Genomic DNA, 144,179 nt, shown 5'->3' with positions numbered 1-144,179 from the left:
GGTGTTAGTGGACCCTCTGGTGCTGGGAGAGGACGTGGCCGTTCTGCCACAGCCACACGTCCTAGTGTACCAACTACCTCAGGTCCCAGTAGCCGCCAGAATTTACAGCCATATTTGGTGGGGCCCAATGCCTTTCTAAGGATGGTAAAGCCTGAGCAGGTACAGGCATTAGTCAATTGGGTGGCCGACAGTGCATCCAGCATGTTCACATTATCTCCCACCCAGTCTTCTGCAGAAAGCGCACAGATGGCGCATGAAAACCAAGCCCATCAGTCTGTAACATCACCCCCATGCATATCAGGGAAACTGTCTGAGCCTCAAGTTATGCAGAAGTCTCTTATGCTGTTTGAAGACTCTGCTGGCAGGGTTTCCCAAGGGCATCCACCTAGCCCTTCCCCAGCGGTGGAAGACATAGAATGTACTAACGCACAACCACTTATGTTTCCTGATGATGAGGACATGGGAATACCACCTCAGCACGTCTCCGATGATGACGAAACACAGGTGCCAACTGCTGCGTCTTTCTGCAGTGTGCAGACTGAACAGGAGGTCAGGGATCAAGACTGGGTGGAAGACGATTCAGGGGACGATGAGGTCCTAGACCCCACATGGAATGAAGGTTGTGCCACTGACTTTCACAGTTCGGAGGAAGAGGCAGTGGTGAGACCGAGCCAACAGCGTAGCAAAAGACAAAGAGGGAGCAGTGGGCAAAAGCAGAACACCCGCCGCCAAAAGACTACGCCTGCTACTGACTGCCGCCATCTGGGACCGAGCACCCCAAAGGCAGCTTCAAGGAGTTCCCTGGCATGGCACTTCTTCAAACAATGTGCTGACGACAAGACCCGAGTGGTTTGCACGCTGTGTCATCAGAGCCTGAAGCGAGGCATTAACGTTCTGAACCTTAGCACAACCTGCATGACCAGGCACCTGCATGCAAAGCATGAACTGCAGTGGAGTAAACACCTTAAAAACAAGGAAGTCACTCAGGCTCTCCCTGCTACCTCTTCTGCTGCTGCCGCCTCGGCCTCTTCTGCTGCTGCCGCCGCCTCGGCCTCTTCCTCCGCCTCTGGAGGAACGTTGGCACCTGCCGCCCAGCAAACATGGGATGTACCACCAACACCACCACCTGCGTCACCAAGCATCTCAACCATGTCACACGGCAGCGTTCAGCTCTCCATCTCACAAACATTTGAGAGAAAGCGTAAATTCCCACCTAGCCACCCTCGATTTCTGGCCCTGAATGCCAGCATTTCTAAACTACTGGCCTATGAAATGCTGTCATTTAGGCTGGTGGACACAGACAGCTTCAAACAGCTCATGTCGCTTGCTGTCCCACAGTATGTTGTTCCCAGCCGGCACTACTTCTCCAAGAGAGCCGTGCCTTCCCTGCACAACCAAGTATCCGATAAAATCAAGTGTGCACTGCGCAACGCCATCTGTGGCAAGGTCCACCTAACCACAGATACGTGGACCAGTAAGCACGGCCAGGGACGCTATATCTCCCTAACTGCACACTGGGTAAATGTAGTGGCGGCTGGGCCCCAGGCGGAGAGCTGTTTGGCGCACGTCCTTCCGCTGCCAAGGATCGCAGGGCAACATTCTTTGCCTCCTGTCTCCTCCTCCTCAGCTTCCTCCTCCTCTTCTTCCACCTGCTCATCCAGTCAGCCACACACCTTCACCACCAACTTCAGCACAGCCCGGGGTAAACGTCAGCAGGCCATTCTGAAACTCATATGTTTGGGGGACAGGCCCCACACTGCACAGGAGTTGTGGCGGGGTATAGAACAACAGACCGACGAGTGGTTGCTGCCGGTGAGCCTCAAGCCCGGCCTGGTGGTGTGCGATAATGGGCGAAATCTCGTTGCAGCTCTGGGACTAGCCGATTTGACGCACATCCCTTGCCTGGCGCATGTGCTGAATTTGGTGGTGCAGAAGTTCATTCGCAACTACCCCGACATGTCAGAGCTGCTGCATAAAGTGTGGGCCGTCTGTTCGAGCTTCTGGCGTTCACATCCTGCCGCTGTTTGCCTGTCTGCGCTACAGCGTAACTTCGGCCTTCCCGCTCACCGCCTCATATGCGACGTGCCCACCAGGTGGAACTCCACCTTGCACATGCTGGACAGACTGTGCGAGCAGCAGCAGGCCATAGTGGAGTTTCAGCTGCAGCACGCACGGGTCAGTCGCACTGCGGAACAGCACCACTTCACCACCAATGACTGGGCCTCCATGCGAGACCTGTGTGCCCTGTTGCGCTGTTTCGAGTACTCCACCAACATGGCCAGTGGCGATGACGCCATTATCAGCGTTACAATACCACTTCTATGTCTCCTTGAGAAAACACTTAGGGCGATGATGGAAGAGGAAGAAGAGGGGTCATTTTTAGCACTTTTAGGCCAGTCTCTTCGAAGTGACTCAGAGGGAGATTTTTTGCAACAGCAGAGGCCAGGTACAAATGTGGCCAGACAGGGCCCACTACTGGAGGATGAGGATGAAGCATGTTCACAGCGGGGTGGCACCCAACGCAGCTCGGGCCCATCACTGGTGCGTGGCTGGGGGGAAACGCAGGACGATGACGATACGCCTCCCACAGAGGACAGCTTGTCCTTACCTCTGGGCAGCCTGGCACACATGAGCGACTACATGCTGCAGTGCCTGCGCAACGACAGCAGAGTTGCCCACATTTTAACGTGTGCGGAGTATTGGGTTGTCACCCTGCTGGATCCACGGTACAAAGACAATGTGCCCACCTTACTTCCTGCACTGGAGCGTGATAGGAAGATGCACGAGTACAAGCGCACGTTGGTAGACGCGCTACTGAGAGCATTCCCAAATGTCACAGGGGAACAAGTGGAAGCCCAAGGCGAAGGCAGAGGAGGAGCAAGAGGTCGCCAACGCAGCTGTGTCACGGCCAAAATATCTGACAGTGGCCTGTTCCAGTGGTGGGTGACATGAAGCCTGATTCTCTGCTATGACATGAAGACTGATTCTCTGCTGACATGAAGCCTGAATCTCTGTTATGGGACCTCTCTAGTCTGTCTGGGTGCCGGGGCCTAAATATGTGACAGTGGCCTGTTCCAGTGGTGGGTGACGTGAAGCCTGATTCTCTGCTATGACATGAAGACTGATTCTCTGCTGACATGAAGCCTGAATCTCTGTTATGGGACCTCTCTCCTCTGTCTGGGTGCCGGGGCCTAAATATGTGACAGTGGCCTGTTCCAGTGGTGGGTGACGTGAAGCCTGATTCTCTGCTATGACATGAAGACTGATTCTCTGCTGACATGAAGCCTGAATCTCTGTTATGGGACCTCTCTCCTCTGCCTGGGTGCCTGGGCCTAAATATCTGACAATGGACTGTTCCAGTGGTGGGTGACGTGAAGCCTGATTCTCTGCTATGACATGAAGACTGATTCTCTGCTGACATGAAGCCTGAATCTCTGTTATGGGACCTCTCTCCTCTGTCTGGGTGCCGGGGCCTAAAAATATCTGACAGTGGCCTGTTCCAGTGGTGGGTGACATGAAGCCTGATTCTCTGCTATGACATGAAGACTGATTCTCTGCTGACATGAAGCCTGAATCTCTGTTATGGGACCTCTCTCCTCTGTCTGGGTGCCGGGGCCTAAAAATATCTGACAGTGGCCTGTTCCAGTGGTGGGTGACATGAAGCCTGATTCTCTGCTATGACATGAAGACTGATTCTCTGCTATGACATGAAGCCTGAATCTCTGTTATGGGACCTCTCTCCTCTGTCTGGGTGCCGGGGCCTAAATATGTGACAGTGGCCTGTTCCAGTGGTGGGTGACGTGAAGCCTGATTCTCTGCTATGACATGAAGACTGATTCTCTGCTGACATGAAGCCAGATTCTCTGCTATGGGACCTCTCTCCAATTGATATTGGTTAATTTTTATTTATTTTATTTTAATTTTAATTCATTTCCCTATCCACAGGGGATTTAACTACATTTTGCTGCCTTTTGCAGCCCTCTAGCCCTTTCCTGGGCTGTTTTACAGCCTTTTTAGTGCCGAAAAGTTCGGGTCCCCATTGACTTCAATGGGGTTCGGGACGAAGTTCGGGTCGGGTTTGGATCCCGAACCCGAACATTTCCGGGAAGTTCAGCCGAACTTCTCGCTCAACTCTATTCTTCACCAAACTGTTGTTGGATTGTTGGAAGAAGTTGCTGTTGGAGGGTGTTTTGGTACCATTCTTTATTCATGGCTGTGTTTTTGGGCAAAATTGTGAGTGAGCCCACTCCCTTGGATGAGAAGCAACCCCACACATGAATGGTCTCAGGATGCTTTACTGTTGGCATGACACAGGACTGATGGTAGCACTCACCTTTTCTTCTCCGGACAAGCCTTTTTCCAGATGTCCCAAACAATCGGAAAGAGGCTACATCGGAGAATATGACTTTGCCCCAGTCCTCAGCAGTCCATTCACCATACTTTCTGCAGAAGATCAATCTGTCCCTGATGTTTTTTTTGGAGAGAAGTGGCTTCTTTGCTGCCCTTCTTGACACCAGGCCATCTTCCAAAAGTCTTCGCCTCACTGTGCGTGCAGATGCGCTCACACCTGCCTGCTGCCATTCCTGAGCAAGCTCTGCACTGGTGGCACTCCGATCCCGCAGCTGAATCCTCTTTAGGAGACGATCCTGGCGCTTGCTGGACTTTCTTGGACGCCCTGAAGCCTTCTTAACAAGAATTGAACCTCTTTCCTTGAAGTTCTTTATGATCCTATAAATTGTTGATTGAGGTGCAATCTTAGTAGCCACAATATCCTTGCCTGTGAAGCCATTTTTATGCAACGCAATGATGGCTGCACGCGTTTCTTTGCAGGTCACCATGGTTAACAATGGAAGAACAATGATTTCAAGCATCACCCTCCTTTTAACATGTCAAGTCTGCCATTTTAACCCAATCAGCCTGACATAATGATCTCCAGCCTTGTGCTCGTCAACATTCTCACCTGAGTTAACAAGACGATTACTGAAATGATCTCAGCAGGTCCTTTAATGACAGCAATGAAATGCAGTGGAAAGTTTTTTTTAGGATTAAGTTAATTTTCATGGCAAAGAAAGACTATGCAATTCATCTGATCACTCTTCATAACATTCTGGAGTATATGCAAATTGCTATTATAAAAACTTAAGCAGCAACTTTTCCAATTTCCAATATTTATGTAATTCTCAAAACTTTTGGCCACGACTGTATATATAACACTGGGGTCTAGAATACTATACCGAGCCAACAAACGAACCAAACCAATTACCTCAAAAAGATAAGAAAACGCACATATAAAATATATGTAATTTATTGAGACATAATCAAATGACAAAATTAGAATAACATAAGGCACAAGGGTAGAGGAGGGTGGGGGGCCCCGGTCTCTGCCGCGGCCAGTGTTGGCTGTGGCAATGCCAAACCAGATGAGTCCAGCCGAGCATTGCAGGCTTGGAATAGAAGGAGCGGAGAGCCAGCGCCAGGAAGCAGGTAAGTAATCTTCCCTTTTACAGATCCAGTAAAGTGGAGGAGTTTGCCAAACCCCCTCATTCTTGTACAACCCCTTTAAGATCTACAATTATAACAGCTGTAACTACACTTTTGAATATACTGATATTTTCTTTTAATTCCTGCTTCAATATACATGCAATATTTTTATAACAAAGCAGAGTCTTCTCGCTATAAATGATAGCAAGAAAAAAAATGGAAATTCATGGCATATTTTACAGGAAGGAGCCTACAAACGAACCAAACCAATTACCCCAAAAAGATGAGAAAACGCACATATAAAATATATGTAATTTATTGAGACATAATCAAATGACAAAATTAGAATAACATAAGGCACAAGGGTAGAGGAGGGTGGGGGGCCCCCATGTGACAGGGTCAAAAACAACCTCCCTCACAAAAACCCAACTGACAGGGAGAGAAGGGTCACAGCCCTGGGTGTAAAACCGCATAGATATGGGGGAACTGTAGGTTCACCCAAAGTAACATATAATGGTAAGTGTGCTGCATGCATATACAAGGTAAATATGGTCACACATAGCCGACTTGCCCACCCTGGATAACTTGGATGGCCGCATAAAGATGCAGGTAGCCAAGTGCTTACATAAGTAAGGCAGGGGAAGAGTGCCAAGTGCAAGCAGTGACCTTAAAGTAACAAACTAACCAAAGCATGACAACAAATCAAGATTTACAGGAGGCACCATCATCTGCCAGCAAGACACCTCTACATCTGTGCCGCCTATCACAACATTTTCTTCAAAAACATCTGTGCCCAAATGTTGATATTTTTGTCAAGCTGGTCAAACATGATTTTGAACAGCTGGCGGGCTATTATGGCCATAAGAATTTGACTTATGACCAACATCGGGCTATTAACCCTTTAAGGACTTAGGGCGTACCGGTACATCCTAACTTTAAATCGAGATTGCGGAGCTGCGGGGGTTAATCCGAACAGGATGCCGGCTGAAACCATTCAGCCGGCATCCTGTCACAACGCCAGGGGGGTCATGTGACCCACCCCCCCCCGTATCTGCGATCGCCGCAATCCGCAGGTCACTTCAGACCTGCGCTTTCTGCAGTTTCTGAATCCCCGCGGTCCCTGACCGCGGGGATCAGAAACTTTAGTGTGCCTAAAATATCGATTTTGCACCCCTGCATGATTTTTTGCCGGCGGCTGGTGCAGGTGGGGGAGGGGGGGGGTTCTGGGCGGTGTGGCAGGCGGGATCGCGATCCCCCGCCCGCCTCCTCTTGAAAATTCGTTGATGGCCAGTGGGTATACCAGGTTGTCAGCACATTGCTGACACCCTGGTATAAACGGCTGACATCTGTGCAGATGTCAGCCGTTTAACCCTTTCCATACCGCGGTCTGTACGGACCGCTGTATTGAAAAAGTTAACAGTAAGAGGGAGCTCCCTCCCTCTCCCATCGGGGGGCTGCTGTGCCTTTGCAGCCCCCCAATGGAGAGGGAGACAGCCCCCTCCTTACCCTTCCCCGTCTGCGCAGTTGTGGCCACAACTGAGCAGACGGGGAAGGTTCCCATGACAACAGGACGCCTTCTCAGGCATCCTGCTGTCCATGGTGCTGAACAGATCTGTGCTAAAGGCATAGATCTGTTCCGACAAAGTGTAAGAAAAATACAGTACAATACACTATATACTGTACTGTATTATGCAGACATCAGACCCACTGGATCTTCAAGAACCAAGTGGGTCTGGGTCAAAGAAAAAGTAAAAAAAAGTAAAAATCTAAATACACATTTATCACTGATTAAAAATGAAAAAAATAAAATTCCCTACACATGTTTGGTATCGCCGCGTCCGTAACGACCTGATCTATAAAACGGTCATGTTACTTTCCCCGCATGGTGAACGCCATAAAAATAAAAAAATAAAAACTATGAGGAATTTGAAATTTTGCCCTCCTTACTTCCCAAAAAAGGTAATAAATGTGATCAAAAAAGTCGCATGTACGCCAAAATAGTACCAATCAAACCGTCATCTCATCCCGCAAAAATCATACCCTACCCAGATAATCGCCCAAAAACTGAAGAAACTATGGCTCTTAGACTATGGAAACACTAAAACATGATTTTTTTTTGTTTCAAAAATGAAATCATTGTGTAAAACTTAAATAAATTTAAAAAAGTATACATATTAGGTATCGCCGCGTCCATATCGATCGGCTCTATAAAAATATCACATGACCTAACCCCTCAGGTGACCACCGTGAAAAAATAAAAACAATTTATTTGTAATCTTGCGTCACAAAAAGTGTAATAGCAAGCGATCAAAAAGTCATAGCAAGCGATCAAAATAGTGCCAATCAAACCGTCATCTCATCCCGCAAAAAATTAGAGCCTACTTAAGATAATTGCCCGAAAACTGAAAAAACTATGGCTCTTAGACTATGGAGACACTGAAAGATTTTTTTTGTTTTAAAAATGAAATCATAGTGTAAAACTTACATAAATAAAAAAAATTGTATACATATTAGGTATCGCCGCGTCCGTGACAACCTGCTCTATAAAATTACCACATGATCTAACCTGTAAGATGAATGTTGTAAATAAAAAAAGTGCCAAAAAAGCTATTTCTTGTTACCTTGTCGCACAAAAAGTGTAATATAGAGCAACCAAAAATCATATGTACCCTAAACTAGTACCAACAATACTGCCACCCTATCCCGTAGTTTCTAAAATGGGGTCACTTTTTTGGAGTTTCTACTCTAGGGGTGCATCAGGGGGGCGTCAAAAAAACAGTCCAGCAAAATCTGCCTTCCAAAAACCGTATGGCATTCCTTTCCTTCTGCGCCCTGCCGTGTGCCCGTACAGCGGTTTACAACCACATATGGGGTGTTTCTGTAAACTACAGAATCAGGGCCATAATTATTGAGTTTTGTTTGGCTGTTAACCCTTGCTTTGTAACTGGAAAAAAAATATTAAAATGGAAAATCTGCCAAAAAAGTGAAATTTTGAAATTGTATCTCTATTTTCCATTAAATCTTGTGCAACACCTAAAGGGTTAACAAAGTTTGTAAAATCAGTTTTGAATACCTTGAGGGGTGTAGTTTCTTAGATGGGGTCACTTTTATGGAGTTTCTACTCTAGGGGTGCATCAGGGGGGGCTTCAAATGGGACATGGTGTAAATAAACCAGTCCAGCAAAATCTGGCTTCCAAAAACCATACGGCGCACCTTTCCCTCTACGCCCCGCTGTGTGGCCGTACAGTAGTTTACGGCCACATATGGGGTGTTTCTGTAAACGGCAGAGTCAGGGCAATAAAGATACAGTCTTGTTTGGCTGTTAACCCTTGCTTTGTTAGTGAAAAAATGGGTTAAAATGGAAAATTAGGCAAAAAAATGAAATTCTTAAATTTCATCCCCATTTGCCAATAACTTGTGCAACACCTAAAGGGTTAACGAAGTTTGTAAAATCAGTTTTGAATACCTTGAGGGGTGTAGTTTATAGAATGGGGTCATTTTTTGGCGGTTTCTATTATGTAAGCCTCGCAAAGTGACTTCAGACCTGTAGTGGTCCCTAAAAATTGGGTTTTTGTAAATTTCTGAAAAATTTTAAGATTTGCTTCTAAACTTCTAAGCCTTGTAACATCCCCAAAAAATAAAATATCATTCCCAAAATAATTCATGAAGTAGACATATGGGGAATGTAAAGTCATCACAATTTTTGGGGGTATTACTATGCATTACAGAAGTAGAGAAACTGAAACTTTGAAATTTGCTAATTTTTCTTCAAATTTTTTGGTAAATTAGGTATTTTTTTATGCAAAAAAAATTAATTTGTTTGACTTCATTTTACCAGTGTCATGAAGTACAATATGTGACAAAAAAACTATCTCAGAACGGCCTGGATAAGTCAAAGTGTTTTAAAGTTATCAGCACTTAAAGTGACACTGGTCAGATTTGCAAAAAACGGCCAAGTCCTTAAGGTGAAATAGGGCTGAGTCCTTAACCACCTCAGCTCCCCTAGCTTTAAACACCCTTAATGACCAGGCCACTTTTTACACTTCTGACCTACACTACTTTCACCGTTTATTGCTCGGTCATGCAACTTACCACCCAAATGAATTTTACCTCCTTTTCTTCTCACTAATAGAGCTTTCATTTGGTGGTATTTCATTGCTGCTGACATTTTAACTTTTTTTGTTATTAATCGAAATTTAACAAAATTTTTGCAAAAAAATTACATTTTTCACTTTCAGTTGTAAAATTTTTCAAAAAAAACGACATCCATATATTAATTTTTCTCTAAATTTATTGTTCTACATGTCTTTGATAAAAAAAAATGTTTGGGTAAAAAGAAAATGGTTTGGGTAAAAGTTATAGCGTTTACAAACTAAGGTACAAAAATGTGAATTTCCGCTTTTTGAAGCAGCTCTGACTTTCTGAGCACCTACATAGTAACATAGTACATAAGGCCGAAAAAAGACATTTGTCCATCCAGTTCGGCCTGTTATCCTGCAAGTTGATCCAGAGGAAGGCAAAAAAAAAACTGTGAGGTAGAAGCCAATTTTCCTCACTTTAGGGGAATAAAAAATTCCTTCCCGACTCCAATCAGGCAATCAGAATAACTCCCTGGATCAACGACCCCTCTCTAGTAGCTATAGCCTGTAATATTATTACGCTCCAGAAATACATCCAGGCCCCTCTTGAATTCCTTTATTGTACTCACCATCACCACCTCCTCAGGCAGAGAGTTCCATAGTCTCACTGCTCTTACCGTAAAGAGTCCTCTTCTATGTTTGTGTACAAACCTTCTTTCCTCCAAACGCAGAGGATGTCCCCTCGTCACAGTCCTGGGGATAAATAGATGATGGGAGTGATCTCTGTACTGACCCCTGATATATTTATACATAGTAATTAGATCTCCCCTCAGTCGTCTTTTTTCTAACGTGAATAACCCTAATTTTGATAACCTGTCATGTTTCCTGAGGTTCTACAAAGCCCAGACAGTAGAAAAACCACACAAATGACCCCATTTCGGAAAGTAGACACCCTAAGGTATTCGCTGATGGGCATAGTGAGTTCATAGAACTTTTTATTTTTTGTCACAAGTTAGCGGAAAATGATGATTTTTTTCTTTTTTTTTTCTTACAAAGTCTCATATTCCACTAACTTGTGACAAAAAATAAAAACTTCCATGAACTCACTATGCCCATCAGCGAATACCTTGGGGTGTCTTCTTTCCAAAATGGGGTCACTTGTGGGGTAGTTATACTGCCCTGGTAATTTAGGGGCCCTAATGTGTGGTAAGGAGTTTGAAATCAAAATGTGTAAAAAATGACCTGTGAAATCCGAAAGGTGCTCTTTGGAATGTGGGCCCCTTTGCCCACCTAGGCTGCAAAAAAGTGTCACACATCTGGTATCGCCGTACTCAGGAGAAGTTGGGCAATGTGTTTTGGGGTGTCATTTTACATATACCCATGCCGGGTGAGATAAATAACTCGGCAAAAGACAACTTTTCCCATTTTTTTATACAAAGTTGGCATTTGACCAAGATATTTATCTCACCCAGCATGGGTATATGTAAAATGACACCCCAAAACACATTGCCCAACTTCTCCTGAGTATGGCGATACCAGATGTGTGACACTTTTTTGCAGCCTAGATGCGCAAAGGGGCCCAAATTCCTTTTAGGAGGGCATTTTTAGACATTTGGATCCCAGACTTCTTCTCACGCTTTAGGGCCCCTAAAATGCCAGGGCAGTATAAATACCCCACATGTGACCCCATTTTGGAAAGAAGACACCCCAAAGTATTCAATGAGGGGCATGGCGAGTTCATAGAAATTTTTTTTTTTGCCACAAGTTAGCGCAAATTGATTTTTTTTTTGTTTTTTCTCACAAAGTCTCCCTTTCCGCTAACTTGGGACAAAAATTTCAATCTTTCATGGACTCAATATGCCCCTCAGCGAATACCTTGGGGTGTCTTCTTTCCAAAATGGGGTCATTTGTGGGGTGTTTGTACTGCCCTGGCATTTGAGGGTCTCCGCAATCATTACATGTATGGCCAGCATTAGGAGTTTCTCCTTATATTGAGCATACGGGTAATAAGATATTTTCTTTTTCCGTTCAGCCTCTCGGCTGAAAGAAAAAATGAACGGCACAGATTTCTTCATTCGCATCGATCAATGTGGATGAAAAAATCTCTGCCAAAAAAAAAGAGGGGAAAGGCGTCTGCCAGGACATAGGAGCTCCGCCCAACATCCATACCCACTTAGCTCGTATGCCCTGGCAAACCAGATTTCTCCATTCACATCAATCGATGTGGATGAATAAATCATTGCCGGAATTTTTTTATTTTTATTTTTATATACAAAGTGTTTGCCAAGGTATATGAACACCGCCACCTCCTCAGCTCATATGCCTCGGCAAACGTATCTTTTACTGCAGAGGAGAAATCTCGTCTTGCAGCGCCGCATACACCGACTTGTGTGTAATCTGACAGCAGCGCAATGCTTCTGTCCGAATGCACATCAGTGCTGCAGCTGGTCGATCGGTTGGTCCACCTGGAAGGTAAAAAAAAAAAAAAAAAAAAAAAAAAATAAACCAGGCCAGGCAACACAATAAATTTATAAACTTTATAATAACATTTCAACGGAACATATTAACTTTATTTAACTTTTTGAACAGAACGTTAACTTTTTTGCTTACCGGTGTTTTTTTTTTTTTTTTTTACCTTTTATAGCACAAACCTCTCCTTCCCCATAGGACAGTGGTCGGCAAGCCGCGGCTCGCGAGCCACATGCGGCTCTTTTGATCCTTCACTGCGGCTCTTTGGTTCGGGCTGGCGGGTGGGCGGCCGCGCAGCCATATCGCGCCGCTCAAGCTGCTTGTAAATTGTCCGTCATGCGCCTGCTGCCCCGTCTGTCTGCTCCTTCCACTTTATGAATGAAGCAGGCAGGCGGGGCAGGAGGCGCATGACGGAGGGAGAGATGTCACGCTGCGCACAGCAGCAGAAGGGCGGGCAGCGCGGCTCTAGTTCGGCTGCCCACTGTGAGGAGGGGTGGAGTGGTGAAGAGGCCGCCGCTCAGGAGGAACGAAATGTACTGCAGCATAAAGGTAGGAGCTTCCCCCGGTGTGTGCACTGCACCGGCCCCGCCGCAAGTGTCCCTCCTGCCCCCTTCCTTCCCCCACTAATAAATTACTTACTGGAAGGCACTTATGGGGGATATCTGTGGATGGCTCACTTATGGGGGATATCTGTGGAGGGCACTTATGGGGGATATCTGTGGAGGGCACTTATGGGGGATATCTGTGGAGGGCACTTATGGGGGATATCTGTGCAGGGCACTTATGGGGGATATCTGTGGAGGGCACTTATGGGGGATATCTGTGGAGGGCACTTATGGGGGATATCTGTGCAGGGCACTTATGGGGGATATCTGTGGAGGGCACTTATGGGGGATATCTGTGGATGACATATATATAGCATCTTATGCTATATATGTGTCATCCACAGATATCCCCCATAAGTGCGTCATCCACAGATATCCCCCATAAGTGCGTCATCCACAGATATCCCCCATAAGTGCGTCATCCACAGATATCCCCCATAAGTGCGTCATCCACAGATATCCCCCATAAGTGCGTCATCCACATTACATCCACATCTGCAGACAAGTTTAAGAAAAGTAAAAAATGATAAAGATAAAATGAAATAATAATCAAGATCCAAATAAAAGAAAGTACATATAAAAGTATTCAAAAACACACTCTGGGCTCATTCCCACGAATGTAAGGGCGCCGTGCCTGTGCTGCGGACCGCAAAAAAGTAGTGCATGCGCCTGGATCCTGGACCCATTGAAGTGAATGGGTCCTTGATGCGGGCTGCACACGGCCGTGTGCAGCACGCATCATGGACCCATTCACTTCAGCATGCGCTCCTTTTTTGTGGGCACACGGTCGTGTGCATGAGCCTAATAGTCCTCACTGGTACTGTTGATGCAATATTTTAGGTTTTAAAAATGTGGCTCTCGAAAGAAATTCCAATCGTGGTTTTGGCGATATTTGGCTCAGTTGACAAAAAAGGTTGCCCACCACTGCCATAGGACAATGTGCAAAGCGCAAATCGCCCAGAGATGTGGCGAAGTACATTATGCACTTTGTCCCAGGTGAAAGGAGAGGTTTGCAGCAGCTGTGAGTGAAAGGGCCCTAATAGCCCTGTGTGCCTGTCCTGTGAGATGCAATCCCTATGCTAAGTGTACCTGTGTGTGGTACTTCCGGAAACACTCCCCTAAGCGTAGGGCAGGGTGGTCAGGGCAGTCAGGACAGAAATAGCGGGTGTCACGCCTTATTCCACTTCTGCTACAGACACAACATCATTTTCGGGGTGACGGTTGGGTTGAGGTACCAGCAACGACATTGGGGAAATGTCGCTCGTGTAGACTGCTCACTACACTGGTGGTTGGGGCCACGGAACCTCCTGGATACAGGAGGTTCTCGATGATCTCTTCCTGAAATTTGAGGAAGGATCCTGTTCTCCCAGCCTTACTGTAGAGAACAAAACTATTGTACATCGCCAATTGAATCAAATATACAGACACCTTCTTATGCCAGCGTCCACCCCTCCGATGAGCGCATTATAGTCGTGGACTGAGAGGGGCTTTTCAATGACACTGGTTGCCCGTTCAATTTGTATTGTCGTGTCTGCGTGAATGGAGGAGAGCCTGTAAACGCCACGCTTGTCTCTCCATTTCACCGCGAGCAGTTCTTCGTTACACAAGGCAGCCCCCTCCCCCCTTGCAAGACGGGTGGTAACGAGCCGTTGGGGGAAGCCCCGGCGACTAGGTCGCACGGTGCCACAGCAGCCAATCTGTTCTAGGAACAAATGCCTGAAGAGGGGCACACTTGTGTAAAAATTGTCCACATAAAGATGGTACCCCTTGCCAAATAAGGGTGACACCAAGTCCCAGACTGTCTTCCCACTGCTCCCCAGGTAGTCAGGGCAACCGACCGGATCCAGGGTCTGACCGGCTCATAGATCCGAAATTTGTGGGTATAGCCTGTGGCCCTTTCACAGAGCTTATACAATTTGACCCCATACCGGGCGCGCTTGCTTGGGATGTATTGTTTGAAGCCAAGGCACCCGGTAAAATGTATAAGGGACTCGTCTACGCAGATGTTTTGCTCAGGGGTATACAAATCTGCAAATTTGGTATTGAAGTGGTCTATGAGGTGCCGAATTTTGTGGAGCCGGTCAAAAGCTGGGTGGCCTCTGGGACGGGAGGTGGTGTTGTCGCTAAAGTGCAGGAAACGCAGTATGGCCCCAAATCGTGCCCTGGACATAGCAGCAGAGAACATGGGCATGTGATGAATTGGGTTCGTGGACCAATATGACCGCAATTCATGCTTTTTGGTTAGACCCATGTTGAGGAGAAGGCCCAGAAATTTTTTTAATTCGGAAACTTGGACTGGTTTCCACCGGAAAGGCTGGGCATAATAGCTTCCCGGGTTGGCGGTTATAAATTATGTGGCATACCTATTTGTTTCTGCCACGACTAAGTCCAAGAGCTCCGCAGTCAAGAACAGCTCAAAAAATCCCAGTGCCGATCCGATCTGAGCCGTCTCAACCCGAACTCCAGACTGGGCGGTGAAAGGGGGAACTACAGGTGCGGCTGAAGTTGGGGACAGCCAATCGGGGTTTGCCAGTACCTCAGGGGCTCTACGGGCCTGTCTGTGCGGTGGCTGCGACGGGGTAACTATTGCACGTGCCACCGTACCAGCTTCAACTGCCCTTCTGGTGCTCGCCACGTCACCATGTTGTACGGCAGTGCTGGTACTAGGTCCAGGGAGGGCTGCGCTGCTGGTGTATGCCTCACCACGTAATCCGACAGCGCCAGCCCCACTCTGCTGCCCTTGAAGCGGATCCTGCGCAACCTGTGGTCTAGCAACAAGGGGCCGGGTACGCCTGGTGCTATCAGGGACCTCAACCTCCTCGTCCGAACTTTGGGTCAGAGAGCCACTGCTTTCTACAGGTTCATATTCTGACCCGCTAGATTCGTCAGATGAGGGTTCCCATTCCTCATCCGACTGGGTCAGAATCCTGTAGGCCTCTTCAGAAGAATACCCCCTGTTTGACATTTGGACTACTAAATTTAGGGGTATTCCCTGAGACTACCCAAGAAAAAAAGCAAGCCTGTCTTACAAATGGGAGGCTAGCGAAGTACCGGAGGCCACTGCGATTTATAAAAAATTTCAAAAATGATTTTTTTTTATCGCCGCAGCGCTTGTAAAGTGATTGTGCAGTGATCAAAATTTTTTTTTTGTCACTGCGGTGGGGCGGGCGTGGGTGAACGCACGTGTGGGCGACCGATCAGGCCTTATCGGGCAAACACTGCGTTTTGGGTGGAGGGCGAACTAAGGTGACACTAATACTATTACAGATCTGACTGTGATCAGTTTTGATCACTTACAGATACTATAAAAGTACAAATGGTGATTAGCGATACGCTAATCAGCGAATCAGTGACTGCGGTGCGGTGGGCTGGGTGCTAAACGATCGCTAACTACCTAACCAAGGGGCCTAAACTATCCTAAACCTAACAGTCAATACTAGTAAAAAAAAAGTGACAGTTTACACTGATCACTTTTTTCCCTTTCACTAGTGATTGACAGGGGCGATCAAGGGGTTAATTGGGGTGATGGGGGGTGATCTGGGGCTAAGTGTGGTGTTGGTGGCTACTCACTGTGATGTGTGCTCCTCTGCTGGGACCAACCGACCAAAAGGACCAGCAGAGGAGCCATTTAACACCTTATATTTATAAATATAAGGTGTTAGATGGCTTGTGATTCGATTTTTTTAAAAATCAGCCTGCCAGCGACGATCATTGGCTGGCAGGCTGGTGACTAAATACTCCTCTAACTTTTGCCGGCCTGCGATGCGCATGCGCGGGTCAGCTTTGGGCGAAATCTCGCGTCTCGCGAGATGACGCGTATATGCGTGACTCTGCCTGCAGCTGCCGCCTCCGGAACGCGATCCTGCTTTAGGCGGTCCGGAGGCGTGATTTGAAGGATATTGTGATCAAACCTGCGGATAAAGGGGAAAATGTTGTGATCTGGCCTGCACAGATGTATGAAAAAGAAGCATTTAGACAGCTGGGAGATAAGGACTGCTATAGACGTCTAGATAGCAATCCCACCACCAGGTTTAAGGCTGAATTAGATCATATTCTAGACTCCGGGGTAGAAAATAACATTCCGCCAGCTCGACTTAAGGAGGGCCTGGTGGTGGATCATCCAGTGACTCCCAACCTGTTTTTGCTGCCCAAAATCCACAAACAATTACAAACCCCCCGGGCGCCCTATTGTGTCCGGGGTGGGAAGTCTTTGTGAACGTGTCAGCAGATTTGTGGATTTTTATCTGAGGGGATGCGTGGAGACCCTGCCGTCTTATGTCAGGGACACCTCTGATGTATTGAACAAACTCAATGGGGTGTCGCTGGAGGGGAACATGTGGCTGGTCACATGTGATGTAGAGACCCTGTACACGTCGATATGCCACGACCACGGGATCAGGGCCTGCCAATACTTCATGCGTATGGTAAATTTAGATCTGGACATTATTGTGTTTGTGATTGAGCTTCTGGACTTCATCTTGAAACACAATTATTTTACATTCAAAAACCGCCTCTTCCTACAGCTCCGGGGAACAGCGGTGAGGGCGACTTGTGCGTCCTCTTACGCTAACCTGTTCCTCGGACTGTGGGAAAGAGAGATTGTCCAGAATCTCCCGGAATATGGCTCTGTGGTCTCGTGGTCGCGGTATATCGACGATGTCCCTGACCGCACTATAGCCAGGATAGGATGGAATTCCTGGACATACTTATCAGTAGGGAGAGGGACGGCCGGGTCTCCACGGATATCTACTGATAGCCCACCTCCACCAACACTTTGCTACATGCCAAATCTGCACACTATCCACAGTTAGGGCCATTCCGGTGGGGCAATTTTTGCGTCTTCGACGTGTCTGCTCCAGTGACAAGAAATTTGAGATGCAGTCTGGAGAATTGTCTAGGAGGTTTCTCAATAGGGCCTATAACCAGGTTGATATTAAGAGGGGCTACACACGGGACAAGTCTGCAAATAGGGACTCTCTCCTGACCAGCAACAGACCATAGATTGACAATGCCAGTTGTAGATTTATTACCCCTTTTAACATGCAGTGGCGAAAAATACGTGAAATACTCACTAGACACTGGCCTATACTGCTCTCATATAATGACCTACGGGCGACACTTCGAGAATATCCCCAGGTGACATGGTGACGCTCAAAAAATCTTGGTGACTTGCTCACCAGTAGTCATTATGTATCCCCTTCGCCATCGTACATCTTTGGAAGTAAGGGGCCAAAATGGGGCTCCTACCCGTCCAACAACTGTCAGGCATGTAGATACATGCTTCGGTCCTCCACATTTAGGGACTCTGAGGGCAGACGCGAGTATCAAATCGTGCAACATATCACATGCAGGACTGCATGTGTGATATATTTGATCACTTGCCCTTGCAAGCTCCTGGATGTTGGGATGACCACCAGGGAGCTGCGTGTTGGGGTATTCGAACATGCAAGCAAAATCCGCCAGGCAGCCACTACTGCACAGGACGAGCTGACCCAGTTTCAACCTATAACCCTCCATTTTAGGGACCATCACAGGGGGACCCTCGTGGGTTACAATGCATGGGTATTGATGGGGTCTCTCTGGGCTGCCGTGGAGGGGATATCAAGAAGCGCCTCCTGCAACTGGAGACTAAATGGATTGTTCTGCTTAAGAGTAAGATCCCTAATGGTCTCAATGAGACTGTTAGCTTCAAGTCTTTTCTATAAATCGTGCTTTTTACCTTATTATGTGTTCGTTGTTTTTAGCTTGTATTCTGTAAATCTTGATTTGTTGTCATGCTTTGGTTAGTTTGTTACTTTAAGGTCACTGCTTGCACTTAGCACTCTTGCCCTGCCTTACTTATGTCACTTGGCTACCTGCATCTTTATGCGGCCATCCCAGTTATCCAGGGTGGGCAAGTCGGCTATGTGTGACCATATTTACCTTGTATATGCATGCAGCACACTTACCATTATATGTTACTTTGGGTGAACCTACAGTTCCCCCATATCTATGCGGTTTTACACCCAGGGCTGTGACCCTTCTCTCCCTGTCAGTTGGGTTTTTGTGAGGGAGGTTGTTTTTGACCCTGTCACATGGGGCCCCCCACCCTCCTCTACCCTTGTGCCTTATGTTATTCTAATTTTGTCATTTGATTATGTCTCAATAAATTACATATATTTTATATGTGCGTTTTCTCATCTTTTTGGGGTAATTGGTTTGGTTCGTTTGTTGGCTCCTTCCTGTAAAATATGCCATGAATTTCCATATTTTTTCTTGCTATCATTTATAGAAGACTCTGCTTTGTTATAAAAATATTGCATATATATTGAAGCAGGAATTAAAAGAAAATATCAGTATATTCAGAAGTGTAGTTACAGCTGTTATAATTGTAGATCTTAAAGGGGTTGTACAAGAATGAGGGGGTTTGCCAATCTCCCCCACTTTACTGGATCTGTAAAGGGAAGATTACTTACCTGCTTCCTGGCGCTGGCTCTCCGCTCCTTCTCTACCAAGCCTGCAATGCTCGGCTGGGCTCATCTGGTTTGACATTGCCACAGCCGACACTGGCCGCGGCAGAGACCGGATCCCCTTGTGTCATGTGACTATTTGCCATGACGTAAGGGAAACCGGTAACCGGGATCGTCCATGAATTATATAATGGACATATTGGAATATATTGGAAATATTGCAGAGGATAGGTCATCAGTTAACAAAATGTCAGAAAACCCTTTTAACTCCTCCAGTCTTGGGTTTACTATCTGGGTTATGAAGTTGTGAACATTCCCAGACCCTTTGGACTCATTTGCAGCAAATGGTAAGGGACATCTGAGGAATAATCATACCCTTAATCCCACAACTTAATTGTTTGAGGGAAGTGGAGAGGACTCGGTGGAGAAGTGTTTGCCTGTTGTGTTCCACTCGATCAGTCTGGTCACCACATTTTGCCTTTTTTATGATTTTCGTTGCAGCCTGTGACGCCTTCCAGCATGATGTCATAGAACATCTGAAACATGTATTGCTGATTGAACATTTGGAGATGGAGAGACCTAGGAAATGGAGGAGTTTTATCAGTGACGTGCCTAGGGTGTTTGGCAATCGGGGCGGGTCTTTTCTCTGCCCCCCCTTACCCCCTAATACTTTGAAATAATTGTACCCCCTCACAGTAGTTATGCCCTTTGTGCCTCCTTCACAGTAATAATCCTCATTGTGCCCCCTTCATAGTAGTAATCCCCACTGTGCCCCCTTCATAGTAATAATGCCCACTGTGCCCCCTTCATAGTAATAATGCCCACTGTGCCCCCTTCATAGTAATAATGCCCACTGTGCCCCCTTCATAGTAATAATGCCCACTGTGCCCCCTTCACAGTAATAATGCCCACTGTGCCCCCTTCACAGTAATAATGCCCTTTGACTCTGTGCCCCTTCACATTAGTAATGCCCTCTGCGCCCCCTCTATAGTAATAAAATCCTCTGCCCCTCCTTCCTTAGTAATGCCCTCTGTGCCCCCCTCCATAGTAGTAATACCCTCTGTGCCCCCCTCATAGTAGTAATGCCCTCTGTGTCCCCTTCCATAGTAGTAATGCCCTCTGTGCCCCCTTCCATAGTAGTAATGCCCTCTGTAATAAATAAAAAAAATCACAGTAACTACTCACCTTGTCCTGTTCCTTAAGCTCACATACCTTCCTTCCCTTCAGGCACAGATCGCTCTGCAGCACAGTGCGGGCGGAGATTATGCAGATTTCCGGGCTGCAGGCCCCACCCACACAGGCCGGCAGCGTGATCTGTGTCTGCAGGCTGAATGGTGGAGCGGGGAGAAGTCTTCCTGCTTCACCATTCTGTGCGCCGCCGGCCTGAGGGAGGGGAGGAGCGCGGGGAGCTGAGCAGTGAGTGACAGGACCCAGCTCCCTCCGCTCCAGCACTGAGCGCTTCTGTCTGTATTGATGGAAGCGCTCATTGCTTCCGGCACCCCCAGAGAGTCGGCACCCGGGGCGGACCCCCCTCCCCTTAGTACACCACTGAGTTTTATTGTTAATGAGGCTCTGTCAGCATGATCAACCGTATTAAACCAAGCAGAGTGGACGGCTTTTTGACAGAACAACAAACGTAGTCTTCGGTTCTTGCAATCAGTCAGCTGTAAATAGGTGCAGACATTCTTCTGCTCAGTATGAAGAGAAGAAAGAAACAAAAATGGTGTCAGGACTCGTTAAACTGTGGATTGTTTCAAAGAAGGCAAAGGGTGGCTCTGGCTTCTCCACTTGAGATAAATATCTGTGCTCATCAAAAATAGTCCACTGCCCCTTCACCTCTCCCCTTTTTCAGGAAAATGTACCTTATGCAACTCCTGGTGCTCAGAAGCAGTGTGTGCCCGGTTTGGGCAGTCATGTGGGTCCCAAGCAGCAGATGGGAAAGATGACTCAGCGGCAGGACTTGCAGTGGTAGAGCAGATCACACAGCAGCAGGTAGTGGATGTTTTCTGCTGACACAGCTACAATGGCGCCACCAAGGCTCCTACACCTGACCGCCCTCCGAACAGTGCAGCAACCGCGGCTTCATTCAGCTCCCAGGTAAAACAGCTAGTATCCACACAGAAGAGCGGTGCAGATTGCAGAGAGAAGCGAAGAGGCCGCGTTCCCAGAGTGGAGGAAAGATGCCATCTCCTCTATAGTCCCCAATCCACCAGCTAAGTCCTTCCACTCATTCAGCTGGTACCAGAGGAAAGGGTTAGCTGAATTAGGAGAACACTGGACCTATAGGCATCTCAGCGCTGTACCCGGCTCCTGGGTCCAGAAAGTAATTTAGACTGAGGTTTTGGGTGGGCGGTAGGCCGTACATCGGCAGATGGTTAATACAACCCAGGTTAAATATGAAGTTTTCTGGCATGCGAAAGAGTCCTGAAATAGAGCTCTGGCCAATGGATGACGAAGGAATGACTTGTACAGGCAGGAGATCTCCTCTAACGTCTGGCAGTTAGCTGTGGGCCTTGTGGTTGGAATAACCAGTAAAGGTGCAATGGTGCCTCCGTTCCTAAAAAGAAAGACAGAGTTCAGTGGATGGGGTAATGTAAGAGGAAGCACCCGTACCATGTCAGTCACCAGTGAGAATGTGGGTGGCTGTAGTGGAGGTAGCAGCAGCACTGTCAGCACCAGCCGTCCGGCCTGTAGTAACAGGTCACAGCTCTCCCTCACCTCTGGTAGGTGGCCGCATGTTACAGTATAGAAAAAGGATGACTGTGGATGGGACTGCTTACTCATCATCTCAGTCACAGCAGGACGATGCTTGTCCATCATGTTCCATACTGTACGGCTGCTGCCGCTACTACTACCCCTACACAGCTGCGCATCTCCAGTCTTGTCCGTCAGGTTCCATACTGTGCTGCTGCCACTTCTACTCCCCCACATGTCCTCCCTTGTCCATCATGTTCCAAACTGTTGCTGCTTCCACTCTACACAACCAGACATCTATTGCCTTGTCCAGTAAAGAGATATCAGTCGGACTTGGTTCCTCAGTAGGCCTCCATTAGGGCTTCAGAGTGGCTGCTCAGGCTGCTGCGTCAGCAAAGGCATTACCCCCTGCCTCGGGAGTTTGTACCTTGATGATCTCTACCCCAATGGACTCTACAGTTTTAATGGGTTTATCTGCTGATTCCACAAAGTCTCTGCTCTTCCAGATAGGACCATAGTCTTCTGCCACCCCAAAGACCTACCTGCAGTGTGTGTATGTATTAGCTGTGAGAACTTGAGCCATTGTACATGTTGCAGTGAATGCCTGTAGCTATGCTTTCTATGCTAAGCAGGAGGGTAGGGTAGTGACTGCCTACCCAGTCCATGGTGTGTGACAGTTTGTCTGGCAAGCTCCCCTTTTCAGGGGTGAAAGGTAGGGGGAATAGTCAGGCTTTTAAGCACAGGGAGGACTCAGGAGGCAGAAGTGCATTTTAACCCCTTAGGGACACAGCCTTATTTCACCTTAAGGACCAGAACATTTTTTGCAAATCTGACCAGTGTCACTTTAAGTGCTGATAACTTTAAAACGCTTTGACTTATCCAGGCCATTCTGAGATTGTTTTTTCGTCACATATTGTACTTCATGAAACTGGTAAAATGAAGTAAGAAAAAAATAAAATTTCTAAAAATAAAATTTACAAACAAAAATTCAATTTCTCTACTTCTATAATACATAATAATACCTCCAAAAATTGTTATTATTTTACATTCCCCATATGTCTAATTCATGTTTGGATCATTTTGGGAATGATATTTTATTTTTTGGGGATGTTACAAGGCTTAGAAGTTTAGAAGCAAATCTTGAAATTTTTCAGAAATTTTCCAAAACCCACTTTATAGGGACCAGTTCAGGTCTGAAGTCGGTTTGTGAGGCTTACATAATAGAAACCACCCAAAAATGACCCCATTCTAGAAACTACACTCCTCAAGGTATTCAAAACTGATTTTACAAACGTCGTTAACCCTTTAGGTGTTCCACAAGAGTTAATGGCAAATGGTGATAAAATTTCTGAATTTAGATTTTTGGGCAAATATTCCATTTTAATCCATTTTTTTCCAGTAACAAAGCAAGGGTTAACAGCCAAACAAAATGCTATATTTATTGCCCGGATTCTCTAGTTTACAGAAACACCCCATATGTGGCCGTAAACTACTTTATGGGCACACAGTAGGGTGTAGAGGGAAAGGTGCGCCGTATGGTTTTTGGAAGCCAGATTTTGCTGGACTTGTTTATTTACACCATGTCCCATTTGAAGCCCCCCTGATGCACCCCTAGAGTAGAAACTCCATAAAAGTGACCCCATCTAAGAAACTGCACCCCTCAAGGTATTCAAAACTGATTTTACAAACTTTGTTAACCCTTTAGGTGTTCCACAAGATTTAATGAAAAATAGAGATACAATTTCAAAATTTCACTTTTTTGTCAGATTTTCCATTTTAATAATTTTTTTTCCAGTTACAAAGCAAGGGTTAACAGCCAAACCAAACTCAATATTTATGGCTCTGATTTTGTAGTTTACAGAAACACCCCATATGTGGTCGTAAACTGCTGTACGAGCACATGGCAGGGCGCAGAAGGAAAGGAATGCCATACGGTTTTGGAAGGCAGATTTTGCTGGACCGGTTTTTTGACACCATGTCCTATTTGAAGCCCCCTGATGCAAAAATTTTTTACCCCATTTTAGAAACTACGGGATAGGGTGGCAGTATTGTTGGTACTAGTTTAGGGTACATATGATTTTTGGTTGCTCTATATTACACTTTTTGTGATGCAAGGTAACAAGAAATAGCTGTTTTGGCACCGTTTTTATTTTTTGTTATTTTTAACATTCATCTGACAGGTTGGATCATGTGGTATTTTTATAGAGCAGGTTGTCACGGACGCGGCGATACCTAATATGTATACATTTTTTGTATTTATGTAAGTTTTACACAATGATTTCATTTTTGAAACAAAAAAAAATCATGTTTCAGTGTCTCCATATTCTGAGAGCCATAGTTTTTTCAGTTTTTGGGCGATTATCTTAGGTAGGGTCTCATTTTTTGCGAGATGAGGTGACTGTTTGATTGGTACTATTTTGGCGTACATACGACTTTTTTGATCACTTTTATTACCTTTTTTGGGAAGTAAGGTGGGCAAAATTTCAATTTCATCATAGTTTTTTATTTTTATGGCGTTCACCGTTCGGGTAAAGTAACATGACCGTTTTATAGATCAGGTCGTTACGGATGCGGTGATATCAAACTTATAGGGAATTTTATTTTTTTCATTTTTAATCAGTGATAAATGTGTAATTAGATTTTTACTTTTTTTTTTTTTACCCAGACCCACTTGGTTCTTGAAGATCCAGTGGGTCAGATGTCTGTATAATACAGTACAGTATATAGTGTATTGTACTGTATTTTACTTACACTTTGTCTGAACAGATCTATGCCTTTAGCACAGATCTGTTCAGCACCATGGACAGCAGGATGCCTGAGAAGGCGTCCTGTTGCCATGGGAAACTTCCCCGTCTGCCACAACTGAGCAGACGGGGAAGGAGGGGGGCTCCCTCCCTCTGTGAGACCATCCTGTCTGGGGGCTGCAAAGGCACAGCAGCCCCCCGATGGGAGAGGGAGGGAACTCCCGTACTGGCAACCTCTTCCATACAGCGGTCCGTACAGACCGCGGTATAGAAAGGGTTAAACGGCTGACATCGCATCACAGATGTCAGCCGTTTATACCAGGGTGTCAGCAATGTGCTGACACTCTGGTATACCCACTGGACGCCAATGATTATTCAAGAGGAGGCGGGCGATCACGATCCCGCCTGCCGCACCGCCTGCAACCCCCCCCCCGCATAAAATCATTCAGGGGTGCAGGGGGGAGATAAATATATATTTTCGGAATACTAAAGTTTCTGATCCTCGTGGATCAGAAACTGCAGAAAGCTTAGCAAACCACAGGTCTGAATTGACCTGTGGTTTGCTGCGATCGCCGACATGGGGGGGGGGGGGGTCACGGGAGCCCCCGTGCATTTAGCCTAGGTGCCTGCAAAATGATGTGCCCTGAGGTCGGCTGCTCCAGCAATTAGTGACCGGTCTCCTCCAGGGGCAGGAAGGAAAAACCTCTGGCCACGTCAACCACTGGAGAAGAAGAAGAAGTCGGTGGCACTTGGTGAAGTAAGGTGTGGGGGTTCTGTACATCAAAGATCATCTTGTTCCCCCCCTAAGGTCATGGACCATGCTACACTGCTGCGGTTCCCCTGGGGTCAGAGAATAGTGGGGGGCTCCACGGTGACCTGCACCCCCTCATTACTCTGATTTCCCTGCACCGTGTCCCCTGTTACTGGTTCGGTGCTGGTGGCTCCTGGTTTACCTGTTACTGGTGCTGTCTGGTTTGGGCTTTATTGGCGATGGGGCGACCGACAGATGGACAACATCAGCCTTAGGCCCCTTGGTTCGGGCAAATTATGGCTAATGAGCCCTCGTCAGCAATAACCGGCCATTGTAAATGTGCCCTCGACTACCGGATAACGGAGCACAACGCGCGGATTGTTTCTCATGACGCCGCAATCCTTCTTAGCGGCAGCAGATCCTGCTGTACAAAGAGCAAGAAATGGTTCTGTATGGAGACGAAGAGCAACATCACCGATCCCTGCTGCCCGTACTGTGGAGGAGATCGCTGCATGTAAAGGGGTCTCCTCCACTGACCAGCAGGCGGTTTCTGTCCGGCCGCCTCTCGGCATGTTTCCCGTGCTGCGGCCGCATCTCCCGCCCGTCCCCCCCGTTATAATGAATGGGGCCGGGCCAGACTTCCGGAAGCAGACGTGTGCGAGCGTTAGTCCGGATCCGGCAGGATGTTCCCCCGCCAGAAACGGGCAAACCTAACACTAGGGTGAAAGAAGGGACCGGCGGGTGAGGACTATACCAATGAGGGGACGGGGGGGACTGTACCATGTGATCAGCTCCTCCTGTATCACACAACAGAGGATTAGATACACAGCTCAGCAGGGAGTATCACACAGGATAGGATTAGATACACAGCTCAGCAGACAGTATCACACAGGATAGGATTAGATACACAGCTCAGCAGACAGTATCACGCAGGATAGGATTAGATACACAGCTCAGCAGACAGTATCACACAGGATAGGATTAGATACACAGCTCAGCAGACAGTATCACACAGGATAGGATTAGATACACAGCTCAGCAGACAGTATCACGCAGGATAGGATTAGATACACAGCTCAGCAGACAGTATCACACAGGACAGGATTAGATACACAGCTCAGCAGACAGTATCACACAGGATAGGATTAGATACACAGCTCAGCAGACAGTATCACGCAGGATAGGATTAGATACACAGCTCAGCAGACAGTATCACACAGGATAAGATTAGATACACAGCTCAGCAGACAGTATCACACAGGAGAGGCTTAGATACACAGCTCAGCAGACAGTATCACACAGGATAGGATTAGATACACAGCTCAGCAGACAGTATCACACAGGATAGGATTAGATACACAGCTCAGCAGACAGTATCACACAGGACAGGATTAGATACACAGCTCAGCAGGCAGAATCACACAGGATAGGATTAGATACACAGCTCAGCAGACAGTATCACACAGGACAGGATTAGATACACAGCTCAGCAGACAGTATCACACAGTATAGGATTAGATACACAGCTCAGCAGACAGTATCACACAGGATAGGATTAGATACACAGCTCAGCAGACAGTATCACACAGGATGGGATTAGATACACAGCTCAGCAGACAGTATCACACAAGATAGGATTAGATACACAGCTCAGCAGGCAGTATCACACAGGATAGGATTAGATACACAGCTCAGCAGACAGTATCACACAGGATGGGATTAGATACACAGCTCAGCAGACAGTATCACACAAGATAGGATAAGATACACAGCTCAGCAGGCAGTATCACACAGGATAGGATTAGATACACAGCTCAACAGACAGTATCACACAGGATGGATTAGATACACAGCTCAGCAGACAGTATCACACAGGATAGGATTAGATACACAGCTCAGCAGACAGTATCACACAGGATAGGATTAGATACACAGCCCAGCAGACAGTATCACATGGGATAGGATTAGATACACAGCTCAGCAGACAGTATCACACAGGACAGGATTAGATACACAGCTCAGCAGGCAGTATCACACAGGATAGGATTAGATACACAGCTCAGCAGGCAGTATCACACAGGAGAGGATTAGATACACAGCTCAGCAGACAGTATCACACAGGATAGGATTAGATACACAGCTCAGCAGACAGTTTCACACAGGATAGGATTAGATACACAGCTCAGCAGGGAGTATCACATAGGATTAGATACACAGCTCAGCAGGCAGTATCACACAGGATAGGATTAGATACACAGCTCAGCAGACAGTATCACACAGGATAGGATTAGATACACAGCTCTGCAGACAGTATCACACAGGATAGGATTAGATACACAGCTCAGCAGGGAGTATCACACAGGATAGGATTAGATACACAGCTCAGCAGACAGTATCACACAGGAGAGGATTAGATACACAGCTCAGCAGACAGTATCACACAGGATAGGATTAGATACACAGCTCAGCAGACAGTATCACACAGGAGATGATTAGATACACAGCTCAGCAGACAGTATCACACAGGATAGGATTAGATACACAGCTCAGCAGACAGTATCACACAGGATAGGATTAGATACACAGCTTAGCAGACAGTATTACACAGGATAGGATTAGATACACCGCTCAGCAGGCAGTATCACACAGGAGAGGATTAGATACACAGCTCAGCAGACAGTATCACACAGGATAGGATTAGATACACAGCTCAGCAGACAGTATCACACAGGATAGGATTAGATACACAGCTTAGCAGACAGTATTACACAGAATAGGATTAGATACACAGCTCAGCAGACAGTATCACACAGGATAGGATTAGATACATAGCTCAGCAGACAGTATCACACAGGATAGGATTAGATACACAGCTCAGCAGACAGTATCACACATGATAGGATTAGATACACAACTCAGCAGACAGTATCACACGGGATAGGATTAGATACACAGCTCAGCAGACAGTATCACACAGGATAGGATTAGATACACAGCTCAGCAGACAGTATCACACAGGATAGGATTAGATACACAGCTCAGCAGACAGTATCACACGGGATAGGATTAGATACACCGCTCAGCAGACAGTATCACACAGGATAGGATTAGATACACAGCTCAGCAGACAGTATCACACGGGATAGGATTAGATACACCGCTCAGCAGACAGTATCACACAGGATAGGATTAGATACACAGCACAGCAGGCTGTATCACACAGGATAGGATTAGATACACAGGTCAGCAGACAGTATCACACAGGATAGGATTAGATACACAGCTCAGCAGGCAGTATCACACAGGATAGGATTAGATACACAGCTCAGCAGGGAGTATCACATAGGATTAGATACACAGCTCAGCAGGCGGTATCACACAGGATAGGATTAGATACACAGCTCAGCAGGGAGTATCACACAGGATAGGATTAGATACACAGCTCAGCAGACAGTATCACACAGGAGAGGATTAGATACACAGCTCAGCAGACAGTATCACACAGGATAGGATTAGATACACAGCTCAGCAGACAGTATCACACAGGAGAGGCTTAGATACACAGCTCAGCAGACAGTATCACACAGGATAGGATTAGATACACAGCTCAGCAGACAGTATCACAGGATAGGATTAGATACACAGCTCAGCAGACAGTATCACACAGGACAGGATTAGATACACAGCTCAGCAGACAGTATCACACAGGATAGGATTAGATACACAGCTCAGCAGACAGTATCACACAGGATAGGATTAGATACACAGCTCAGCAGACAGTATCACACAGGAGAGGATTAGATACACAGCTCAGCAGACAGTATCACACAGGATGGGATTAGATACACAGCTCAGCAGACAGTATCACACAGGAGAGGATTAGATACACAGCTCAGCAGACAGTATCACAGGATAGGATTAGATACACAGCTCAGCAGACAGTATCACACAGGATGGGATTAGATACACAGCTCAGCAGACAGTATCACACAGGATAGGATTAGATACACAGCTCAGCAGGGAGTATCACACAGGATAGGATTAGATACACAGCTCAGCAGGCAGTATCACACAGGATAGGATTAGATACACAGCTCAGCAGGCAGTATCACACAGGATAGGATTAGATACACAGCTCAGCAGACAGTATCACACAGGACAGGATTAGATACACAGCTCAGCAGACAGTATCACACAGGATAGGATTAGATACACAGCTCAGCAGACAGTATCACACAGGATAGGATTAGATACACAGCTCAGCAGACAGTATCACACAGGATAGGATTAGATACACAGCTCAGCAGACAGTATCACACAGGATAGGATTAGATACACGGCTCAGCAGACAGTATCACACAGGATAGGAATAGATACACAGCTCAGCAGACAGTATCACACAGGAGAGGCTTAGATACACAGCTCAGCAGACAGTATCACACAGGATAGGATTAGATACACAGCTCAGCAGACAGTATCACAGGATAGGATTAGATACACAGCTCAGCAGACAGTATCACACAGGACAGGATTAGATACACAGCTCAGCAGACAGTATCACACAGGATAGGATTAGATACACAGCTCAGCAGACAGTATCACACAGGAGAGGCTTAGATACACAGCTCAGCAGACAGTATCACACAGGATAGGATTAGATACACAGCTCAGCAGACAGTATCACAGGATAGGATTAGATACACAGCTCAGCAGACAGTATCACACAGGACAGGATTAGATACACAGCTCAGCAGACAGTATCACACAGGATAGGATTAGATACACCGCTCAGCAGACAGTATCACACAGGAGAGGATTAGATACACAGCTCAGCAGACAGTATCACACAGGATGGGATTAGATACAAAGCTCAGCAGACAGTATCACACAGGAGAGGATTAGATACACAGCTCAGCAGACAGTATCACAGGATAGGATTAGATACACAGCTCAGCAGACAGTATCACACAGGATGGGATTAGATACACAGCTCAGCAGACAGTATCACACAGGATAGGATTAGATACACAGCTCAGCAGACAGTATCACACAGGATAGGATTAGATACACAGCTCAGCAGTCAGTATCACACGGGATAGGATTAGATAGACTGCTCAGCAGACAGTATCACACAGAATAGGATTAGATACACAGCTCAGCAGACAGTATCACGCAGGATAGGATTAGATACACAGCTCAGCCATGTCTGGGTGTACTAACATGGCCGCCGGAGGTGTAGGGGGCGGGGCTAGTGCTGACTGACCAGTGTGCCGGGCGGGGCCAGCCCTGTGACGTCACACCGCAAAGCATGCTGGGAGAGGAAAACTCCAGGAACCTGAGGGAAAGAGGAAGTTCTGCTGGAAACGTCCTGTAAAGAGGCTCTGATGTCCGGACAGCGGGAGGGAGAGCCCCGGCATGAGGAGGAGCAGGTACCGGGGAGCCGGGGGCCGCAGTCAGTAGTGCAGTGTGTGATGTCTGTTACAGCTGGTGCTTCAGTAGTGCAGTGTGTGATGTCTGTAACAGCTGATGCTTCAGTAGTGCAGTGTGTGATGTCTGTCGCAGCTGGTGCTTCAGTAGTGCAGTGTGGGATGTCTGTCACAGCTGATGCTTCAGTAGTGCAGTGTATGATGTCTGTCACAGCTGGTGCTTTAGTAGTGCAGTGTATGATGTCTGTCACAGCTGGTGCTTCAGTAGTGCAGTGTATGATGTCTGTGGCAGTTGATGCTTCAGTAGTGCAGTGTGTGATGTTTGTCACAGTTGACGCTTCAGTAGTGCAGTGTGTGATGTCTGTCACAGCTGATGCTTCAGTAGTGCAGTGTATGATGTCTGTCACAGCTGGTGCTTCAGTAGTGCAGTGTGTGATGTCTGTCACAGCTGATGCTTCAGTAGTGCAGTGTGTGATGTCTGTCACAGCTGGTGCTTCAGTAGTGCAGTGTGTGATGTCTGTGGCAGTAGATGCTTCAGTAGTGCAGTGTATGATGTCTGTCACAGCTGGTGCTTCAGTAGTGCAGTGTATGATGTCTGTCACAGCTGGTGCTTCAGTAGTGCAGTGTGTGATGTCTGTCACAGCTGGTGCTTCAGTAGTGCAGTGTGTGATGTCTGTCACAGCTGGTGCTTCAGTAGTGCAGTGTGTGATGTCTTTTTTCTTAAAACAATGTTTTTATGGAGTTTCCAGTATATGTTGCTTGTTTTCCATGTGCCACATAACTAGATTGCAGTGAGATGGAGTCGGTCGGATACAATCATATAGCGCATAGAAAGAAAAAATTAAATACATAAAATAAATAAATAAATAAAACCTGATGAAGACGCTTCGGGCGGGGAGTGAGGATGGAGGAGGGAGAATAGGGGACAGCGTCCTCCACAGATCCCCCATAACAGCGTCCTCCACAGATCCCCCATAACAGCGTCCTCCACAGATCCCCCATAACAGCGTCCTCCACAGATCCCCCATAACTATGTCATACCCAGCCGCCTCAGCGGCTCATATAAGAAAATCCAAGCAAATAGACCTCTAGCACAATTCCCTTAAAATATCGTTATTGCAATTTTTAGGTCCCTAATCGCAGAAAATTCCCATATCGTGCAGCCCTAGCCTACAGCAACATTACAGGAGCTGCAGGAATATCTGGCCAGTCCTGGCTGTGTGGTCCATGTGACAACAATCTCCGTATTCTCCATATGTCTGGGTTATGGGGTAGAGGGCAAGACGAAAGCCTTTTCTTACCAAGAGAAACATCCAAGCCAGGCTACATTCTGCAGAAACACATCTGAAGTCTCCCAAAAGCAAGTGGGGAAAGGTGTTATGGTCTGAGGAAACCAAGGTGGAACTTTTTGGCCATAATTCCAAAAGATATGTTTGGTGCAAAAACAACACTGCCCATCCCCAGAAGAACCCCATCCCCACAGTGAAGCATGGTGGTGGCAGCATCATGCCAAGGGGCTGTTCTTCTTCAGCTGGAACTGGGGCCTTAGTTAAGCTAGAGGGAATTATGACCAGTTCCAAATACCGGTCAATATTGGCACAAAACCTTCAGGCTTCTGCTAGAAAGCTGAACATGAAGAGGAACGTCATCTTTCAGCATGACAACGACCCAAAGCATACATCCAAATCAACAAAGGAATGGCTTCACCAGAAGAAGATGAAAGTTTTGGAATGGCCCAGCCAGAGCCCAGACCTGAATCTGATTGACAATCTGTGGGGTGATCTGAAGAGGGCCGTGCCCAGGAGATGCCCTCGCAATCTGACAGATTTGGAGGGTTTTTGCAAAGAAGAGTCAAAATGTGCCGTGCTGATAGACTTCTACCCAAAAAGACTGAGTGCTGGAATAAAATCAGAAGGTGCTTCAACAAAGTATTAGTTTAACCTGTTAAGGACACAGGGCGTACAGGTACGTCCTGTGTAGTTCCGATCACCGCCGGGCGGCGATCAAAACAAAATCAATGAAATCAATCAGCAGGCACCCTGGGTCAATGCCAAGGGAGGTCCTGTGACCCCTCCGTATCGGTGATCGCTGCAAACCGCAGGTCAATTCAGACCTGCGGTTTGCAGCGCTTTCAGAAGTTTTTTGATCCCCCAGAAACTTCAAAATACCTTTATTTTAATGTGCGGTTAGTGCGGGCGGTGCTGGGGAGGGGGAGGGCAGGGGCGCGATCATCTGCCCGCCCCCTCTCTCAGGATCGCGGAGCGGTTTTAGCAGAGTGTCAGCACATTTCTGACACTCTGCTTGAAACGGCTGACATCATCACACAGATGTCAGCTGTTTAACCCCTTCCATGTTGCGGTCTGTAGCGACCGCTGTATGGAAGAGGTTAACAGGGAGGGAGCTCCCTCTCCCATCGGGGACTGCTGTGCCTTTTCAGCCCCTGATGGGAGACGGAGGGGGCCCCCCTCCCTCCCCATCACCCGCTTCTACGTTGTGGCAGCGAGTGATGGTTACCATGGCAACAGGACGCCTTCACAGGCTTCCTGCTGTCCATTGTGCTGATTAGACTTCTGCTAAAGTAAAAATACAGTACAATACACTATATAGTGTACTGTATTATACAGTCATCAGACCCACTGGATCTTCAAGAACCAAGTGGGTCTGGGTCAAAAAAAATAAAAGAAAAAATTTTAAAAAATGTTAATATAAAAAACATTTATCACTGATTTAAAAATGAAAAAAATTAAATTCCCTACACATGTATGATATCACCGCGTCCGTAACGACCTGATCTATAAAACGGTCATGTTACTTTCCCTGCACGGTGAACACCATAAAAAATAAAAACTATGATGAAATTGAAATTTTGTCCACCCTACTTCCCAAATAATGTATGTACACCAAAATAATACCAATCAAACCTTCACCTGATCCCACAAAAAATGAGCCCCTACATGAGACTATGGCCCATAAAATAAAAAAACTATGGCTCTCAGACTAAAACATGATTTTTTTTTTTGTTTCAAAAATGCTTTTTTATGTTAAACGTAAAAAAAAAAAAAAAAGTAGACATATTAGGTATCGCCGCGTCCGTAAGAACCTGCTCTATAAAAGTACCACATGACCTAAACCCTGAGGTGAACACCTTAAAAAAAAAAAAAAAAAAAATGTCAAAAAAGCCATTTTTTGTCACCTCACATCACAAAAAGTGTAAAAAAAAAAATATAAAAACTATGCTAAAAAACCATTTGTTTTGTCACCTCACATCACAAAAAAGTGATCAAAAAGGCGTATGCCTCCTACAGCGGTGCCAATCTAACCGTCATCTCATCCCGCAAAATTGATACTCAACCTGAGACAATCGCCTAAAAACTGAAAAAACTAAGGCTCTCAAACTATGGAGACACTAAAATATTTTAATTCTTTTTCAAAAATGATATTATTGTGTAAAACCTAAATAAATCAAAAAAAAAGGTATACATATTAGGTATCTCCGCGTCCGTAAGAACCTGCTCTATAAAAATAGCACATGATATAACCTGTCAGATGAACGTTGTAAATAATAAAAACTGTGCCAAAACAGATTTTTTTGGGCAAATTTTCCATTTTAATCCTTTTTTCCCCGTAACAAAGCAAGGGTTAACAGCCAAAAAATGCAATATTTATTGCCCTGATTCTGTAGTTTACAGAAATGCCCGTAAACTGCTGTACGGGCACACGGCAGGGCGCAGAAGGAAAGGCAGTTTTTGCTGGACTGTTTTTTTGATACCATGTACCATTTAAAGCCCAAAAAATGTCCCATTAGAAACTCCAAAAAATGACCCCATTTAAGAAACTACACCCCTCAAGGTATTTAAAACTGATTTTACAAGCTTTGTTAACCCTTTAAGTGTTCCACAAGAGTTAATGGCAAATGGAGATGAAATTTCAGAAATTCTATTTTTTGTTACTTTGTCTCACAAAAAGTGTAATATAGAGCAACTAAAAATCATATGTACCCGTCACTTTTTTGAAGTTTCTACTCTAGGGGTGCATCAGGGGGGCTTCAAATGGTGCATGGTATCAAAAAACCAGTCCAGCAAAATCTGCCTTCCAAAAACCATATGGCATTCCTTTTCTTCTGCGCCCTGCCGTGTGCCCGTACAGCTTTTTACGACCACATATGGGGCATTTCTGTAAACTACAAAATCAGGGCAATAAATATTAAGTTTTTGGTTTGGCTGTTAACCCTTGCTTTGTTACTGGAAAAAATGGATTCAAATGGAAAATTTGCCAAAAAAAATCAAAATTCTGAAATTTTATCTCCATTTGCCATTAACTGTTGTGGAACACCTAAAGGGTTAACATCGTTTGTAAAATCCGTTTTAAATACCTTGAGGGGTGCATTTTTGGGTGGTTTCTAAAAACTTCCATGAACTCGCCATGCCCATCAGCGAATACCTTGGGGTCTCTTCTTTCCAAAATGGGGTCACTTGTGGGGTAGTTATACTGCCCTGGCATTTTAGGGGCCTAAATGTGTGGTAAGTAGTTTGAAATCAAAATGTGTAAAAAATGACCAGTGAAATCCTAAAGGTGCTCTTTGGAATGTGGGCCCCTTTGCCCACCTAGGCTGCAAAAAAGTGCCACACATGTGGTATCGCCGTACTCAGGAGAAGTTGGGGAATGTGTTTTGGGGTGTCATTTTACATATACCCATGCTGGGTGAGATAAATATCTTGGTCAAATGCCAACTTTGTATAAAAAAATGGGAAAAGTTGTCTTTTGCCAAGATATTTCTCTCACCCAGCATGGGTATATGTAAAATGACACCCCAAAACACATTCCCCAACTTCTCCTGAGTACGGAACTCAGGAACTCGCCATGCCCCTCACACATGTGGTATCGCCGTATTCAGGAGAAGTTAGGCAATGTGTTTTGGGGTGTCATTTTACATATACCCATGCTGGGTGAGAGAAGTATCTCGGCAAAAGACAACTTTTCCAATTTTTTTATACAAAGTTGGCATTTGATCAAGATATTTATCTCACCCAGCATGGGTATATGTAAAATGACACCCCAAAACACATTGCCCAACTTCTCCTGAGTACGGCGATACCAGATGTGTGACACTTTTTTGCAGCCTAGATGCGCAAAGGGGCCCACATTCCTTTTATGAGGGCATTTTTAGACATTTGGATCCCAGACTTCTTCTCACGCTTTAGGGCCCCTAGAATGCCAGGGCAGTATAACTACCCCACATGTGACCCCATTTTGGAAAGAAGACACCCCAAGGTATTCAATGAGGGGCATGGCGAGTTCATAGAATTTTTTATTTTTTTGGAACAAGTTAGCGGAAATTGATTTTATTTATTTTTTTCTCACAAAGTCTCCCTTTCCGCTAACTTGGGACAAAAATTTCAATCTTTCATGGACTCAATATGCCCCTCACGGAATACCTGGGGGTGTCTTCTTTCCGAAATGGGGTCACATGTGGGGTATTTATACTGCCCTGGCATTCTAGGGGCCCTAAAGCGTGAGAAGAAGTCTGGAATATAAATGTCTAAAATTTTTTACACATTTGGATTCCGTGAGGGGTAGGGTGAGTTCATGTGAGATTTAATTTTTTGACACAAGTTAGTGGAATATGAGACTTTGTAAGAAAAAAAATATAATTTCCGCTAACTTGGGCCAAAAAAATGTCTGAATGGAGCCTTACAGGGGGGTGATCAATGACAGGGGGGGTGATCAGTGACAGGGGGGGTGATCAATGACAGGGGGGGGGGGGGATCAATGACAGGGGGGTGATCAGTGACAGGGGGGGTGATCAGTGACAGGGGGGGTGATCAGTGACAGGGGGGGTGATCAATGACAGGGGGGTGATCAGGGAGTCTATATGGGGTGATCACCCCCCTGTCATTGATCACCCCCCCCTGTAAGGCTCCATTCAGATGTCCGTATGTGTTTTGCGGATCCGATCCATGTATTCGTGGATCCGTAAAAAACATACGGACATCTGAATGCAGCCTTACAGGGGGGTGATCAGTGACAGGGGGGGTGATCAGTGACAGGGGGGGTGATCAGTGACAGGGGGGGTGATCAATGACAGGGGGGTGATCAGGGAGTCTATATGGGGTGATCACCCCCCTGTCATTGATCACCCCCCCCTGTAAGGCTCCATTCAGATGTCCGTATGTGTTTTGCGGATCCGATCCATGTATCAGTGGATCCGTAAAAAACATACGGACATCTGAATGCAGCCTTACAGGGGGGTGATCAATGACAGGGGGGTGATCAGGGAGTCTATATGGGGTGATCAATGACAGGGGGGTGATCAATGACAGGGGGGTGATCAGGGAGTCTATATGGGGTGATCACCACAGTCATTGATCACCCCCCTATAAGGCTCCATTCAGATGTCCGTATGTGTTTTGCGGATCCGATCCATCTATCCGTGGATCCGTAAAAATCATACGGACATCTGAATGCAGCCTGACAGGGGGGGGGTGATCAATGACAGGGGGGTGATCAGGGAGTCTATATGGGGTGATCACCCCCCCCCCCGGAAGGCTCCAGGGAGACGCCTGTATGTGTTTTGCGGATCCGATCCATCTATCAGTGGATCCGTAAAAATCATGCGGACATCTGAATGGAGTTTTACAGGGGGGTGATCAGGGAGTCTATATGGGGTGATCACCACAGTCATTGATCACCCCCCTGTAAGGCTCCATTCAGACGTCCGGATGCGTTTTGCGGATCCGATCCATCTATCAGTGGATCAGTAAAAATCATGCGGACGTCTGAATGCAGCCTTACAGGGGGATGATCAATGACAGGGGGGTGATCAGGGAGTCTATATAGGGTGATCAAGGGTGAATAAGGGGTTAATAAGTGACAGGGGGGGGTGTAGTGTAGTGGTGCTTGGTGCTACATATTACTGAGCTGCCTGTGTCCTCTGGTGGTCGATCCAAACAAAGGGGACCACCAGAGGACCAGGTAGCAGGTATATTAGACGCTGTTATCAAAACAGCGTCTAATATACCTGTTAGGGGTTAAAAAAAACACATCTCCAGCCTGCCAGCGAACGATCGCCGCTGGCAGGCTGGAGATCCACTCGCTTACCTTCCGATCCTGTGTGCGCGCGTTCACAGGAAATCTCGCGAGATGACGCATATATGCTTGACTGTGCGCAGGGCTGCCGCCTCCGGAACGCGATCCTGCGTTAGGCGGTTAAAAAGTGGGTTTTTGAAAATTTCTGAAAAATTTCAAGATTTGCTTCTAAACTTCTAAGCCTTGTAACGTCCCCAAAAAATAAAATGTCATTCCCCAAATGATCCAAACATGAAGTGGACATATGGGGAATGTAAAGTAATAACTATGTTTGTAGGTATTACTATGTATTATAGAAGTAGAGAAATTGAAACTTGGAAATTTGCTAATTTTGGGTAAATTTGGTATTTTTTTTATAAATAAAAAATAATTTTTTTTTACTCCATGAAGTACAATATGTGATGGAAAAATCTGTCTCCGAACGGCCGGGATAAGTCAAAGCGTTTTGAAGTTATTCACACATTTGCAAAAAATGGTCTGGTCCTTAGGGTGAAAATGAGCCCGGTCCCTAAGGGGTTAAGGGTGTGCACACTTATGCAACCCTATTATTTTAGTTTTATATTTTTTCTTCCCTCCACCTAAAAGATTTCAGTTTGGTTTTTCAATTGAGTTGTACAGTTTATAGGTCACATTAAAGGGATTCTGTCACCAGGTTTCACCCCTGTCAGCTAAACATATGCTGATGTTCAGGGCGTCTTCACGATTCCTAATGTCGGCTTATAAATGTCATCTGTGGACTTAGGTTAGTAAAAGCTGTTTTTTAGCTAAATGTCAGTCAAACAAATAAGGTGCCCAAGGGGATGTTAATGGATACAAGGTGCCGGCCGCACCCACCGCCGTTCGTGCCCAGCGCCGCCTTTCCGGACTTCTGCGCCGCCTCCTAATCCTCTGTGGCCTCTCACACCCCCCCCTCCCCCCTCCTTCTGCGCCGCCTCATCTCGCGCATACAAGGGTTGAGCGAAGTGCCAGCGCATGCGCACTTCGCTGTAAGAAGCCAAATGGAGAAGTCTGCACGGGCGCATCAGGCAGAGCCCTGTGCGCAAGCGCGAGATCTTACAGCAGAAGGAGGGGGAGGGAGGGAGAGCGAGAGGCGGCACAGAGGATTAGGAGGCGGCGCAGAAGTCCGGAAAGGCGGCGCTGGGCACGAACAGCGGTGGGTGCGGCGGGCATCTTGCACCCATTAACATCCCCTTGGGCACCTTATTTGTTTGACTGACATTTAGCTAAAAAACAGCTTTTACTAACCTAAGTCCACAGATGACATTTATAAGCCGACATTAGGAATCGTGAAGACGCCCTGAACATCAGCATATGTTTAGCTGACAGGGGTCAAACCTGGTGACAGAATCCCTTTAAAGGTGGAAAAAGATCTGAAATTATTTATCTTTGTCTTATTTTTTTACATCACAGAAACCTGACATTTTAATAGGGGTGTGTAGACTTTATATATCCACTGTATATACAGAACCTACATACAGACTGTATATATAAAGTATATACAGAACCTACATAAAGACTGTATATATAAAGTATATACAGAACCTACATACAGACTGTATATATAAAGTATATACAGAACCTACATACAGACTGTGTATATAAAGTATATACAGAACCTACATACAGACTGTGTATATAAAGTATATACAGAACCTACATACAGACTGTGTATATAAAGTATATACAGAACCTACATACAGACTGTATATATAAAGTATATACAGAACCTACATACAGACTGTGTATATAAAGTATATACAGAACCTACATACAGACTGTATATATAAAGTATATACAGAACCTACATACAGACTGTGTATATAAAGTATATACAGAACCTACATACAGACTGTGTATATAAAGTATATACAGAACCTACATACAGACTGTATATATAAAGTATATACAGAACCTACATACAGACTGTGTATATAAAGTATATACAGAACCTACATACAGACTGTGTATATAAAGTATATACAGAACCTACATACAGACTGTGTATATAAAGTATATACAGAACCTACATACAGACTGTATATATAAAGTATATACAGAACCTACATACAGACTGTATATATAAAGTATATACAGAACCTACATACAGACTGTATATATAAAGTATATACAGAACCTACATACAGACTGTGTATATAAAGTATATACAGAACCTACATAAAGACTGTATATATAAAGTATATACAGAACCTACATACAGACTGTATATATAAAGTATATACAGAACCTACATACAGACTGTGTATATAAAGTATATACAGAACCTACATACAGACTGTATATATAAAGTATATACAGAACCTACATACAGACTGTATATATAAAGTATATACAGAACCTACATAAAGACTGTGTATATAAAGTATATACAGAACCTACATACAGACTGTATATATAAAGTATATACAGAACCTACATACAGACTGTGTATATAAAGTATATACAGAACCTACATAAAGACTGTATATATAAAGTATATACAGAACCTACATACAGACTGTGTATATAAAGTATATACAGAACCTACATACAGACTGTATATATAAAGTATATACAGAACCTACATAAAGACTGTATATATAAAGTATATACAGAACCTACATACAGACTGTATATATAAAGTATATACAGAACCTACATAAAGACTGTATATATAAAGTATATACAGAACCTACATACAGACTGTATATATAAAGTATATACAGAACCTACATACAGACTGTATATATAAAGTATATACAGAACCTACATACAGACTGTATATATAAAGTATATACAGAACCTACATACAGACTGTATATATAAAGTATATACAGAACCTACATACAGACTGTATATATAAAGTATATACAGAACCTACATACAGACTGTATATATACACTGGGGTGATTTTGATTCCCAGGAACACTACTGAGTGATTGGTTCATTGAAATGGGGTGGTTTTTTGTAGGTTATCTTGCAAACGAGCCGTTAATGAAACATTAAGGACTATTAATTTAGAAAAGTTCACTGAGAACCTGGACCTGTGCGATAGGATTACTAGACACAGCCATCACTCCGTCTATGAAAGGAGCTGGGATTCCAAATTGTGATAGCACTTGGGACATGAATATCCAATCTACCCTGTCAAATGCCTTTTCGGCATCTATACTTAACAAGGCTAAAGGCTTTGAAGAACTTTTTGCATGTTGTATGAGTTGTATCAGTCTTGCAATGTTGTTCTTTCCTTCCCTTCCAGGAACAAAGCCTACTTGCTCTGGTGATATGAGGTCAGGCAAAAACACTCCATCTGTTGGCCAACATTTTGGCATATAGTTTAATATCATTATTGAGGACTGCGATCGGTCGGTAACTGGAACATAAAGAATGGTCTTTGTGTGGTTTTGGAATGATAGATATTTGAGCTGAAAGCATGGCACCAGAGAAGGCTTTACTCTGTTGCGCTGCATTGCAAACTGCCAGTAAACGGGGCAAGAGTATGTTTTTAAAAGAGTTGTAGTAATATATAGGTAGGCCATCCGGCCAGGGCTTTAGTTTTATGGAGATTCTTTTAGGGCTGATTGTAGTTCTATAAGGGAGAAGGGACGTTCTAATTTTTGGGCCTGTTCTAGTTTGGGAGGGGGGGGGGAGATTCAACGTGCTGAGCCAATTTTTGACTTGCTGGGCTTTATTCTCTTTTGTATAAGGGACATTAATATAGCTTACTGTAGTATTCGCAAAACGGTTTCGCCATTAGGCTACATTCACACTAGCGACATGGACCTCCGGCAGGCTGTTCCGTCGGGTGAACAGCCTGTCGGATCCGTCCTGCCGCTAGTGACCGTGTGCCTCCGGACTGCCGCTCCGTCCCCATTGACTATAATAGGGGCGGAGTTCCGGCAGCGCACAGCGAGAGGCTGCCGGAATAAAACTACGATATTTCCGACATTTATTCCGGCAGCCTCTCGCCGTGGGCTGCCGTGCCTCGCTGGAACTCCGCCCCCGCTTCCATTATAGTCAATGGGAACGGAGCGGCCGTCCGGGGGCACACGTTCACTAGCGGCAGGACGGATCCAACAGGTTGTTCACCCATCGGAACAGCCTGCCGGAGGTCCGTGGCGCCAGTGTGAAAGTAGCCTAAGATCCGTTTTACGATATTCTTGCATGAGGGAGATAAAGGAGGCTACTCTCCTTTTCTTTATTTTGGACCGTAGTATCTTTGTTGCTTTATTGCCATGGCCATAAAATTGATATTGAGTAGATAAAAGTAGCTTAGCAGTGCAAGTATTTAATACTTTTTTTAACTCTGATCTCAGGGTGTCCAGGCGCGTCAATACCTCTTTCGCTAGGGATCTTTTTGTGTAATAGTTCTAAGGCTGAAATCTGAGATGAGAGATCCTGTACTCTTGCCGGCCTTTGTTTTTTGACCAAGGCAATAAAATGACCTCTCACGACAGATTTATGAGTCTGAGATGTCAGGAGATTCATTCAGACGGAAGTATTCCTCCAAGTGACCAGTTAGTTTGGCGGTATGGGAACCACCTAGCAAGGTTTCATTCAGTCGCCATCGTAACTCTGAGACATGCATTCCTGGTATTACAATGTTAAAAAAAAAAATGGGAGCGTGGTCAGATAGGAGTATGCTTCCAATTTGCGAAGAAATACAATGTTGAAGGGAGTGTGCTGGAAGAAAAATGTAATCCTCCCTTTGTATGAGTGGTGAGCAGCTGAAAAATATGTATTGTCTTTATCGTTTGGATGCATTGTGCGCCACACGTCCACTAGACCCTGGGAGGAAAGAGCATTTTTGATCTTGTGCAGGGATGACAAAGACATGGCTGAAGATCCGGTCAAACAATCTAGACCTGGGACCATAGCCACAATAAGGTCTCCACCTAACATAATTAACCCTTTGGCGAAATCGCCAAATTTAGCAATAGCTTGGCAAAGCCAGGGAGCTTGTGCAGCATTAGGTGCATAGATCTTCGCAAACATCTGAGGCCCTACAGTACCCTTGATATCGATATACCTGCCTTCCCCGTCAACCATAGTCGGATGATGGACAAAGGGAGTCTTTTTATGAAACTCTATGCTGACCCCTTTTGATGCAGTGTGCGGGGAGGGGGCTATGAAACCACTGACTGTATAGTTGATGGGACAATTTTGAGATATGGTTGACGCGGAAGTGGGACTCCTGTATCAGGGCCACGTCTACTTTCTTTTTGTGTAGGAAGTGGCATACCTGGCTTCGTTTTGATGGGGCATTAAGTCCTCTGACATTGAGCGTACATACCTGCAGACTAGCCATAGATGAGAGCATACAAGCACCATACCATATTGTCAGACCTGTACCGTCTCATGGGGTGTGGGGGGGAAAAGGCTGGGGTAGAGGGAAAACTTAGTACAACAAAGCAAAGCATTGCAGTAAAGAAAGAAGTCAGCGTAAGCCATCAGCAACATATGAACTCGTGAACCTGAGGTCCATACACTGCGGCCTAGTGTCCTTGGCGGGCAGTATGTAGAGAGCAGTTAAGATACTCCTTGTGAAGTTGTAGGTGTAGTGCGGCCGACTGTGGCACTCTCCCAAGCTAGGAAAAACCGCTCCCCATTGAATGAGAACTTGCATGCAACATAAAGTAGTGAGAAAGAAGGCGTTCCCGACATATAGAATGATAAAACATGTTAGAGAGGGTAAGGGCTGAGATGGAGGTTGAAAGAAAGAGTAGAGAGAAGCTTATAGAAGAAGCCCATGTGAGGATCGTATCGTATAGCCTGAGCTAGGAGAAAACTATAGTTAGTCAATATTTCTGGTTTCAATCCTTGGAGTCTGAAGTCCAGAGGTCTTCTTTTGTCTCTGCGGCTTGACTGGAACGGCTTGCCAAGGGTCTGTCGCAGGTAGAGGAGGCAATGAGACAACGTTTTTTGCCGGGCACCAATCTGGAATGTTGAAGTTAGGAATGTCCAGGGCTTCCTAAGCTCTCCCTAGATCGGCGTGCGCGCGGATGACAAATTTGCGGTTAGGAGTATTGATCAGAAGAGCAAAGGGATGCAGCCACCTGTAAGACACTTGGCGTTTTTGGAGGACCTCCAATAGGGGTTTTACCATACGCCTTTTGTTGAGGGTCATCTCTGGGAGAGGTCTTGGAATACAGTTATTGTTGACCCATCAATTTCCAATGCCCTATTGGATCGGGCCGCTGCCATTATTTTCTCCTTGGTCAAAAAGTTTGTTAGGCGACATATCACGTATCATGACATATCACGTCTGTGGGAGGCTCTTGAGGCTTTGGCGCCGGACGGAAGGCGCTGTGGATTCTGTTCATGCTGAATTCGTCTAATGTTTCAGAGGGGACCAGGCGTTCAAAAAGCTGCGTAATTGTGGTGCGCAGCGTGTCCGGGCCTATGGTTTCAGGGACCCCTTTGAGTCTTATATTGTTGCGTCTCCCCCTATTGTCCTGATCTTCGATTAGGGAGTATAAATAGTTTATATGAGCCTGTGCGTTGTCCAGATTATGTGACCGAATTCGGTTGTTGCCCTCTGAGCATCTTCCAGTGCGTCGACCCGGGTACCTAGGTGTCGCATATCCTGCTTTATTTCCTGCAGGTCTTGCCGGATAGGTTCTAGGGCCGCGGTAAGTAGACCCTTCATGAATTCTCTGGAGACCGGTAAGTCTTCTGCAGCCGATGCGTCATCTCGTTCGCTGTCTCTTTCAGCTTCTCCTCCCGCCATGAGGGCCGTGCTTCTCGCCGACGCCATCTTGGTGTCACCTCTGGATTCTGCTCTCTTGATGAATCTGCCCATGTCGCTTTGGCTAGCAGACATTTTCAGTCTGCCAGGGGTGTCTTTGCTTCTTTCTCTAGTGATTTTGCCCATAGCTGCTGTAATAAATGCTGTAATTTGCCTGCTTTACATGGGCCTGCAGCGGAGCTCACGGATCGGCGTGCATTCAGCTCGGCCGCTAGACTCCGCCCCCCTGCAGGGTGTTATGTCGGAGGCAGCTGATGCTTCAGTAGTGCAGTGTATTATGTCTGAGGCAGCTGATGCTTCAGTAGTGCAGTGTGTTATGTCTGAGGCAGCTGATGCTTCAGTAGTGCAGTGTGTTATGTCTGAGGAGCTGATGCTTCAGTAGTGCAGTGTATTTTGTCTGTCACCTGATGCTTCAGTAGTGCAGTTTATTTTGTCTGTCACCTGATGCTTCAGTAGTGCAGTGTATTATGTCTGTCAGCTGGTGCTTCAGTAGTACAGTGTATTATGTCTGAGGCAGCTGATGCTTCAGTAGTGCAGTGTATGATGTCTGTCACAGCTGATGCTTCAGTAGTGCAGTGTATTCTGTCTGAGGCAGCTGATGCTTCAGTAGTGCAGTGTATTCTGTCTGAGGAGCTGATGCTTCAGTAGTGCAGTCTGTTATGTCTGAGGCAGCTGATGCTTCAGTAGTGCAGTGTATTATGTCTGTCACAGCTGGTGCTTCAGTAGTGCAGTGTATGATGTCTGTCACAGCTGGTGCTTCAGTAGTGCAGTGTGTGATGTCTGTCACAGCTGATGCTTCAGTAGTGCAGTGTGTTATGTCTGAGGAGCTGATGCTTCAGTAGTGCAGTGTATTTTGTCTGTCACCTGATGCTTCAGTAGTGCAGTTTATTTTGTCTGTCACCTGATGCTTCAGTAGTACAGTGTATTATGTCTGAGGCAGCTGATGCTTCAGTAGTGCAGTGTATTCTGTCTGAGGCAGCTGATGCTTCAGTAGTGCAGTGTATTCTGTCTGAGGCAGCTGATGCTTCAGTAGTGCAGTGTATTCTGTCTGAGGAGCTGATGCTTCAGTAGTGCAGTCTGTTATGTCTGAGGCAGCTGATGCTTCAGTAGTGCAGTGTATTATGTCTGTCACAGCTGGTGCTTCAGTAGTGCAGTGTATGATGTCTGTCACAGCTGGTGCTTCAGTAGTGCAGTGTGTGATGTCTGTCACAGCTGATGCTTCAGTAGTGCAGTGTGTTATGTCTGAGGAGCTGATGCTTCAGTAGTGCAGTGTATTTTGTCTGTCACCTGATGCTTCAGTAGTGCAGTTTATTTTGTCTGTCACCTGATGCTTCAGTAGTACAGTGTATTATGTCTGAGGCAGCTGATGCTTCAGTAGTGCAGTGTATTCTGTCTGAGGCAGCTGATGCTTCAGTAGTGCAGTGTATTCTGTCTGAGGCAGCTGATGCTTCAGTAGTGCAGTGTATTCTGTCTGAGGAGCTGATGCTTCAGTAGTGCAGTCTGTTATGTCTGAGGCAGCTGATGCTTCAGTAGTGCAGTGTATTATGTCTGAGGCAGCTGATGCTTCAGTAGTGCAGTGTATTCTGTCTGAGGCAGCTGATGCTTCAGTAGTGCAGTGTATTCTGTCTGAGGCAGCTGATGCTTCAGTAGTGCAGTGTATTCTGTCTGAGGCAGCTGATGCTTCAGTAGTGCAGTGTATTCTGTCTGAGGCAGCTGATGCTTCAGTAGTGCAGTGTATTCTGTCTGAGGCAGCTGATGCTTCAGTAGTGCAGTGTATTCTGTCTGAGGAGCTGATGCTTCAGTAGTGCAGTCTGTTATGTCTGAGGCAGCTGATGCTTCAGTAGTGCAGTGTATTATGTCTGAGGCACTACTTCAGTAGTTCCGTGCCAAAGGAATCTTCTTGCCCCCCTGCCAGGATACATCCATCACTCTGATATCATCGTGACAAAACCTCATAAAACGTGCATCTTCCCAGTCGGTGTGGCTCCGGCATCGCAGGAGGTCTCACACCTTTAGCCTGGGCAGCGAGCTTCAGAAGAAAAGGACAGATCCTTATCACACAGCTGGTTGGTACAGGAAGGAAGATTACCTGAAAGTCACCTCCAATCCATAGACTTCATATTTTTCCATATTTTCCTAATATTTCATGGGTTAGGGAAATATGAAAGGAACCATCTCTTCAGAGATTGTTTCAGTTCTTCTAACCCACCTTCCTGGAAATCCGCAAACAAATCAGAGATTCCCTCTCTCAGGCCCCCTGTATTATCTTCCAGTCACGTTTGGTATCAGATGATGCGTAAAATGGTACTGATAACAAATATGGACTCTATTTCTTACTTTGACCTACGGGTACGGAGAAACTGGCAAAGCCGAGATTCTGCCCGATTTTCTCCCTCTCAGGGCAAGAACTGCCCCTCTTCCAATTACACAGGGCTGGGCTTGTACGTGTCACAGCCACTCCCCGCTACAGAGTGGGAAAAACACAGCGACCCACTCAGTTCTTGGTCCTTCATCTGACATCGAATAACATCACGAGCGCCCGCTGGACACGGGCACCCCGCCATCTTGGATTATTCCTTACAAAGACTTTATCTATTACTGGACTCTACCACGGTGATTCTGAACTTACAGACATTCTATTCCCTTCCACCTCTTACCTATTTCTATCCAACCGATCTGCTCCACTGGCAGGTAGATTTATCTGTCAGGTTTAATGTATATATTCTTTGTGTATAGTTTTTAGAATTAGAATAAAACTAACGATTTAATGGTTCCACTAAGAACTCTGTCCTCAGAAGAGACATACTACCGCATTGTCTTATTTTTATAAATTTACTAGCTAGGTTGCAAATAACTGTTTCGTCCCTTTAGGATTAGCTAGCCGGGGTCTCTTCGCCTCAATTCAATATGAAGAGTGGTGGCAGCAAATTTATTTGATTTCCAGCACGAAATCTATAATTTTATTTTACCGATTGTGCATACAATCGCGATTGTATCATGTATGGGCACACCAACCAATCTTAACCGTCTACTGTTCTCACAGTGGATTCGCCTCCAGAAATCTCCAGTGGACGAGACCTGTATGGCAACTGTGGCATAGTACGACGGGATTGGCGGGTGGTTGTCACAGTAGTGCAGTGTATCCTGTAGGGTTGTTGCGGGTATCGAAATTTCGATACCCAATTGATACTTTTGTCCCGGTATCGATAAGATACCGGGATTTCCATTTTTTCGATACTGGGTTGCGCTGCTGCTGTCAGCGCGCTCATGTTCCCTCAGCAGCACGAAGCTGTCCTCCCTCCCCCCTGTGCTGCCACCAATGAGAATAGAGGGGCGGAGGAGGGGCGGGCGCACTGTGCCACCAATGATACACAACTTTTCCTACACAGAGCGGCGCCCAGCGATGTCCCAGCACTCACTATTAGTCCTGGGCGCCGCTCCGTTCGCCCGCTGTGCCCCATCACTGTATCCTCTCCTGCTCCACATGCTGATTACTATCGGAACGATGGGGAGGAGACATCAGCTTCACTCGTGGGCGTTCCTTCTCCCTGCGCTGCGATTGGACAGCGCTACAGCCAGGGAGAAGGAACGCCCACTAGTGAAGCTGATGTCTCCTCCCCATCGCTCCGATAGTAATCAGCATGTGGAGCAGGAGAGGAGACAGTAATGGGGCACTGCGGGTGAACGGAGCGGCGCCCAGGACTAATGGTGAGTGCTGGGACATCGCTGGGCGCCGCTCTGTGTAGCCTAATACTGAAAGTCTGGACCCACGCCTTTAACACATAATACAGGAGGCGGGTGCCGGCAGCAGAATCGTATTGCCGGCACCCTGCCCCTGACAGGGAGATGCGATCAGCGGCAGTTAACCCCTCAGGTGCGGCACCTGAGGGGTTAACTGCCACTGATCTGCCAGTACCCACCTCCTGTATTAAGGGGTAATTATCATTGGTGGTGCAGTGTGACCCCCCCTCAACCCCCCATCCCATTAAAATCATTGGTGGCACAGTGCGCCGGCCTCTCTCAACCCCCCAGTATTAAAATCATTGGTGGCAGTGGCCACAGGTTACTCTCCCCTCCCCCTCATTGGTGGTGCAGTGGCAGCTTCTGATCGGAGCCCCAGCTGTGTAATGCTGGGGATCCGATTGGTCACCATGGCAGCCAGGACGCTACTGAAGCCCTGGCTGCCATGGTAACATCCCTGATGCTGTGTGCACAGAGCAGCAGGGACAGTGTGAAGTCCTATTCACCCTGATAGAGCTGTCACAGGGTGAATAGGACAAGGGATGAAAGATCCTAGGTTCTGGCCCCTAAGGGGGGGAAATGGTTATTAAATAAAAAGTGTAAAAAAAAAAAAAAAGGGAAAAAAACCCCCCACCAAAATATGAAGTATGAATCACCCCCGTTTCCCAATTTCACATATAAAATGTATAAATAATAAACATATTACATATCGCCACGTCAGAAAAGTCCAAACTATTAAAATCTAAAAAAAATCTATGCGGTGAACGCCGGAACAGAAAAAAATTAATAAAAACTGCGCGATTCGCCATTTTTAAAAATGCGGAATGCACGTGGCTTTTTTGGTTTATTTTTTCCGCGTGGTATCGAATGGCATCGAGTATCGCAATTATTTTTCATGGTATCGAAACCGAATCAAAAAATTGGTATCGCAACAACTCTAGTATTCTGTCAGTCACAGGCCGCACTGACATCCTGCGCATGCGCTGCTCTCCTGACGTCGGGGACACTGAAGTCTCTGCCGGAGAGGGACCTAGGAGGCGTCCACCAGTGTCTCCAGCAGTGGTCGTCATCTCCCATAGACGTCCATGTTATGAGGATGTATCCCAGCAGTGATACCAGTATAAGTGTCACATGACCACTGTGGCCATGATGGTTTACATTACTGGTATCACAATTGCAGCCAGTGATTGAATGTAAGAGTCGTGTGAGGGTACACCATACTTTATACTGCTGTCACCTCAAACGTGGAGGAACTGCCCTGACGAGATCTTCCAGTCATCAGTCCAGACAATAGAGAGAAGACCTCATCTCCTCTGATTTCTCCCAAATGTCCCTCATAATCTCCGGTCATTATAAGCATTTCTATGGGATTTCATGCGGATTCTACATTGACTCCTCTTCTTCCATTCAGGTTCCTGTGATATAGGATTGTCCGATGACATCATCAGTACCAGATAATGGATGGAGACGGGGACAAGATGGCGGAGAGGATATTAGATCTTACCCTAGAGATACTCTTCCTGCTTACTGGAGAGGTGAGAGGTTCTGATGATGTCACATTACACCATTATCTATGGTAATTACAGGGGATGTGACTGGAGAGGTGAGAGGTTCTGATGATGTCACATTACATCATTATCTATGGTAATTACAGGTGGACATGGCTGTAGAAGTGATGGACTCTGGCATGTACATGGTGACATTTATTATTATGTCTTCCATGAACAGGATTACTCCACGGTGAAGAAGACGTCTAGTAATCTGATACATGAGAAGAACAATGAGAAGATCCTAGAAGTCGTCCACAAGATGATGGAGCTGCTGACTGGAGAGGTGACACCGCCGGGAATGCTGGGACATTATACAGTCACAGCACTGGAGGGGTCTGGGTGATGACGGTGTCATTGTGTTGTCAGGTTCCTATAAGGTGTCAGGATGTCGCTGTCTATTTCTCCATGGAGGAGTGGGAGTATTTAGAAGGACACAAGGGTCTGTACAAGGAGGTCAAGATGGAGGAGGACCAGCCCCTCACATCTCCAGGTAACGGACAGGACTAAATACAAATGTCCTGGAATTCTCTGTCTGTAAAGTCTGAGTCCAGTCTCTGTGTCTCCTGCAGAGAGATCCAGTCAGAGGACAACACCAGAGAGATGTCCGCGTCCTCTCCTTCCACAGGACGGTCAGGTAATGGAGATGTCCCCTCCTCTGTAGGAGGACGCCTTGTTTTATTTAGTACTATTCTAGGTTTATACTGGTTTATGAAAAGGTGAATGTGATAGCCACTGTATGTTGTCATTCCTGTATGTACGATGTTATTGCATATGTGTATACCACTTTAAAGAACCAAGCGTATATATGTTTTGGGTAATATGGTTTAGGTGGGCTGTAACGTTCCTATGCTGGCTGCATGAAAACCGCCAGCATTCATGCAATTGTATGTTGTTATGTGAGGGCACCCAGATAGCTAATGTTATTGTATTTGTGTATTCTGAGCGGCATTCACCTAATGATATGCCCTCAGACTTGAGCTATCTGGGAATATGTTAAATGTCTGTGTTTGTTGGGAGGGTGTGACATTGTGTGTTTGGGTGGTGATTTCTGTCCGGTTGTTCCCACATGTGTATTGGTGATTTCCCTTTGTCCTGAGAGATAATTGGATTACTCCTCGGGTGTTTCCAGGGCAGAGAGGAGGAAACCATGATGCATTGTGGGGATGTGTTGTGTCGGTGTATCCTGAGTTGCTGCCCTCAATAAAGTGTTCCTGTTTTATACCTTCATGAAGTCTTGGCTCCTATTTGGGGGATGGAATAACTACACTCTTGGGGATTGCTATATCATAATACTCCCCTGAGTATAAGCTCTTGTAAGAGCTTGCTCCTGTTTCCTGTCTACCAGCGGAGACCTTGTGGATCGTGCTACCCCTCCGCTACAATTGGTGGCAAGCAACGGGATTTCAACTACCCAGCAAAGCAACTTTCGGCAGAATTCTAGCGAATAGAAGAAAGGAAGCAGCAATTCGTGAGTTTACTCATTCGGTTGAAAACTGAACCCAGGAACACGTGGAAACTCACAAACGGGCGGTGAATGGGCACGAATTATGCACTTTTGAAACGAAGTACTTTGAAAGAGTTATTGGAGGCAAGGGGAACAGTAGCCAGCAACAAGATAAAGGTTATATTAATCGCAGAGCTAATGGAAGGAGACAGAGCCGCGGCTGCTGCAGCACTTCCAAGGGAGGAGGAGCCAACAGAATTTGAGAAGGAATACAGGAGCAGGATGGCTCTACTTCCACCAGCACTATATGACCAGGTGGCTGACCGAGTTTTTGGAGATGTGCAGGAATACATCATGCTTCGGAGGTCGCAGATGAACCAGCAGACTGGAGAAAGAGCCACGACGCCTGTTAACATCCTGCCAGGGAAAGCTAAAATTCCCTACCAAGCTTTAAAGAGCTATTCGGAAGCGGAGGGTGAGGTAGATGACTACCTGCAGGATTTTGAAAGGTTATGCCAGTTGCACAATATCAGTGCAGAGGATCGGGTACCCCTACTGGCAGGGAGACTATCTGGTCGCGCCGCAGAGGCATATCGTGCCGTACCTGACGAGGACAGTACAAACTATGCCAAGGTAAAACAGGCCATTTTAGCTAGGTATGCGATTACCTCCGAGGCCTACCGACTAAAGTTCAGAGACATTAAAAAGCTCGCCAGAGACACTCACAATGAATGGGCACACCGCCTACAACGAGCGGCAAAGGGGTGGTTGGAGGCCACCCAAGTTAACACCCTGGAAGACCTGTTCCAACTCATGGTAATGGAGCAGTTCTTTGACGGGATACCCACGCACCTGCAGAATTGGGTGCGGGATCGGAAGCCACACACCCTACAAGACGCAGCCAAGCTAGCAGATGAGTTCCAGGATACCAGGAGGGAACAGCACACTCAATCGAAACCAACCTATTGATCTACCACACCAGTACCAACCGTAAACACAGCCGTTCCAGCACGCCCGGGGGTAAGCAATAACACCTACACCCCCAGGTATCAAGCTCGCCCCCCGATACGATGCCATACCTGTAACCAACAGGGACATATGCAGCGGGACTGTCCCCGCAACCGACCACGGCCCAGCTGGAACCCCCCGGTACCCAACAACCGGGCAGCGGTTCATTGTGCCCAAGCGGAACCCTACAGAGTACCCGAGGTCCTAGCTTCCACCGAGGAACCCCTGGGCACACTACATGAGGTGAACCCTATCCAAGCCGCCTCTGACAACCGCCAAGGGCACCGACAAGAGGTACAGATGGAGGGGAGAAAGATACAGGGGTTACGAGACTCTGGGGCTACTATAACGCTGGTCCGCAACCACCTAGTACCCAAAGGCAACCTCACGGGGTAGTGTGTAGCAGTGCGTGTAGCAGGGGGAGCGATCTACAAGATCCCCACGGCCAAAGTCCACCTGAATTGGGGGGCGCGGAATGGGAATGTGGAGGTGGGCCTGATGCAGGACTTACCCGCAGACGTTATTTTGGGCAACGACCTGGGGGAGCTGACTTCAGCTTTTGTTCCCCAGTCCATCAGCCATGAAGCTTATCCGGTTGTGACCCGGCAACAGGCTCGCACCACATCACCACCTAACCACTCTGAGTACTCCTCCGGACATCCCCAAGCCGATCCGTTAGGATCAGACTGTGTATGCCGGCTTGGTTCTGGGGGAGCATTGTGGCAAACCCAGCCACTGTATATTGTCATTCCTGTATGTACGATGTTATTGCATATGTGTATACCACTTTAAAGAACCAAGCGTATATATGTTTTGGGTAATATGGTTCAGGTGGGCTGTAACGTTCCTATGCTGGCTGCATGCAATTGTATGTTATGTGAGGGCACCCAGATAGCTAATTTTATTGTATTTGTGTATTCTGAGCGGCATTCACCTAATGATATGCCCTCAGCAGGGCTGGGACAAGGCCATTTGGTGCCCAGGGCGAAGATGGCAAACTGCGCCCCCCCCCCCCCCCCCCCCGTTTTTAAGAAAGAATCAATGTTGTTTCAAAACAAGAATATACTTAAAGCAATAGAACAAAGGACTGTGGGACTTTGAAAGTCACAGACACTATAAAGTTCCCCCCCATCATCATGTGCCAGTATAAAGTCCCCCCCATCATCATGTGCCAGTATAAAGTCCCCCCCATCATCATGTGCCAGTTTTGTAATAAGCCCCCCCAATGTGCCAGTAACACTATTGTAAAAAAAAAACACTTATACTTACCTAAGTGTCAGCGATGCGATGCAGCCTCTTCCTGTGTCCCACGCTGTAATGTAAGGCTCAGGCGGCACGATGACGTCATTGCGCCGGCCTCTGATAGGCTGCCGGCCTAGTGCCTGCAGCCAGGGGCGTACATAAAAATCACTGGGCCCCATAGCAGGAATCTAAATTGGGCCCCCATTCCCCTTTTATAGCCCCTCCCTTTGTTCCATGAACTATTCTTGCTGCTGCGTTTTATAATTTATGCCATCAGGGCCGGAATGGGATTACAAAACAGCCCTGGCACACAAAAGAGGTATAATAGATGCAGATGTATATTATATACAGCAGTGTACAGTTATGTGAGGTACGCGGTATAATAGATGCAGTGTGTACAGGTATATAGTATATTCCCTAGTGTTCTGATATGTGAGGTACAGGGTATAATAGATGCAGTGTGTACAGGTATATAGTATATACAGCAGTGTACTGATATGTGAGGTACGGGGTATAATATATGCAGTGTATACAGTATATACAGTAGTGTAATATGTGAGGTACGAGGTATAATAGATGCAGTGTGTACAGGTATATAGTAAATACAGCAGTGTATTGACACCTCGTACCTCACATATCAGTACACTGCTGTATATACTATATATCTGTACACACTGCATCTATTATACCTCGTACCTCACATATATAGTATATACAGAAGTGTACTGATATCTGTACACACAGCATCTATTATACCTCATACCTCACATATCAGTGCACTGCGGTATATACTATATATCTGTACATATTGCATGTATAATACTGTGTAATATATGCAGTGTGTGTGCATGTATGTGTGTGTATGTATGTATATATATATATATATATATATATATATATATACACAGAGCAGTGTATTGATGTGACACATAGAAGGTATAATACTGTAGATGCAGTGTTTATAGAAATATGTGGTCAGTTATGCATTATAGTCACTGTGAGGTACATGAGGTAGTGGTAACTGTCTGAAGTAGTATACATGAGTGAGCAATGAGTAAAAACAGGGCATGGAGGGGGGGGGGGGGGGTAAATGATGAAAAGTGGAGGACCTCCTCTTACCTCTCCATTCCAGTCTGTATGGATCAATACAGAGCTGCTTGTGAACTTTTAATACTTGCTGTTAGGGGTTGAAGGACCTGTGATGATGTCATCACAGGTCCTGGCAGATGTACCTTTGAAACCTAGGAACTACACCATTTTTGGTGCAGTTCCTTTGCTAGATTCTGCAGGACCTGTGATGTTGAAGATGATGTCATCACAGGTCCTGGCAGATGCACTGTTCTAACCTGGGAACTACACTTTACACTGTGCAGTTCCCTTACAGGACCTGTGATGACATCATCAAAGGTCCTTTAGCTTTAGAAAGGTAAACAGGAGTAATTAGGGGGCGGGGCCTCTCCTCCACTTCGGTGCCTGCCTGCAGCCTATCAGAGGAAAGGGAAGGGACACGCCTCTCCCTCCCCTGCACCTCCGCTGGCACAGACAGTTTACAATGGAGATGAGCGCAATGGAAGCGCTCATCTCCCTGTGCCCGGCGGCGGCTGCTCACTTGGGGGGGGGGGGGGGGGTCATTTTAGTTGGGGGGGCACATGGGGGGGCACAGCATGATGTAGGGGGGGCCGTGGCCCCCTCTGGCCCCCCCCCTGGCGACGCCACTGCTGCTGGCACTTCACCTGCGCCCCCCTCCTGTCCGCAAATGGTAGCGCCCAGGGCACCCGCTCCTTCGGCCCCTGCCTTGTACCGGCCCTGGCCCTCAGACTTGAGCTATCTGGGAATATGTTAAATGTCTGTGTTTGTTGGGAGGGTGTGACATTGTGTGTTTGGGTGGTGATTTCTGTCCGGTTGTTCCCACATGTGTATTGGTGATTTCCCTTTGTCCTGAGAGATAATTGGATTACTCCTCGGGTGTCTCCAGGGCAGAGAGGAGGAAACCATGATGCATTGTGGGGATGTGTTGTGTCGGTGTATCCTGAGTTACACCAGAGAAAGAAATACCATAAATCAGCCGCACCTGCAAAAATAAAGCATAATTTTATTCAAACAGACAATTGACAAGTTAAAAACATGAATAGACAAGGCAAACCCCCCACATGGGAGAAGAGTTAAAGTGCCACAGTGCATAAATAACCATGTCAAATGACAATAAAGTGTCAGCAAATCCTAGGAAATATACTTATCATGAAGTAGTGGCACATGGTAGTACAGTAGTAGCACATGGAATAGCAAAAAAAAACATCAGTGAGGGGAGCCAAGCAATCCTAACGCGTATCGCCAGTACAAATACTGGCTTCCTCAGAGATCCATGTTGATGCAAGTAACTGTTAAAACCTTTTATAGTTCACATAGTTAAAACATAATTGTATAAACCTGTGGTGAAAGTTAATCGAGTAGCGATCATCTACAGAGGGGGAAAGGAGAGGCGGTGGCAAGGCATGTGGGTTACCTGGGTCCTCCCCGGTGCATGGTCACGCGCAGCTCAGAATGCCGGAACAAGTCGGCGTGTTGAAAAATTCACTGCGCATGCGCAAGATGGCGACCGAACCGGAAATCGACGCCGTGATGCGTTCTAAAGACCGGAAACGCAGCCTGGCATCAACGTCACAGCCGGCCACCCATCCGCGTCATAACAGCCAAAAGGATCGCAAATGAACAGGGGGCGCAAACAAGCGCAATGGGATGTGTGCGACGGTTTGTCACTCATCAGTATGTACCTTTATAAAGTCGGACCAATGAAATATTCAGAAAATAAATAAAGTATGTATCCTGAGTTGCTGCATATCTGTCCTGTGTCGCAGTCTTCCTTCTGGTCCACTAGGGGCGTGTCCACCAGATGGGGAGCTGCATAAATACGGGCGGGTAGCCCTCAATAAAGTGTTCCTGTTTTATACCTTCATGAAGTCTTGGCTCCTATTTGGGGGATGGAATAACTACACTCTTGGGGATTGCTATATCCTAATACTCCCCTGAGTATAAGCTCTTGTAAGAGCTTGCTTCTGTTTCCTGTCTACCAGCGGAGACCTTGTGGATCGTGCTTCCCCTCCGCTACAGACGTCTCTACTGTTCAAGCAAATGATAGAGGTGCAGGAAGTGCTAAATCTGACTCACAGGATAGTGGAATAAGAAGTACAGAGATAAGAAGGCATACTCATCTATGGGTAGAATCTGATCTAATTTATTTATAGGAATAATATAGATGGTGCTAATTAAGAGATGAATAAAATCAATAGTCCAAAGTGTAATTCAATAAAATATTCCTTGGAATGAAAATATAAATATATATATAATAGCCACTTATGGTAAAAAATAGTAATAAATGGATAAATGGAGTCAATAAATGGAGTTCCACCGTATTATTGGGATTTGTGGTGATGATCACAGATCTTGTATTATATCAGGAACGATCTTGCTTGATCTGAGGCTACAGTATTAATCATTGGAGGCCACAGGGTCGTCCCCCCATCATTGGTGGCAGTGGGCAGTTCCGATCGGAGTCCCAGCAGTGTAATGCTGGGGCTCCGATCGGTTACCATGGTAGCCAGGACGCTACTGAAGTCCTGGCTGCTATGGTATGTTAGTGAGCAGCATTATACTCGCGTGCGCCGTGGCCGCCGGTCGCTCCTTCTTCTCATAGGTCTGTGCGGCGCATTCTATAAGCATTAGCAATGCGCCGCACAGACAGAAAAAGGAGCGCCCGGCGGCCACGACGCACGTGAGTATAATGCTGCTCACTAACATACCATGGCAGCCAGGGCTTCAGTAGCATCCTGGCTACCATGGTAACCGATCGGAGCCCCAGCATTACACTGCTGGGACTCCGATCGGAACTGCCCACTGCCACCAATGATGGGGGGACGACCCTGTGGCCTCCAATGATTAATACTGGGGAGGGAGGGAGGAGGGGGGCACTGCCACCAATGCAGGGACTTGAGAACATTCCCGGCACCCGACCTCTGAGAGGACGCTGTGATCACCTGAGGGGTTAATTGTGCGGATCACAGCGTCCTCTCAGAGGTCGGGTGCAGGGAATGCGAGTCACAGAATTCCTTCCCTCCCCCACGCCGGCCGAACTGCTAAGAGTGCCCTCGCAAGCGGCCAGCAGGTATCGGAGACATTTGGACGAGTACAAGTACTCTGCAAATGTCCCGTATCGGTTCATGCTGGGGCGGGCGGCCGCAGATTTAGAATAATAAGTAATACATGGGTGATCACAATCCTCTACTTACTGATAAAGGGAGAGTCTCCCGAAACGCGTCTAAGCAAAAGCCTATAGAGGATTGTCTACCACTAACTACGGTGCACCATCTCAACTACACCTAAGGATCGCTCCGAGAAATATTGCGAGGACCGCGATCACATGACCTCCCGTGTCACACTACAGACGCGCGAACCGCGCCCTGGAACGAGGAACGCTGAAGCCCTCATTACCAGATCGCGTTGGACTTCGCGATTTTTTTCCAGGAACAGCTGATCGACATTGGAGGACTCGTCCTAGCAGCACCGGTTGGTGGGTAAGTGATCTCTGAAGCCGGAGACAGAGCGGAACGATCGGAACTGCAAACTGCCACCAATGATGGGGGGGACGACCCTGTGGCCTCCAATGATTAATCCTGGGGAAGGAGGGGGGGCCCACTGCCACCAATGATGGGGGGGGAGACCCTGTGGCCACTGCCACCAATGATTAATACTGGGGGGGGCACTGCCACCAATGATGGGGACCCTGTGGCCACTGCCACCAATGATTAATACTAGGGGGTGGGGGGGGGAGTTACCAGAGGGGGCTGATAAGAGGGAGAGGCACATGAGGGGCTGATCAGAGGCTGGGGGCTGTTTTTTGGACTTTTGGTTGGTCAGTGGTCACAAAATAAATGTGTTATTTATTTAATTTTTATAATTGGTATCGGTGAGTACTTAAATAAGAGTATCGGTACTCGGTCTAAAAAAATATTGTATCGGGACATCTCTACTATAAACCACTCGTTCTGGTACAGAATTAACCCTGTAATCTTTTTGTTACTAGAAGTCAATTGACTAGTTACAGATACCGGAAATGGTGAAAAATGACATACAGTATAACGGCTCCTTGTGGCTGCCCCAGTGCCCCATACAGTGTACGTCTCCTTGTGGCTGCCCACATACAGTATAACGTCTCCTTGTGGCTGCCCCCATACAGTATAACGGCTCCTTGTGGCTGCCCCCATACAGTATAACGTCTCCTTGTGGCTTCCCCATACAGTATAACGTCTCCTTGTGGCTGCCCCCATACAGTATAACGTCTCCTTGTGGCTGCCCCCATACAGTATAACGGCTCCTTGTGGCTGCCCCCATACAGTATAACGTCTCCTTGTGGCTGCCCCCATACAGTATAACGGCTCCTTGTGGCTGCCCCCATACAGTATAACGGCTCCTTGTGGCTGCCCCCATACAGTATAACGTCTCCTTGTGGCTGCCCCAGTGCCCCATACAGTGTACGTCTCCTTGTGGCTGCCCACATACAGTATAACGTCTCCTTGTGGCTGCCCCCATACAGTATAACGGCTCCTTGTGGCTGCCCCCATACAGTATAACGTCTCCTTGTGGCTGCCCCCATACAGTATAATGTCTCCTTGTGGCTGCCCCATACAGTATAACGTCTCCTTGTGGCTGCCCCCATACAGTATAACGTCTCCTTGTGGCTGCCCCATACAGTATACCGTCTCCTTGTGGCTGTCCCCATACAGTGTAACGTCTCCTTGTGGCTGCCCCCATACAGTATAACGTCTCCTTGTGGCTGCCCCATACAGTATAACATCTCCTTGTGGCTGCTTCCATACAGTATAACGTCTCCTTGTGGCTGCCCCCATACAGTATAACATCTCCTTGTGGCTGCCCCCATACAGTATAACGGCTCCTTGTGGCTGCCCCCATACAGTATAACGGCTCCTTGTGGCTGCCCCCATACAGTATAACGGCTCCTTGTGGCTGCCCCAGTGCCCCATACAGTGTACGTCTCCTTGTGGCTGCCCACATACAGTATAACGTCTCCTTGTGGCTGCCCCCATACAGTATAACGGCTCCTTGTGGCTGCCCCCATACAGTATAACGTCTCCTTGTGGCTGCCCCCATACAGTATAACGTCTCCTTGTGGCTGCCCCCATACAGTATAACGTCTCCTTGTGGCTGCCCCATACAGTATAACATCTCCTTGTGGCTGCCCCCATACAGTATAACGGCTCCTTGTGGCTGCCCCCATACAGTATAACGGCTCCTTGTGGCTGCCCCCATACAGTATAACGTCTCCTTGTGGCTGCCGCATACAGTATAACATCTCCTTGTGGCTGCCCCCATACAGTATAACGGCTCCTTGTGGCTGCCCCCATACAGTATAACGTCTCCTTGTGGCTGCCCCATACAGTATAACGTCTCCTTGTGGCTGCCCCCATACAGTATAACGGCTCCTTGTGGCTGCCCCCATACAGTATAACGGCTCCTTGTGGCTGCCCCATTGCCCCATACAGTGTACGTCTCCTTGTGGCTGCCCACATACAGTATAACGTCTCCTTGTGGCTGCCCCCATACAGTATAACGGCTCCTTGTGGCTGCCCCCATACAGTATAACGGCTCCTTGTGGCTGCCCCCATACAGTATAACGGCTCCTTGTGGCTGCCCCAGTGCCCCATACAGTGTACGTCTCCTTGTGGCTGCCCACATACAGTATAACGTCTACTTGTGGCTGCCCCCATACAGTATAAAGGCTCCTTGTGGCTGCCCCCATACAGTATAACGTCTCCTTGTGGCTGCCCCCATACAGTATAACGTCTCCTTGTGGCTGCCCCCATACAGTATAAAGGCTCCTTGTGGCTGCCCCCATACAGTATAACGTCTCCTTGTGGCTGCCCCCATACAGTATAACGTCTCCTTGTGGCTGCCCCCATACAGTATAACGTCTCCTTGTGGCTGCCCCATACAGTATAACATCTCCTTGTGGCTGCCCCCATACAGTATAACGGCTCCTTGTGGCTGCCCCCATACAGTATAACGTCTCCTTGTGGCTGCCCCATACAGTATAACATCTCCTTGTGGCTGCCCCCATACAGTATAACGGCTCTTTGTGGCTGCCCCCATACAGTATAACGGCTCCTTGTGGCTGCCCCCATACAGTATAACGGCTCCTTGTGGCTGCCCCATACAGTATAACATCTCCTTGTGGCTGCCCCCATACAGTATAACGGCTCCTTGTGGCTGCCCCCATACAGTATAACGGCTCCTTGTGGCTGCCCCCATACAGTATAACGTCTCCTTGTGGCTGCCCCAGTGCCCCATACAGTGTACGTCTCCTTGTGGCTGCCCACATACAGTATAACGTCTCCTTGTGGCTGCCCCCATACAGTATAACGGCTCCTTGTGGCTGCCCCCATACAGTATAACGTCTCCTTGTGGCTGCCCCCATACAGTATAATGTCTCCTTGTGGCTGCCCCATACAGTATAACGTCTCCTTGTGGCTGCCCCCATACAGTATAACGTCTCCTTGTGGCTGCCCCATACAGTATACCGTCTCCTTGTGGCTGTCCCCATACAGTGTAACGTCTCCTTGTGGCTGCCCCCATACAGTATAACGTCTCCTTGTGGCTGCCCCATACAGTATAACATCTCCTTGTGGCTGCTTCCATACAGTATAACGTCTCCTTGTGGCTGCCCCCATACAGTATAACATCTCCTTGTGGCTGCCCCCATACAGTATAACGGCTCCTTGTGGCTGCCCCCATACAGTATAACGGCTCCTTGTGGCTGCCCCCATACAGTATAACGGCTCCTTGTGGCTGCCCCAGTGCCCCATACAGTGTACGTCTCCTTGTGGCTGCCCACATACAGTATAACGTCTCCTTGTGGCTGCCCCCATACAGTATAACGGCTCCTTGTGGCTGCCCCCATACAGTATAACGTCTCCTTGTGGCTGCCCCCATACAGTATAACGTCTCCTTGTGGCTGCCCCCATACAGTATAACGTCTCCTTGTGGCTGCCCCATACAGTATAACATCTCCTTGTGGCTGCCCCCATACAGTATAACGGCTCCTTGTGGCTGCCCCCATACAGTATAACGTCTCCTTGTGGCTGCCGCATACAGTATAACATCTCCTTGTGGCTGCCCCCATACAGTATAACGGCTCCTTGTGGCTGCCCCCATACAGTATAACGTCTCCTTGTGGCTGCCCCATACAGTATAACGTCTCCTTGTGGCTGCCCCCATACAGTATAACGGCTCCTTGTGGCTGCCCCCATACAGTATAACGGCTCCTTGTGGCTGCCCCATTGCCCCATACAGTGTACGTCTCCTTGTGGCTGCCCACATACAGTATAACGTCTCCTTGTGGCTGCCCCCATACAGTATAACGGCTCCTTGTGGCTGCCCCCATACAGTATAACGGCTCCTTGTGGCTGCCCCCATACAGTATAACGGCTCCTTGTGGCTGCCCCAGTGCCCCATACAGTGTACGTCTTCTTGTGGCTGCCCACATACAGTATAACGTCTCCTTGTGGCTGCCCCCATACAGTATAAAGGCTCCTTGTGGCTGCCCCCATACAGTATAACGTCTCCTTGTGGCTGCCCCCATACAGTATAACGTCTCCTTGTGGCTGCCCCCATACAGTATAAAGGCTCCTTGTGGCTGCCCCCATACAGTATAACGTCTCCTTGTGGCTGCCCCCATACAGTATAACGTCTCCTTGTGGCTGCCCCCATACAGTATAACGTCTCCTTGTGGCTGCCCCATACAGTATAACATCTCCTTGTGGCTGCCCCCATACAGTATAACGGCTCCTTGTGGCTGCCCCCATACAGTATAACGTCTCCTTGTGGCTGCCCCATACAGTATAACATCTCCTTGTGGCTGCCCCCATACAGTATAACGGCTCCTTGTGGCTGCCCCCATACAGTATAACGGCTCCTTGTGGCTGCCCCCATACAGTATAACGGCTCCTTGTGGCTGCCCCATACAGTATAACATCTCCTTGTGGCTGCCCCCATACAGTATAACGGCTCCTTGTGGCTGCCCCCATACAGTATAACGGCTCCTTGTGGCTGCCCCCATACAGTATAACGGCTCCTTGTGGCTGCCCCAGTGCCCCATACAGTGTACGTCTCCTTGTGGCTGCCCACATACAGTATAACGTCTCCTTGTGGCTGCCCCATACAGTATAAAGGCTCCTTGTGGCTGCCCCCATACAGTATAACGGCTCCTTGTGGCTGCCCCCATACAGTATAACGGCTCCTTGTGGCTGCCCCCATACAGTATAACGTCTCCTTGTGGCTGCCCCCATACAGTATAACGTCTCCTTGTGGCTGCCCCCATACAGTATAACGTCTCCTTGTGGCTGCCCCCATACAGTATAACGTCTCCTTGTGGCTGCCCCATACAGTATAACATCTCCTTGTGGCTGCCCCCATACAGTATAACGGCTCCTTGTGGCTGCCCCCATACAGTATAACGGCTCCTTGTGGCTGCCCCCATACAGTATAACGTCTCCTTGTGGCTGCCCCATACAGTATAACATCTCCTTGTGGCTGCCCCCATACAGTATAACGGCTCCTTGTGGCTGCCCCCATACAGTATAACGGCTCCTTGTGGCTGCCCCCATACAGTATAACGTCTCCTTGTGGCTGCCGCATACAGTATAACATCTCCTTGTGGCTGCCCCCATACAGTATAACGGCTCCTTGTGGCTGCCCCCATACAGTATAACGTCTCCTTGTGGCTGCCCCATACAGTATAACGTCTCCTTGTGGCTGCCCCCATACAGTATAACGGCTCCTTGTGGCTGCCCCCATACAGTATAACGGCTCCTTGTGGCTGCCCCATTGCCCCATACAGTGTACGTCTCCTTGTGGCTGCCCACATACAGTATAACGTCTCCTTGTGGCTGCCCCCATACAGTATAACGTCTCCTTGTGGCTGCCCCCATACAGTATAACGTCTCCTTGTGGCTGCCCCCATACAGTATAACGTCTCCTTGTGGCTGCCCCATACAGTATAACATCTCCTTGTGGCTGCCCCCATACAGTATAGCGGCTCCTTGTGGCTGCCCCCATACAGTATAACGGCTCCTTGTGGCTGCACCCATACAGTATAACGGCTCCTTGTGGCTGCCCCCATACAGTATAACGTCTCCTTGTGGCTGCCCCATACAGTATAACGTCTCCTTGTGGCTGCCCCCATACAGTATAACGGCTCCTTGTGGCTGCCCCCATACAGTATAACGGCTCCTTGTGGCTGCCCCCATACAGTATAACGGCTCCTTGTGGCTGCCCCATACAGTATAACATCTCCTTGTTGCTGCCCCCATACAGTATAACGGCTCCTTGTGGCTGCCCCCATACAGTATAACGGCTCCTTGTGGCTGCCCCCATACAGTATAACGGCTCCTTGTGGCTGCCCCAGTGCCCCATACAGTGTACGTCTCCTTGTGGCTGCCCATATACAGTATAACGTCTCCTTGTGGCTGCCCCCATACAGTATAACGGCTCCTTGTGGCTGCCCCCATACAGTATAACGTCTCCTTGTGGCTGCCCCCCATACAGTATAACGTCTCCTTGTGGCTGCCCCCATACAGTATAACGTCTCCTTGTGGCTGCCCCATACAGTATAACATCTCCTTGTGGCTGCCCCCATACAGTATAACGGCTCCTTGTGGCTGCCCCCATACAGTATAACGGCTCCTTGTGGCTGCCCCCATACAGTATAACGTCTCCTTGTGGCTGCCCCATACAGTATAACATCTCCTTGTGGCTGCCCCCATACAGTATAACGGCTCCTTGTGGCTGCCCCCATACAGTATAACGGCTCCTTGTGGCTGCCCCCATACAGTATAACGTCTCCTTGTGGCTGCCCCATACAGTATAACGTCTCCTTGTGGCTGCCCCCATACAGTATAACGGCTCCTTGTGGCTGCCCCCATACAGTATAACGGCTCCTTGTGGCTGCCCCCATACAGTATAACGGCTCCTTGTGGCTGCCCCAGTGCCCCATACAGTGTACGTCTCCTTGTGGCTGCCCACATACAGTATAACGTCTCCTTGTGGCTGCCCCCATACAGTATAAAGGCTCCTTGTGGCTGCCCCCATACAGTATAACGGCTCCTTGTGGCTGCCCCAGTGCCCCATACAGTGTACGTCTCCTTGTGGCTGCCCACATACAGTATAACGTCTCCTTGTGGCTGCCCCCATACAGTATAAAGGCTCCTTGTGGCTGCCCCCATACAGTATAACGTCTCCTTGTGGCTGCCCCCATACAGTATAACGTCTCCTTGTGGCTGCCCCCATACAGTATAAAGGCTCCTTGTGGCTGCCCCCATACAGTATAACGTCTCCTTGTGGCTGCCCCCATACAGTATAACGTCTCCTTGTGGCTGCCCCCATACAGTATAACGTCTCCTTGTGGCTGCCCCATACAGTATAACATCTCCTTGTGGCTGCCCCCATACAGTATAACGGCTCCTTGTGGCTGCCCCCATACAGTATAACGTCTCCTTGTGGCTGCCCCATACAGTATAACATCTCCTTGTGGCTGCCCCCATACAGTATAACGGCTCCTTGTGGCTGCCCCCATACAGTATAACGGCTCCTTGTGGCTGCCCCCATACAGTATAACGTCTCCTTGTGGCTGCCCCATACAGTATAACATCTCCTTGTGGCTGCCCCCATACAGTATAACGGCTCCTTGTGGCTGCCCCCATACAGTATAACGGCTCCTTGTGGCTGCCCCCATACAGTATAACGGCTCCTTGTGGCTGCCCCAGTGCCCCATACAGTGTACGTCTCCTTGTGGCTGCCCACATACAGTATAACGTCTCCTTGTGGCTGCCCCCATACAGTATAAAGGCTCCTTGTGGCTGCCCCCATACAGTATAACGGCTCCTTGTGGCTGCCCCAGTGCCCCATACAGTGTACGTCTCCTTGTGGCTGCCCACATACAGTATAACGTCTCCTTGTGGCTGCCCCCATACAGTATAAAGGCTCCTTGTGGCTGCCCCCATACAGTATAACGTCTCCTTGTGGCTGCCCCCATACAGTATAACGTCTCCTTGTGGCTGCCCCCATACAGTATAACGTCTCCTTGTGGCTGCCCCATACAGTATAACATCTCCTTGTGGCTGCCCCCATACAGTATAACGGCTCCTTGTGGCTGCCCCCATACAGTATAACGGCTCCTTGTGGCTGCCCCCATACAGTATAACGTCTCCTTGTGGCTGCCCCATACAGTATAACGTCTCCTTGTGGCTGCCCCCATACAGTATAACGGCTCCTTGTGGCTGCCCCCATACAGTATAACGGCTCCTTGTGGCTGCCCCCATACAGTATAACGTCTCCTTGTGGCTGCCCCATACAGTATAACATCTCCTTGTGGCTGCCCCCATACAGTATAACGGCTCCTTGTGGCTGCCCCCATACAGTATAACGGCTCCTTGTGGCTGCCCCCATACAGTATAACGGCTCCTTGTGGCTGCCCCCATACAGTATAACGTCTCCTTGTGGCTGCCCCCATACAGTATAACGGCTCCTTGTGCTGCCCCCATACAGTATAACGGCTCCTTGTGGCTGCCCCCATACAGTATAACGTCTCCTTGTGGCCCCAAGTGTTTTTTTCTTCTAAATGGACATTTATCGCGATATATATCGTTATCACGATAAATTTCTTAATATCGTTATCGTGGGAATATTTTTGATATCGTCCAACCCTAGCACTATCTATATTATTCCTATAAATCAATTAGATCAGATTCTACCCATATATGAGTGTGCCTGCTTATCTCTTTACTTCTTATACTGGTTTATACTGGTGTAATGAGCTGGAGATGGCGGGATTACAGCCGACCACAGACGCTCCATGTTCTCTGCTTCTTCCTACAAGTCTCTGGCTATGGAGACCACTGGTGGGAATAAGGAGCCGATTATGTCCCCGAGAGGAACAAGTCCGGACGCGTCTGGTAGAAGCCGATCTCCTTTACGGAAACCACCTGCAGCATGTCCGGCCGTGCTGAGGATGCATGTGTACAAGGTTATTGGCTGTGAGCCGCCATCTAATATCTAGGTCCAGCCTCTGGGAGACCTGCAGCCATTTGGCTCAGACGACGACTGTTGTCGGGTCATATGTGGTTGTCATGATAATTAAAGGGGTTATTACATAACAAGTATCACAGTGCAATGAATGGGGCATTTCTGATGAAGTTTTATTACAATGTACATGCAGTAATAATATTGGTTGCATTTTTATGTACAGTACATTTTCCTTCTGGTAGCGCCCCCTGCTGTTTCTTCTGTGACTAGGTTTCTGGTCCACCTTCTCCTGCATTCAGGGATGGACACATGCTCAGTATCTTCCCTGCTCCCTCCTCCTGTCAGTGCCGGTGCAGTCATCTCGCGGAGAAGCAGTGCAGACTCCTTTCATTCATCCCTACTTGTATATTCATGGAGGTATATAGCTGTATATCTACATGGGGGGAGGGGAGAGGGGATTAGGAAGAGCTTGCTGCAGCGCACTCCTGGGAGATGCAGGTGCTTGATGGTCACATGGGATGAGCTGCTGCCCACCCACAGAGAATGAAGAGACCAGAGCTGCAGAGGAGGGAGTAAAGAAGCTAAAAAGGATGAATATTATACTGGAGAGCAGCAGTTTTTGCATTTCTGTACTTGAAGTGTTGTATGCACTACTCCAGATAACTTTTTCCAGGACGTTCTCCATGACAGCACCATATGTAGGTTGTCCTTCTGGTCTTCTGTAGGGACTAGAACACAGAGAAGTCAATAGGCCGCTCCAGCCTCCAGGGTTCTTCCTGTCTCTACAGAGGACAGGTGCAGAGAGGATTCCTAGTGGAATTTTCCTGTTCTTGTAGGATCTTTTCTCTAGGGTTGTATGGGGGTTTCTTCCCTCTACTTCCATGGTAGTGGTCCCCTAGTCCATCCCAGACCCTTTCTAGACCTTCTCAAATCAGCTGTATGGGATGGTCATGTCCTGCTGAAGGGACCCTTCCCATCAGGTTTGATGTCGGGGATGTTGCTTCCCTATTTGAGCTCTGGCTTTGTCATCAGAAGATCCTGGCAGGCAGTGTGGAGCATCTGAAGGCTTGAGTCCCCAGGTTCAGGACTCGCATCCGTCCAAGATTCTCTCCTGGAGGATCGAGTACCTGGAGTAAAAGGGGAGGAACTTTATGACAGTGTGAGTGGTAAGAGCCCATCTGTATATACACTCATTGACCAAAAATCCTGCACCAAGAAGATGATGTTGGGATGAAACTTTCCCAGTGTGACTGTAATGATGATAAATATAAGGGGTCCCAATATTACAGAAATGGAGACATTTATTGGTGAAAATTGTCCAATTCCAAGGAGGTTTTAGGACCCTGTTGGGCTGCCTCTATCCTGGATACAAGATGAGATGCAGCCTTTAGCCTTGACACAAGATAAGATACGGCCTCTAGCCTTGACACAAGATGAGATACGGCCTCTAGCCTTGACACAAGATGAGATACGGCCTCTAGCCTTGACACAAGGTGAGATACAGCCTCTAGCCTTGACACAAGATGAGATACGGCCTCTAGCCTTGACACAAGATGAGATACGGCCTCTAGCCTTGACACAAGATGAGATACGGCCTCTAGCCTTGACACAAGATGAGATAAGGCCTCCAGCCTTGACACAAGATGAGATACGGCCTCCAGCCTTGACACAAGATGAGATACGGCCTCTAGCCTTGACACAAGATGAGATACGGCCTCCAGCCTTGACACAAGATGAGATACGGCCTCCAGCCTTGACACAAGATGAGATACGGCCTCTAGCCTTGACACAAGATGAGATACGGCCTCTAGCCTTGACACAAGATGAGATACGGCCTCTAGCCTTGACACAAGATGAGATACGGCCTCTAGCCTTGACACAAGATGAGATACGGCCTCTTGCCTTGACACAAGATGAGATACGGCCTCTAGCCTGGATACATCATGGTTGAGCAAGGAGACATACATGTTCAGCATAGTAACCTAAGGTACATTTGCCAACAGATGTTACAGATTCACCTGTAGATCCCTTACACTCATAGGTTGCTGAAGCTCTTATTTCAGCTGTTCCCATAAATGCTTTATAGGCAATAAAATAGGAAGACACTGTAATGGCACCCCGGGCATAAAAGGGGGTAAAAGCCATTTAAGAGATATTCCCTTTCCAGATGCAAAGGCAGCTACTAAAGACACCAATCTCCCGAACTGGAAACCATGTGAATGCTGCATACAGCCGAATAGGAAAAACCATATGAAAGGTTTACATTCCTAGCAGTCGGAATGGAACAGCATACAATAAATCCCCCCAAGAACGAGACCAAGCTCTGTGTTGAGGGTAAATCTGAATCTCTCTTTACTGAGGACTACCCGCCCGTATTTATGCAGGTCCCCATCTGGTGGACACTCCCCTAGAGGGACCAGATGGAGGACTGTGACACAGGACAGATAAGCAGCAATTCACGATACACAGACACAACACATCCCTACAATGCATCCTGGTTTCCTCCTCTCTGCCCTGGAGACAACCGAGGAGTAATTCAATTATCTCTCAGGACAAAGGGGCATCGCCATTGTACACGTGGGGACAACAGGACAGAAATCAATATTCAAATATACAATGTCACAACCATTACAGTAAACACAGACATTTAACATATCCCCAGATAGCTCAGGTCTGAGTGCATTTTATTAGGTGAATGGCACTCAGACTACACGAATACAGTAGAATCGCCATGGAGCCAAATTCTTTCACATAGTCTTTCATTATCCGAATGGGCTCCATGGCATAGCTATCTGGGGTATCACTGTTCAAATAGGGCAAGTACCAAATGACCCGGCTTTTATGTCTTTGCAGGGGAAAATCAAGCGTTTCAACATGGGGCCATAGTCTAAACGGAGCAGGCAGGACACAAGACTTCTCCAGTGCAATGTAGCGAGATTGGTCTTGTCACAGACACATTCCTGGGGAAGTCTCGCTGTGCGCAGGAAAGCATTATCCAGCTGAAAAGTGCTATGAGAAGAATACATGTGGCGGCAGGATGTCCTGCACATATCGCTGAGCTGTTAGTGCCCCTCGTACCACTACTAGGGGCCACCTGTGTCTAGGTTATGGGAGTTGCTTATTCTTGTCGGTAGATCACACGATCCTCTCTACTGGCAGTCTGTCTGGGCTGTCCGGAGCTTGTTAACTCTACCTGCACTAACATAACCAGTGCGCCCAACATTTCCTAAAAGCTAAGTCAGAACAGCCTAGATCAGTGGTGACGAACCAATGGCGCGGGTGCCAGAGGCAGCAATCAGAGCCCTCTCTGTGTGCACCCTCTGCCCAATGACTTTTCAAAAACCTTCCTCAGAGAAAGAGATTTTCTCTTGATGGCAGAATCCACTCAAATTCTCTAAAGTACCTATAAATTGTGGATTTTGGAGAATTGTTGGATCGTGAACATCAAGAAATCAGATTTCTCTCCAGACACCAGGAAGATTTTATGACCAACACTCATTTCTGCCAATTCTCAAACTTGAGATGATACAGGGAAAAATATCAGTCTTCTGGAGAAAGAGCCACTGCTTATTAAGGGAAGCTATGAACATCTTGGGGTTAATGACCTTCTGCATCTCCACAGTTCTTTTGGAGTCATTTTCATGTCTGTTCTCTCCAGAAATTGGTTCTTACTGCCTAAACCAAACAATTCATCTTCCCAGAGTGAGAAGACAGGCTTTACTTTCGTGGACTTTCCCAGAAAACCTGTAATGAGGGATTCTTTGGAATGTAAGTCCCTATGGATACCAGCAAAACGGGATGAGGTGCTCAGGAATAGAATATGGGCCTAGCATGCTCATTTCCTCCTTTTCCTTTTATTCCGGCCGTCCTGAACAATATATGGTTAAAAGCAACCAGTGTCATTCAAAATACTTAATTATGTCCAAAGCACAGCTGGTTACCAATCCTGAAGTATTTATTTCTGGAAGACCCAGAACCTCTGTATCTAAGATTAAATATTTTTCTTCTCCAGGGCCCTCTTCTGTATCGAAAGGTCCAGATGCAGAAATCCTGAAAGCTTGAATCCTGAGAGGGAAATCCTGAAAATTCCTTACAGTAGTGTCCCAAGGAAGTTATCTCACCAGGTTACAGGGAGGTTTGAAAGAGATTTTGCTCCTGGTACGAATCTGAATATTCGGTCATTTTTTAGGCTACTTTTACATTAGCGGCAGGCTGTTTTGGCGGGTGAACAGCCTGTCGGATAGTCAGGATTTTGATTAGTTTCCAGGCCTTATTCCCTCATCCCTTTGCCTCCTATGCTCGGTGTGGTGTGTCCCCCTCCCCCCTTCCCCATACACACCGAAGTGTGACAGGATATGATAATGGAATTAGACCCAGGAGCCTAAAGGTACAGATCTCGGCCCTGGGTTGTTTTCTGTACCTTTCCCTTGCAGACTATAGATGGATCAAAATGTTCATTAAGGCTACATCCTGGATCAGACTGGCCCTCAAACAATCCATTCAACTTTGGGACCTAACTTCAGTGGTTGAGTTTGAGTTTGAGATTCTTGTCCCTTAAAACTGTTTTCCCAGATGCCATTACCTTGGCCCGTAGGGTCAGGAAAGTACAGCCCTTTTGCATCGGTGAGTCTTACCTCAAAAATTTCAATAGGATAATCCTAAAAGTGTATCCGACCTTTCTCCCTAAAATTGCCTCAGCTTTTCACCTTAACCAAGAGATGGTTTTTCCATCTTTTTAATGCATCCCCTCACAATGGTGATTCCACATCTTAGATGTCAAAAGTTTAATAGGAAATATTTAGATGCCTTGAGAGTAGGGAAGGAACAATGAGAAGAAGGTCTCAAAGACCATCTTGGCGAGGTGGCTGAAGACTTCAATCCAATAATTCTGTAATACGCAAAGAGTTTCTGGTCCAGATGGAATTAAAGCCAATCACATCAGGGCCTTTTTAGTTCCATGGGCAGAGAGAGCAGAGGCATCTACTGATCAGATCTGCAGAGCAGCGCCTCGGGAAGCGTTATTACAGACTGGACATCTAATACAATCAGGAGTTAGCCCTTGAGAGATTTGACCCAGACTCTCTTCTCCCCCAACCACATGCTTATCTGGTATCGCTCCATGTGGTGTCATTGGTAATGAGTAAATACATATTTAGTTGCATCCATCCTGGTGTAGTATTTCAGAAAACACTGGAGGGAGATGGTGAGAGGAGCCTTGTAACCTCTCTGTGTTCCTGTCCCTGCAGAAGACTAGAAGGGCAATCTCCATGTGGTGCTGTCATGTCGGACTCCAGAGAATCCAGTCGCTGGTAGAATTCCTACTTCTTAATTTGTGGGATAATCCTTTTACAGAGGTTATCCAGCCTAATTATTTAACAGACCCCTTCAGAGTGGCTGGATTCATACTTACCTGATGCCTGCTGGTGGGTTCCAGCTCCATCGATACATATGCACCTCTGCAGATCCCGGGTCTCTGAGAATCCACATCCAGTTGACAGGGCAGGGGAGTACCTGCCACCCATGCAGTACGTCACTCAGTCATGTGCCACATTGGTCACAGGTCACCGCTGCTGCCAGTCCTTGGCTGCAGCAGTTGCTCCCAACCCCCCAACTATCTCCACACACCGCCCCCCTGTCAACAGTGTGTTGATTTCCACAGACACAGCACCTGCAGAGTCGACAGTAAATCAATGAAGCCAGAACACAGAGGCAGGGACCAAGTATGAACTCCACCGGGGGTCCGCCTCTCTGAAGGGGTCTATTACACAAGTTTAAAGTTGGATAACTCTTTTAATGATCTTTTGTAGGCATCTAAAACATTCCACTCAACTTGTCCAACTGTCCTGTAATTCACAATATTTGTTTCACACATTTTGAATCAGGATGAAGATCTGAACAATATTAATGCTACAGAGACAGATGTGAGGGGCGATGAGGAATACAAGGAGGAGATTCCTACAGAGACAGATGTGAGGGGGGATGAGGAATACAAGGAGGAGATTCCTACAGAGACAGATGTGAGGGGCGATGAGGAATACAAGGAGGAGATTCCCGCAGAGACAGATGTGAGGGGCGATGAGGAATACAAGGAGGAGATTCCTACAGAGACAGATGTGAGGGGCGATGAGGAATACAAGGAGGAGATTCCTACAGAGACAGATGTGAGGGGCGATGAGGAATACAAGGAGGAGATTCCTACAGAGACAGATGTGAGGGGCGATGAGGAATACAAGAAGGAGATCCCTACAGAGACAGATGTGAGGGGCGATGAGGAATACAAGGAGGAGATCCCTACAGAGACAGATGTGAGGAGCGATGAGGAATACAAGGAGGAGATCCCTACAGATAAGAGTCCAGGTGAGTAGTGACCACTAAATGAAGCAAAGACGAGTCTGTAACTATAATGACCCTGAATTGGACTTCGCCTATAGCAGGTGCCTTCCCCAGGTCCTAACAGTGTCCCCCAGTACTCAGATACCCCCAGGACTTGCAGTAGGACCAATCTGTGTAATACAAAGCACATATCACAGCACTAGCAGGTAAGAGGAGATAGGAACTCATCAGTAGATGACTGGACCAGGATGGGGATGGTAATCAGACAATGGAACAGACGGATGATGGAGGTTTTATGGTGCACAGATTATTGAATAGACAATATGTGGCACTGACTGGATCTTTCCCTAAAACTTTCCCTAGATCTGTCCTTACATGCTGACCCTAATACCAGACATCACTGACCCTCACTGTCCCTTAAGACATTCCTATGAAAAATCCTAGTCTCTAAGGGTCCATTCACACGTCCGTATGAATGTATCTGCACCCGTTCCGCAATTCTGCGGAACGGGTGCAGACCCATTAATTCTTTATGTGGACGGAATGAATGCCGAGCGCACACTCCGCATTTCCGTAGCGGGGCTCCGAACTTCCAGTCCGCAGCTGCGGACAAGAAAAGGACATGTTTTATGGGAGTGCGGGCCGGGTGTATTGCGGATGTGTGAATTGCTCTTAAAACAGACAACATGAGGACACTAAGACCCAATCCAAACTGAGCAGAGCTGAACTAGAATCAAGGCAGGACAGACTGAAACATGGAACATCCCCTCCCCCCAACCACACACGACTACAAGAATCAGAGGTAAAGACTGGACGAACCATAAGAACAAAACTACACTGATGAAGTAAACTGGGAGAGATCCTAGAAAATAAAAGGATTACTGGATTGAAAAGCACAGAGTTTACACTATAACCAGCAGCCCCCTGCAGAAACTAGGAATATTTACAACGAGGCTAACCAGTCAGGAGCTCCTCTCCAAACAAGGTGAGCTACAGAAGAGAGGTCGGCTGAGCAAGAGATCAGCTACTGTATAATACATAGAAACTGCCCCAAACATACTAGTAGACAGGAGAAGATGAAACCATAGGAGTGTTCCCGCTGATCCTAGCCCATTACACTAAGGTGGTAACGATTCCCTCAGGTCTGCGCTGTGACTCTCCAGGACGTGCTCAGTAATATCATGGTGACAGGTCTCTTCCATGAATCTCCTGGACGTGTCCTGGTGTCCCTCTGGGCAGAATTTCACAGGCCCCATGTCACATACACTCTGGACTGCACTGGATTCTGGTGTCCAAATTCTGAATGTGCAAGGTGTCAACACGTGTCGTCCATACAGACCCCGGGTACCTTCTGGTTTCAAAATTGGGAGGATTGGGCTGCCATACCTCTAATAGGGGGTAGGTTTCCTGGCCCTCCTGACACCTCTGTTGCATACAATGACATTGTTATAATGCTAGAGTCAGTTATTAAATTTTTCAGTTGGCTTGCTTCTTCTTTCCTAAGGTTATTTCTGCCTTCAACAACTGGTGTATAGTCCGTACAGGTTCTCACTTGAGTTGATCAAAGTAGATTAAACTTGATGAACCTGTGTCGCCTCTTAAGGCAATGTAACTATGAGTTTCTCACCGGTACCTTTTGCCATGGTTGATTTCTGAGATATAACCCAAACTGGTCCCACATCACAGCATCAGTATTGGTTATGGACTTGGCCCCCTTCTTATTCCTTCTGCTGTAACATTGCCATCAATTGTTGTATGCTGTTTATGGACTGGGGCAGCGTCTCCTTCTCCTCCTGACGCCGGGCAAAGAATCTTTTTCGCAGTATTCTGTTTGATCATGGATGCCCAACTTGCGGCCCTCCAACTGTTGCAAAACTACAACTTCCAGCATGCCTGGACAGCCTACAGCTATTAGGGCATGCTGAAAATTGTAGCCTTGCAACAGCTGGAAGGCCGCAGATTGAGCATCCCCGAGTTAGATGATTGATCTCCAGGATGTGAGAAACCTGTGCATATGATTGCCTGACTCTTGCCTGTTGTAACAGCTCTGTTCTTCTTGTCCGAACTTTCTATGTACTTAAGGCCATTCTGTTTTTAGGTGTTGGATCACATGACACAATTAGACAGCACCCTCTAGCCTCTCTCATCAGTTATGAATTTTGATAGCTGCCTTCAATAATTAAAAAAAGTAATTTTAAAACTTTTTGTTTTTAGTAGATGACTGTACTGGGCGCTTGGAGAAACATCTCATATCTACATATTATAATGCAGTTGATCCAGGTGTCATATCAGATACATATGAAGAGCGTGCCATTATCCCAGATGTACCCTCAGACCTTCACAGCAAAAATCTATCATCTCATCCTTTAATACAGGTCCGATCTTTTAATTTATCACATACTCTTACTCCGAATGAAACTCACAGAAGAGGTTCTGGAACCCAAAGAGCTCAGAGAAAGCCGTATTCATGCTCAGAATGTGGCAAATGTTTTACTTGGAAATCAGGCCTTCTTCAACATCAAAGACATCACACAGGGAAGAAGCTGTATTCATGTTCAGACTGTGGGAAATGTTTTACTAACAAATCACATCTGGAAAACCATCAGAGAATTCACACAGGAGAGAAGCCGTTTTCATGTTCAGAATGTGGAAAATGTTTTACGAAAAAAACACATCTTGAAACCCATCAGCGAATTCACACAGGAGAGAAGCCGTTTTCATGTTCAGAATGTGGAAAATGTTTTACTAGAAAATCACATCTTGAAAACCATCACAGAATTCACACAGGAGAGAAGCCGTTTTCATGTTCAGAATGTAGGAAATCTTTTACTGATAAATCAAGTCTTGAGAGCCATCAGAGAATTCACACAGGAGAGAAGCCGTTTTCGTGTTCAGAATGTGCGAAATCCTTTAGTAGAAAGTCAGTTCTTCTTCTACATCAAAGAAGTCACACAGGAGAGAAGCCGTATTCATGTTCAGAATGTGGAAAATCTTTTACTCGGAAAGCACATCTTCAGAGCCACCAGAGAATTCACACAGGGGACAAACCGTATTCATGTTCAGAATGTAGGAAATCTTTTACTGAGAAATCAAGTCTTGAGAGCCATCAGAGAATTCACACAGGAGAGAAGCCGTTTTCGTGTTCAGAATGTGGAAAATATTTTACTAGAAAAACACATCTTGAAAACCATCAAAGAGTTCACACAGGAGAGAAGCCATTTTCATGTTTAGAATGTGGTAAATCTTTTACTCGGAAATTACATCTTCAGAGCCACCAGAGCATTCACACAGGGGACAAGCCGTATTCATGTTCAGAATGTAGAAAATCTTTTACTGAGAAATCAAGTTTTGAGAGACATCGGCAAATTCACATAGGGGAGAAGCTGTATTCATGTTCAGAATGTGGCAAATGTTTTACTCAGAAATCATCTTTAAAGAGCCATCAGAAAATTCACACAGGGGAGAAGCTGTATTCATGTTCAGAATGTAGGAAATGTTTTACTGAGAAATCAAGTCTTGAGAGACATCAGAGAATTCACACAGGAGAGAAGCCGTTTTCGTGTTCAGAATGTGGCAAATGTTTTACTCAAAAATCATCTCTTGTTCAACATCAGAGAATTCACACAGGGAACAACCAATTCTGAATCCTTCCTGTAAAATATGCCATGAATTTCCATATTTTTTCTTGCTATCATTTATAGAACACTCTGCTTTGTTATAAAAATATTGCATATATATTGAAGCAGGAATTAAAAGAAAATATCAGTATATTCAGAAGTGTAGTTACTGCTGTTATAATTGTAGATCTTAAAGGGGTTGTGCAAGAATGAGGGGGCTTGGCAAACTCCCCCACTTTTCTGGATCTGTAAAGGGAAGATTACTTACCTGCTCCTTCTCTTCCAAGCCTGCAATGCTCGGCTGGGCTCATCTGGTTTGACATTGCCACAGCCGACACTGGCCACGGTGGAGACTGGATCCCCTTGTGTCATGTGACTATTTGCCATGACGTAAGGAAAACCGGTAACCGTGATCGTCCATGAATTATATAATATACATATTGGAAATATTTCAGAGGATAGGTCATCAGTTAACAAAATCTTGGGTTTACTACCTGGCTTATGAAGTTGTGAACATTCCCAGACCCTTTGGACTCATTTGCAGCAAATGGTAAGGGAAATCTGAGGAATAATTATACCCTTAATCCCACAACTTAATTGTTTGAGGGAAGTGGAGAGGACTTGGAGGAGAGGTGTTTGCCTGTTGTCTTCCACCCGATCAGTCTGGTCACCACATTATGCCTTTTTTGAATTTTAGTTGCAGCCTGTAACGCCTTCCAGCATGATGTCGTATAGAACATCTGAAACATTTATTGCTGATTTCACATTTGGAGATGGAGAGACCTAGGAAATGGAGAAGTTTTATCAGTGGCATGTCTAGGGTGTTTGGCAATCTGGGCTGGTCTTTTCTCTGCCCCCCTCACCCCCAATGCTTTGAAATAATTGTACCCCCTTACAGTAGTATTGTCCTCATTGTACAACCTTCACAGTAGTTTTGTACGGATGTGTGCCCTCTCACAGTAGTTATGCCCTCTGTGCCTCCTTCACAGTAATAATCCTCATTGTGCCCCCTTCATAGTAGTAATCTCCACTGTGCCCCCTTCATAGTAATAATGCCCACTGTGCCCCCTTCATAGTAATACTGCCCACTGTGCCCCCTTTAGAGTAATAATGCCCACTGTGCCCTCTTCACAGTAATAATGCCCATTGATTGTGCCCCTTCACATTAGTAGTGCCCTCTGTGCCGCCTCTATAGTAATAAAATCCTCTGCCCCTCCCTCCTTAGTAATAGTCTTACGTGCCCCCTCCATAATAGTAATGCTTTCTGTGCCCCCTCCATAGTAGTAATTCCCTCTGTGCCCCCCTTTATAGTAGTAATTCCCTCTGTGCCCGCCTCCATAGTAGTAATGCCCTCTGTGCCCCCCTCCATAGTAGTAATGCCCTCTGTGCCCCCCTCCACATTAGTAATTCCCTCTTTTTCCACCCTCCATAGTTGTAATGCCCTCTGTGCCCCCTTCCATATTAATAATGCCCACTGTGCCCCCTTTAGAGTAATAATGTCCACTGTGCCCTCTTCACAGTAATAATGCCCATTGATTCTGTGCCCCTTCACATTAGTAGTGCCCTCTCTGCCCCTCCCTCCTTAGTAATAGTCTTCCGTGCCCCCCTCCATAATAGTAATGCTTTCTGTGCCCCCCTCCATAGTAGTAATTCCCTCTGTGCCCCCCTCCATAGTAGTAATGCCCTTTGTGCCCCCCTCCATAGTAGTAATGCCCTCTGTGCCCCCTCCATAGTAGTAATGCCCTCTGTAATAAAAAAAAATTATCACAGTCTAGGGATCGACCGATTATCGGTTTTACCGATATAATCGGCCGATATTGAGGATTTTGAACGTTATCGGTATTGGCATCTATTTTGCCGATATACCGATAACGTATTGGGAACACAGAACGCGCTGCTCTCAGCGCTCTCCGTGTTCCCTCCGCAGCACAGGGGAGAAGGAAGCAGTGTCTCCTCCCCCCTGTGCTGCCGCCAATGAGGGGAGGGGCTGTGGCCACCGCTCCACCAATGAAGATAAGCCTTTCATTAATTCATATACAGGAGGCTGGAGCTGCAGAATCACATACCCGGCTCCCGACCTCTATGAGCGGTAGCTGCGGTCCGCGGTAGTTAACCCCTTAGGTGCCGCGGATCGCAGCTACCGCTCATAGAGGTCGGGAGCCGGCTATGTGATTCTGCAGCCAGCTCCCGCCTCCTGTATATGAATGATTGAGAGACTTATCTTCATTGGTGGCGAAGTGCGCCCCCCACCCCCCATCCCAATAGTAAAAACATTGGTGGCGCAGTGCGCCCCCCCCAAGCCCCCCAGTATTAATCATTGGTGGCGTAGTGCGCCCCCCCCCCCCAAGCCCCCAGTATTAATCATTGGTGGCGCAGTGCGCCCCCCACCCCCATCCCAGTATTAAAAACGTTGGTGTAGCAGTGCGCCCCCCCACCCCCCAGTATTAATCATTAGTGGCAGTGGCCACAGGATCCACTCTCCCCTCCTCCTCCGATCGGAGCCCCAGCAGTGTAATCCTGGGGCTCCGATCGGTTACCATGGCAGCCAGGACGCTACTGAAGCCCTGGCTGCCATGTTCAGCTCCCCGCTGCTGTGTGCACAGAGCCCAGGGCAGCAGGGACAGTGTGAGATCCTATTCACCCTGATAGAGATCTATCAGGGTGAATAGGACAAGGGTTCCAGTCCCTAAGGGGGCTAAAAGTTAGTAAATTTTTTTTTTTATATAAATGAAAAAGATTTACAAAAAAAAAAAATACACATTAACAATAAACATTAATTTTCAGCAGATTTGTGTAGGAAATTTTTTTTTTCTCAAAAATGAAAATTCCCAGAATATCGGTATAAATTATCGGCCTGAAGGTTCACAAATTATCGGTATCGGCCCTAAAAAATCAATATCGGTCGATCCCTAGTAACTACCCACCTTGTCAGGCACAGATCGCTTTGCAGCACGGTGTGGGTGGAGGTTATACAGATTTCCAGGCTGCAGGCCCCACCCACACAGGCCGGCAGCGCGATCTGTGTCTGCAGGCTGAATGGTGGAGCAGGGAGAAGTCTTCCTGCTTCACCATTCTGTGCGCCGCCGGCCTGACAGAAGGGAGGAGCGCGGGGAGCTGAGCTGTGAGTGACAGGACCCAGCTCCCTGCGCTCCAGCAATGAGCGCTTCTGTCTGTATTTATGGAAGCGCCCATTGCTTCTGGCACCCCCAGAGAGTCGGCACCCGGGGCTGACCCCCCCTTAGTACGCCACTGAGTTTTATTGTTAATGAGGCTCTGTCAGCATGATCAACCGTATTAAACCAAGCAGAGTAGACGGCTTTTTGACAGAACACCAAACGTAGTCTTCGGTTCTTGCAATCAGTCAGCTGTAAAAAGGTGCAGACCTTCTTCTGCTCCGTATGAAGAGAAGAAAGAAACAAAAATGGTGTCAGGACTCGTTAAACTGTGGATCGTTTCAAAGAAGGCAAAGGGTGGCTCTGGCTTCTCCACTTGAGATAAATATCTGTGCTCATCGAAAATACTCCACTGCTCCTTCACCTCTCCCCTTTTTCCGGAAAATGTACCTTATGCAACTCCTGGTGCTCAGAAGCAGTGTGTGCCCGGTTTGGGCAGTCATGTGGGCCCCAAGCAGCAGATGGGAAAGATGACTCAGCGGCAGGACTTGCAGTGGTAGAGCAGATCACACAGCAGCAGGTAGTGGATGTTTTCTGCTGACACAGCTACAATGGCCGCCACCAAGGCTCCTACACCTGACCGCCCTCCGAACAGTGCAGCAACCGCGGCTTCATTCAGCTCCCAGGTAAAACAGCTAGTAGCCACACAGAAGAGCGGTGCAGATTGCAGAGAGAAGCGAAGAGACGGCGTTCCCAGAGTGGAGGAAAGGTGCCATCTCCTCTATAGTCCCCAATCCACCAGCTAAGTCCTTCTCATTCAGCTGGTACCAGAGGAAAGGGTTTGCTGAATTAGGAGAGCACTGGACCTATAGACATCTCAGCGCTGTATGGCCACTTCCGGCTCCTGGGTCCAGAAAGTATTTGAGACTGAGGTTTTGGGTGGGCGATAGGCCGTACATTGGTAGATGGTTAATACAACTCAGTTTAAATATGAATTGGGTCCTCTAGGCCCGGGGAAGTTTTCTGGCATGCAAAAGAGTCCCGAAATAGAGCTCTGGCCAATGGATGAGAAAGGAATGACTTGTACAGGCAGGAGATCTCCTCTAACGTCTGGCAGTTAGCTGTGGGCCTTGTGGTTGGAATACCCAGTAAAGGTGCAATGGTGCCTCCGTTCCTAAAAATAAAGACAGAGTTCAGTGGATGAGGTAATGTAAGAGGAAGCACCCGTACCATGTCAGTCACCAGTGAGAATGTGGGTGGCTGTAGTGGAGGTAGCAGCAGCACTGTCAGCACCAGCCGTCCGCCCTGTAGTAACAGGTCACAGCTCTCCCTCACCTCTGGTAGGTGGCCGCATGTTACAGCATATAAAAAGGATGACTGTGGATGGGACTGCTTACTCATCATCTCAGTCACAGCAGGACAATGCTTGTCTATCAGGTTCCATACTGTACTGCTGCTGCCGCTACTTCTACCCCTACACAGCTGCGCATCTCCAGTCTTGTCCGTCAGGTTCCATACTGTGCTGCTGCCACTTCTACTTCCCCACATGTCCTCCCTTGTCCATCATGTTCCAAACTGTTGCTGCTTCCACTCTACACAACCAGACATCTACTGCCTTGTCCAGTAGAGAGATATCAGTCGGACTTGGTTCCTCAGTAGGCCTCCATTAGGGCTTCAGAGTGGCTGCTCAGGCTGCTGCATCAGCAAAAGGCATTACCCCTGCCTCGGGTGTTTGTACCTTGATGATCACTACCCCAAGAGACTCTACAGCTTTAATGGGTTTATCTGCTGATTCCACAAAGTCTCTGCTCTTCCAGATAGGACCATAGTCTTCTGCCACCCCAAAGACCTACCTGCAGTGTGTGTATGTATTAGCTGTGAGAACTTGAGCCATTGTACATGTTGCATGTAGCTATGCTTTCTATGCTAAGCAGGAGGGTAGGGTAGTGACTGCCTACCCAGTCCATGGTGTGTGACAGTTCATCTGGCAAGCTCCCCTTTTCAGGGGTGAAAGGTAGGGGGAATAGTCAGGCTTTTAAGCACAAGGAGGACTCAGGAGGCAGAAGTGCATTTTAACTGGTGTCCTGCCAGTTTGCATAAGTTGCATAAAACACAAATCATAAACACAACACCTAGACTTGTCCAGGCTCTAACTAAACAGTAGGTCCCTCTCTAGGACGTGGCTGAGCTAACCGAGGTCCACCTAAAATAGACACACAGTCTGAACAGCAACCTGTCATATTTACGTTTCCTTGCTCTGGACCTTCAGGGTCTCTCGGTGAGATGTGACTTCTCTCTCTCCCAGGAAGTTGTGAGCAAGTGTGCTGCCATCCTGGTTATCTAGCAACTCGCCAGGTGCAGCTCATCAGGGCCCAGGCTTAGGTTTTTAACCCTTTCATATATAGCTTTCCTTAGCATATGTTAGGAACCTGAGAGACACATATACACCCTCAATTATTGTGTCTGGATGTTAGGAGCTTATTTCCATGGAGCATAGAAACATAGAATGTGTCGGCAGATAAGAACCATTTGGCCCATCCAGTCTGCCCAATATATCTGAATCCTATTAATAGTCCCTGGCCCTATCTTATATGAAGGATAGCCTTATGCCTATCCCATGCATGCTTAACCCCTTAAGGACCGGGCTCATTTTCACCTTAAGGACCAGGCCATTTTTTGGAAATCTGACCAGTGTCACTTTAAGTGCTCATTAACTTTAAAACGCTTTGACTTACCCAGGCCGTTCTGAGATTGTTTTTTCGTCACATATTGTACTTCAAGTCACTGCAAAAATTGGTGTCAAAAAGTTAATTTTTGCATAAAAAAATACAATTTTACCAAAAATTTTGAAAAATTAGCAAATTTCAAACTTCAGTTTCTCTACTTCTGTAATACATAGTAATACCCCCAAAAATTCGTGATGATTTTACATTCCCCATATGTCTACTTCATGTTTGTAGCATTTTGGGAATGATATTTTATTTTTTGGGGATGTTACAAGGCTTAGAAGTTTAGAAGCAAATTTTGAAATTTTTCAGAAATCTTCAAAATCCCACTTTTTATGGACCAGTTCAGGTTTGAAGTCACTTTGTTGAGGCTTAGATAATAGAAACCTCCAAAAATTACCCCTCAAGGTATTCAAACTGTTTTTTCAAACTTTATTAACCCTTTAGGTCTTCCACAAGGAGTTAAAGGCAGATGGAGAAACAATTTTGAAATTTCTATATTTTTGAAAATTTTCCAATATAATCAATTTTTCCAGGAGTAAAACAAGGGTTAACTGCCAAACAACACTCAAATGGGTTGCCCTGATTCTGTAGTTGCAAAAACACCCCATATGTGGTCGTAAACTACTGTTGGCCGAACGGTAGCACATAGAAGGAGGGGAACGCCATATGGGTTTTGGAAGGCAGATTTGGCAGGACTGGTTTTGTTTATACCATGTCCCATTTGAAGCCCCCTGTTGCACCCCTAGAATAGAAATTTCAAAAAAGTGACTCCATCTAAGAAAGTACACCCCTCAAGGTATTCAAAACTGGGTTTACAAACTTTGTTAACCCTTTAGGTTGTTCCACAAGAGTTTAATGGCAGATGGAGAAACAATTTTGAAATTTCTATTTTTTGGAAAAGTTTCCAATATAATCAATTTTTTCCAGGAGTAAAACAAGGGTTAACTGCAAACACACTCAAAATGGGTTGCCCTGATTCTGTAGTTTGCAAAACACCCCATATGTGGTCGTAAACTACTGTTTGGCCGAACGTAGCACATAGAAGGAGGGGAACGCCATATGGGTTTTGGAAGGCAGATTTGGCAGGACTGGTTTTGTTTATACCATGTCCCATTTGAAGCCCCCTGTTGCACCCCTAGAATAGAAATTTCAAAAAAGTGACTCCATCTAAGAAAGTACACCCCTCAAGGTATTCAAAACTTGGTTTACAAACTTTGTTAACCCTTTAGGTGTTCCACAAGAGTTAATGGCAGATGGAGAAACAATTTTGAAATTTCTATTTTTTGGAAAAGTTCCAATATAATCAATTTTTTCCAGGAGTAAAACAAGGGTTAACTGCCAAACAACACTCAAAATGGGTTGCCCTGATCTGTAGTTTGCAAAAAACACCCCATATGAGGTCGTAAACTACTGTTTGGGCCGAACGGTAGCACATAGAAGGAGGGGAACGCCATATGGGTTTTGGAAGGCAGATTTGGCAGGACTGGTTTTGTTTATACCATGTCCACATTTGAAGCCCCCTGTTGCACCCCTAGAATAGAAATTTCAAAAAAGTGACTCCAGCTAAGAAAGTACACCCCTCAAGGTATTCAAAACTGGGTTTACAAACTTTGTTAACCCTTTAGGTGTTCCACAAGAGTTAATGGCAGATGGAGAAACAATTTTGAAATTTCTATTTTTGGAAAAGTTTCCAATATAATACATTTTTTCCAGGAGTAAAACAAGGGTTAACTGCCAAACAACACTCAAAATGGGGTTGCCCTGATTCTGTAGTTTGCAAAACACCCCATATGTGGGTCGTAAACTACTGTTTGGCTAAACGGCAGGACATAGAAGAAGGGGAATGTCATATGGTTTTTGGAAGTCAGATTTGCTGGACTGGTTTATTGACACCATGTACCCTTTCTAGCCCCCTGATGCACCCCTAGAGTAGAAACTCCATAAAAGTGACCCCATCTAGGAAACTAAGGGATAGAGGTGGTTGTTGTTTTGGGACTATTTTAGGGTAAATTAAGATTTTTGGTTGCTCTATATTACTCTTTTTGAGGCAATGTAACAAAAAAATTAAATTCTAAAATTGTTTTCTACATTCGCTATTTAGTTTTGTGAACACCTAAAGGGTTAACATAGTTTGTAAAGGTACTTTTGAATACCTTGAGGGGGTGTAGTTTCTTAGATGGGGTCACTTTTTTGGAGTTTCTAGTCTAGGCTACATCAGGGGGGGCTTCTAATAGGACATGGTGTCAAAAAAAAAACTGTCCATCAAAATCTGCCTTCCGAAACCATATGGAGTTCCCTTCGTTCTATGCCCTGCCGTGCGGCCATATAGCCATTTACGACCACATATGGGGGGTTTCTGCAAACTACAGAATCAGGGCCATAAATATTGAGTTTGTTTGGCTGTTAACCCTTGCTTTATTACCGGCAAAAAGGATTCAATGGAAATTTTGCCACGTTTTTATTTTATATTTTAACACCGTTCATCCGAGGCGTTTGGGCAAAAGTTATTTTTATAGCGACGACTTTTACGCACGCGACGATGCCCAATATGTATGGTCTCTCAGACTTTGGAGACACTAAGCAGGCATCCTAAAAACTGCGGCCCTCCAGATGTTGTAAACTCAATTCCCACCATGCCCTGCTGATGGCTGTAGGTTGTCTGGGCATGCTGGGAGTTATAGTTTTACAACATCTGGAGGGCCGCAGTTTGAGGATGCCTGCACTAAAACTAATATTTTTTTGGGAAAATAAAAAATGTTTCCGTGTCTCCAAAGTCTGAGAGCCATAGTTTTTATGTTCTCTAGTGGACTGTTGGGGATTATAAAAATTTAGTACTCCTGGAAGTGTGATACTCCCTGAAGCAATCGATAATGCAGAGGCCCGGATGATCGGGGCACGTGTCACACTGAGTGGTGGTGTCCTTCCGTATCCCCCTCTTGTGACACACTCTGCACTTTTTTGGGGTTCGTCTCTTCTTTCCAGTATGGGGGACCACACCTGGAAAGTGTTGGCCAGGGACGATCCGGGCGCCTCCAATTCCCGAGGTACTCCGCCTGCTCTTTCCGGTCGAAAAGATCAGGGCCTTGAGGACTGCCTCATAGAATTGGAGGAATGTCCCTGTGCAGCCAGCGCTTCGGGATAGTACAAAAGAGTTGTACATGGCAACCTGCACCAGTAGACCGCAACTTTTTTGTACCATGCCCGGGTTTTGCGCATGGCGTTTATATGGTTTGAGGACCTTGATCAAAGAGATCAACTCCTCCCATATACCGATTGTAGTCGACGATACAATCGGGCTTGAGGACCGTTGCCGCGGTACCTCGCACAGGGACTGGGTGGGTGCTGTTACTGTGGATTGTGACAGCATAAGGACATCCCTCTTGTCCTTATACCTGACCATCAACAGGTTTCCACTGTAAGGGCACAGGTCTCACCCCTGGGGATAGGTACCTGGAGGGGGTAGGCAGGGAGGCCGCGTTGATTTTTCCGCACGGTCCCACAAGCGAACGTGATCTGGCGGCAAGGGACCTGAACAAGGGATACTGGTATAAAAGTTGTCCACGTACAAGTGGTAACCGTTATCCAGCAGTGGGTACATAAGGTCCCACACGAGTTTCCCGGTAATCACCCAGAGTGGGGGGACATTCTGGGGGTTGAATACGGGAATCTCGCCCCTCGTACACACGAAATTTTGTAAGTGTACCCTGAGGTACTCTCACAAATTTTGTATAGCTTCACGCCATACCTCGCCCGCTTTGTGGGAATGTATTGGCGGAAACTGAGTCTCCCCTTGAACGCAACGAGAGACTCATCAACCGCGACATCCCTTCCAGGTACGTAGGCCTCCATGAATTTGGCCCCAAAGTGATCGATGACCGGCCGTATCTTATACAGCCGGTCATAGGCAGGATCACCTCGGGGGGGGACATGCTGCATTATCGGAATAATGCAGACAATTCCGGACAGCCTCAAACCGGGGAGCGTGTCATGACCATACTGTACAGTGGGGTTCTGGTATAGGACGTCCCCACTCCAGTATTGCCTGACACTGGGTTTTTTGGACTAGACCCATATGCAGCACGAGGCCCCCAAAATGTCCTCATCTCGGGCTGCACTGACCGGCGTCCAGCCACGGGTCTAGCCAAAAGAATGAGCCTGGGGATTTGAGCGACGAACTGTTGGGCGTACAGATTCGTCTGCTCCACCATCAGATTCACCAGTGGGTTACTGAAAAAAAAAACTAAAATAGTCAATTTCAGTAAACCCACTGTGGGAATCTGGATTCCAGGATTGCCAGCAAAATCCGGAATCTCAGGCTCAAAGTCCACTGGGGGACACCAACTAAGTTCATCGCAGGGGGCTCCGGTGGACTTATTTGGTGGGCCGGGAAACCAGGTACGAACCCCAGGGCGGCTCGTACTAGGGTGGGCCACAGGATCCCTAGCATGTGGGTGCCCCTGGCTCCGCCTGGCGGCGTCTCCGCCGCCTTGGTGCTCATCGTCATCCGATGATGATGAGGAGGATGCGGATGACAAAGGAACGTGGGGTCATCCTCATCCTCACTGGGGCTCTCAGAGTCGGAGGCAATCTGGGCGTATGCCTCCTCGGCCGAGAACATCCGGCGGGCCATGGGTGTGTGTGCGTGTATGTGTGCGTGTGTGGAAACCTTTATTATATGTGCGTGTGTGTGGGGGCATAACGGGTGTTCGCGTACTAAAAAAGGCAAAAAAAGAAAGGGCAAGTGTTAGGAAAAAAAAAGTTCAAATTTGCTGATCAGCGGTACAACGCTGTGGGGGGGGGGGGGGCTGGTGGGGGGGGGGCAAGTGGCAGGGGGGGGTCTGGGGTCTGATGGATGGGATCAAAAAAAGTTTTGATATAAAAGAACTTTTTTTTTTTTTTTTCTAACTTTTCCCTTCTTTCCCTGCCTAACGGTGGCCTCTCCCTCACTGACCCTAACCTACCTGGGTGGCGATGGGTGCAGGAGGGTGATGGATGGCGATTAGGGGGACGCAGGAGCTGGTGCCGAACGGTGCTGCACGGTCAGGGTGCTGGACAGGAAGAGGAGGGGAGAGAGGAGCGCAGGAAGTTTGAATCTCGCGCCTCTCTCCCCTGCTCCAATCAGCACCCTGGACAGCGGCGTTCAGCACCAGGGCTAGCACCGCCTCTCCAAATCCTCGGACTGCGATAGGTGGTGTATAATTACGCCACCGATCGCAGTCTTTTTCCGGTTCATCGGGTCACAGGACACCCGAATGGACCGGAAACGCAGAAAACCGCAGGTCTGAATTGACCTGCGGTTTTCTGCGATCGTCGATACAGGGGGGTCTAATGACCCCCCCTGCATTGTTACGGGATGCCGGCTGAATGATTTCAGCCGGCATCCCGTTCCGATTAACCCCCGCGGCGCCGGAATGCCGATTTTAAGTCAGGACGTACCGGTACGTCCCTGTGTCCTTAAGGACTCGGGAAATAGGGGCGTACCGGTACGTCCTATTCCTTAAGGGGTTAAACTCCTACACTGTATTTGCAGCTACCACTTTCTGCAGGAAGGCTATTCATGCATCCACTACTCTCTCAGTAAAGTAATACTTCCTTATATTACTTTTAAACCTTTGCCCCTCTAATTTAAAACTGTGTCCTCTTGTGGTAGTTTTTCTTCTTTTAAATCTCTCCTCCTTTACCGAGTGATTCCCTTTATGTATTTAAAAGTTTCTATCATATCCCCTCTGTCTCTTCTTTCTTCAAGCTCTACATATTAAGGTCCTTTAACCTTTCCTGGTAAGTTTTATCCTGCAATCCATGTACTAGTTTTAGTAGCTCTTCTCTGAACTCTCTCTAGAGTATCTATATCCTTCTGGAGATATGGCCTCCAGTACTGCGCACAATACTCCAAGTGAGGTCTCACCAGTGTTCTGTACAGCGGCATAAGCACTTCACTCTTTCTACTGCTTATACCTCTCCCTATACATCCAAGCATTTCTGCTGGCATTTCGTGCTGCCCTATTACATTGTCTTCCCACCTTTAAGTCTTCTGAAATAATTACTCCTAAATCCTTTCCTCAGATACTGAGGTCAGGGACTGTGTCAAATATTCTATATTCTGCCCTTGGGTTTTTTACGCCCCAGGTGCATTATCTTGCACTTATCCACATTAAATTTCAGTTTCCAGAGTTCTGACCATTCTTCTAGTTTTCCTAAATCCTTTTCCATTTGCGTTTCCCTCCAGGAACATCAACCCTGTTACATATCTTTGTGTCATCAGCAAAAAAGACAACCTTACCATCGAGGCCTTTTGCAATATCACTTATGAAGATATTAAACAAAATTGGTCCAGTACAGATCCCTGTGGAACCCACTGGTAACATGACCTTGTTTTGAATGTTCTCCATTGACTACAACCCTCTGCTGTCTGTCACTCAGCCACTGCCTAATCCACTCAACAATATGGGAGTCCATGCTCAATGACTGCAGTTTATTGTAAGTCTTCTATGTGGGACAGTGTCAAACGCCTTACTAAAATCTAGATATGCGATGTCTACTGCACTCCACCGTCTATTATTTTAGTCACCCAGTCAAAAAAATCTATAAGATTTGTTTGACATGATCTCCCTGAAGTAAACCCATGTTGTTTTCATCTTGCAATCCATGGGATTTTAGATGTTCCACAATCCTATCCTTTAATAGGGTTTTCCATTAATTTGCCTGCTATTGATGTCAGACTCACTGGTCTATAGTTGCTCGATTCCTCCCTACTACCTTCTTGTGAATGGGCACGACATTTGCCAAATTTCCAATCTTCCGGGACGACTCCTGTTACTAATGATTGGTTAAATAAATCTGTAACGGTTTTGCCCAGCTCACCACTAAGCTCTTTTAATAATTTTGGGTGTATCTCATCAGGCCCCTGTGACTTATTTGTCTTCACTTTAGACAGCAAACTTAGAACATCTTCCTCTGTAAAGACACATGCATCAAACGATTTATTAGTCATCCTTTCTAGTGGAGGGTCCTTCTCCTTCTTTTGTAAAAACTGAACAGAAGTATTCATTAAGGCAGTCGGCTAGCCCTTTATTCTCTTCTACATACCTTCCGTCCTTTGTTTTTAATTTAGTTATTCCCTTGTTTTAATTTCCTTTTTTCATTTATATATCTGAAGAATGTCTTATCCCCTTTTTTCATAGACTGAGCTAGTTTTTCTTCTGCCTGCGCTTTAGAAGTTCTTATAACTTGCTTGGCCTCTCTCTGCCTAATCTTGTAGATTTCCTTATCTTCATTGCCCTCTGTTTTTTTTTATAATTACAAAATGCTAGCTTTTTATTTTTAATGATTTGGGCCACTTCTGCTGAGTACCACAGTGGTCTCTTCCTTTTTTTGCTTTTACTGACAAGTCTAATGCAATTTTCTGTTGCCTTCAATAATGCACCTTTTAAGTAGTCCCATTTCTCCTGGACTCCATGTAATCCGTTCAGTCTGATAAGGGACTCATTTATGACTAATTTCATTTTTGAAAAGTCTGTTTTTCTAAAATCTAAAACTTTTGTTTTGTGTGGTGGGACTCTTTCACAGTTCTTATATTAAACCACACTGACTGGTGATCACTAGATCCCAAGGTTTCGCCTACAATGACATCATATACCGAATCCCCATTTGTGAATACCAATCCAAAATGGCCTCCCTCCGGGTTGGCTCCTCAACCACTTGTTGTAGAGATAACCCCAGTAGGGAATTTAGAATATCTCTACTCCTGGTAGAACTTGCTATTTTGGTTTTCCAGTTTATATCTGGAAGATTGAAATCTCCCATAATGATAACTTCTCCTTTCATTGTCATTTTAGCTATTTCTTCAACTAGTAGATCATCTAGTTCTTTAACTTAACCAGGTGGTCTATATATCACACCTACACGAGTTACTGCATGGTTAGCAAACTGCAACGTAACCCAAACTGACTCTATGTTGGCCTCACCAACTTGTATTAGGTTAGATTTAATGCTATCTTTCACATACAGGACCACTCCTCCTCCTTTCTTGCCTTCTCTGTCTCTTCTGTATAAAGAGTACCCTGGTATGGTTATGTCCCAGTCATTTCTTTCATTAAACCATGTCTCCGTAACAGCCACTAAATCTACATTCTCAGATGCCATTATTGACCCAAGTTCATTGATTTTTTTACCTAAACTGCGAGCATTTGTAGACAAGACTCTGAGCTTATCATTTCTTAACCTCTGTGCTTCTGACCTGTTCTGGCATTGTTTCGGGGGGCAATTGGACTCTTTTATTTTCACTCTTTTGCCCCCCCTTCCTAGTTTAAATACTCTTCCGCAAATTCTTGGAGTTGTTCACTAAGTACATTTGTTCCTTTGAGAGAAAGATGCAAACCATCTTTTTTGTACAGTTCCTTTCTATTCCAAGTAGAGCTATCATGAGAAACAAAGCCAAATCCTTGCTCTTGACACCATTTACCAAGCCATATGTTGAACTCCTTTATGCGCCTCTGCCTATCATTCTGAACATTATGCACAGGCAGAACTTCAGAAAATGAAATGGTGGATGCAAAATCCTGTACGTCATTACCAAGTGTGATAAAAGATTTTTTCACCTCTGACACTTCATTGCAAGCCAGGTCATTTGTCCCTAGATGGACAAAAACATCCACGTCCCCTTCCTGCTTTGCTTGCTTAACAATATTAATTGTCCACGTATTGTAGTCAGGTAAAGCTGAGGCTGGAGCTGAAAGTCTGTCCTGTTCTGTCCATGTCAGTAGACCTTGTTGTCCCCGTGAGGTCAGAGCATTGTACAGAACCTGCAGCTAGAGGCACTGGGTGTCCATTCCCAGCAGTTGCAAGAAAAAGTATGTGAACCCTTTGGAATGATATGGATTTCTGCACAAATTGGTCATAAAATGTGATCTGATCTTCATCTAAGTCACAACAATAGACAATCACAGTCGGCTTAAACTAATAACACACAAAGAATTAAATGTTACCATGTTTTTATTGAGCACACCATGTAAACATTCACAGTGCAGGTGGAAAATGTATGTGAACCCTTGGATTTAATAACTGGCTGAACCTCCTTTGGCAGCAATAACTTCAACCAAACGTTTCCTGTAGTTGCAGATCAGACGTGCACAACGGTCAGGAGTAATTCTTCACCATTCCTCTTTACAGAAATATTCTTGGGATGTCTGGTGTGAATCGCTTTCTTGAGGTCAGGCCACAGCATCTCAATCGGGTTGAGGTCCGGACTCTGACTGGGCCACTCCAGAAGGCGTATTTTCTTCTGTTTAAGACATTCTGTTGTTGATTTACTTCTATGCTTTGGGTCGTTGTCCTGTTGCAACACCCATCTTCTGTTGAGCTTCAGCTGGTGGACAGATGGCCTTAAGTTCTCCTGCAAAATGTCTTGATAAACTTGGGAATTCATTTTTTCTTCGATGATAGCAATCCGTCCAGGCCCTGACGCAGCAAAGCAGCCCCAAATCATGATGCCCCCACCACCATACTTCACAGATGGGATGAGGTTTTGATGTTGGTGTGCTGTGCCTCTTTTTCTCCACACATAGTGTTGTGTGTTTCTTCCAAACAACTCAACTTTGGTTTCATCTGTCCACAGAATATTTTGCCAGTACTGCTGTGGAACATCCAGCTGCTCTTGTGCAAACTGTAAATGTGCAGCAATGTTTTTTTGGACAGCAGTGGCTTCCTCTGTGGTATCCTCCCATGAAATCCATTCTTGTTTAGTGTTTTACGTATCGTAGATTCGCTAACAGGGATGTTAGCATATGCCAGAGACTTTTGTAAGTCTTTAGCTGACACTCTAGGATTCTTCTTCACCTCAGTGAGCAGTCTGCGCTGTGCTCTTGCAGTCCTCTTTACAGGACGGCCACTCCTAGGGAGAGTAGCAGCAGTGCTGAACGTCCTCCATTTATAGACAATTTGTCTTACCGTGGACTGATGAAAAGCAAGGCTTTTGGAGATACTTTTATAACCCTTTCCAGCTTTATGCAAGTTAACAATTCTTTATTGTAGGTCTTCTGAGATCTCTTTTGTGCGACACATCATTCACATCAGGCAATGCTTCTTGTGAAAAGCAAACCCAGAACTGGTGTGTGTTTTTATAGGGCAGGGCAGCTGTAACCAACACCTCCAATCTCATCTCATTGATTGGACTCCAGTTGGCTGACACCTCACTCCAATTAGCTCTTGGAGATGTTATTAGCCTGCGCAGTCCGCCCACGGACTCCAGCCCCCAGAATCACCTGCAAGTTGTGAGCGAGAAAACGACTAATGAACTGGGGGGAGGAGGAGGGGCAGCAATTCTGCCTTCCACAGCAGCAGCCACCAGAGTTTATTTGGGTGGGAGACATACTAAGAACTCCCCCCCTAAGAACTCTGCTTGCTGCTGCTGCTGCATATATAGAGGGCAGTGTGCACAGTAACCATCAGAAGTAGAGAGGAGCGGATTTCATATTGAAATTCGTTCATACTTCGTTTGGTGGTAAAAGGTGTATTGACTTATGGATTCCGTTACCACGTTACCCTTAGAGGCATTCCGTCATAATAGAAGTCTATGGATCCGTCCCGTTATGCAGGGGAGTCCTCCCCCCTGACCCCGAGTCCTCCCCCCCCCCCCCTGATCCCGAGTCCTCCCCCCCCCCCCCTGACCCCGAGTCCCCCCCCCCCCTGAACCCGAGTCCTCCCCCCCCCCCGACCCCGAGTCCTCCCCCCCCCCCCTGACCCCGAGTCCTCCCCCCCCCCCTGACCCCGAGTCCTCCCCTGCATAACAGAAATGGGACGGATCCGTTTTGCAGCCCATAGACTTCTATTATGACGGAAGGCAATCCGTTATGCATTCCGTCATAGAATTGTGTTACGATCCGTGGTAACAGAATCCATAACGCAATTCTGCTTTTACCAGTAAACGAAGTGTGAACGGATTTCATAAGCGGAAATTTGCTCATCTCTAATCAGAAGCAAAAAATAATAAAAAACACTGTGTGTATATATATTACTGAAATTGTACTTTATATTTGTGCGGGAAGGGAGGGAGGGCCCAGTACTAAGTTTAGCTCTGGGGGCCCCATGAATTCTCTGTGGGCCCCTGCAAGTCCGGTACCTTTTTAGTACATTAAATTACCTCGTTAATGGTTTTGCCTTGTGCCCTGAACGAGCCCAGTAACCTCCATTATAAGTGTCTGAGTGCGGCCTGTACCACTGGGAGCCTGACTGCAGGGGGGGGGGGGGGGGGTTCCTAGGAGCCCTTAATTAATCGGGGAATTGATTTAAATGTCATAGATGGAGGCGGCGTGTGATCGAGGCGCAATCTGAGGCTGGTCTGCAGAGGCGCGAGAGAGCGAGGGCGCGGAACAGATCGACCCTGACAGCGACACTGCACCATGTGACCAGCTCCTCCTGTATCACACAACTGAGGCTTAGATACACAGCTCAGCAGACAGTATCACACAGGATAGGATTAGATACACAGCTCAGCAGACAGTATCACACAGGATAGGATTAGATACACAGCTCAGCAGACAGTATCACACAGGATAGGATTAGATACACAGCTCAGCAGACAGTATCACACAGGATAGGATTAGATACACAGCTCAGCAGGACAGTATCACACAGGATAGGATTAGATACACAGCTCAGCAGACAGTATCACACAGGATAGGATAGATACACAGCTCAGCAGACAGTATCACACAGGATAGGATTAGATACACAGCTCAGCAGACAGTATCACACAGGATAGGATTAGATACACAGCATCACACAGGATTAGATACACAGCTCAGCAGACAGTATCACACAGGATTAGATACACAGCTCAGCAGACAGTATCACACAGGATAGGATTAGATACACAGCTCAGCAGACTGTATCACACAGGATAGGATTAGATACACAGCTCAGTAGGCAGTATCACACAACTGAGGATTAGATACACAGCTCAGCAGACAGTATCACACAGGACAGGATTAGATACACATCTCAGCAGACAGTATCACACAGGATAGGATTAGATACACAGCTCAGCAGACAGTATCACACAGGATAGGATTAGATACACAGCTCAGCAGGCAGTATCACACCGGATAGGATTAGATACACAGCTCAGCAGACAGTATCACACAGGATAGGATTAGATACACAGCTCAGCAGACAGTATCACACAGGATTAGATACACAGCTCAGCAGACAGTATCACACAGGATTAGATACACAGCTCAGCAGACAGTATCACATAGGATAGGATTAGATACACAGCTCAGCAGACTATCACGCAGGATAGGATTAGATACACAGCTCAGTAGGCAGTATCACACAACTGAGGATTAGATACACAGCTCAGCAGACAGTATCACACGGGATAGGATTAGATACACAGCTCAGCAGACAGTATCACACGGGATAGGATTAGATACACAGCTCAGCAGACAGTATCACACGGGATAGGATTAGATACACAGCCCAGCAGACAGTATCACACAGGAGAGGATTAGATACACAGCTCGGCAGGCAGTATCACACAGGATAGGATTAGATACACAGCTTGGTAGGCAGTAGCACACAATTGAGGATTAGATACACCGCTCAGCAGACATTATCACATAGGATAGGATTAGATACACAGCTCAGCAGACAGTATCACACAGGATAGGATTAGATACACAGCTCAGTAGGCAGTATCACACAACTGAGGATTAGATACACAGCTCAGCAGACAGTATCACACGGGATAGGATTAGATACACAGCTCAGCAGACAGTATCACACGGGATAGGATTAGATACACAGCCAGCAGACAGTATCACACAGGATAGGATTAGATACACAGCTCAGCAGACAGTATCACACAGGATAGGATTAGATACACAGCTCAGCAGACAGTATCACACAACTGAGGATTAGATACAGAGCTCAGCAGACAGTATCACACAGGATAGGATTAGATACGCAGCTCAGCAGACAGTATCACACAGGATAGGATTAGATACACAGCTCAGCAGACAGTATCACACAGGATAGGATTAGATACACAGCTCAGCAGACAGTATCACACAACTGAGGATTAGATACAGAGCTCAGCAGACTGTATCACACAGGATAGGATTAGATACACAGCTCAGCAGACAGTATCACACAGGAGAGGATTAGATACACAGCTCAGCAGACAGTATCACACAACTGAGGATTAGATACACAGCTCAGCAGGCAGTATCACACAACTGAGGATTAGATACACAGCTCAGCAGACAGTATCACACAGGATAGGATTAGATACACAGCTCAGCAGACAGTATCACACATGATAGGATTAGATACACTAGATACACAGCTCAGCAGACGGTATCACACAGGAGAGGCTTAGATACACAGCTCAGCAGACAGTATCACATAGGATAGGATTAGATACACAGCTCAGCAGACAGTATCACACAGGAGAGGATTAGATACACAGCTCAGCAGACAGTATCACACAGGATAGGATTAGATACACAGCTCAGCAGACAGTATCACACAGGATAGGATTAGATACACAGCTCAGCAGACAGTATCACACAGGATAGGATTAGATACACAGCTCAGCAGACAGTATCACACAGGAGGGGATTAGATACACAGCTCAGCAGACAGTATCACACAACTGAGGATTAGATACACAGCTCAGCAGGCAGTATCACACTGGATAGGATTAGATACACAGCTCAGCAGACAGTATCACACAACTGAGGATTAGATACACAGCTCAGCAGACAGTATCACACAGGCTAGGATTAGATACACAGCTCAGCAGACAGTATCACACAAGAGAAGCTGTGATCCAGGCTCAGCAGGCTGTATCTCACATGAGAGGCTTAGATACGGCTGTGCTGGCCGCTCCCAGTGTTTGGGGCTCTGGAGATGGTGAGGGAAGCGCCTGTGGCCCTCAGTGATGTGAGGAGAGGAGCAGGAGCCATGTCTGGGTGTACTAACATGGCCGCCGGAGGTGTAGGGGGCGGGGCTAGTGCTGACTGACCAGTGTGCCGGGCGGGGCCAGCCCTGTGACGTCACACCGCAAAGCATGCTGGGAGAGGAAAACTCCAGGAACCTTAAGGAAAGAGGAAGTTCTGCTGGAAACGTCCTGTAAAGAGGCTCTGATGTCCGGACAGCGGGAGGGAGAGCCCCGGCATGAGGAGGAGCAGGTACCGGGGAGCCGGGGGCCGCAGTCAGTAGTGCAGTGTGTGATGTCTGTCACAGTTGATGCTTCAGTAGTGCAGTGTATGATGTCTGTGGCAGTTGGTGCTTCAGTAGTGCAGTGTATTGTGGCAGTTGACGCTTCAGTAGTGCAGTGTATTGTGGCAGTCGATGCTTCAGTAGTGCAGTGTATTGTGGCAGTTGATGCTTCAGTAGTGCAGTGTATTGTAGCGTGCTTCAGTAGTGCAGTGTATTGTGGCAGTTGACGCTTCAGTAGTGCAGTGTATTGTGGCAGTTGATGCTTCAGTAGTGCAGTGTATTGTGGCAGTTGACGCTTCAGTAGTGCAGTGTATTGTGGCAGCTGATGCTTCAGTAGTGCAGTGTATTGTGACAGTTGACGCTTCAGTAGTGCAGTGTATTGTGGCAGTTGACGCTTCAGTAGTGCAGTGTATTGTGGCAGTTGACGCTTCAGTAGTGCAGTGTATTGTGGCAGTTGACGCTTCAGTAGTGCAGTGTATTGTGGCAGTTGACGCTTCAGTAGTGCAGTGTATTGTGGCAGTTGACGCTTCAGTAGTGCAGTGTATTGTGGCAGTTGATGCTTCAGTAGTGCAGTGTATTGTAGCAGTTGACGCTTCAGTAGTGCAGTGTATTGTGGCAGTTGACCTTCAATAGTGCAGTGTATTGTGGCAGTTGACGCTTCAGTAGTGCAGTGTATTGTGGCAGCTGATGCTTCAGTAGTGCAGTGTATTGTGGCTGTCGATGCTTCAGTAGTGCAGTGTATTGTGGCAGTTGATGCTTCAGTAGTGCAGTGTATTGTGGCAGCTGATGCTTCAGTAGTGCAGTGTATTGTGGCTGTCGATGCTTCAGTAGTGCAGTGTATTGTAGCAGTTGAAGCTTCAGTAGTGCAGTGTATTGTGGCAGTTGACGCTTCAGTAGTGCAGTGTATTGTGGCAGTTGACGCTTCAGTAGTGCAGTGTATTGTGGCAGTTGACGCTTCAGTAGTGCAGTGTATTGTGGCAGTTGACGCTTCAGTAGTGCAGTGTATTGTGGCAGTTGACGCTTCAGTAGTGCAGTGTATTGTGGCAGTTGACGCTTCAGTAGTGCAGTGTATTGTGGCAGTTGACGCTTCAGTAGTGCAGTGTATTGTGGCAGTTGACGCTTCAGTAGTGCAGTGTATTGTGGCAGTTGACGCTTCAGTAGTGCAGTGTATTGTGGCAGTTGACGCTTCAGTAGTGCAGTGTATTGTGGCAGTTGACGCTTCAGTAGTGCAGTGTATTGTGGCAGTTGACGCTTCAGTAGTGCAGTGTATTGTGGCAGTTGACGCTTCAGTAGTGCAGTGTATTGTGGCAGTTGACGCTTCAGTAGTGCAGTGTATTGTGGCAGTTGACGCTTCAGTAGTGCAGTGTATTGTGGCAGTTGACGCTTCAGTAGTGCAGTGTATTGTGGCAGTTGACGCTTCAGTAGTGCAGTGTATGTGGCAGTTGACGCTTCAGTAGTGCAGTGTATTGTGGCAGTTGACGCTTCAGTAGTGCAGTGTATTGTGGCAGTTGACGCTTCAGTAGTTCAGTGTATTGTGGCAGTTGACGCTTCAGTAGTGCAGTGTATTGTGGCAGTTGACGCTTCAGTAGTGCAGTGTATTGTGGCAGTTGACGCTTCAGTAGTGCAGTGTATTGTGGCAGTTGACGCTTCAGTAGTGCAGTGTATTGTGACAGTTGATGCTTCAGTAGTGCAGTGTATTGTGGCAGTTGACGCTTCAGTAGTGCAGTGTATTGTGGCAGTTGACGCTTCAGTAGTGCAGTGTATTGTGGCAGTTGACGCTTCAGTAGTGCAGTGTATTGTGACAGTTGACGCTTCAGTAGTGCAGTGTATTGTAGCAGTTGACGCTTCAGTAGTGCAGTGTATTGTGGCAGTTGATGCTTCAGTAGTGCAGTGTATTGTGGCAGTTGATGCTTCAGTAGTGCAGTGTATTGTAGCAGTTGACGCTTCAGTAGTGCAGTGTATTGTGGCAGTTGACGCTTCAGTAGTGCAGTGTATTGTGGCAGTTGACGCTTCAGTAGTGCAGTGTATTGTGGCAGTTGACGCTTCAGTAGTGCAGTGTATTGTAGCAGTTGACGCTTCAGTAGTGCAGTGTATTGTGGCAGTTGATGCTTCAGTAGTGCAGTGTATTGTGGCAGTCGACGCTTCAGTAGTGCAGTGTATTGTGGCAGTTGACGCTTCAGTAGTGCAGTGTATTGTGGCAGTTGATGCTTCAGTAGTGCAGTGTATTGTGGCAGTTGATGCTTCAGTAGTGCAGTGTATTGTAGCAGTTGACGCTTCAGTAGTGCAGTGTATTGTGGCAGTTGACGCTTCAGTAGTGCAGTGTATTGTGGCAGTTGATGCTTCAGTAGTGCAGTGTATTGTGGCAGTTGATGCTTCAGTAGTGCAGTGTATTGTAGCAGTTGACGCTTCAGTAGTGCAGTGTATTGTGGCAGTTGACGCTTCAGTAGTGCAGTGTATTGTGGCAGTTGACGCTTCAGTAGTGCAGTGTATTGTGGCAGTTGACGCTTCAGTAGTGCAGTGTATTGTAGCAGTTGACGCTTCAGTAGTGCAGTGTATTGTGGCAGTTGATGCTTCAGTAGTGCAGTGTATTGTGGCAGTCGACGCTTCAGTAGTGCAGTGTATTGTGGCAGTTGATGCTTCAGTAGTGCAGTGTATTCTGTCAGTCACAGGCCGCACTGACATCCTGCGCATGCGCTGCTCTCCTGACGTCGGGGACACTGAAGTCTCTGCCGGAGAGGGACCTGGGAGGCGTCCACCAGTGTCTCCAGCAGTGGTCATCCTCTCTCATAGACGTCCATGTTATGAGAATGTATCCCAGCAGTGATACCAGTATAAGTGTCACATGACCACTGTGGCCATAATGGTTTACATTACTGGTATCACCAGGGCTGTGGAGTCGGTAGATAAATGCTCTGACTCCGACTCCTCAGTTTTTTGTACTTCCGACTAGGGTTGTTGCGGGTATCGAAATTTCTGTGGCATAGTACAACGGGATTGGCGGGTGGTTGTCACAGTAGTGCAGTGTATTCTGTTGGGTTGTTGCGGGTATCGAAATTTCGATACCCAATTGATACTTTTGTCCCGTTATTGATAAGATACCGGGATTTCCATTTTATCGATACTGGGCTGCGCTGCGGTTGGCGCGCTCATGTTCCCTCAGCAGCACGGGGAGAAGGAAGCTGTCCTCCCTCCCCCCTGTGCTGCCACCAATGAGAAGAGAGGGGCGGAGGAGGGGCGGGCGCACTGCGCTACCAATGATACACTACTTTTCCTACACAGAGCGGCGCCCAGCGATGTCTCAGCACTCACCATTATTCCTGGGCGCCGCTCCGTTCGCCTGCAGTGCTCCATTACTGTCTCCTCTTTTGCTCCATATCATGCTAATTATTATCGGAGCGATGGGGAGGAGACATCAGCTTCACTAGTGGGCGTTCCTTCTCCCTGGCTGTAGCGCTGTCCAATCGCAGCGCAGGAAGAAGGAACGCCCACTAGAGAAGCTGATGTCTCCTCCCCATCGCTCCGATAGTAATTAGCATGTGGAGCAGCAGAGGAGACAGTAATGGGGCACAGCGGGCGAGCGCCCAGGAATAACCATAAGTGCTGGGACATCGCTGGGCGCCGCTCTGTGTAGCCTAATACTGAAAGTCTGGACCCACGTCTTTAACACATAATACAGGAGGCGGGTGCCGGCAGCAGAATCGCATTGCCGGCACCCTGCCCCTGACAGGGAGGTGCGGCACCTGAGGGGTTAACTGCCGCTGATCTGCCAGTACCCGCCTCCTTTAATTATCATTGGTGGCACCGTGCGCCCCACCCCTCAACCCCCCATCCCAATAAAATCATGGACCCGCTCCTCTCAACCCCCCAGTATTAAAATCATTGGTGGCAGTGGCCACAGGGTCCTCTCCCCTCCCCCTCATTGGTGGTGTAGTGGCAGCTTCTGATCGGAGCCCCAGCAGTGTAATCCTGGGGCTCCGATTGGTTACCATGACAGCCAGGACGCTACTGAAGCCCTGGCTGCCATGGTAACATCCCTGATGCTGTGTGCACAGAGCAAGTCCTATTCACCCTGATAGAGCTGTCACAGGGTGAATAGGACAAGGGATGAAAGATCCCAGGTTCTGGCCCCTAAGGGGGGAAATAGTTATTAAATAAAAAGTGTAAAAAAATAATAAAATTAAACCCCCCCACCAAAATATTAAGTATAAATCACCCCCTTTTACAAATTTCACATATAAAATGTATAAATAATAAACATATTACATATCTCCACGTCAGAAAAGTCCAAACTATTAAAATATATTTTAAAAAAAATCTATGCGGTGAACGCCGAAAAAAAAAAAAAAAAAACTGCGCGATTCGCTTTTTTTTTAAAATGCGGAATGTACGTGGCTATTTTGGTTTATTTTTTTCGCGTGTTATCGAGTATCGCAATACTTTTTCATGGTATTAAAACCGAATCAAAAATTTGGTATCGCAACAACTCTACTTCCGACTCCTCTGTATTTAATATGTGACTGTATTTTATACATTCCTTGAAGGAAAGAAAGGCCACGTACGTGTCATTACCACAGAAGTACTGGCCAGGAAGCCGCTTCCTTCTCCTGCGCTGATCTTCTGCTGGAGACCGGGCAGTGGGGGGATCCAGGACGGGGCAGTGGGGGGATCCAGGACGGGGCAGTGGGGGGATCCAGGACGGGGCAGTGGGGGGATCCAGGACGGGGCAGTGGGGGGATCCAGGACGGGGCAGTGGGGGGATCCAGGATGGGGCAGTGGGGGGATCCAGGACGGGGCAGTGGGGGGATCCAGTAGCGTAGCTCACTACGTCACGCGCCTGCGCCGCCTGCTTTATGAATGAAGCGGGCACCGGGCCCCGCTGCCATTACAGAAACAGATGTCGGCCCCCATTCACTACACAGGGACACTGTTATGGGGGATCTGTGGATGACACATAAGATAAGATGCTATATATGTGCCACCCACAGATGCCCCCATAACTGTGCCACCCACAGATGCCCCCATAACTGTGCCACCCACAGATGCCCCCATAACTGTGCCACCCACAGATGCCCCCATAACTGTGCCACCCACAGATGCCCCATAACTGTGCCACCCACAGATGCCCCCATAACTGTGCCACCCACAGATGCCCCCATAACTGTGCCACCCACAGATGCCCCCATAACTGTGCCACCCACAGATGCCCCCATAACTGTGCCACCCACAGATGCCCCCATAACTGTGCCACCCACAGATGCCCCCATAACTGTGCCACCCACAGATGCCCCCATAACTGTGCCACCCACAGATGCCCCCATAACTGTGCCCCCCACAGATGCCCCCATAACTGTGCCACCCACAGATGCCCCCATAACTGTGCCACCCACAGATGCCCCCATAACTGTGCCACCCACAGATGCCCCCATAACTGTGCCACCCACAGACCACCATTAGTTCAAAACCCACCAAAAGCACACCTTTTAGTTCAAAATATTTTTTTTCTTATTTACCTCCTCAAAAACCTAGGTGCGTCTTATAGGGCGAAAAATACGGTAATTAATTATAACTTTTTGTGAATTGGGACATTTAAACTTTGTTTTTTTTAAAAAAAAATTTCCAATTTAAATCTAGTAGGAGTCGGTTCATTTTTTGCCGCCTCCGACTCCAGGTACCCAAAATTGCCTCCGACTCCTCGACTCCACAGCCCTGGGTATCACCACTGCTGCCAGTGTCGGGGTGCACCATACTTTACACTGCTGTCACCTCAAACATGGAGGAACTGCCCTCACGAGATCTTGTAGTCATCAGTCCAGACAATAGAGAGAAGACCTCATCTCTGATTTCTCCCAAATGTCCCTCATCATCTCCGGTCATTATAAGCATTTCTATGGGATTTCATGCGGATTCTACATTGACTCCTCTTCTTCCAATCAGGTTCCTGTGATATAGGATTGTCCGATGACATCATCAGTACCAGATAATGGATGGAGACGGGGACAAGATGGCGGAGAGGATGTTAGATCTTACCCTAGAGATACTCTTCCTGCTTACTGGAGAGGTGAGAGGTTCTGATGATGTCACATTACATCATTATCTATGGTAATTACAGGGGATGTGACTGGAGAGGAGAGGTTCTGATGATGTCACATTGCATCATTATCTATGGTAATTACAGGTGATGTGACTGGAGAGGTGAGAGGTTCTGATGATGTCACATTACACCATTATCTATGGTAATTACAGGGGATGTGACTGGAGAGGTGAGAGGTTCTGATGATGTCACATTACATCATTATCTATGGTAATTATAGGTGATGTGACTGGAGAGGTGAGAGGTTCTGATGATGTCACATTACACCATTATCTATGGTAATTACAGGGGATGTGACTGGAGAGGTGAGAGGTTCTGATGATGTCACATTACATCATTATCTATGGTAATTACAGGGGATGTGACTGGAGAGGTTCTGATGTCACATTACACCATTATCTATGGTAATTACAGGTGATGTGACTGGAGAGGTGAGAGGTTCTGATGATGTCACATTACATCGTTATCTATGGTAATTACAGGTGATGTGACTGGAGAGGTGAGAGGTTCTGATGTCACATTACATCGTTATCTATGGTAATTACAGGTGATGTGACTGGAGAGGTGAGAGGTTCTGATGATGTCACATTACACCATTATCTATGGTAATTACAGGTGGACATGGCTGTAGAAGTGATGGACTCTGGAATGTACATGGTGACATTTATTATTATGTCTTCAATGAACAGGATTACTCCAGGGTGAAGAAGACGTCTAGTAATCTGATACATGAGAAGAACAATGAGAAGATCCTAGAAGTCGTCCACAAGATGATGGAGCTGCTGACTGGAGAGGTGACACCGCCGGGAATGCTGGGACATTATACAGTCACAGCACTGGAGGGGTCTGGGTGATGACGGTGTCATTGTGTTGTCAGGTTCCTATAAGGTGTCAGGATGTCGCTGTCTATTTCTCCATGGAGGAGTGGGAGTATTTAGAAGGACACAAGGGTCTGTACAAGGAGGTGATGATGGAGGAGGACCACCCCCTCACATCTCCAGGTAACGGACAGGACTAAATACAAATGTCCTGGAATTCTCTGTCTGTAAAGTCTGAGTCCAGTCTCTGTGTCTCCTGCAGAGAGATCCAGTCAGAGGACAACACCAGAGAGATGTCCGCATCCTCTCCTTCCACAGGACGGTCAGGTAATGAAGATGTCTCCTCCTCTGTAGGAGGACGCCTTGTTTTATCCAGTACTATTCTTGGTTTATACTGGTGTAATGAGCTGGTGATGGCGTGATTACAGCCGACCACAGACGCTCCATGTTCTCTGCTTCTTACTAAAAGTCTCTAACTATGGAGACCACTGGTGGGAATAAGGAACCAATAGGTTTATGTCTCCGAGAGGAACGAGTCCGGACGCGTCTGGTAGAAGCCGATCTCCATGGAAACCACCTGCAGCATGTCCGGCCGTGCTGAGGATGCATGTGTACAAGATTATTGGCTGTGAGCCGCCATCTAATATCTAGGTCCAGCCTCTGGGAGACCTGCAGCCATTAGGCTCAGACGACGACTGTTGTCGGGTCATTTGTGGTTGTCATGATAATTAAAGGGGGGGGGGAGGCTTAGGGAGAGCTGGCTGCAGCGCACTCCTGGGAGATGCAGGTGCTTAAGTGTTGTATGCACTACTCCAGATAAATTTTTCCAGGACGTTCTCCATGACAGCACCATATGTAGGTTGTCCTTCTGTTCTTCTGTAGGGACTAGAACACAGAGAAGTCAATAGGCCGCTCCAGCCTCCAGTGCTCTTCCTGTCTCTACAAAGGACAGGTGCAGAGAGGATTCCTGAGTGGAATTTTCCTGTTCTATCAAATTGTAGGATCTTTACTAGGGTTGTATGGGGGTTTCTTCCCTCTCCTTCCATGGTAGGGGTCCCCTAGCCCATCCCAGACCCTTTCTAGACCTTCTCAAATCGGCTGTATGGGATGGTCATGTCCATCTGAAGGGACCCTTCCCATCAGGTTTGATGTCGGGGATGTTGCTTCTCTATTTGAGCTCTGGCTTTGTCATCAGAAGGTCCTGGCAGGCAGTGTGGAGCGTCTGACGGCTTGAGTCCCCAGGTTCAGGACTCGTATCCGTCCAAGAGACTCTCCTGGAGGAAAAGGGGAGGAGCTTTATGAGAACATGAGTGGTAAGAGCCCATCTGTATATACACTCATTGACCAAAAATCCTGCACCAAGAAGGAGATGTTGGGATGAACTTTCACAGTGTGACTGTAATGATGATAAATGTAAGGGATCCCAATATTACAGAAATTGAGACATTTATTGGCGAAAATTGTCCAATTCCAAGGAGGTTTTAGGACCCTGTTAGGCTGCCTCTAGCCCGGATACAAGATGAGATACGGCCTCTAGCCCGGATACAAGATGAGATACGACCTCTAGCCCGGATACAAGATGAGATACGGCCTCTAGCCCGGATACAAGATGGATGAGATACGGTTGGGCAAGGAGACATACATGTTTGGTATGGTATCCTAGGGTACATTTGCCCACAGATGTTACAGATGCTCCTGTAGATCCTGCACACTCATAGGTTGTTGAAGCTCGCATTTTAGCTGTTCCCATAAATGCTTTATAGGTAATAAAACAGGAGGAGACCTTCCTGGGGAAGCCTCGCTGTGCGCAGGCGAGCATATCCAGCTGTAAAATGCTGAGAAGAACACATGTGGCGGCAGGATGTCCTGCACATATCGCTGAGCTGTTAGTGCCCCTCGGACCACTACTAGGGGTCACCGACTGTCGTATACGATGGCTCCCACCATCATAACACCAGCAGTTAGGGCAGTATGTCGCTCCATAGCAAAGGATTGAAGCGCTCACCAGGAGACCTCCATACTGGAACCCAAAGAGGACCTAGAATTGTCACTAAAGACGATACGGTTCCAGTCTGTAGTAGTCCAGGTTTCCCAATCAGGACATCCCTGCAAACGAAGATTACAGTAGCTGACTGTCAATGGGAGGACACATAATGGATGCCATGATGTCAGATTTCCTTCTGCTGAATGTCTGGAAAAGGTCTGGGCAGAGATGAGGGTGTAATTAAGGGGCCACCTGTGTCTAGGTGGTGGACAACAAAACTATGGGAGCTGCTCATTCCTGTCGGTAGATCACACGATCCTCTCTACTGGTAGTCTGTCTGGGCTGTCCGGAGCTTGGTAACTCTACCTGCACTAACATAACCAGTGCGCCCAACATTTCCTAAAAGTCAGAACAGCCTAGATCAGTGGTGGCGAACCTATGGCACGGGTGCCAGAGGCGGCACTCAGAGCCCTCTGCCCAATGACTTTTCAGAAACCTGGTAGTAGAGATCCTGGCCTTCCTCAGAGAAAGAAATGTCATTATAGTTCCATAGTTTGGACAATTTTCTCTTGATGGCAGAATCCAGATTTTCTCTCCAGACACCAGGGAGATTTTTCTTGACAAACACTCATTTCTGCCGATTCTCAAACATGAGATGATACAGGGGTTTATTATCAGTCTTCTTGAGAAAGTGCCACTGCTTATTAAAGGAAGCTATGAACATCTTGGGCCTAATGACCTTCTGCATCTCCACAGTTCTTTGGAGCCAGTTTCACATCTGTTCTCTCCAGAAATGGATTCTTACTGCCTCAACCAAACAATTCTTCTTCCCAGAGTGAGAACACGGGCTTTACTTTCGTGGACTTTCCCAGAAAACCTGTAATGAGGGATTCTTTGGAATGTAAGTCCCTATGGATACCAGCAAAAAGGGATGAGGTGCTCAGGAATAGAATATGGGCCTAGCATGCTCATTTCCTCCTTTTCCTTTTATTCCGGCCGTCCTGAAGAATATATGGTTAAAAGCAACCAGTGTCATTCAAATTACTTAATTCTGTCCAAAGCACAGCTGGTTCCCGATCCTGAAGTATTTATTTCTGGAAGACCCAGAACCTCTTTATCTAAGTTAAAATATTGTTCTTCTCCAGGGCCCTCTTCTGTATCGAAAGGTCCAGATGCAGAAATCCTGAAAGCTTGAATCCTGAGAGGGAAATCCTCAAAATTCAGGGATTGTCAGAGTAATATCTACCTTACAGCAGAGTCCCAAGGAAGTTTCCTCACCAGTTTACAGGGAGATTTGAAAGAGATTTTGCTCCTGGTACGAATCTGAATGTTCGGTCCCTTTTCAGGCTACTTTTACATTAGCGGCAGGCTGTTCAGGTGGGTGAACAGCCTGTCGGATAGTCAGGACTTTGATTAGGGTTGCTTTCGGAGGTGCCCTGCTCTTTCCCTAGTTTTCAGGTTTTATTCCCTCACCCCTGTCCCTCCTACGCTCGGTGTGGTGTCCCCCCCCCCAACCTATCCTCCCACACGCACCCACCGAAGTGTGACAGGATATGATGATAATGGCATTAGACCCAGGAGCCTAAAGGTACAGATCTCAGCCCTGGGTTGTTTTCTGGACCTTCCCCTTGCAGACTATAGATGGATCAAAATGTTCATTAAGGCTACATCCTGGATCAGACCGGCCCTAAAACTGTCCAATCCCCTTTGGGACCTAACTTCAGGGGTCTCTGCGATACTCTTGAGGAGTTGAGTTTGAGATTCTTGTCCCTTAAAACAGTTTTCCCAGATGCCATTACCTTGGCCCGTAGGGTCGGGAAATTACAGCCCCTTTGCATCCGTGAGTCTTACCTCAAAGATTTCAATAAGATCATCCTAAAAGTTTATCCGGCCTTTCTCCCTAAAATTGCCTCAGCTTTTCACCTTAACCAAGAGATGTTTTTTCCATCTTTTCAATGCATCCCCTCACAATGGTGGTTCCACATCTTAGATGTCAAAAGATTAATAGGAAATATTTTGATGCCCATTGAGATCCTGGAGATAAGATCCAAATCTGTTCATACAGTTCTCAGGAAGGAACAAGGAGAAGAAGGTGTCTGAAGACTGCAATTCAATAATTCTGTAATTCGCAAAGAGTTCCTGGTCCAGATGGAATTAAAGCCAATCACACCAGGGCCTTTTTCGTTCCATGGGCAGAGAGAGCAGAGGCATCTACTGATCAGATTTGCAAGCTTTATTACAGACTGGACATCTAATACAATCAGGAGTTAACCCTTGAGAGATTTGACCCAGACTCCCTTCTCCCCCAACCACATGCTTATCTGGTATCGCTCCATGTGGTGTCAATGGTAATGAGTAAATACATATTTAGTTGCATCCATCCTGGTGTAGTATTTCAGAAAACACTAGAGGGAGATGGTGAGAGGGGCCTTGTAACCTCTCTGTGTTCCTGTCCCTGCAGAAGACTAGAAGGGCAATCTCCATGTGGTGCTGTCATGTCGGACTCCAGAGAAACCAGTCGCTGGTAGAATTCCTACTTCATAATTTGTGGGATAATCCCTATAAAGAGGTTATCCATCCTAATTATTTAACAGACCCCTTCAGAGTGGCTGGATTCATACTTACCTGATCCCTGCTGGTGGGTTCCAGCTCCATCGATACATGGGCACCTCTGCAGATCCCGGGTCTCTGAGAATCAACATCCAGTTAACTGGGCAGGGGAGCACCTGCCCCCCATCTATCTCCACCCCCGCCCCCCTGTCAACAGTGTGTTGATTTCCACAGACACAGCACCTGCAGAGTCGACAGTGGAGCAATGAAGCCAGAACATAGAGGCAGGGACCAAGTAAGTATGAACTCCACCGGGGGTCCGCCTCTCTGAAGGGGTCTATTACACAAGTTTAAAGTTGGATAACTCTTTTAATGATCTTTTGTAGGCATCTAAAACATTCCACTCAACTTGTCCGACTGTCCTGTTATTCACAATATTTGTTTCACACATTTTGAATCAGGAAGATCTGAACAATATTAATGGTACAGAGACAGATGTCAGGGGCGATGAGGAATACAAGGAGGAGATTCCTACAGAGACAGATGTCAGGGGCGATGAGGAATACAAGGAGGAGATTCCTACAGAGACAGATGTGAGGGGCGATGAGGAATACAAGGAGGAGGTTCCTACAGAGACAGATGTGTGGAGTGATGAGGAATACAAGGAGGAGATCCCTACAGATAAGAGCCCAGGTGAGTAGTGACCACTAAATGAAGCAGAGATAAGTCTGTAACCATAATGACCCTGAATTGGACTTCCCCTATAGCAGGCGCCTTCCCCAGGTCCTAACAGTGTCCTCCAGTACTCAGATACCCCCAGGACTTACAGTAGGGCCAAACTGTGTAATACAAAGCACATATCACAGCACAAGCAGGTAAGAAGAAAGTCAGGAGATAGGAACTCATCAGTAGATGACTGGACCAGGATGGGGATGGTAATCAGACAATGGAAGAGACAGATGATGGTGGTTATATGGTGAACGGATGACTGAACAGAAAATATGTGGCACTGACTGGATCTTTCCCTAGATTTGTCCTTACATGCTGACCCTAATACCAGACATCACTGACCCTAACTGTCCCTTAAGACATTCCTATGAAAAATCCTAATCTCTAAGGGTCCATTCACACGTCCGTATGTCCGTATTCTGCGGAACGGGTGCAGACCCATTCATTCTTTATGTGGACAGAATGAATGCCGAGAGCACACTATGTGCTCTCCGCAGCTGCATTTCCGGAGCGGGGCTCTGAACTTCCGGTCCGCAGCTGCGGACAAGAAAAGGGAGTGCGGGCCGGGTGTATTGCGGATGTGTGAATTGCCCTTAAAACAGACAACAGGAGGACACTAAGACCCAACCCAAACTGAGCAGAGCTGAACTAGAATCAAGGCAGGACAGACTGAAACATGGAACATCCCCTCCCCCCAACCACACACACAGACTACAAGAATTAGAGGTAAAGACTGGACAAACTATAAGAACAAAACTACACAGATGAAGAAAACTAGGAGAGATACTAGAAAATAAAAGGATTACTGGATTCGAAAGCACAGAGCTTACACTATAAACAGCAGCCCCCTGCAGAAACTAGGAATATTTACAGCGAGGCTAACCAGTCAGGAGCTCCTCTCCAAACAAGGTGAGCTACAGAAGAGAGGTCGGCTGAGCAAGAGATCCGCTACTGTATAATACATAGAAACTGCCCCAAACATACTAGTAGACAGGAGAAGATGACGCAGTAGGAATGTTCCTGCTGATCCTAGCCCATTACACTAAGGTGGTAGCGACTCCCTCAGGTCTGCGCTGTGACTCTCCAGGACTTGCTCAGTAGTATCAGGGGGACAGGTCTCTTCCATGAATCTCCTGGACGTGTCCTGGTGTCCCTCTGTGCAGCATTTCACAGGACTCATGTCACATACACTCTGGACTTCACTGGATTCTGGTGTCCAAATTATGAATGTACAAGGTGTCAACACGTGTCGTCCATACAGGCCCCGGGTACCTTCTGGCTTCATCTGAAAAATTGTGAGAATTGGGCTGCCATACCTCTAATAGGGGGTAGGTTTCCTAACCCTCCTGACACCTCTGTTGCATACAATGACTTATTGTTATAATGCTAGAGTCAGTTATTCAATTTTTCAGTTGGCTTGCTTCTTTTTTCCTAAGGTTATTTCTGCCTTCAACAACTGGTGTATAGTCCGTTCAGGTTCTCACTTGAGTTGATCAAAATAGATTAAAGTTGATGAACCTGTGTCCTCTCTTAAGGCAATGTAACTATGAGTTTCTCACACCGGTTTCTTTTGCCATGGTTGATTTCTGAGATATAACCCAAACTGGTCCCACATCGCAGCATCAGTATTGGTTATGGACTTGGCCCCTTATTCCTTCTGCTGTAACATTGCCATCAATTGTTGTATGCTGTTCATGGACTGGGGCAGCGTCTCCTCCTCCTTCTGACGCCGGGCAAAGAATCTTTTTCGCAGTATTCTGTTTGATCACAGATGCCCAACTTGCGGCCCTCCAACTGTTGCAAAACTACAACTCCCAGCATGCCTGGACAGCCTACAGCTATTAGGGCATGCTGGGAGTTGTAGCTTTGCAACAGCTGGAAGGCCGCAGATTGAGCATCCCTGTGTTAGATGATTGATTTCCAGGATGTGAGAAACCTGTGCATATGATTGCCTGACTCTTGCCTGTTGTAACAGCTTTGTTCTTCTTGCCTGACCCTTCTATGTACTTAGGGTCATTCTGCTTTCAGGTGTGGGGTCACATGACACAATTGGACAGCACCCTCTAGCCTCTCTTGTCAGTTATGAATTTTGATAGCTGCCTTCAATAATTTTCAAAAATAATTTTAAAAATGTTTTGTTCTTGGTAGATGACTGTACTGGGCGCTTGGAGAAGCATCTCATATCTACATATTATAATGCAGATGATCCACGTGTCATATCAGATACATATGAAGAGCGTGCCATTATCCCAGATGTACCCTCAGACCTTCACAGCAAAAATCTATCATCTCATCCTTTAAAACAAGTCCAATCTTCTAATTCATCACATACTCTTACTCAGAATGAAACTCGCAGAAGATGTTCTGGAACCCAAAGAGCTCAGAGAAAGCCGTATTCATGCTCAGAATGTGGCAAATGTTTTTCTTGGAAATCAGGCCTTCTTCAGCATCAAAGACATCACACAGGAGAGAAGCCATTTTTATGTTCAGAATGTGGAAAATGTTTTACGAATAAAGCACATCTTGAAACCCATCAGCGAATTCACACAGGAGAGAAGCCGTTTTCATGTTCAGAATGTAGGAAATCTTTTACTGAGAAATCAAGTCTTGAGAGCCATCATAGAATTCACACAGGAGAGAAGCCGTTTTTGTGTTCAGAATGTGCGAAATCCTTTACTAGAAAGTCAGTTCTTCTTCTACATCAAAGAAGTCACACAGCAGAGAAGCCGTTTTCATGTTCAGAATGTGGAAAATCTTTTACTCGGAAAGCACATCTTCAGAGCCACCAGAGAATTCACACAGGGGACAAGCCGTATTCATGTTCAGAATGTAGGAAATCTTTTACTGAGAAATCAAATCTTGAGAGCCATCAGAGAATTCATACAGGAGAGAAGCCATTTTCATGTTCAGAATGTGGTAAATCTTTTACTCGGAAATGTCAACTTCAGAGCCACCAGAGCATTCACACAGGGGACAATCCGTATTCATGTTCAGAATGTAGAAAATCTTTTACTGAGAAATCAAGTCTTGAGAGACATCGGCAAATTCACACATTGGAGAAGCCGTATTCATGTTCAGAATGTGGCAAATGTTTTACTCATAAATCATTTCTTGCAAGCCATCATAGAATTCACACAGGAGAGAAGCCGTTTTCATGTTCAGAATGTGGAAAAAGTTTTACTCAGAAATCATCTCTAAAGAGCCATCAGAAAATTCACACAGGAGACAAGCCATATTCATGTTCAGAATGTAGGAAATGTTTTACTGAGAAATCATCTCTAAAGAGCCATCAGAGAATTCACACAGGAGAGAAGCCATTTTCTTGTTCAGAATGTGGAAAATCTTTTACTCGGAAAGCACATCTTCAGAGCCACCAGAGAATTCACACAGGGGACAAGCCGTATTCATGTTCAGAATGTAGAAAATCTTTTACTGAGAAATCAAGTCTTGAGAGACATCAGAGAATTCACACAGGAGAGAAGCCATTTTCGTGTACAGAATGTGGCAAATGTTTTACTCAAAAATCATCTCTTGTTCAACATCATAGAATTCACACAGTAAAAAACCAATTCTAAATCCTTCCTGTAAAATATTTAGACCAACCTATAAGAAAAACGAACTCGCATTGTATGTACAGTCGTGGCCAAAAGTTTTGAGAATGACACAAATATTAGTTTTCACAAAGTTTGCTGCTAAACTGCTTTTAGATCTTTGTTTCAGTTGTTTCTGTGATGTAGTGAAATATAATTACACGCACTTCATACGTTTCAAAGACTTATCGACAATTACATGACATTTATGCAAAGAGTCAGTATTTGCAGTGTTGGCCCTTCTTTTTCAGGACCTCTGCTATTCGACTGGGCATGCTCTCAATCAACTTCTGGGCCAATTTTTGACTGATAGCAACCCATTCTTTCATAATCACTTCTTGGAGTTTGTCAGAATTAGTGGGTTTTTGTTTGTCCACCCGCCTCTTGAGGATTGACCACAAGTTCTCAATGGGATTAAGATCTGGGGAGTTTCCAGGCCATGGACCCAAAATGTCAACGTTTTGATCCCCGAGCCACTTAGTTATTACTTTTGCCTTATGGCACGGTGCTCCATCGTGCTGGAAAATGCATTGTTCTTCACCAAACTGTTGTTGGATTGTTGGAAGAAGTTGCTGTTGGAGGGTGTTTTGGTACCATTATTTATTCATGGCTGTGTTTTTGGGCAAAATTGTGAGTGAGCCAACTCCCTTGGATGAGAAGCAACCCCACACATGAATGGTCTCAGGATGCTTTACTGTTGGCATGACACAGGACTGATGGTAGCGCTCACCTTTTCTTCTCCGGACAAGCCTTTTATCAGATGCCCCAAACAATTGGAAAGAGGCTTCATCAGAGAATATGACTTTGCCCCAGTCCTCAGCAGTCCATTCACCATACTTTCTGCAGAAGATCAATCTGTCCCTGATGTGTTTTTTTGGAGAGAAGTGGCTTCTTTGCTGCCCTTCTTGACACCAGGCCATCTTCCAAAAGTCTTCGCCTCACTGTGCGTGCAGATGCGCTCACACCTTCCTGCTGCCATTCCTGAGCAAGCTCTGCACTGGTGGCACTCCGATCCCGCAGCTGAATCCTCTTTAGGAGACGATCCTGGCGCTTGCTGGACTTTCTTGGACGCCCGGAAGCCTTCTTAACAAGAATTGAACCTCTTTCCTTGAAGTTCTTGATGATCCTATAAATTGTTGATTGAGGTGCAATCTTAGTAGCCACAATATCCTTGCCTGTGAAGCCATTTTTATGCAACGCAATGATGGCTGCACGCGTTTCTTTGCTGGTCACCATGGTTAACAATGGAAGAACAATGATTTCAAGCATCACCCTCCTTTTAACATGTCAAGTCTGCCATTTTAACCCAATCAGCCTGACATAATTATCTCCAGCCTTGTGCTCGTCAACATTCTCACCTGAGTTAACAAGACGATTACTGAAATGATCTCAGCAGGTCCTTTAATGACAGCAATGAAATGCAGTGGAAAGTTTTTTTTAGGATTAAGTAAATTTTCATGGCAAAGAAAGACTATGCAATTCATGTGATCACTCTTCATAACATTCTGGAGTATATGCAAATTGCTATTATAAAAACTTAAGCAGCAACTTTTCCAATTTCCAATATTTATGTAATTCTCAAAACTTTTGGCCACGACTGTATATATAACACTGGGGTCTAGAATACTATACCGAGCCAACAAACTAACCAAACCAATTACCCCAAAAAGATAAGAAAACGCACATATAAAATTTATGTAATTTATTGAGACATAATCAAATGACAAAATTAGAATAACATAAGGCACAAGGGTAGAGGAGGGTGGGGGGGCCCGATCTCTGTCGTGGCCAGTGTCGGCTGTGGCAATGCCAAACCAGATGAGTCCAGCCGAGCATTGCAGGCTTGGAATAGAAGGAGCGGAGAGCCAGCGCCAGGAAGCAGGTAAGTAATCTTCCCTTTACAGATCCAGTAAAGTGGAGGAGTTTGCCAAACCCCCTCATTCTTGCACAACCCCTTTAAGATCTACAATTATAACAGCTGTAACTACACTTCTGAATATACTGATATTTTCTTTTAATTCCTGCTTCAATATACATGCAATATTTTTATAACAAAGCAGAGTCTTCTCGCTATAAATGATAGCAAGAAAAAATATGGAAATTCATGGCATATTTTACAGGAAGGAGCCAACAAACGAACCAAACCAATTACCCCAAAAAGATGAGAAAACGAACATATAAAATATATGTAATTTTATTGAGACATAATCAAATGACAAAATTAGAATAACATAAGGCACAAGGGTAGAGGAGGGTGGGGGGGCCCCATGTGACAGGGTCAAAAACAACCTCCCTCACAAAAACCCAACTGACAGGGAGAGAAGGGTCACAGCCCTGGGTGTAAAACCGCATAGATATGGGGGAACTGTAGGTTCACCCAAAGTAACATATAATGGTAAGTGTGCTGCATGCATATACAAGGTAAATATGGTCACACATAGCCGACTTGCCCACCCTGGATAACTTGGATGGCCGCATAAAGATGCAGGTAGCCAAGTGACATAAGTAAGGTAGGGCAAGAGTGCTAAGTGCAAGCAGTGACCTTAAAGTAACAAACTAACCAAAGCATGACAACAAATCAAGATTTACAGGAGGCACCATCATCTGCCAGCAAGACATCTCTACATCTGTGCCGCCTATCACAACATTTTCTTCAAAAACCTCTGTGCCCAAATGTTGATATTTTTGTCAAGCTGGTCAAACATGATTTTGAACAGCTGGCGGGCTATTATGGCCATAAGAATTTGACTTATGACCAACATCGGGCTATTAACCCTTTAAGGACTTAGGGCGTACCGGTACGCCCTATTTCCCGAATCCTTAAGGACTCAGGGCGTACAGGTACGTCCTAAGTTTAAATCGAGATTGCGGAGCTGCGGGGGTTAATCTGAACAGGATGCCGGCTGAAATCATTCAGCCGGCATCCTGTCACAACGCCAGGGGGGGTCATGTGACCCCCCCCTGGCGTTGTGACCTGTGGTTTGCTGCGCTTTCTGCAGTTTCTGAATCGGACCGCGGGGATCAGAAACTTTAGTGTGCCTAAAATATCGATTTTGCACCCCTGCATGATTTTTTGCCGGCGGGTGGTGCAGGTGGGGGGGGTTGTGGGCAGTGCGGTAGGCAGGATCGCGATCGCCCGCCTCCTCTTGAAAATTCGTTGGTGGCCAGTGGGTATACCAGGGTGTCATCTGTACAGATGTCAGCCGTTTAACCCTTTCCATACAGCGGTCCGTGCCTTTGCAGCCCCCCGATGGAGAGGGAGACAGCCCCCCTCCTTACCCTTCCCTGTCTGCGCAGTTGTGGCCACAACTAGGCAGACGGGGAAGGTTTCCATGACAACAGGACGCCTTCTCAGGCATCCTGCTGTCCATGGTGCTGAACAGATCTGTGCTAAAGGCATAGATCTGTTCAAAGTGTAAGTAAAATACAGTACAATACACTATATACTGTACTGTATTATGCAGACATCAGACCCACTGGATCTTCAAGAACCAAGTGGGTCTGGCTCAAAGAAAAAGTAAAAAAAAAGTGGAAAAAAAGTAAAAATCAAAATACACATTTATCACTGATTAAAAATGAGAAAAATAAAATTCCCTACACATGTTTGGTATCGCCGCGTCCGTAACGACCTGATCTATAAAACGGTCATGTTACTTTCCCCGCACGGTGAACGCCATAAAAATAAAAACTATGAGGAAATTGAAATTTTGCCCACCTTACTTCCCAAAAAAGGTAATAAATGTGATCAAAAAAGTCGCATGTACACCTAAATAGTACCAATCAAACCGTCATCTCATCCCGCAAAAATCATACCCTACCCAAGATAATCGCCCAAAAACTGAAGAAACTATGGCTCTTAGACTATGGAAACACTAAAACATGATTTTTTTTTGTTTCAAAAAAGAAATCATTGTGTAAAATTTAAATAAATTTTAAAAAAGTATACATATTAGGTATCGCCGCGTCCGTATCAATCGGCTCTATAAAAATATCACATGACCTAACCCCTCAGGTGACCACCGTAAAAAAATAAAAACGGTGTAAAAAAAGCCATTTTTTGTCATCTTGCGTCACAAAAAGTGTAATAGCAAGCGATCAAAAAGTTATATGCACCCCAAAATAGTGGCAATCAAACCGTCATCTCATCCCGCAAAAAATGAGACCCTACTTAAGATAATCGCCCAAAAACTGAAAAAACTATGGCTCTTAGACTATGAAGACACTAAAACATTTTTTTTGTTTTAAAAATTAAATCATTGTGTAAAACTTACATAACTAAAAAAATTTGTATACATATTAGGTATCGCCGCGTCCGTGACAACCTGCTCTATAAAATTACCACATGATCTAACCTGTCAGATGAATGTTGTAAATAAACAAACGTGCCAAAAAAGCTATTTCTTGTTACCTTGTCGCACAAAAAGTGTAATATAGAGCAACCAAAAATCATATGTACCCTAAACTAGTACCAACAAAACGGCCAACCTATCCCGTAGTTTCTAAAATGGGGTCACTTTTTTGGAGTTTCTACTCTAGGGGGGCATCAGGGGGGCTTCAAATGGGACATGATGTAAAAAAAAAACAGTCCAGCAAAATCTGCCTTCCAAAAACCGTATGGCATTCCTTTCCTTCTGCGCCCTGCCGTGTGCCCGTACAGCGGTTTACAACCACATATGGGGTGTTTCTGTAAACTACAGAATCAGGGCCATAATTATTGAGTTTTGTTTGGTTGTTAACCCTTGCTTTGTAACTGGAAAAAAAATATTAAAATGGAAAATCTGCCAAAAAAGTGAAATTTTGAAATTGTATCTCTATTTTCCATTAAATCTTGTGCAACACCTAAAGGGTTAACAAAGTTTGTAAAATCAGTTTTGAATACCTTGAGGGGTGTAGTTTCTTAGATGGGGTCATTTTTATGGAGTTTCTACTCTAGGGGTGCATCAGGGGGGCTTCAAATGGGACATGGTGTAAATAAACCAGTCCAGCAAAATCTGGCTTCCAAAAACCATACGGCGGCACCTTTCCCTCTACGCCCCGCTGTGTGGCCGTACAGTAGTTTACGGCCACATATGGGGTGTTTCTGTAAACGGCAGAGCCAGGGCAATAAAGATACAGTCTTGTTTGGCTGTTAACCCTTGCTTTGTTAGTGAAAAAAATGGGTTAAAATGGAAAATTAGGCAAAAAAATGAAATTCCTAAATTTCATCCCCATTTGCCAATAACTTGTGCAACACCTAAAGGGTTAACGAAGTTTGTAAAATCAGTTTTGAATACCTTGAGGGGTGTAGTTTATAGAATGGGGTCATTTTTTGGCGGTTTCTATTATGTAAGCCTCGCAAAGTGACTTCAGACCTGTAGTGGTCCCTAAAAATTTGGTTTTTGTAAATTTCTGAAAAATTTTAAGATTTGCTTCTAAACTTCTAAGCCTTGTAATATCCCCAAAAAATAAAATATCATTCCCAAAATAATTCATGAAGTAGACATATGGGGAATGTTTAGTAGAGAAACTGAAACTTTGAAATTTTGCAAATTTTTCAAAATTTTGGGTAAATTAGGTTTTTTTTTATGCAAAAAAAATTAATTTTTTTTACTTCATTTTACCAGTGTCATGAAGTACAATATGTGACGAAAAAACTATCTCAGAATGGCCTGGATAAGTCAAAGTGTTTTAAAGTTATCAGCACTTAAAGTGACACTGGTCAGATTTGCAAAAAATGGCCAAGTCCTTAAGGTAAAATAGGGCTGAGTCCTTAACCACCTCAGCCCCCCTAGCTTAAACACCCTTAATGACCAGGCCACTTTTTACACTTCTGACCTACACTACTTTCACCGTTTATTGCTCGGTCATGCAACTTACCACCCAAATGAATTTTACCTCCTTTTCTTCTCACTAATAGAGCTTTCATTTGGTGGTATTTCATTGCTGCTGACATTTTTACTTTTTTTGTTATTAATCGAAATTTAACAAAATTTTTGCAAAAAATGTCATTTTTCACTTTCAGTTGTAAAATTTTTCAAAAAAACGACATCCATATATAAATTTTTCTCTAAATTTATTGTTCTACATGTCTTTGATAAAAAAAAAATGTTTGGGTAAAAAAAAAATGTTTGGGTAAAAAAAAAAATGGTTTCGGTAAAAGTTATAGCGTTTACAAACTATGGTACAAAAATGTGAATTTCCGCTTTTTGAAGCAGCTCTGACTTTCTGAGCACCTGTCATGTTTCCAGAGGTTCTACAAAGCCCAGACAGTAGAAAAACCCCACAAATGACCCCATTTCGGAAAGTAGACACCCCAAGGTATTCGCTGATGGGTATAGTGAGTTCATAGAGCTTATTTTTTTCACAAGTTAGCGGAAAATGATGATTTTTTTCTTTTTTTTTCTTACAAAGTCTCATATTCCACTAACTTGTGACAAAAAATAAAAACTTCCATGAACTCACTATGCCCATCACGAAATACCTTGGGGTGTCTTCTTTCCAAAATGCGGTCACTTGTGGGGTAGTTATACTGCCCTGGTAATTTAGGGGCCCTAATGTGTGGGAAGTAGTTTGAAATCAAAATGTGTAAAAAATGACCTGTGAAATCCTAAAGGTGCTCTTTGGAATGTGGGCCCCTTTGCCCACCTAGGCTGCAAAAAAGTGTCACACGTCTGGTATCGCCGTACTCAGGAGAAGTTGGGCAATGTGTTTTGGGGTGTCATTTTACATATACCCATGCCGGGTGAGATAAATAACTCGGCAAAAGACAACTTTTCCCATTTTTTTTATACAAAGTTGGCACTTGACCGAGATATTTATCTCACCCAGCATGGGTATATGTAAAATGACACCCCAAAACACATTGCCCAACTTCTCCTGAGTATGACACTTTTTTGCAGCCTAGATGTGCAAAGGGGCCCAAATTCCTTTTAGGAGGGCATTTTTAGACATTTGGATCCCAGACTTCTTCTCACGCTTTAGGGCCCCTAAAATGCCAGGGCAGTATAAATACCCCACATGTGACCCCATTTTGGAAAGAAGACACCCCAAGGTATTCAATGAGGGGCATGGCGAGTTCATAGAAATTTATTTTTTTTGCCACAAGTTAGCGCAAATTGATTTTTTTTTTTTTTTTTTTTTTTTTTCTCACAATGTCTCCCTTTCCGCTAACTTGGGACAAAAATTTCAATCTTTCATGGACTCAATATGCCCCTCAGCGAATACCTTGGGGTGTCTTCTTTCCAAAATGGGGTCATTTGTGGGGTATTTGTACTGCCCTGGCATTTGAGGGTCTCCGCAATCATTACATGTATGGCCAGCATTAGGAGTTTCTCCTTATATTGAGCATACGGGTAATGAGATATTTTCTTTTTCCGTTCAGCCTCTCGGCTGAAAGAAAAAATGAACGGCACAGATTTCTTCATTCGCATCGATCAATGTGGATGAAAAAATCTCTGCCAAAAAAAAAAGAGGGGAAAGGCGTCTGCCAGGACATAGGAGCTCCGCCCAACATCCATACCCACTTAGCCCGTATGACCTGGCAAACCAGATTTCTCCATTCACATCAATCGATGTGGATGAATAAATCATTGCCGGGATTTTTTATTTTTTTTTTATATACAAAGTATTTGCCAAAGTATATGAACACCGCCGCCTCCTCAGCTCATATACCTCGGCAAACGTATCTTTGACTGCAGAGGAGAAATCTCGTCTTGCAGCGCCGCATACACTGACTTTTGTTTAATCTGACAGCAGCGCAATGCTTCTGTCAGAATGCACATCAGTGCTGCAGCTCGTTCATCGGTTGGTCCACCTGGAAGGTAAAAAAAAAAAAAAAAAAAAAAGAATAAACCAGGCCGCAACGCAATAAATTTATTAACTTTATAATAACATTTGAACAGAACATATAAACTTTATTTAACTTTTTGAACAGAACGTTAACTTTTTTTGCTTACCGGTGTTTTTTTTTTTTTTTTACCTTTTATAGCACAAACCTCTCCTTCCCCATAGGACAATGTGCAAAGCGCAAATCGCCCAGAGATGTGGCGAAGTACATTATGCACTTTGTCCCAGGTGAAAGGAGAGGTTTGCAGCAGCTGTGAGTGAAAGGGCCCTAATAGCCCTGTGTGCCTGTCCTGTGAGATGCAATCCCTATGCTTTGTGTACCTGTGTGTGGTACTTCCGGAAACACTCCCCTAAGCGTAGGGCAGGGTGGTCAGGACAGAAATAGCGGGTGTCACGCCTTATTCCACTCCTGCTACAGACACAACATCATTTTCGGGGTGACGGTTGGGTTGAGGTACCAGCAACGACATTGGGGAAATGTCGCTCGTGTAGACTGCTCACTACACTGGTGGTTGGGGCCACGGAACCTCCTGGATACAGGAGGTTCTCGATGATCTCTTCCTGAAATTTGAGGAAGGATCCTGTTCTCCCAGCCTTACTGTAGAGAACAAAACTATTGTACATCGCCAATTGAATCAAATATACAGACACCTTCTTATGCCAGCGTCTGGTGCGTCGGGAAACTAAATAGGGAGCCAACATCTGGTCATTGAAGTCCACCCCTCCGATGAGCGCATTATAGTCGTGGACTGAGGGGCTTTTCAATGACACTGGTTGCCCGTTCAATTTGTATTGTCGTGTCTGCGTGAATGGAGGAGAGCATGTAAACGCCACGCTTGTCTCTCCATTTCACCGCGAGCAGTTCTTCGTTACACAAGGCAGCCCCCTCCCCCCTTGCAAGACGGGTGGTAACGAGCCGTTGGGGGAAGCCCCGGCGACTAGGTCGCACGGTGCCACAGCAGCCAATCTGTTCTAGGAACAAATGCCTGAAGAGGGGCACACTTGTGTAAAAATTGTCAACATAAAGATGGTACCCCTTGCCAAATAAGGGTGACACCAAGTCCCAGACTGTTTTCCCACTGCTCCCCAGGTAGTCAGGGCAACCAACCGGATCCAGGGTCTGACCGGCTCATAGATCCGAAATTTGTGGGTATAGCCTGTGGCCCTTTCACAGAGCTTATACAATTTGACCCCATACCGGGCGCGCTTGCTTGGGATGTATTGTTTGAAGCCAAGGCGCCCGGTAAAATGTATAAGGGACTCGTCTACGCAGATGTTTTGCTCAGGGGTATACAAATCTGCAAATTTCTGGTTGAAGTGGTCTATGAGGGGCCGAATTTTGTGGAGCCGGTCAAAAGCTGGGTGGCCTCTGGGACGGGAGGTGGTGTTGTCGCTAAAGTGCAGGAAATGCATTATGGCCCCAAATCGTGCCCTGGACATAGCAGCAGAGAACATGGGCATGTGATGAATTGGGTTCGTGGACCAATATGACCGCAATTCATGCTTTTTGGTTAGACCCATGTTGAGGAGAAGGCCCAGAAATTTTTTTCATTCGGAAACTTGGACTGGTTTCCACCGGAAAGGCTGGGCATAATAGCTTCCCGGGTTGGCGGCTATAAATTGAGTGGCATACTAATTTGTTTCTGCCACAACTAAGTCCAAGAGCTCCGCAGTCAAGAACAGCTCAAAAAATCCCAGTGCCGAACCGATCTGAGCTGTCTCAACCCGAACTCCAGACTGGGCGGTGAAAGGGGGAACTACAGGTGCGGCTGAAGTTGGGGACTGCCAATCAGGGTTTGCCAGCACCTCAGGGGCTCTACGGGCCTGTCTGTGCGGTGGCTGCGACGGGGTAACTATTGCACGTGCCACCGTACCAGCTTCAACTGCCCTTCTGGTGCTCGCCACTTCACCATGTTGTACGGCAGTGCTGGTACTAGGTCCAGGGAGGGCTGCGCTGCTGGTGTATGCCTCACCACGTAATCCGACAGCGCCAGCCCCACTCTGCTGCCCTTGAAGCGGATCCTGCGCAACCTGTGGTCTAGCAACAAGGGGCCAGGTACGCCTGGTGCTATCAGGGATCTCCACCTCCTCGTCCGAACTTTAGGTCAGACTGCCACTGCTTTCTACAGGTTCATATTCTGACCCGCTAGATTCGTCAGATGAGGGTTCCCATTCCTCATCCGACTGGGTCAGAATCCTGTAGGCCTCTTCAGAAGAATACCCCCTGTTTGACATTTACATAGTAACATAGTACATAAGGCCGAAAAAAGACATTTGTCTGTAACAGGGTTTTGGTGGCGCCCCCTAGTGTCTTTGGGGTCCCTAAACCTAGTTAACTCACTATGCCTGACAGGCGGATCCTGAGCCTCCGCTATCTGGGAACTGGGGTACATGTCTGCGGCAGTGCCTCCACCCAGTGGAGCATCCGGGGTAGGGATGTGGGGTCCCACTGGGAACATACTTGGTGCAATGAGACTGACACATCCTAACTGGAATTAACTTTATATAGTGTGTAACAAATGAACCAACATACATAGGAAAATACAATAGAGTAAACACAGATAACGATGTAATGTGGATGTTTCCTCACCCACCCACCAGCACACCTGCGTCCCACCCCCTATCTTCGCCCTAATGGCCGTTGGTGCACATAGGAGAGTTGGGGCCCTTATAAGTCCTGCTCCGCAGGGTCACTGAAGCAGCCTGAGCTGTGTAATGTCCGTCACTGGACCTCAGAGTCTTTATTGTGGTGAGGAGACAGGTGCCCTGTGGTGATACAGGGAGAGGTTTGACTTACCCTCACAACACCATTTACCAGGCCAGTCCGCAGCAATCTCCTCTTACTGGATTCACCAGACGTTTGGACTCAGTGCTTGTCTTTGCCAGCGAGTCCCTCTCTCAGCAGGTGTGATCTTGGGTGAAGTAAGTTCTCTCCGCCAGGTTCTATCTCTGTGCTGCAGTCTCTCAATGCCAGACACATGTCCTCTCTCTGGCTGAGCAAATCGTAACTTCTAGAAATCTTCCAGGACCTCCCTCCTCAGAGCATTGCAGGAAGTGTCCTTTCAGGACCTGCGATGATGTCACAATCCATGTGACTGATTTCAGCAAGTCATGTGATCAATACTCAATGTTTTATTAACAGCATACTGAGTCCATCTACTGGGCATTTCAGATAATGCAGCCTGTGTCACTTCACAGGGTTACATGTCTATCTAGTTCGGCCTGTTATCCTGCAAGTTGATCCAGAGGAAGGCAAAAAAAAAGAAAAGCTAAATTTAGGGGTATTCCCTGAGACTACCCAAGAAAAAAAGCAAGCCTGTCTTACAAATGGGAGGCTAGCGAAGTACCGGAGGCCGCTGCGATTTATAAAAAATTTCAAAACTGATTTTTTTTTTTATCGCCGCAGCGCTTGTAAAGTGATTGTGCAGTGATAAAAAAAATAAAAAAATTTTGTCACTGCGGTGGGGCGGGCGTGGGTGAACGCACGTGTGGGCAACCTTTCAGGCCTTATCAGGCAAACACTGCGTTTTGGGTGGAGGGCGAACTAAGGTGACACTAATACTATTATAGATCTGACTGTGATCAGTTTTGATCACTTACAGATACTATAACAGTACAAATGGTGATTAGCGATACGCTAATCAGCGAATCAGTGACTGCGGTGGGCTGGGCGCTAAACGATCGCTAACTACCTAACAAAGGGGCCTAAACTATCCTAAACCTAACCGTCAATACTAGTGAAAAAAAAGTGACAGTTTACACTGATCACTTTTTTCCCTTTCACTAGTGATTGACAGGGGTGATCAAGGGGTTAATTGGGGTGATGGGGGGTGATCTGGGGGCTAAGTGTGGTGTTGGTGGCTACTCACTGTGATGTCTGCTCCTCTGCTGGGACCAACCGACCAAAAGGACCAGCAGAGGAGCAGAGAAGCCATTTAACACCTTATATTTATAAATATAAGGTGTTATATGGCTTGTGATTCGATTTTTTTTAAAAATCATCAACCTGCCAGCGACGATCATTGGCTGGCAGGTTGAGGACGAAATACTCCTCTAACTTTTGCCGGCCTGCGATGCGCATGCGCGGCCCAGCTTTGGGCGAAATCTCGCGTCTCGCGAGATGACGCGTATATGCGTGACTCTCCCTGCAGCTGCCGCCTCCGGAATGCGATCCTGCTTTAGGCGGTCCGGAGGTTGTTATGGGGTTAAAGAACTCAGTGATTTGAAGGATATTGTGATCAAACCTGCGGATAAAGGGGTAAATGTTGTGATCTGGCCTGCACAGATGTATAAAAAAGAAGCATTTAGATAGCTGGGAGATAAGGACTGCTATAGACGTCTAGATAGCAATCCCACCACCAGGTTTAAGGCTGAATTAGATCATATTCTAGACTCCGGGGTAGAAAATAACATTCCGCCAGCACGACTTAAGGAGGGCCTGGTGGTGGATCATCCAGTGACTCCCACCCTGTATTTGCTGCCCAAAATCCACAAACGATTACAAACCCCCCCCCCCCGGGCGCCCTATTGTGTCCGGGGTGGGAAGTCTTTGTAAACGTGTCAGCAGATTTGTGGATTTGTATCTGAGGGGATGCGTGGAGACCCTGCCGTCTTATGTCAGGGACACCTCTGATGTATTGAGGAAACTCAATGGGGTGTCGCTGGAGGGGGACATGTGGCTGGTCACATGTGATGTAGAGGCCCTGTACACGTCGATATGCCACGACCACGGGATCAGGGCCTGCCAATACTTCATGCGTATGGCAAAGTTAGATGCGGACATTATTGTGTTTGTGATTGAGCTTCTGGACTTCATCTTGAAACACAATTATATTACATTCAAGGACCGCCTCTTCCTACAGCTCCGGGGGCGAATTGTGCGCCCTCTTATGCTAACCTGTGCCTCGGACTGTGGGAAAGAGAGATTGTCCAGAATCTCCCGGAATATGGCTCTGTGGTCGCGGTATATCGACGATGTCCTCTTTATCTGGCAGGGCACGGAGTGCCAGCTTCTATCCTTCCTCCAACAACTCAATAACAACACCCTTAACATCAGGCTGACTTGGCACTATAGCCAGGATAGGATGGAATTCCTTGACATACTAATCAGTAGGGAGAGGGACGGCTGGGTCTCCACGGATCTCTAGAGAAAGCCCACCTCCACCAACACTTTGCTACATACCAAATCTGCACACTATCCACAGTTAGGGCCATTCCGGTGGGGCTATTTTTGCGTCTTCGACGTGTCTGCTCCAGTGACAAGAAATTTGAGATGCAGTCTGGAGAATTGTCTAGGAGGTTTCTCAATAGGGCCTATAACCAGGTTGATATTAAGAGGGGCTACACACGGGACAAGTCTGCAAATAGGGACACTCTCCTGACCAGCAACAGACCAAAGATTGACAATGCCAATACGTGAAATACTCACTAGACACTGGCCTATACTGCTCTCAGATAATGACCTACGGGTGACACTTCGAGAATATCCCCAGGTGACATGGTGACGCTTAAAAAATCTTGGTGACTTGCTCACCAGTAGTCACTATGTATCCCCTTCGCCATCGTACATCTTTGGAAGTAAAGGGGCCAAAATGGGGCTCCTACCCGTCCAACAACTGTCAGGCATGTAGATACATGGTTCGGTCCTCCACATTTAGGGACTCTGAGGGCAGACGCGAGTATCAAATCGTGCAACATATCACATGCAGGACTGCATGTGTGATATATTTGATCACTTGCCCTTGCAAGCTCCTGTATGTTGGGATGACCACCAGGGAGCTGCGTGTTGGGGTATTCAAACATGCAAGCAAAATCCGCCAGGCAGCCACTACTGCACAGGACGAGCTGACCCAGTTTCAACCTATAACCCTCCATTTTAGGGACCATCACAGGGGGACCCTCGTAGATTACAATGCATGGGTATTGATAGGGTCTCTCTGGGCTGCCGTGGAGGGGATATCAAGAAGCGCCTCCTGCAACTGGAGACTAAATGGATTGTTCTGCTTAAGAGTGAGATCCCTAATGGTCTCAATGAGACTGTTAGCTTCAAGTCTTCTATAAATCGTGCTTTTTACCTTATTATGTGTTCGTTGTTTTTATCTTGTATTCTGTAAATCTTGATTTGTTGTCATGCTTTGGTTAGTTTGTTACTTTAAGGTCACTGCTTGCACTTAGCACTCTTGCCCTGCCTTACTTATGTCACTTGGCTACCTGCATCTTTATGCGGCCATCCAAGTTATCCAGGGTGGGCAAGTCGGCTATGTGTGACCATATTTACCTTGTATATGCATGCAGCACACTTACCATTTATATGTTACTTTGGGTGAACCTACAGTTCCCCCATATCTATGCGGTTTTACACCCAGGGCTGTGACCCTTCTCTCCCTGTCAGTTGGGTTTTTGTGAGGGAGGTTGTTTTTGACCCTGTCACATGGGGCCCCCCACCCTCCTCTACCCTTGTGCCTTATGTTATTCTAATTTTGTCATTTGATTATGTCTCAATAAATTACATATATTTTATATGTGCGTTTTCTCATCTTTTTGGGGTAATTGGTTTGGTTCGTTTGTTGGCTCCTTCCTGTAAAATATGCCATGAATTTCCATATTTTTTCTTGCTATCATTTATAGCGAGAAGACTCTGCTTTGTTATAAAAATATTGCATGTATATTGAAGCAGGAATTAAAAGAAAATATCAGTATATTCAGAAGTGTAGTTACAGCTGTTATAATTGTAGATCTTAAAGGGGTTGTGCAAGAATGAGGGGGTTTGGCAAACTCCCCCACTTTACTGGATCTGTAAAGGGAAGATTACTTACCTGCTTCCTGGTGCTGACTCTCCGCTCCTTCTCTTCCAAGCCTGCAATGCCTGGCTGGGCTCATCTGGTTTGGCATTGCCACAGCCGACACTGGCCGCAGCGGAGACTGGATCCCCTTGTGTCATGTGACTATTTGCTGTGACGTAAGGGAAACCGGTAACCATGATCGTCCATGAATTATATAATGGACATATTGGAATATATTGGAAATATTTCAGAGGATAGGTCATCAGTTAACAAAATGTCAGAAAACCCTTTTAACTCCTCCAGTCTTGGGTTTACTACCTGGGTTATGAAGTTGTGAACATTCCCAGACCCTTTGGACTCATTTGCAGCAAATGCTAAGGGACATCTGAGGAATAATTATACCCTCAATCCCACAACCTAATTGTTTGAGGGAAGTGGAGAGGACTCGGTGGAGAAGTGTTTGCCTGTTGTGTTCCACTCGATCAGTCTGGTCACCACTCTTTGCCTTTTTTATGATTTTCGTTGCAGCCTGTGACGCCTTCCAGCATGATGTCATAGAACATCTGAAACATGTATTGCTGATTTCACATTTGGAGATGGAGAGACCTAGGAAATGAAGGAGTTTTATCAGTGGCGTGCCTAGGGTGTTTGGCAATCGGGGCGGGTCTTTTCTCGGGCCCCCTCAATACTTTGAAACAATTGTACCCCCTTACAGTAGTATTGTCCTCATTGTACAACCTTCACAATAGGTTTGTACAGATGTGTGCCCCCTCACAGTAGTTATACCCTCTGTGCCTCCTTCACAGTAATAATCTTCATTGTGCCCACTTCATAGTAATAATCCCCACTGTGCCCCCTTCATAGTAATAATCCCCACTGTGCCCCCTTCATAGTAATAATCCCCACTGTGCCCCCTTCATAGTAATAATCCCCACTGTGCCCCCTTCATAGTAATAATCCCCACTGTGCCCCCTTCATAGTAATAATGCCCACTGTGCCCCCTTCACAGTAATAATGCCCACTGTGCCCCCTTCATAGTAATAATGCCCACTGTGCCCCCTTCATAGTAATAATGCCCACTGTGCCCCCTTCATAGTAATAATGCCCACTGTGCCCCCTTCATATTAATAATGCCCACTGTGCCCCTTCACAGTAATAATGCCCTTTGACTCTGTGCCCCTTCACATTAGTAATGCCCTCTGCGCCCCCTCTATAGTAATAAAATCCTCTGCCCCTCCTTCCTTAGTAATAGTCTTCTGTGCCCCCCTCCATAGTAGTAATGCCCTCTGTGCCCCCCTCCATAGTAGTAATGCCCTCTGTGTCCCCTTCCATAGTAGTAATGCCCTCTGTGCCCCCTTCCATAGTAGTAATGCCCTCTGTAATAAAAAAAAAACCAATCACAGTAACTACTCACCTTGTCCCGTTCCTTAAGCTCACAGTCCTCTCTTCCCTTCAGGCACAGATCGCTCTGCAGCACAGTGTGGGCGGAGATTATGCAGATTTCTAGGCTGCAGGCCCCACCCACACAGGCCGGCAGCGTGATCTGTGTCTGCAGGCTGAATGGTGGAGCGGAGAGAAGTCTTCCTGCTTCACCATTCTGTGCGCCGCCGGCCTGAAGGAGGGGAGGAGCGCGGGGAGCTGAGCTGTGAGTGACAGGACCCAGCTCCCTGCGCTCCAGCAATGAGCGCTTCTGTCTGTATTGATGGAAGCGCTCATTGCTTCTGGCACCCCCCAGAGAGTCGGCACCCGGGGCGGACCTCCCCCTCCCCCTTAGTACACCACTGAGTTTTATTGTTAATGAGGCTCTGTCAGCATGATCAACCGTATTAAACCAAGCAGAGTGGACGGCTTTTTGACAGAACAACAAGCTTAGTCTTCGGTTCTTGCAATCAGTCAGCTGTAAAAAGGTGCAGACCTTCTTCTGCTCAGTATGAAGAGAAGAAAGAAACAAAAATGGTGTCAGGACTTGTTAAACTGTGGATCGTTTCAAAGAAGGCAAAGGGTGGCTCTGGCTTCTCCACTTGAGATAAATATCTGTGCTCATCAAAAATAGTCCACTGCCCCTTCACCTCTCCCCTTTTTCAGGAAAATGTACCTTATGCAACTCCTGGTGCTCAGAAGCAGTGTGTGCCTGGTTTGGGCAGTCATGTGGGTCCCAAGCAGCAGGTCGGAAAGATGACTCAGCGGCAGGACTTGCAGTGGTAGAGCAGATCACACTGCAGCAGGTAGTGGATGTTTTCTGCTGACACAGCTACAATGGCCGCCACCAAGGCTCCTACACCTGACCGCCCTCCGAACAGTGCAGCAACCGCGGCTTCATTCAGCTCCCAGGTAAAACAGCTAGTAGCCACACAGAAGAGCGGGGCAGATTGCAGAGAGAAGCGAAGAGGCCGCGTTCCCAGAGTGGAGGAAAGGTGCCATCTCCTCTATAGTCCCCAATCCACCAGCTAAGTGCTACTCATTCAGCTGGTACCAGAGGAAAGGGTTAGCTGAATTAGGAGAACACTGGACCTATAGGCATCTCAGCGCTGTACAGCCACTTCCCGCTCCTGGGTCCAGAAAGTAATTTAGACTGAGGTTTTGGGTGGGCGGTAGGCCGTACATTGGCAGATGGTTAATACAACCCAGTTTAAATATGAATTGGGTCCTCTAGGCCCGGGGAAGTTTTCTGGCATGCGAAAGAGTCCCGAAATAGAGCTCTGGCCAATAGATGAGGAAGGAATGACTTGTACAGGCAGGAGATCTCCTCTAACGTCTGGCAGTTAGCTGTGGGCCTTGTGGTTGGAATACCCAGTAAAGGTGCAATGGTGCCTCAGTTCCTAAAAAGAAAGAAAGAGTTCAGTGGATGGGTAATGTAAGAGGAAGCACCCGTACCATGTCAGTCACCAGTGAGAATGTGGGTGGCTGCAGTGGAGGTAGCAGCAGCACTGTCAGCACCAGCCGTCCGGCCTGTAGTAACAGGTCACAGCTCTCCCTCACCTCTGGTAGGTGGCCGCATGTTACAGCATAGAAAAAGGATGACTGTGGATGGGACTGCTTACTCATCATCTCAGTCACAGCAGGACGATGCTTGTCCATCATGTTCCATACTGTACTGCTGCTGCCGCTACTACTACCCCTACACAGCTGTGCATCTCCAGTCTTGTCCGTCAGGTTCCATACTGTGCAGCTGCCACCTCTACTCCCCCCACATGTCCTCTCTTGTCCATCATGTTCTAAACTGTTGCTGCTTCCACTCTACACAACCAGACATCTATTGCCTTGTCCAGTAAAGAGATATCAGTCGGACTTGGTTCCTCAGTAGGCCTCCATTAGGGCTTCAGAGTGGCTGCTCAGGCTGCTGCGTCAGCAAAGGCATTACCCCCTGCCTCGGGAGTTTGTACCTTGATGATCACTACCCCAATAGACTCTGCAGTTTTTAATAAGTTTATCTGCTGATTCCACAAAGTCTCTGCTCTTCCAGATAGGACCATAGTCTTCTGCCACCCCAAAGACCTACCTGCAGTGTGTGTATGTATTAGCTGTGAGAACTTGAGCCATTGTACATGTTGCAGTGAATGCCTGTAGCTATGCTTTCTATGCTAAGCAGGAGGGTAGGGTAGTGACTGCCTACCCAGTCCATGGTGTGTGACAGTTCGTCTGGCAAGCTCCCCTTTTCAGGGGTGAAAGGTAGGGGGAATAGTCAGGCTTTTAAGCACAAGGAGGACTCAAGAGGCAGAAGTGCATTTTAACCCTTTAGGGACACAGCCCTATTTCACCTTAAGGACTTGGCCATTTTTTGCAAATCTGACCAGTGTCACTTTAAGTGCTGATAACTTTAAAACGCTTTGACTTATCCAGGCCATTCTGAGATTGTTTTTTCGTCACATATTGTACTTCATGACACTGCTAAAATGAAGTAAAAAAATAAAAAAAATTATAAAAATAACATTTTTACATATTTTTTTTTAAAATTGAAAATTTCCAAGTTTCAATTTCTCTACTTCTATAATACATAATAATACCTCCAAAAATTGTTATTACTTTACATTCCCCATATGTCTACTTCATGTTTGGATCAATTTGGGAATGATATTTTATTTTTGGTGGATGTAACAAGGTTTAGAAGTTTATAAGCAAATCTTGAAATTTTTCAGAAATTTTCAAAAACCCACTTTATAGGGACCAGTTCAGGTCTGAAGTCACTTTGTGAGGCTTACATAATAGAAACCACCCAAAAATGACCCCATTCTAGAAACTACACTCCTCAAGGTATTCAAAACTGATTTTACAAACGTTGTTAACCCTTTAGGTGTTCCACAAGAGTTAATGGCAAATGGTGATAAAATTTCAGAATTTAGATTTTTGGGCAAATATTCAATTTTAATCCATTTTTTTCCAGTAACAAAGCAAGGGTTAACAGCCAAACAAAATGCTATATTTATTGCCCCGATTCTCTAGTTTGCAGAAACACCCCATATGTGGCCGTAAACTACTTTACTGGCACACAGTAGGGTGTAGAGGGAAAGGTGCGCCGTATGGTTTTTGGAAGGCAGATTTTGCTGGACTGGTTTATTTACACCATGTCCCATTTGAAGCCCCCCTGATGCACCTCTAGAGTAGAAACTCCATAAAAGTGACCCCATCTAAGAAACTACACACCTCAAGGTATTCAAAACTGATTTTACAAACTTTGTTAACCCTTTAGGTGTTCCACAAGATTTAATGAAAAATAGAGATACAATTTCAAAATTTAACTTTTTTGGCAGATTTTCCATTTTAATAATTTTTTTTCCAGTTACAAAGCAAGGGTTAACAGCCAAACAAAACTCATTATTTATGGCTCTGATTTTGTAGTTTACAGAAACACCCCATATGTGGTCGTAAACCGCTGTACGGGCACACGGCAAGGTGCAGAAGGAAAGGAATGCCATACGGTTTGGGAAGGCAGATTTTGCTGGACCGTTTTTTTTGACACAATGTCCTATTTGAAGCCCCCCTGATGCACCCCTAGAGTAGGAACTCCAAAAAATGTACCCCATTTTAGAAACTATGGGATAGGGTGGCAGTATTGTTGGTACTAGTTTAGGGTACATATGATTTTTGGTTGCTCTATATTACACTTTTTGTGAGGCAAGGTAATAAGAAATAGCTGTTTTGGCACCGTTTTTAATTTTTGTTATTTTTAACATTCATCTGACAGGTTAGATCATGTGGTATTTTTATAGAGCAGGTTGTCACGGACGCAGCGATACCTAAAATGTATACAATTTTTTTTATTTATGTAAGTTTTACACAATGATTTCATTTTTGTAACAAAAAATTTAAGATTACACTTACCGGTAATCACTTTTCCATAAGCCCATGACAGCACCCTTGAGAGACCGGAAACAGGAACTTTCGTGGAGAGCTCATAAGGAGGAGCATGGCCCCAAGACCACCAGTTAATCGCAAGAACTTGTCCTAGACCACACTCTTACAAACATTTTTTTGTTTTTGTTTTTTGTATATATGATTTTTTTTATTTTATATATATATATCTCTTTTTTTTATTTTTAATTAGTATTAATTCGATATAGGGTGGAAATAAACCCGGGTGCTGTCATGGGCTTATGGAAAAGTGATTACCGGTAAGTGTAATCTTAAATTTCCCTTACGCCCATGACAGCACCCTTGAGAGACGAATAGAATAGAAACCCCTTTATTTTTTAGGGTGGGACTACTGCCTGGAGGACTTTTCTACCGAAGGCTAGTTGTTCTCTAGTGCCTAGGTCTAATCTGTAGTGACGAAAGAAGGTGCCGGGCGACTGCCATGTGGCTGCTCTACAAATCTGTTCTAAGGTAGCGTCGGCCCTTTCTGCCCAAGTGGTGGAAACTGATCTTGTGGAATGAGCACCAAAACCCCCCGCGGGAGCCTTTCCAGTTGAAGAATAGGCCAAATTAATGGCTCTCACGATCCATCTGGAAAGGGTTTTAGTAGAGGCTGGGAGACCCTTATTTTTCCCACTAAATTGAATGAAAAGTTTTGAGGTTTTCCTCCACTGACTAGTAACCTCCAGATAATGGGATAGACATCTTTTTACATCTAAACAATGGAGTTTTTCCTCTTTTTCATTTCTCGGATTTTGACACAGGGAAGGAAGGATAATGTCCTGTGTTCTGTGAAACATAGAAACCACTTTCGGTAAGAAGGAAGGGTCTGGTTTAATGAGTACCCCATCATCTAGGATGTTAGTGTAAGGTGGCGAAGTAGAAAAAGCCGAAATCTCACCAACCCTCCTTGCTGAGGTAATTGCCACAAGAAAAGCTGTTTTGAAGGACAAGATTTTTATGGGTAACTCTTTAAGTGGCTCAAAGGAAGGCTCCGTGAGGCTAGTGAGGACCAAGTTGAGGTCCCAGGGGAAAACTGAAGGTCCAGATATAGGTCTAAGCCTGCTGATGGCTTTAAAAAAATCTTCGGACCCACGGGTGGTTGGCGATGGGAGAATCAAAGAATACACTCAAAGCGGATACCTGTACCTTAAGAGTACTTGGCCTCAAATTCTTTTCATGACCGGCTTGCAGAAAATCTAAAACCTTACACATAGGTGGGGGATTTAAAGGATTCACCGGATCTTTAGCAAACTTTTGGAAGGTGTTCCAAATACTGAGATAAATGGAAGAGGTGATGTCCTTTCTGCAGGATAGTAAAGTGGAAACTACTTTCTTGGAGAGTCCTCTACTTTCTAGGATTTCCCCCTCAAGAGCCATGCTGTTAAGTGTAACTGCCTCACACTCGGATGGTTGACCGGTCCTTGGGACAGAAGGTCTTGCCTCTCCGGGAGAATCCAAGGGTCTGTCAAGGATAGCTTCCTCAACCAAGTGAACCAGGTTCTTCTGGGCCAGAATGGAGCAATTAAGATCACTGTCGTTCTTTCTTGTCTCAACTTCTGTAGGAATCTTGGAAGAAGTCTTAACGGAGGAAAGGCGTAGAGGAGCTGGTTCGGCCAGTGAAGGGAGAAGGCATCTATCCCTGTTGGTGAATCTCTCGCGCTGAGGGAAAAGAAAAGATGACACTTTCTGTTTTCTCTGGTAGCAAATAAGTCCAGATGAGGGCGACCCCAAAGTTGAATTATTTGATCGAAGACCATTTGATTCAAGCACCATTCCCCCTGGTCTAGTGTATTTCTGCTTAAGAAATCTGCCACCTTGTTTTCTGTACCTTTTTAGTACTGCCATAAGGGACGGAACAGAAGGAATTATAAGGGAAAAGATATCCGTTGTTAACTGCATAAGATTTTCTGATCTGGTTCCTCCTTGCTTGCTCAAGTAGGAGACAACTGTGGCGTTGTCCGAAAAAACTTTTATAGCTTTTCCCTGAAGTAGAGGAAGAAATTCTTTTAAGGCGAGAAAAACCGCTCTCAGTTCCCTCATGTTTTGGGAGTCTAGACTCTGCTCTCTTTCCCAAACACCTTGCCTTAAGTACCCTAGGCAACAGGCCCCCCAACCGGAAGGACTTGCGTCGGTGGTAAGGGTAACAAAATTTTGTTGGACCCAAGGGAGCCCCTGGGACAGGTTTACAGGATTCAGCCACCAGCGAAGAGACTGGATCACTTGGGGGGTGAGTGTGAGGGGTGTATCTAATGGGCGGAGGGTAACCTGCCATTCCTTCAGAATTTGCCACTGTAGGGGTCTGGAGTGAAGATGGCTCCAACTGACTGCTGGTATAGTGGAAGTCATTCTGCCCAAGACCGCCATTGCTTGTCTGATAGTAGGGTTTTTTGTAGATATCAGGGACTGAACCTGTTGTATTAATCTCTGAATCTTGTCTTGGTGTAGGATACAAAGTAGTTTCTTTGAGTCCAGCATCATTCCTAGAAAGACACGAACTTGGGAAGGTATTAGATGTGATTTCTCCCAGTTTATTTGCCAGCCGAGGTCTTCTAGGATCTGCACTACTTTTTTGAGGTGTACTTCGAGAAGGGATTCTGACTCTGCTACCACCAGGAGATCGTCTAGGTAAGGAATCACTAGAATGTCTCTTTCTCTTATATGAGCCATGACTTCTGCCATGACTTTCGTGAAAAGTCTGGGAGCTTAAGAAATCCCAAAGGGAAGGGCTGTATATTGTAGGTGCTGAATGTGACTTCCTATTGAAACAGCGACTCTGAGGAATTTTTGACAGTCTGCCTGAATAGGGATGTGATAGTACGCATCTCTTATATCTATCGTAGCCATGAAACAGCCCCCGAAAAGATGTTTTAAAACTGATTGGATCGACTCCATTCTGAATTTTTTGTAAGAGAGATACTGATTTAGATCTTTTAGATTTATGATGGTTCTGAATGTTCCATCTGGTTTGGGAACCAGAAAAAGGGAAGAGTAGAAGCCCCTGCCTCTCTCCGCCTCTGGCACCGGAATTAGAAAATTTTTTTGAAGTAAGGATGCAATCTCCTGTTGTAAAGCTAGATTTTCGCCCGAATTTTCTCGAAAATTTGTAATTTTGAATCTGTCCGGTGGGTGAGAGACAAACTCTAGACAAAACCCTTCTCTTATCACGCTTAAAATCCAGGGGCTTGAGGAGATTTTTTCCCAAGCGTAAGGGAAGAGAGAAAGTCTGCCACCCACGGGAGAGAAACCGTCATTGCTGTGATGGTTTAGAGGTTGAGGAGGATTGGGAACTGAAGAGGAAACCCTTACTTTTCCTATTCTTGTTGTCTGCTCTGAAGTCTTTGCTCTGGCCCCTAAAAAAATCCTTCTTGTTTTTGCGAAAAAAACGTTGTTTTTTCAGGGGTCTGGAGACAGGGAATCCTTTTTTATTGTCCGAAGCTTTATCCAAAAGGTCGTCCAAGACGGACCCAATCGCCCTGACAAGGAATTGCACAAAGCTTATTTTTTGATCCAGTGTCTCCCGACCATCCTTTTAGCCAAATAGCTCGTCTGGCTGAATTAGAAAGAGCAGCTGACCTAGCATTTAATTTTAAAGCATCTGCCGAGGCATCAGAAATAAAGTCTACTGCTTTAAGTAGAGTGGGAAAAACGGCTAACAATTGATCTCTCGGGGTTTTATTCTGAATGTGGGATTCTAATTCTTCTAGCCATAATTTCAGAGACCTAGCAGTGGATGTGGCGGCAATATTTGGTTTGAACGCTTGAGCTGAGGTCTCCCAAACTTTTTTAAGGTAAACCTCTGCTCGTTTATCCATAGGGTCTTTAAGAGTACCCAAGTCTTCAAACGGTAGAGCCGATTTTTTTGAGATTTTTGAAACCGGTGCATCCAACTTAGGAGGCCTGTCCCAATTTACTGAGTCTGCCTCATCAAAAAGATACTTCCTTTTCACATTTTTAGAGACAAAAATTTTTTTATCGGGTCTTTCCCATTCCTTCTGTATCAAGAATTTTATATTCTCGTTTACGGGAAAAACTCTAGATTTTTTCTGCCCGAGGTCACCAAACATGATATCCTGAACGGATTTTGGGTCTTTGGATTCGTCTAGCTTCATGGTCGCACGAACCGCCTTTAATAAAGCTTCCGTATCATCCGGGGAAAAAAGTGGCCTGCCCGTGGATTCTTCATCCTGGGACGAGTCTGGGCTAGCTAGGATTTCTCCTGTATCACTATCTTCTAAGGAATCCGAGTCAGATTTATTAGCTGTGCCTGATCTGGTTCCAAGGGAGCTTGAGGCTACAGAGGGGAAGCTCTTTTTGAAATCTTTCAAAGAATCCGAGACCTCTGTCTTCACCATCTCCCTAATACTCTGCAGAAGGGATGGGGACTCCTCCTCCACTAGTTTCTCAATGCAACGTTGACATAGTTTTTTCGACCAAGAGGGGGCAAGCTTCTTTTTACAGACGGCACATTCCTTCCCTCTGGTTTTTGAAATTGCCTTTCTAGGGCCCTCTTTTATAGTCTAAAAAGCAAGAAAGAAAAGAGGGAAAGGAGATTTAGCCTGACTAAGAAAACAAGTGATGGGGAATGATCCCCCTTACCCCACCAGGAGTACCAGTCTGCACTCATGACCCTCCTGCTGATCGGCGCGTTGGGCACTCTCCTCTTCATGCTGCTGTGGGATAGAGTGACTCTCAGGATCCAAAAAATCCGGTTTCCTACTAGGCTGGCTGGGCTGCTGCTGACCGTGCGCCTCCTGTGGGTCCGATTCCCTCGGTCGGGTCCTGCTGAAACTATCTGCGGCCATAAGTAGGAGAAGCACTTCCTACTTCCGGAACGCACGCTACATGCGTTCCAAATACCGGAAGTCTCGACGCCGAGAACCGGATCTCGCTTGGATCGCGAGATTTTGTCTCCCCAGAGAAGGGTGGTGAGGAGGAGGCCCGGCCCGCCTGAACACTGTCAGGAGGGACCGGCGTGTCGGACGCACCTCTCAGTGCGGCCGGGACTGCAGAATAGCAGCAGCGCGGCGTAAGCCAGACCCCAGCAGCAAGCACCAGACTCCGGCCGGCGGCTCCTAGAGGAGACTTACGCCGGAACAGGTAACCCCACTTCGAAATAATTCTCAGGGGCCCTGCAGCCTAACCTTCTTCTTTTCTCCACGAACCGTCTCTGTCTAGGACAGGAAACAGGAACTGGTGGTCTTGGGGCCATGCTCCTCCTTATGAGCTCTCCACGAAAGTTCCTGTTTCCTGTCCTGGATGGAGGCGGTCTCTCAAGGGTGCTGTCATGGGCGTAAGGGAAAAATCATGTTTCAGTGTCTCCATATTCTGAGAGCCAGAGTTTTTTCAGTTTTTGGGCGATTATCTTAGGTAGGGTCTCATTTTTTGCGAGATGAGGTGACTGTTTGATTGGTACTATTTTGGCGTACATATACGACTTTTTTGATCACTTTTATTACTTTTTTTGGGAAGTAAGGTGGGCAAAATTTCAATTTTATCATAGTTTTTTTATTTTTATGGCGTTCACCGTTCGGGTAAAGTAACATGACCGTTTTATAGATCAGGTCGTTACGGACGCAGTGATGTCAAACGTGTAGGGAATTTTATTTTTTTTCATTTTTAATCAGTGATAAATGTGTATTTAGATTTTTACTTTTTTTTTTTTTTACCCAGACCCACTTGGTTCTTGAATATCCAGTGGGTCTGATGTCTGTATAATACAGTACAGTACACTATATAGGGTATTGTACTGTATTTTACTTACACTTTGTCTGAACAGATCTATGCCTTTAGCACAGATCTGTTCAGCACCATGGACAGCAGGATGCCTGAGAAGGCGTCCTGTTGCCATGGGAAACTTCCCCGTCTGCCACAACTGAGCAGACGGGGAAGGAGGGGGGGCTCCCTCCCTCTGTGAGACCATCCTGTCTGGGGGCTGCAAAGGCACAGCAGCCCCCCGATGGGAGAGGGAGGGAACTCCCTGACTGTCAACCTCTTCCATACAGCGGTATGGAAAGGGTTAAACGGCTGACATCGCATCACAGATGTCATCCATTTATACCAGGGTGTCAGCAATGTGCTGACACCCTGGAATACCCACTGGCCACCAATGATTATTCAAGAGGAGGCGGGCGGGGGATCGCGATCCCGCCTGCCGCACCGCCTGCAACCCCCCCCCGCCGGCATAAAATCATTCAGGGGTGCAGGGGGGAGATAAATATATATTTTCGGAATACTAAAGTTTCTGATCCCTGTGGATCAGAAACTGCAGAAAGCGCAGCAAACCACAGGTCTGAATTGACCTGCGGTTTGCTGCGATCGCCGACATGGGGGGGGTCACGGGAGCCCCCGTGCATTTAGCCTAGGTGCCTGCTCAATGATTTGAGCAGGCACCTTGTTCCGATCACCGGGCGATGGTGATCGGAACAACACATGACGTACCGGTACGTCAGGTGTCCTTAAGAGGTTAACTGGTGTCCTGCCAGTTTTATTTCATCAAGTTGCATAAAACACAAATCATAAACACAAGACCTATCCTTGTCCAGGCTCTTACTAAACAGTAGGTCCCTCTCTAGGACGTGGCTGAGCTAACCGAGGTCCACCTAAAATGGACACACAGTCTGAACAGCAACCTGTCATATTTGCGTTTCCTTGCTCTGGACCTTCAGGGTCTCTCGGTGAGATGTGACTTCTCTCTCTCCCAGGAAGTTGTGAGCAAGTGTGCTGCCATCCTGGTTATCCAGCAACTCGCCAGGTGCAGCTCATCAGGGCCCAGGCTTAGGTTTTTAACCCTTTCCTACATAGCTTTCCTCAGCATATGTTAGGAACCTGGGAGACACATTACACCCTCAATTACTAAACCATGTAAGGCTACTTTCACACTAGCGTTCGGGTGTCCGCTCGTGCGCACCGTTTGAAGGGGCTCACGAGCGGCCCCGAACGCATCCGTCTGGCCCCAATGCATTCTCAGTGGAGGCGGATCCACTGAGAATGCATCCGCCTGCCAGCGTTCAGCCTCCGCTCCGTTCAGTGAGCGGACACCTGAACGCTGCTTGCAGCGTTCGGGTGTCCGCCTGGCCGTGCGGAGGTGAGCGGATCCGTCCACACTTACAATGTAAGTCAATGGGGACGGATCCGCTTGAAGATGACACAATATGGCTCAATCTTCAAGCGGATCCGTTCCCCATTGACTTTCAATGTAAAGTCTGAACGGATCCGCTCAGGCTACTTTCACACTTAGAAAATTTTCTAAGTTTTAATGCAGACGCATCCGTTCTGAACGGATGCGAACGTCTGCATTATCGGAGCGGATCCGTCTGATGAAACATCAGACGGATCCGCTCCGAACGCTAGTGTGAAAGTAGCCTAAAACACCACAATAGACTTCCTTCATGGTGGTACCGGGATCCATCTACCAAAAATTCTAAGTTAGAGATTGGAGTTTCTCAAGCTCCTGCTTTTCAATTTTCAGCAATTCAATACAATAATGCTGATTATCTGGTCATCTAACCCAGACCTTGTCTGATGGTTCTTCCTGACGGCGTTGGCAGTGCCACCTCGTACTCAGGGCCGTCTTTAATATTGATTGGACCCTGGGCAAAAATTTACTTGGGCCCCCTGGATCCCGCCTTCCCACACCCTAGCAGGCAATCACGCCCTCCACCACAACACACACACAAAAAATCCACACATCTGGTAGAGTCCAGTGAATGACTGTAAAAACTTCCAGTTCTGAAGACTCCAGCGGCTCAGGATCAGTGCTCTGGGCAGCTGGGGAAAAGACAACAAAAAAATCCGTAACCCGTGAGGTGAAGGAAACGACACCGGGAAGGAGAAGGATGAGCGCCAAATTTCCAATCTGTGATGTAGAATGCGAATATATATATATATATATAGAGGTAATCAATGGATAAAAACAGATAATAAATGATAAAAGCTTTAGAGCTTTTCCACTCACTTCACAAGGGGGGTCACCTCCAGGATAAACTCAAGACACCCGGGGTGATGCCCCCCTGATCCGAGATCGTTCGTAGAATCGTAGAGATCCAGGTAAGCGGACCAAATCTGCGGTGAAGATGGAAACAGCAGGCGGATCCTTTGCTTCATGAAAATCTCTCTTTATTGAGAATAAAACAAGCTCAATGCGTTTCGGGGTCCATATAAAATCCCCCTTCCTCAGGAGCAGATAGATAAGGTGAGTAGGTGTCTACAGATACATATATACCAAATAAAAAAATAAATAAAAACAAATCGAAAAACGGCGCCAAAAACTAGTGGGCGTGGCTACAGAGATGACATCACCCATAGTGATCTCAAGGGTATAAAAATCAATCTATAACGGTTACACAGTAGTCCCCTTAGGGGGCAAATGAGATTGCAAGTACCTAAATCAAACATAAGAGACATAAACATATGTATATAAGAGTTCTGAGCAGTTAGGTAGTGGCCGGAAAGACCGGATGTGACGTCAGTGGAACGCATACGATTTACATAGAGGTGCTCTATCTGGCATTGGATTAGCGTCTAAATAACAAATCCATACATATACATATAGTACAATTCATACGACAGGCTGCCCTACATAGAGACATGTATATCACCTCTTGCAAGGGGAGGATAGAGAAGGTTGTAGCTCCGTATAGTCAAACCGGAGTAAAAGGAGGTGCGGGACCTAAGGGACGCACACAGTGACGCGTGCGTTCCAAATGGATAAACCGGAACTCCAGGACAACAAGTGAGGCCCCAAGGAAGCTAGGGCAACCGTGGAACACACGCGGGTCGGCGTGCGCTCCATACTGCTGCCAGGCCGGATGTCCGCAAGTGAAGCGCCGGAGCTTCGAGTGGTGGGAGGTGCCATGGGATGCATGACGTATGTGGAACGCACGCCGCACAGCGTGCGTTCCACCTGCCGCCAGTCCCGGACATCATATTAGATCAGGGCAAAAAAAGGAGGGGGGGGGGCTAATGCCCCTAAAACTAAATATCGAGGAGGCTCGCATGTGTATACAAACTGTACATATATATGTGTATGTACAACAACATACAAGATAATAATAATGATAATAGTATGTAAGAAGATATATATTAATACCTGGACAAAACGAAAGTACACCTATATAAAAGCACATATTAAAAAAAGCTGTAATTAATCCAAACAGCAATTTTCATACATAAAATGAAAGAATAAAAATAAAAAATATATAAAAAATTAAAAATAAAAATAATAATATGTATTATGGTACCTATGATTCTAACGGGGAGGGATATACCTTTATATAAATATTCATATAATTAAAATATAAATAAATATATAAAAAAATATAAAAACTGTTCATGATGTATTTTAATGTTTTACATTTTGATTAAATTAATTTAATTATATATAAAATCAATTTAATAAAATAAATACTATGGTGGAAAGGGTTATAGGATATTTTATTAGATGGACCTTTAAATGAAGTTGTGTATAAAACAAAATGTTATATGACTAAAAAATGATTGTCAGTATTTAAAACAAGGGACAGCAGAAGATCAGTAATTTGTATATTCTAGTGATTCATTAAGGCCGAAGGGCGACAGAGTATTTAATTTAAAAATCCAAAACATTTCCTTCCTACATAGAGTTTGGAAGGAATGGGGTATCCATTCTAACGGTGTAACCAACAGGGAGGAGGGGTCACCTTCATGACGGAGAGCATAGTGGCGAGACGCTATGAGTATTCACTTTTCGGCGTATATTCGAACGATGTTCATTCATTCGTTCTCTCAGTGACTGAGTAGTACGACCCACGTATAAAAGATCACAGGGACATTGTAATAGATAAACGATGTTAGTGTTACTACATGACATATTTTGTTTTAAAATTACGTGTTCTCTTGGGTGGGGTAGGGTAAGTTGTTTACCACATACATTAATCATAGCACAACACATACACCTTTTAACGCCACATTTGTGGGGGCCAATACAATTCTTAGGGCTAGGCTTTTCCAGGCCGAACATGGAAGGATTGAGACATGTTTGTGTTGTCGCTTTACTCGCTCCAGTGGCTAATTTAGGACAAGATGGGGCCAAAATATTCTTCAAAGTCTGGGCTCTCTTAAAGATTAATTTAGAGGTTCTGGGGATAGATGTACCTATAATAGGGTCTTTTAACAAGATGTTCCAGTGTTTATTCATAATTTTCCTAATGTCATTATGCCGTGTATTATAGCGGGTGATGAAGTTGAGGCCAAACTGTTTCGTATCATCTTGTTCACTGACAGTTTTATTTTTTCCTTTTAGACTTTCTGTTTGTGAAAATTCAAGGGCCCTTCTCATTGATTCATTTACTAATTTGTTTGGATAACCTTTATTCATAAATCGTTGTTTCAAAATGCTTAGTTGTTCCTTACACATGATATCGTCTGAACAATTCCTACGGATTCTATTTGGCTGTAAGGGATGTTGTTTCGCCATTTTGTATGATGACAGCTTTTGTAGTCTAAATAGCTGTTCATATCGACCTTTTTAAAGTGCGTTTTAGTAGTTATTTTATTATTAATGATTTCTAATTCCAGATCTAAAAAGATGGCCTTGGTACGATCATGTTCCAATGTAAAAGTGATGTTCCAATCATTTTTATTAATCTGTTCGGTAAATTCTACAAGAGAAGACGAATCTCCATTCCAAATCAGGATGATGTCGTCTATGTATCTCCTATAGAATATAATATTGGGATGTGATAAGAGGCCAAATTTCTCCTCAAACGCGCCCATAAATATATTTGCATAAGCGGGGGCAAATTTAGTCCCCATTGCTGTCCCTTTACACTGTTTATAGATTACATCCTGAAACATAAAATAGTTGTGATGAAGTATAAAATGTATAGAGTCTAACACAAATGATTTTTGAGAATTCGGCATCAAAGGGTCCAGACTTAGTGTTTGCTCTATTGCTCGGAGGCCTAAGGTATGTGAGATGTTACTATAAAGAGAAGTGACATCTAGTGTGGCCCAATGGTAGGTGTCTCTCCATGTGAGGGGGTTTAGAGTGGTAATCAAATGCGAAGTGTCACGTAAAAAAGACGGCAATTGCAAGACATATTTTTGCAGTAAACTGTCAACGTAGTCGGATAGATTGGATGTTAATGAACCCACACCAGAAATAATCGGTCTCCCTGGGGGGTTCTTTACAGATTTGTGCACTTTTGGTAAAAAATAAAAACGTGATAACGTGGGATGCGGGGTTTTTAAAAAGGCCCGTTCTTTCTTGTTGACAATACCTAGACTAAAGCCCTCATCCACAAGCAGGACTAGACTTCTTTTGTAGTCATTAGTTGGATCATGTGGTAGGATACAATAGTAGTCCCTATCTGAGAGGATTCGTAAGGATTCTGCCAAGTAGTAGGAAGAGTCCATAACGACAATGCCTCCACCTTTATCGGCGCTTTTGATGACGATATCTTTTCTCTGTGTTAGTGACCTTAAAGCATTTGAAAGGTCTTTGTTTAAATTCCTATTGGTAGTATAGCTGGTTGGCAGCGAGGAAAAACTTTCTTTAAAGTCGGATAAAACCATATTGAAAAAACTTTCAATGTGGGCTCCTCTACTGTCAAGGGGAAAAAAGGAGGATTTCATCTTCACATTAGAAATAATGGGGGTTTGTTGAGGTTCACAGGCCATGCTAGTGGATGGTGGAGTTGTTAAACCATTACTCGTTAGGGAACTGGCATTGTCGATAGACTCCATATCGGAAGGATAGTCACTAATTGAAGTTGGTAATGATGTCATAGCACCAGTGACTCGTGTATGTGCAGCAGTGGTAGTTTTAGAAATACCGGATGGAGGTAATGTACTTTCAGCTGT

General features: G+C 46.2%; 1 protein-coding gene across 4 annotated transcripts; it reads left to right on the top strand.

Annotated features, from left to right (window-relative positions):
• Positions 1-30,530: 30,530 nt before the first annotated feature.
• Positions 30,531-127,049, top strand: LOC121000844 (gastrula zinc finger protein XlCGF26.1-like). 4 transcript variants are annotated; one of them, XM_040431560.1, is made up of 6 exons: positions 30,578-30,695; positions 49,679-49,805; positions 49,999-50,103; positions 50,187-50,310; positions 50,390-50,454; positions 71,850-72,032. In XM_040431560.1, exons 2-6 carry the CDS (start codon positions 49,728-49,730, stop codon positions 72,015-72,017), a joined length of 540 nt encoding a protein of 179 aa, XP_040287494.1. In that variant the 5' UTR covers positions 30,578-30,695; positions 49,679-49,727; the 3' UTR covers positions 72,018-72,032. The 4 variants fall into 4 exon arrangements, with proteins under 4 accessions (XP_040287496.1, XP_040287493.1, XP_040287494.1 ...); XM_040431561.1 differs by having other exon boundaries at positions 30,585-30,694; positions 49,682-49,805; XM_040431562.1 differs by lacking the exons at positions 49,679-49,805; positions 49,999-50,103; positions 50,187-50,310; positions 71,850-72,032 and adding exons at positions 75,154-76,538; positions 111,403-112,379; positions 126,789-127,049 and having other exon boundaries at positions 30,531-30,694.
• The last annotated feature ends 17,130 nt before the right edge of the window (positions 127,050-144,179 follow it).

This window comes from Bufo bufo, chromosome 5, assembly GCF_905171765.1.
Source record: "Bufo bufo chromosome 5, aBufBuf1.1, whole genome shotgun sequence".
Classification (NCBI taxonomy): Eukaryota; Metazoa; Chordata; class Amphibia; order Anura; family Bufonidae; genus Bufo; species Bufo bufo.
The sequence above is the reverse complement of the archived record's forward strand: the minus strand, read 5'-3'. Positions and strand labels throughout refer to the sequence as shown.

Coding starts and splice junctions, on each gene's coding strand:
- LOC121000844 (XM_040431562.1), top strand. CDS start 30,657: ATGTCCGGACAGCGGGAGGGAGAGCCCCGGCATGAGGA. Junction 50,455..75,153: donor TCCTTCCACAGGACGGTCAG/GTAATGGAGATG, acceptor TGTTTTTAGTAG/ATGACTGTACTGGGCGCTTG. Junction 76,539..111,402: donor TTACTCAAAAATCATCTCTT/GTTCAACATCAG, acceptor TCAAGTCTTGAG/AGCCATCATAGAATTCACAC.